Raw genomic sequence first — 133,418 nt, 5'->3', positions numbered from 1 at the left:
ACCTCCTACTGGCCCTGCTGGAAGGGCCGATGGGGAGGCTGTGCTGGCCGGAGCCCCGGGTTCTGCTGTAGAAAAAGGCAGGAGGGCGTCAGGGATGAAGCGGACTCCCCAGGACTTACTTATATAAGTATCAAATTTTTATTTTAACAATTTTGATAGAAGTTTCTTGTTTAAATGTATTATTCTCTTCCCTGTTTTCTAAACGCAGTGTACTGACTTTAATTGGCTTTTTAAAAATTAATTTAACAAATCATTTGAGGGCTGTCTGTGGGCTGGCACCCAGCAGGTGCCTGGGAGGAGGGACGCCACCTGCCTGCAGCGCTGGCCCCATGGTCACGTGTGGGGACAACTCTCCAGGCGGCAGCTGTCACCAGTGCCCTGGAGGTCCTACACAACCGGGGTTTTCAGAAAAGGATAAAGAAATCGCGAGAAACGTTCATCCTTTCTAACATATAGCGATGGCGACGGGGCTAGAAATGCGCACATGAGGGGTGGTGTCTGCCCGGTACCCACGGCCTGGCTTCGGGTCTCCCCTGTTCTTGTTGCTTTCTTTCGCTTTAAGGGAAACCAACCAACAAGGCTTGTTGGAGTTGTGACTAATGAAGAGGAAATTTCTGAGAACGTGGGTTTGATGTCCTTACAAGAGCAAACATGCATGTTAGTGCGTAAACTCTGACTTTCGCTTTGGGCGCTTATTCAACAAGTTAGGTGTTTTGGGGCGGCTCCTCAGTTCTTTTTACTGGTCTGCTTTTCTGTTTGTCTTTACAGAAGGTGGGCTGGCTCACAGGCACAAGGTCACCAGACCCGAGTCTGATCCTTGCCCTGCCATTTCAAGCTTGGTGGCTGGGGGCAACCCATTCAATGCTTAAAACTTGATTATTTTTGTGGGTAGCGCGCACTCCCTGCAGCTGCCCCCCATGGTGGTGGTCCTCTGCACCATGCCTCCCTCCTCTAAACGCCCAGGGCTCGCGGTGGTGTTCCTGCAAAATGTGCAGAACTAGGTGCCTTTGGATTAGATTCAGGAGGAGAGGCTCAGAGTTCACCTTAGGGCTCTGGAAGGACCAGTCTATCCGGCTCCGGCCCAGCTCTCACATTCACCAGGAGAATGATGTTTTCAGGGGAGCTGCTAAGATAGTTCACTCTTCTCGATGCCAGGTCTCCTATGACACTCTCATAAGGGTGTTGTTGGCCATGTCTATCACCACTGCGTGTTCACCTGCAAGCCTCGCTCCCTTTTGTGACATCCGCCCCACGGCTGCCATGGGGCCCAGCGAAGAGATGTGGGGAGATTCCTCATCCATGCTGACCCCACACGCATCTGCAAGTTGGGAAGGTCATGCGTGTGGCAGGACTTCCCTGTGTGTGCTGGCCGCAGTCAGGGGCACCTGTGAGCTGCAGAAAGGTAAGTCTTTATTTTTAAATGTACCTTGTTCACCCAGCATGGGATTGGAGAACACAGAAGTACTTCCACCCCCAGCTTCATGTTGCCCACCCTATAGGTGTCCATGCTTGCCCAGTTCTTGAATTGCTTCGTTTCTGATTTGTTTTCAAGATCCAGCCCAAACAGGCATCTGGTGGGTGTCCCCTCGAGACCCTTCCTTTCCCGTCTGCCCTTCTGCCCTCACACCTCCGGCCCCCACACGACACGCTTTCTGAGGGTGGAGGGCTTCTGGCTGGTGTCTGCCTGTCTCCCGACACCTATCACAGGCCCTGACCCTGCAGGCTCTCAGTAAACTGTGAGTGAGGCCACAGATCACCCAGGAGGACCTGCAAGATGCAGCTGACGACACGCGGCTGCTGGGTGAGGGCTGTTGGGGGCTTGGAGTAGGGGCCATATTCCTGCTCGACTTTGTAAACACATCACTTTCAAAAGCACACATCCTGAGCACAGCAGGAGGCAGGGCCAGCACCCTGTGTCCACTCCCCAGGCCACATGTCCCCGTCCTCACTGACCTGGCAGACGGAAGGGCCACATGGGACAAACTTCTCATCCTCACTGGGCTGGGGGTGCTGGCCTCTGCGGTTCTGCCGAGGATGGGCCTGGCACCTGAGTCAAGACCTAGGGGATCAGGGAGCCAAGGTAGGTGGTGGGCCATGTGCTCAGGCCATTTATTTCCGTGGAGTCTTGGGGACTCTGGAGAATGACCTCCACGTGTGTCCGGGCTTCAACTGTGGGCACCATGAAATGGACTCGGGGTGAATGTCATTACAACCCAACCCCCTATGCATCCCCTGACCTGGGGGCTGTGCTGCTTTCCTGGTTCCCAGGGGTCGGCGTAGCCCTACAGCTGGTCCTCACTGTCCGGGTGTGGGACTTTCACAAGGCACAGTTATCCAGGTCAGTCCCCTCAGGAGAGCACAAGGAGAACCCATGGGGCCACTGTGCTTTGTGTCCCCCCCACCTCACTCTGGTCCAGCAGTCATGGGGCCGGAAAGCGACTTGGGAGTGGGAATCGGGCAAGACTCGAGCCCTGGCATGGTCTCCTTGAGTTACATCCACAGCAGTATGTGCCCACCAGGTTGCAGCCATTGTCCATCCAGTCATCTGGGTGTACCCCTGGGTGCCCCCAAACTGGCATGTCAAAAATTACCTTTGGCCCCCACGCAGCCCCAGCCTGCCCCCCCAGCTCTGCTGCACCCTCACTTCTGGAACCAACTCTGGGAGCACACCCTGTCTCCACCCTCACGGCACACCCACACCAGCTTCAGCCGCTTTACACAGCAAACCGTCATCCACCACACAGCCTAGTCTGAACCACAGTGACCTTCACGTCCTCCGTGCCGTATCCTCATCCCACTGCCCTCGGGATAAAGTCCCCACTCCACATCAGGCCCATGCAACCCTGCATGGCTCCCTGCCCCGCCCAGCACCCATACTCTGTGCACATGCACACACACATGCGTGCGCACACACAGTAGTACAGCGATGGAGGCCATGTGATGGTGTAAGAAGAGACAGATCTGTGAATGGAGTAGAGAGTCTGGTAGACCATTATGTGTCTAGAGACTTAGATTATGATATCAGTCAAGTCAGTCCCCACCCTTGGCTCTGAGCTGACCTCATGGCACACTTAAGCCAGCAGGACGTGGGGTAGGGACAGCATGCCGGTGTGAGCCCAGGCCCCTCTCTCAGGTCTCAGGCTCACGGTGGACCCTGAGCTAGCCTGCTGGATGCCCTGACATAGCTGGGATGAGAGACCCCCTGGGGAGAGCCGAGCTACCCAGCCCCAGCCCACCAGTCCCAAGAGCTGGCCATAGCTGCATGGGGGGCTGGGAGAGACCAGTGGAATGGACCCCCAGCCTAAATCCCTGGCCTGCAGGATCTGGGGCTGAATAAATGGTTTATGTCTCAGCCACTAGGTCTGGGGTGGCTTATGACACAGCAGGAGCTAAGTGACATGCCTCTCTTACATTCACTGGTTTTAGGAGACTCACAGATGTGTGCAACCATCACCACAGTCAATTTTAGAACTTTCACCCCAAAAGCCCTGTACATGTTAGCTGCGACCCCGCCTCTCACCCCCAGCTCTAGGCAACTACTAATCTACTTTCTCTCTCTATAGGACACCCGCTTCTGAACTTCCTTTTTTTAAGGAGCATTCCTGCCTTAATAAGCTTTGGGTTCCACAAAACCTGCATCTACCTCTGTTGTGGTGTCCTGGAAACCAAGAAGAGAGACTAATGGGGAGAGGGGAGTCAGCAGTGTTACTGCTATCTGGAGATGGAGTAACAGGAGAGACTAGAAAAGCATTGGCCCTGAGTTTGAAGTTTGCCTGAAATATGCTTTGCCTGCTGGTAGAAACTTCACGAACTAATGCGAACATGTTAGAAATATTCCTGTTAACATCAGGAACGTGGCAAGGATACCACTGGGTGCCCATACTCAGCGTTGTGTTGATGGTCCTGACGATGCAGTAGGATGAGAATAAAGAAATATATCTACAGAAAATAGAGGGACAGCTATCATTATTTGCCCATAATATTGCAGATGAAATTAGCACCTATTTAGAACATCCAAGAGAATTGGCAGGGAAACCATTAGGACTAACAAGAGAATTCAGTAATGTAACTGGATAGAAGATCAGTGTAAAGAAATCAGGAGCACCAGAGATAACCAATTAGAAATGCAACTAGAAAAAAAGATCTTCTTAACAATAGCAATGAAACTCATGAACTACCTAGAATTAAACCTAACAAATGTATGGACAGTATTTTAAAAAAACTATATATAACTTTGAAGGATAAATGAAAGCATAAAAGTCACCATGTTCATGAATGAGATTAATATAAAAATATCAATTATACTCAAACCTATTAGTGCAGTTCCAATCAAAATCCCATGTGGATTTTTAAATAAATTTGACAAGCTGGTTCTGGAGTTCGTGAGGAAAACAAACCACAAGAATAGCCAAGACACTTTTTAAAGAGAGGTGCAATGAAGGAGGTCTTGTGCTGCCTGAACTACCTGCCTTTAAAACTCACTGTGACATGTGACAGTGTAAAAGAGACAGATCCGTGAATAGTGTAGATGGTCAGTAGACCTTTGTGTGTCTAGGAACGTAGATTACCGTACCTGTGGCATTAGGGGCAAATTAACCAGTAACCAAGGTATCCAAAAAAAAAAAAAAAAAAACACTGCCATTGAGTCGATTCTGACTCCTAGTGACCCCATAGGGTTTCCAAGGCTATAAATCTCCGTGGAAGCAGACTGCCACATCTTTCTCGCTTGGAGCCACTGATGGTTTTGAACCACCCACCCTTTGGCTAGCAGTCAATGGCTTTAACGACAGCACCACCAGGGCTCCTCCTGAGCAAAGAATGCATGGCCTTAACCGTGTTTGCTTAACCATCTGTAGTGCATAATTTCACATGGGTTTCATCTTTGATGTGCTGAAAAATGGGTGAAATTGTGCACTACACGTTAGTAAGCAAGCACACGTACCTTGCTTATTGGGTAACCCATCCCCAGGTGGCATTCCAAATCAGGGAAAAAGGATAGACAGTTGGACAAATACTGTTGGGACAACTGGATAGTCATTTAGGAAAAAGTTAGCTCCCTTCTTTATGCCAAACAGAAGCAAGAAAGCAAAACTAAAGATAATTAGAAAAAATATGTAAGGTAATGCTTTGTATACTTCGGCGCTGGGGAAGTATTACTAAAGAAGATATAAAACCCAGAGGCCGTAAAGGACAAGATGATGGATTTGACTAAATAAAAATTTAAAACTTTAGTAAAACCAAAGAAAAAATAAAAATCCCGTGACAGGCCAGATAAGATTATTTGCAATATACGTAACGAACGGTCAGTATCCAAAGTACATTAAGAACTGTAAGTCGATAAGACAGACCCATATATAATGGGCAGTGGGTACAAATTCACAGTTCACAAAAGAGAAATATAATGGCACAAAAGACTTTTGCAAGGCTTTCAGCTTTACCAGTAATAAGAGAAATGCAAATTAAAACAATGACCTGTCACTTTTGGCCCACCAGTTAAAATTGTAAAGATTATTATTTAGGGTTGGTGTCAGTTTGGGGGACTGGTATTATCACACAGTGTCTATCGGAGTACAAATCTGTGCTAGCTCAGCAGAGGACAGTTTGGCGGTATCTATCTGGATGCCTTTACGGTGTCTAAGAGCGGGTCTTCACACATCCGTCAGCTTGTACTGTAGTGGCTTGCGTGTTGCTGTGTATGCCTTTACGGTGTCTAAGAGCGGGTCTTCACACATCCGTCAGCTTGTACTGTAGTGGCTTGCGTGTTGCTGTGTATGCCTTTACGGTGTCTAAGAGCAGGTCTTCATACATCTGTCAGCTTGTACTGTAGTGGCTTGTGTGTTGCTGTGATGTTGGAGGCTGTGCCACTGGTATTTCAAACGCCAGCAGGGTCACCCACTGCGGACAGGTTTCAGCAGAGCTTCCAGACTAAGGCAGACCGGGGAGAAGAACCTCGAAGTCTACTTCTGAAAAAAATGGGCCAGTGAAAACGTCATGAATAGCATTGTCTGATACAGTGCCAGAAGATGAGCCCCTCAGGTTGAAAGGAACTCAAAATACGACTGGGGAAGAACTGCCTCCTCAAAGTAGAATCTGTAAACCATTGCCGCCAAGTTGATTCAGACGCATAATGACCCTAGAGGACAGAGTAGAATTTCCAAAGATCGGCTGGTGGATTTGAACTGCTGACCTCTTGGCTAGCGTCCATATCACTGAGGTGGCACAACTCAAAATGAGAAGAAACCGCTACATCCATTAATAATTGGAACATGGAATGTACAGAGTATGAATCTAGGAAAATTGGAAGCAAAATGAAATGGACCACATAAAGATTGATATCCTAGGCGTTAGTGAGATGAAATGGACTGGTATTGGCCATTTTGAATCAGACAATCATGGTCTACTATGCAAGGAATGACAAATTGGAGAGCAATGGTGTCACATTCACCATCAAAAAGAACACTTCAAGATCTATTCTTGAAGTACAAGGCTGTCAGTGATAGGATAATATCCACACACCTACAAGGAAGACCAATTAATATTATTATTCAAATTTACGCATCAACCACTAATGCCAAAGATGAAAAAATTGAAAATTTTTACCAATTTGTGCAGTCTAAAATTGATCAAACATGCAGTCTAGATGCACTGATAATTACTGGTGATTGGAATACAAAGTTTGAAAAAAAAAAAAAAGGAAGGATCAGTAGTTGGAAAATATGGCCTTGGTGATGAAAACAATGCTGGAGCTCACATGATGGAATTTTGCAAGACCAATGACTTACTCATTGCAAATACCCTTTTCAACAACATAAACAGCAACTATAAACATGAACCTTGCCAAATGGAATACACAGGAATCAAAAATCAACTACATCTGTGGAAAGAGACCATGGAGAAGTTCAATATCATCACTCAGAACAAGACCAAAAGCCAACTGCGAAACAGACCATCAACTGCTCATCTGAAATCAAATTGAAGCTGAAGAAAATTAGAGCAAGTCCACAAGAGCCAAAATATGACCTTCAGTATATCACACGTGAATTTGAAGACCATCTCAAGAATAGATTTGATGCATTGAACACTAATGACCAAAGACCTGACAAGTTGTGGGATGACATCAAGGACATTGTACACAAAGAAAGCAGAAGGTCATTAGAAAGATAGGAAAGAAAGACCTAAATGGGTGTCAGAACAGACTCTGAAACTTGCTCTCGAACATAGGGTAGCTAAAGCAAATAGAAGAAATGATGAACTAAGAGCTGAACAGAAGATTTCAAAGGTCATCTCCAGAAGACAAAGTAAAGTTTTATAATGAAATGTGCAAAGGCCTAAATTTGAAAATCAAAAGGGAAGAACATGTTCAGCATTTCTCAAGCTGAAAGAACTGAAGGAAAAATTCAAGCCTCAAGTTGCAATATTGAAAGATTCTGCAGGGAAAATACTGAGCCACACCAGAAGCATCAAAAGCAAATGGAGGGAATACACAGAGTCACTGTGCCAGAAAGACGTGGTCAGTGTTCAACCATTTCAAGAGATCGCATATGATCAAGAACCAATGGGTATTGAAGGAAGAAGCCCAAGCTTCATTGAAGGGAATAACGAAAAACAAAGGCTATAGGAATTGACAGAATACCAACTGAGATGTCTCAACAAATGGATGCAGCACTGTGGGCACTCGTCTATGTCAAGAAATTTGGAAGACAGCTTCCTGTCCAACCAACTGGAAGAGATCCATATTTGTGCCCATTCCAAAGAAAGGTGATCCAATGGAATGTGGGAATTATCAAACAAAATCGTTAATGTCACACGCAAGTAAAATTTTGCTGAAGATCATTCAGAAGCGGTTCCATCAACAAGGAACTGCCAGAGGTCCAAGCTGGATTATAAAGAGGACGTCGAAAGAGGGATATCATTGCTGATGTCAGATGGATTTTGGCTGAAAGCAGAAAATACCAGAAAGATGTATACTTGTGTTTTATTGACCATGCAAAGACATTCGACTGTGTGGATCATAACAAATTATGGATAACATTTCAAAGAATGGGAATTCCGGAACACTTAATTGTGTTCATGAGGAACCTGTACATGGATCAAGAGGCAGTTGTTCAAATAGAACAAGGAAATACTGCATGGTTTAAAGTCAGGAAAGGTGTGCATCAGGGTTGTGTCCTTTCACCATACTTGTTTAATTTGTATGCTGAGCAAATAATCCGAGAACCTGGACTATATGAAGAAGAACAGGGCATTAGGATTGGAGGAAGACTCGTTAACAACCTGTGTTATGCAAATGACACAACCTTGCTTGCTGAAAGTGAAGAGGACTTGAAGTACTTACTGATGAAGATCAAAGACCACAGCCTTCAATATGGATTACACCTCAACATAAGGAAAACAAAAATTCTCGTAACTGGACCAGTAAGGAATATCGTGATAAATGGAGAAAAGATTGAAGTTGTCAAGGACTTCATTTTACTTGGATCCACCGTCAACTCCCATGGAAGCAACAACTGAGAAATCAAATGACGTATTCCATTGGGCACATCTGTTGCAAAAGACCTCTTTAAAGTGTTAAAAAGCAAAGATGTCACCTTGAAGACTAAGGTGTGCCTGACCCAAGCCATGGTGTTTTCAATCGCCTCATATGCATGTGAAAGCTGGATGATGAACAAGGAAGACCAAACAATTGGCACCTTTGAATTATGTTGTAGGTGAAGAATATTGAATATACCATAGGGTGCCAAAAGAATGAATAAATCCGTCTCGGAAGCGGTACAACCAGAACACTCCTTAGAAGCAAGGATGGTGAGACTACATCTCACTTTGGACATGTTATCAGGAGGAATCAGTCCCTGGGGAAGGACATCATCCTTGGTAAAGCAGAGGGTCAGCAAAAAGGAGGAAGACCTTCAATGAGATAGACTGACACAGTGGCTGCAACAATGGGCTCAAACATAGCAACTATTGGGAGGATGGCGAAGGATTGGGCAGTGTTTCATTCTGTTGTACATCGGGTTGCTATGAGTCAGAACCGACTCGACAGCACCTGACAACAATTCAATCTGTATGCTGAGCAAGTAACCTGAGAAGCTGGACTGTATGAAGAAGAATACAGCATCAGGATTGGAGGAAGACTCATTAACAACCTGTGATATGCAGAAGACACAACCTTGCTTGCTGAAAATGAAGAGGACTTGAAGCACTTACTGATGAAGATCAAAGACCACAGCCTTCAGTACGGATTACACCTCAACATAAAGAAAACAAAAATTCTCATAACTGGACCAGTGAGGAATATCATGATAAATGGAGAAAAGATTGAAGTTGTCAAGGATTTCATTTTACTTGGATCCACAATCAACACCCATGAAAGCAGCAGTCAAGAAATCAAACAACACATTGCATTTGGCAACTCTGTTGCAAAAGATGTCTTCAAAGTGTTCAAAAGCAAAGATGTTACTTAAAGGACTAAGGTGTGCCTAACCGTGGTATTTTCAGTCCCCTCATAGGCATGTGAAAGCTGAACAATGAATAAAGAAGACCAAAGAAGAACTGACGCCTTTGAATTATGGTGCTGATGAAGAATATTGACTGTACCATGGAGTGCCAGAAGAACAAACAAATCAGTCTTTGAAGAAGTACAGCTAGAGTGCTCCATGGAAGCAAGGATGGTGAGACTTCATCACATGTACTTTGGACATGTTATCAGGAGGGATCAGTCCCTGGAGGAGGACATCATGCTTGGCAAAGTAGAGGATTAGCGAAAGAGAGGAAGACCCTCAGCAAGATGGATTGACACAGTAGGTGCTCAAGTTTAGCAATGACTGTGAGGATGACACAGGACCGGGCAGTGTTTTGTTCTGTTGTGCATAGGGTTGTTATGTGTGAGAAGCAACTTGACATTACCTAATGACCACCACGACATACCTTTACCAGCAATTCTGCTTTTAGGTAGCTCTCCTGGGAAGCTCATGTGTACCCGGAGGTGCACAGATACGTGTTCATTACATCGTTGTTTGCAACAGAAAAATGGAGACAGCTCCATGTGCAAATATCGGAGAATGATTAACGTTGATGTGCAGTCATAAAGAACAGGTATTACAGGTGGAGAGGAAATATTACAGGTGCAGAGGCAGCTCATGCAAGGAGCTGTGACAATGAGGTTGGAAGGGCTAGAATAGAGAAACAGAGGAGATACCACCCGGAGATGTGGGAGCTGCTAGCCCCACAGGCTCACAGTCAGGGCCGATCTATGGGAGGCTGCGGAAACAGCCCCATAGCACCTCAACGGGAGCCAGGGGCCCACATCCTTGCTGAAGCGGGCTCATGCCATCCCTGCAGGCACCTCTGCACCCCTCCCTTCACTTCATAGCTCCTGCTGGTGCCCTCCATAGCAGGACCTGATCAGAAGGCTGGGAAGGCTGGGAAGTATAGTTTGCAGGCTTCCAGACCCCTGGCATTCAGAGCAGAGACCTAGACGGAGCCAACAGTTGGAGGACCACCACAGTTAATTAAATTAAGGCAACTCCATGGTGGGAGTCCTGTGCGGCCATTAAACAGAAGGAGGAAGCCCTACTCTGCTACATGAGAAGTGAGAAAGCAAGTCCCAGAATAAGATGTACGTTGCTATCTTCAGGGAAAACTGCATTATATATGCACACATAACCAAAAAGAAAACCAAACCCAGTGCCGTCGAGTCGATTCCGACTCATGGCAACCCCATAGGACAGGGTAGAACTGGCCCATAGAGTTTCCAAGGAGAGCCTGGCAGATTTGAACTGCCAACCCTTTGGTTCACAGCTGTAGCACTTAACCACTATGCCCACCACCAGGGTTTCACATAGCTATCTGTAAACGTGTGAAGGAAGGCCAGGAGATACACAGTGAACTTTAACAGCAGATGTGTGAGTTCCCACAGCAGGCCCAGGCTGCTGACCTTGGGAACCTGCCTGCATGATTGGCCCTGGGCAGGGGCTAGGAACTTGGCTGGTAGTGTTCCCTGTGCTGATACAAAATTCCCCTAAATGATAAGGGTAGCTCCCTGTGGCTAGGCTGTGCAAACACTGTGGTTTATGCTGAACACCTGGTCTCCTTCTGGGCATCTGGGATTTGGGTGTGTGCTAGGCAGGTGGTGCCTATGTGAGCAGCCCCCAGTAAAACCCTGGGCGCGGCGTCTCTATGAGCTTCCCTGGTGGACGTTTCAGGTGTTGTCACAGCTCGTTCCTGGGAGCAGACTCTGCAAGCTCTTGCCTGGTTTTCTCTGGACCTGGCCCCACACACCTTTCCCTTTGCTGATCTGCTGTGTCCTTCCGAAGACAGCTGTCAGACAGCTGTGAGTACGACTATACGCTGCGTCCCGTGAGCCCTCTGGGTGAGTCACCGAGCCTGAGATAACCTGGGGAAGGGACGGGGCTGAGATGCAGAGGCTATCTTTGAAGGGGTTTCTGTTTTTCTCTGTTTATGAACCATTCAAACGTTTAACAACGAATATATTCATTTATTGCTTGTAATTTTTTTAAATGCAAACATAAAACGAGAGAGAAGACATGAAAGCTGTGGAGACCGACTAAATGAGCATGGGTCAGCAGGGGTGGGGTGCACTGTGGTTTAGACTGGGGACTTTTGACAGTGGAGGTGGTAGAGGGCCAACAGTTATGTCCTGTTCCCTGTTTAGCATTCATAAAAATTGAAGCAGTGTGGGGCTAACTTGCTGTGTTAGAAACTCTCTGCTCTCCGTTTCTTCTTTTCCACTAAGGAAACAAAGGGTAGAGTTGGAGAGTCAGTAGATACAAATGCAATTCCTTCACAGGTTGAGAGCCCTGCGTAAAATAATCAATTCAAGTGATTGTACACCTGAACAGCAGAATTCTGCTATAAAGAGTGAAGCAGCTCTTCGTGGATTGCTATGGAAGGGTCTCCAGAAAACATTAAGTGTAAAAACCAGGGTGAAGATGTGTGTGTGGTATGTTACCACTTGTGTTTAAAACACGCTCTAGTGTGCGCACCTACATGTAAGTACCTGTGTCTCTGAGCCATCACCTCCCCGACAGCCAAGTGCGGTGTTAGGGCTCCGTATGGGTGTAGAATCAGACAGCTAGTCCTGGTTGTCTCTGGTGTTGAGGTTACTTTTTGTATTGTCTCAGTGTCTTGTAAGTACCTATTATTGTTTTTATAGTCAGAAAAAAACCAGTTTACACTTTGGCAATAATTAATTTGTGGATGATCATCTAAAGCGTCCACGGCCTCCCTCAGAAGGTTCTCCCCTTCCTTCTCCTGGGATGTAGGCGCGTCTGTTTATGGCTCTGAGCAGGACTGACCCCTGGCCTGGCTCACTCTTGGGGGTGAGGCCGGGCAGCCTGTGGACATATACTGTGTCTCAGGGTCCACCTTTGGGAGGGCCACCTCGGCTGTAGGTCAGTTGGACCCAAGAGGCCACACAGTATATGTTTCCACTTGTATGACATCTGGAATTGGACAGGACAGATAACAGACACATGGTGGCTGGGATTTGGTGGAGGGGAGGGCATGCACAGGGACTTTTTGGTGACGGAATTGTTCTGTAGGCACTGGCGTGGCAGATCTGTGACTGCGCGTTTGGTGAGGCCATAGAACAGAGCATCACAGAGTGACATGAATGTATGCAAACTAACAGAAAAGACAACCAGCGTGGGAAAAACTCATCAAACCATACGCTTGGGGTAGTCTGCTCATCAGATGTAGATTTTACTTATAAAAACACCACGGTGCCAAGCTGGGAGGACCTCACTGTTGATTTCTGTGGGTAACTGTGACACTGCCCTGGTTTGGTGGTGGTGTCTGGGTTTGTTCAAACAAAAGTAAACTAACAATGTCAGCACAAAAAAACACAAAAGTCGCTCTTTCCTTTTCTGTACTAGGCAATGAGCCTCATTTCACGTCTTTTCAGCTGACTCTACGGTAGCCACTTGGCCAGCCAGGGTGGGTGTGGCTGGCACTTCACTGCTGTTTGAAAATTCAGTATTTGTGACCAATATAACATGCTAGTTAAGATTCCAGCTCAGTCCAAGAGTGGAGGGGCTCTCTAAGGGTTGGGGGCACCCAGGCCCACCCACGACTTTTCAAAGCAAGGAATGACACCTTCCTCCCGGGGTTGCCTGAGACCCCGAGAGCTAACAGAGTGCAGGGTGCTGGTCTCTGAGGAAATTTCACAAGTCAGTAGCATGCCGAATAAACATTGCTGTTGTCATAAAATTTGAATTTAGACCCTGAAGGTACCATATTATTAATCAGACACTTGGTAGAGCTATAGGAGCTGCAGACAGGGAAAGGGTCCCCAGGGGCTGCTCTCCAGGGCCCTGACTCAGCTGGAGACCTTTTCCCAGACCATCCCCATGGGGGGTGGGGGGACTGGCCTCCTGGGCTGCCCCCTGCCTGCCTGAGTTCCCAGTGGTCACCTGCCACCCCAGCCCACATTTCTAAGGCTCCAGCACAGGGCGTGGGCCTTCTTCGGAGCTGAGCCAGCGTGGGTCACATCACAGCCATCACCACAGCCCGTAGTGCCCGCCCTCCCAGCTCTGCCGCCTTTGCCATAGCCCCCCTCCGCCCTGGCCGTGGCCTCCCTCAACACCGGGAGTTTTAGTGAGGCAGGTTCTCCAGAGCTTGTGAAGATTCGCATGGGGGAATGTGGGATAGGGGACCTTAAATACCTTAAAGACTCCCCACTGAGTGGGGCGGGGTGGCGGGGGGGACACTCTGAGGCTGGGCACCCTTTCCCCTCCAGGGCCCTTCCGGTGCTGGCGTCCGTGTGCTCCTCTGGTGTGGCAGGTGAGTTGGGTCAGGGTTCAAGTTGGGAAGCAGCTGCACATGGGCCTCAGCAAGGACACCCTGGGTGCCACGTACCTCTCTAAGGGGCTGGGGCATGGGGAAAGGGTGGGGCCTCAGACAGAGGTGCCCTGGGTGGACACACCCTGCCATATCTGCTCTGCCTCACTTGAGAGCCTTCAGGACAGCTTCTTGGCCAGGGCCCTCACTCGGAGTCACAGGCTGAATCCCCCCAAAACTCCCATGGCCTTCCTCCATGTCCTCCCCCCACCACCCTGTGGTCCCCGGTCATCAGCCCCTGCTGCCCTCACCTAGGCTGTTATTTATTTACATCCTGCTGGTCTTTGTGCCTCTGTCTGATCGTGCTCCGTGGGCCCCTCCCCCGGCCCTGTACCCCCCCAACCCAGATTCCACGCCCCCCCGTACTCATCCCCCTCCAGGTGCTCCCCACACCCCTCAGAGTCACCTCTCAGGCCCCTACATGCTCAGGATCCCTCCACTGTGGCCACCCCATGTATTTGTTTCCCCCACACCTGAGCTGGGGGGCAGGGACCAGGTGTGTCCATTTCAGGGTGGGGCGACTGGTGTGAACCCCGGTTTCCCAGCTCCAAGCTGTGCACCCTGAAGCTGGGCACTCGGGGTGCTTATGCACCCACCTCCCAGAACACAGCAGACATCATGAGGCGCAGGACTGAAGCACTCTGTCCCACGGGCCTGGCAGAGACCCCCGCTCCGGGGCCTGAGGAGTTTGGGACCTTGTCTAGGAGGGTTGCCTGGATCACAGGGGTTGGAGGTGGGGGGGTTAGGAGCTGGGGGGGTTAGGATGTGGGCTCAGGATCCCTTGGCCACTCTGCCTACAGAACCTCCTAGCCCCTCATCCTAAGGCTCTGAGGCATCTATGCCTGTGGCCCACAGAGGACCACTGTGGGAGGTGCCAGGGGCATCCAGCGCCACCTGACCAGCTCCCCTTCTGGAGGACGACTCTGGAAGATGCTCCCACTGGTCTGCGGGAGTTTCTGAAGGACCTGCTGTCCTGCACCTGGCCACTAGGGGGCAACACCAAGCTGGAGCAACTGCCAGCCATTGGCTGAGGTGCATGTGAGAAAGTTCCACCTGCCCAGCAAGATGGGTGGTGGGTGCGCCCCACTGGGCAGGCTCAGGCCCCACGCCCAAGGCATACCCCCTCCCGGCTCAGCCCCCTGGGGCTCCTGCGTGGTGGGACAGGGGCACCCCGGGCTTCAGGGCCCACCTTCTTCCCGTCTCCTCCTCAGAGAAGCCTCGAGATGGGGGGTGCAAACACTTGTAGCACTGCCTGTGCCCCCACCCCAGCAAGGCGGCCCCAGGGCTGTGGGATAGGTCAGGAGGACTCAGGCTTGGGTGGGTCAGGCTCTGGGCTCACTTTGATGGCCCCTTCCCCAGAGGCCCCCCAACTCCATTCTCCCAGGACCTGTGACCCTGCACGGCAGGTGGGAACCCCAGGAGTCAGGGGAGACCCTCCAGCCCCTGCCTCCCCCCAGGCCCAGGCGGCGTACACCTCAGCCAGGAGGCCTGAGAAGGTGCCCGTGCTGCAGCCAGCCCACTTATGCCCCAACCTGGCCACAGGGAAGCCCCACTCCTGGGCACCCTGCTGAGCACCCTGCTGAGCACCGAGGACCGTCTGGACTAGACCTGCATTCACATCATGCCCAGGAGTCAGGGAACACAGTGTCAACACCACCAGTGCGAGGAAGACACAGGAGCCAGTGGGACCTGACCCTCAAGGTGGGCCAGGTGGAGAAGCTAACGGTGTCTGCCATCCTTTAACCTGAGGAAATCCCCAGGACGTCACCAAGCCTGGAGAGTGTATCCTGGAACCCAGAGTGCCCCCAGGGGCCTGCGCCCAGGCTGCCCTCTCCCCCACAAGGACCAGCTGACCTTGCCTGGTCCACACACCCAGGACCAGGGGCCTACAGGGGCAGCTGCAACCCCCAGGCACAGGGATCCTGTCCTTCAAACCCCCAACTGAACCAAGGCTAAGGAGTGTCAGCGTGGGGCTCTCCACAGAGTCCACCCCCACACGGGAGGTTGGGAGGCCGGGCCTGGCCAGCTCTCAGGATGTACCACGGCCGCTGAGACAGAAGTCTCTCCTGGCCTTAGGGTGCACCGCGAGGCCACCACCAGCCACTCCCCAACACCAGGGGTTCTGACCCAGAACACAGGGCACTCCCTCCCTTCATCAGCTCTGGCCATCCCAGGGCCTCACAGCAGACCTGCCCCTGTGCCCTGGCTCCAAGTCTGCCCACGCCCATGCCCACTCAGGACAGAGGCAGGGCCCAGTACATCCCTGCACTGCGGCTCCTGCAACAGACCCCTCAAAGGGCAGAGACACACAGCCTCACATACCCTGCCACCTCTGTCCACGGGGAAGCTGGACACACGGGAACCACTGGAAGGGAGGGCAGGCACAGGGCTCCCACAGCCCACTGGCAGCAGGACGCCCTGCCCCTCACGCTGGCCCCTCACACAAACCCCTGACCCACAGGGTCCCTGTGCACTGGGAGGGGAGAAGTACCTTGGGCCCCAGAGCCAGGATGAGGACAAAAAGGACGGAGCCTCAGTGGCCCTGGCCAGTTCCAGAGTTTGGCCCAAGACAAGCTGACCCTGTCAGAGCAAAGCGTGGCTACCCCTGTCTGCCAGTGCCCAGAAAACCAGGTCCGTGACCTGAGGCAGGTGTCAGGGTGACAGGCTACCGTACCGAGCACGAACGGCTGGAGCAGGTGGCCTGGCCAGTCAAACTACAGACACAGGGCAGGGATGGCTGGTGCCGGGCATCTAATCCACAACTGCGTCTGGGCCTGGTGGCCAGAGCGCACACTTATGATGGGGTGCTGGGTACCCTGTCTCCAAGCGGTGTTGTTCCACGATCAGGGGATGGAAAATGGCTGGGTAGGCGTGGGGCTGTGGGGGCCGGGTCCCCAGCTCAGCTGTCCTCAGCAACTTCCTTTCACAGTCTGAAAACTCAGAAACAGGGCCCCACCCTGAGCAACAGACCCTCATGTCCACCCTGATTTGGTTCCAGTGTTCCCCAGTAAGGCCCCTGCTGGGGTGGGAAGGGCCATAAAGCATCCACGCTCCCTCAGCTGGTCCTTGCAGCTCCTGCAGCTCTGTAGAAGGCTCCAGATGCCCCATGCTGGCAGAGGGCCCCTGGGCCACCTGGCCGGGCCTCCCAGCTGCCCCCACCATGCAGGGGCCACAGCAGCAGCAGGCAGGTGCCTGGGCAGAGCCCAAGGCTCCCAAGGTGCCTCATGTGAGGCCAACACACCCTCAGCCTCCCGACCCCAAGGCCAACTCCAGGTCAACACCATCCAATAATTTACTGCGATTCCACCTGCACCCAGGGGCAGGGGAGAGGTGGAGGGCGCGGAGCCGACGGCATCTGGGACAGTTCGTGACAGTCTGTGCAAAGCGTCCGTGGGGAGGTCTGAGGTCACCTCTGTCCACTGTTCTGGGCTGGCCGGGCCCCGGTGGCACTTCCTTCCTTCCTTCCGTGTGCCCTTCCAGCTGCGCCACCTCCCGCATCCTGCACCTCCACGCCTGCGCCTGTGCTGAGCAGTCGACAAAGGAAGCTGCTGAGGACCGACACAGGGCTAGCACCTGCACGGCACCCACACGGCCTAGAGCCTCACCTTAGCTCGCTGCCATGGTGTCAGGAAAGCACACACTTGCAGTTCATGCAGCCAGCGCCGCCCTCGTCCGGGGGGTTCAGCTTCCGCAGCTTGTGCTGCCGGATCTCGCGGACCAGTGTGTAGAAGGCGTCCTCCACGCCCTAGGGAAGGGCCCGGCTCAGCGGGGCGGCCTCAGGCCTGCCGCCCGGGGCTGCAGGGGGTGGGCTCCCCACCTCAGGCTCCAGCAGATCTGTCTGGAGCCTGAGGCTCTGGCCAGCCCCCTAAACACCCCCACACTCACGCCCTCCAGGGGCCAAGCTACCGCCCTCCCCCTGCACAGGCTCCCCCCTCCTCAGCTGTTCCGCCATGGGTCAGGGTACCCGGGAACCCCAGGCCCTGGTCTGGCTCGAGGCCTGACCATCTTGCGCCCAGCTCCTGTCCGAGCTACGGCCTGAGTCTGTGGCAGCCCCGCTATGGGCTCAGACTGCCAGGGGCCCTTGGGGCGCCCTGCAGGGCAGGGGATTGGGCCCCCAGGGCCACCGCTCTGGCCTGGCTCAGGGCAGCTCTCTCCAGGGACCCCCACCTCCCCAAGGGCTGTGTCAGCCAGGCTGCAGGGCTGGGAGCCCCGCCTTGGCCCTTGCCACCCCCTGCCCTGCCGCCTGGGGGACTTACAGCTCGAGGGGCCGCTGGGGCCGCTGGGTCACACGGGTCCCAGGGGGTCCCGGGGGGTCCCGGAGCTGGAGCCAGAGCCAGAGCGGCTGCCCTGCATGGAGGGAAAGGTGGCGGTGAGCATGTCCCCGGGGCGTGTCCCTGCACTAGCTCTAGGTAGCGGAGAGGCTCACCTGGCGGGTCTTGGCTGAGGTCTCAATGTAGGGAAGGCCGTAGCTGTGGGCGAGGTCCTGGGCCTGCCGTGACTCCACGGTGCGAGCAGGCAGGTCACACTTGTTCCCCACCAGTACCATGGGCACATCATCCGAGTCCTTCACCCGCTTGATCTGCTCCCTATAGGGAGAGGAGGAGTGAGCCACAGCGTACCTCAGGCAAGGCTGGATCTGGGTGCATGGCGACAGCAGACAGCAGCAGGCGGCACTCACCTGTACTGGTGAACGTCCTCAAAGGACTTGGTGTTGTTGATGGCGAACACGCAAAGGAAGCCCTCGCCCGTGCGCATGTACTGGTCCCGCATGGCGCTGTACTCCTCCTGCCCTGCTGTGTCCAGGATGTCCAGCAGGCATGTCTCCCCATCGATGACCACCTGCTTCCGGTACGAGTCCTGCAGGGGCACACAGCTCAGGGACTTGGCTGGCCCGCTCCCCTCTGGGATGGAGCCTTTGTACCCTCAACCCCTTCCTTGCACCTCTTGGGTCACCCCCCATGACCCCCTCCCTCCCCCCCGCCAGGTCCTAAACTATGGATTTCCTCCTGAGGAGCAGATAGGAGGCAACCCAGGCTACAGCGCAGAGCTTTGGAAAGGAGTGGGCTGGGCCCAATTTGTGGATGATTGGGGCTGAGAGGACCCATCCTCGGTCTGCTGGCCATGTCTGCCCAGGGGCCTGTGTGCACACTTCCCAGCCAGGTGCACCTCCCATGTGTGCGCGCCTCCCAGCCAGGTGCACCTCCCAGGTGGGTGCACATCTCAGGTGTGCATGCCTTCCAGGTCAGTATGTGGCAGCAGCAGCGGGCAGCCCAGCTCACCTCAATGGTGGGGTCGTACTCATCCACAAAGTGGTTCTGGATGAGCTGAATGGTCAGGGCACTTTTCCCCACGCCACCTGCGCCCACTACCACCAGCTTGTATTCCGTCATCGCTCCTCAAGGGGCTGCCGCACAGGCCACGGTTATGGTAGTTCCTGCTCCACCTGCCAAAGAAGGCTGAGCTTAGCCCCAAATGCAGGTGGGGCAGCCTGAAGGGGACACTCTGGCTGAGCTCCTGGGCCAGTCCGCCCAGGCTGGGCCTGACTCCTAAGCCCTGACATTTCAGTGGCAGGGGACCCAGGACAGTGGTCAGCTGCTCACCTGTGGCACCTCTGGCCCAGGAGATGGCAGAGGGGCCCCACCTCCACCTGCACTTACTGAGTGAGGAAGCCAAGAGGCTGTCCCCCAAAGGCAAGGGAAACAGCTGAAAGCATCTACCAACCACGCACCCAAATTAGAAGCTGTTGGGTAGGCAGAAACCCTAAGCTGGCAGCGCCCGCGGGATGAGGTTACCCCCCCACCCAGAACAGGTCTTGCCATGGCTGGGTGCTCCAAAGCGAGTCCGGGCAGGCAGACACAAGTCAGGTGTGTCCACAGGCTTTGACGCATTTACTGAGTGCCTACTTTGTGCCAGGCACCATTCAGACAGAGAGTGACCCTGTGAGCTCCACCTGTGTTCTAAGGATCAGCCTGGCAGTCGTTAAAGTCGAAGACACCTAGGGTGTCCTCTAAAAACTTTGGGGAAAACAAGGCAGGTGCGGCAGCCAGGGTGGAAGGCAGGAGCCGCAGGGAAGTTCCCACTGTTGCAAAGACCCAAAGGAAGAAGGAAGGACCAGGGGAAAAAGAAAACAGCCCTGGGACTGGAGGCCCCAGCTTGGGTACCCGGGATTTGTCACATCCAATAAGCGGTGGCCCTTGTGGGGGGGGGGTGGACAGCCACTTCCTTCGCCCCAGGCCGGCTTGAAGTGTGTAACGTCCACTGCGGAAGGGGGAGGGGCGCAGCTTCGGAAGGTCCCGGGGCCCCCGCGAGTGGGGAGACCTGCCCAGCGCCAGGGACACAGGCGGGGGTCCGGCGCAGGGGCCACACAGCCTGAGGACATTTGGAGGGCCCCACAACAGGGACAGGCTGGCTCGACGGGGGCACTCGCAGCCCCCGTCCCCACCCGCGCGGTGCAGCCCAGAGCGCGCAGCGCAGCGCCCCGCCCGGCCCGCGGGCTCACCTGCACCCCCTTCCGGCCGCCGCAGCCTCCAGGCCGATGACAAGCAAGTCGGCCCTCCAAGGCGGGGCGCGGCGGTCCCCGCCAGCCCCCCACCCACAGGCGCGCGCCCGACGCCCAGCCACCGCCCCCAGCGCCGCAGCCCGAGCAGGGTCGCCTCGGCTCGGGGGTCGGGGAGGGACCCCGGCCCGCCGCGCCCGGACCCTCGGGCCCCGCCCGCACTCACCGCTCACTGGCGCGACTGCCCCCCAGGCCGGGGCCGGGCGGGGGCCGGGGCGGGGGCTGGGGCCGGGGCCGGGGCCGGGGCGCGGCCGGGCCGGCGCATGGGGTGCGCGGGTGCGGCTGGGCTGCGGTGTGGGGCGCGGGCGGCGGCGAAGGCTCGGCCGGGCCCGCGCACGCCCCGCCCCGCCGCCCGTCCGTCAGCCCGGCGCGGCCCGCCATTGGCCGCGGCCCGTCGGCCCCGCCCCGCCCCGCCCGCGCTCCGGTTGGCCGAGCGGCCCGCCAGTCAGGGGCCGCGGCCGGGCGGGGCTTCCGGGAGGGGCGCGGAGGGTGGTGCCGGCCCCGCGGCCCCGGGGCGCCGAGTGCGGAGCCGGGTTCCGGCCCGGGTGGAGCGCGGGGAGCCGGGGCCGAGGGCCGGGCCCTGCCGGTAGCGGGAGGACCCCGCGGGGTCGCCCGAGCCCGCCCGGCGCCCCGCCCCGCCCCGTGCCTTCGGGGCAAAAGGTCACGCCGACCCTGGGGGCGGGGCCGAGCCTCGGGGCGGAGCCAGCGCCGCGGGCCCCGGCGGGTCAGGGCCAAGGTTCGGCCCCCGGAGCAGGACGGGCCGGGGCCCTGCCCGCAGCCCGGAGACCCCGGTCCCTCGGCGGCGCGCGGTCCCTCCCTTCCAGGTGGCCGCGGGGCCGGGCCGACCTGCCGCCGGAGGAGCAGGGGCGCACCCCCGGCCCGACCCCGCAGGGACCCCGGGCGGCGCACACGGCCGTGCGCCCCGGGTCGGGGCTGCAGGGGGCGCCTCCTGGGCTCTCGCCGAGCGCCCCGCCCCGCCCAGGCCCACGCGGAGACCGCCCCTGACACCCGACCCCGCCGGCACCCTGCTCCCCGGCCACCCAACGCGCCCCAACCCGGAGGCTGCGGCGCTGCGAGGCTGACACGCGGCGTGGCCGATTAGCTCTGCGTGTCTGAGCCTCAGAGCCGACGAGGCCCCCCCGCCCCCCAAGACGCTGCATGTTTTTAAATTATTGGAATTTCAAGTAATGCATGAATGAAACAAAAAATACACCCTCCTTATTTCAAAACAAAAATTGACTCAAGACGGATAAGGCTGTTTTCCCACTGTGGGCAGCACCCCCTCCCCTCCCTGCGCCTCGCCCACTTGCCAGTGTGACCCCGGGGCCACAGCGCGTGCACGGCACCCCTTCCTTCCTTCGGGCCGAACGCTCCCACGCCGGCCCCCGGCTGTTCGCGCAGGGCGAGCTCACCCCTCCGGGACTTTGACCCCTGCGGGCCTCTCCCGGGGCCTCCCCACCCTGCCGTTTTCTCCACTACCGCGTGCGACCCCAAGCCCCGTCGTGGTGGCTGGTTTGCTGGAGGGGCTGGCGGCGGCGTCTGGGGGACAGAGAAAAGGTCGGGTCGAGTGAGAACAGGGGCAGCGGTCGTCTGGAGGCGCGGGCACCTCGGATCCTCTCCAGGCGTCCGGTCTGGATCTTCGTTCTGAGACCCTTTCTCACTGCTCCTCCCTGTGTCCCTGCGCGGGTCAGATTTCCCGGTAGAGGCAAGTCCCGCAAGGCCGGGGCTCAGGGGCAACCCTCACACGTGGGAAAAGCGGGCGTGCGCGTCTCCAGCCACAGGCGGCCTTGGATAGGCCCTGTGCCAGCGATGGGGCGCGCCCCACGACCCTACAGCACGCAGGCCGCAAGAGGGGGGCTGACACCTGGCCAGTCTCCCCTCTGCCCACCTCCCCAGCGGCATCCCCCTGTCAGAGCAGCGAAGTGCGCCCACGCGCCTGGGCCATCGCATCACGGAGCCCCCACCCCGCGAGGCCTCGCCGCGCGCCGGGTCTCCCCCCGCCCAGTTCCTAGCAACCATTGCTGGGGGGTGGGTAGCTCGACCCCGCGGGACTGCCCGGACCTGAGAGATTCCCGCGGGTCATGAATATTTGAGTATTCAAATAAGGCCCCGCCCCCGTTGCCATGGCGCCCGGTGCCCACAACCCGCGGCCGGAAGAACAGCCTAGAGTCTGGGCGAGCGCCGGCGGCGGAGTGCGCCCAGGGCCGAGCCCCCTGGGCTGGGGCACCTGGGCCTAGCCCCCAGGTGAGAGCCAATATGTCCACGGCCGGCGCCGCAGGCCTGGCTACTCCTGTTACCCCACCGTGCCAGCGGGAGAAACTGAGGCCAACAGGCAGGCGCAAATAGGAAGCGGTGGAACCAGTGGGAAACTCAGAGACAGCCCCAGGTGTCAGTTCTAGGATCCCGGGGATCCTGCCCACAGCTCCTCACGGCACTCTTGGCGGGGTGGGTGGGGGGTGGGGGGTGGGGGTGGGAGGGTGGGGGGGCGGAAGGGGCCCAAGCCCTGTCCCTGGGTGGAGAGAGAAGCAAGGGACACAGACTCTTCTCTGGGGGAGTTTCCATGGTGGGGACTCTGAAAAGAGGAACCAGGCCTTGCCCAGCCCCCTCCCCACTGGGAGACACAGGAGGGGAGCAGGCCCTGCCCTCAGAGCCCCGAAGGTGAAGGGGCTAGTGGAAGGGCTTTGCAGTGGCCAGGTGACTGCATGGGAGATGGGGTACAGAGATGAGAGCTGCCCAGACTTAGGGAAAGGGTAAAGGAGGATCCCCTGGGTTCCACCCTGAGGGGTGGGGGATCGCAGAGTGACAGGCGAAGGAGCTTGTGGAGTGGGAAGCTCACGGAGTGCAGAGTGTCTGGGATGGGAGTCATAATGGGGGCTTCAGAGGCGATGGCCTCAAGCCCAGTCCTGACCTCTGGCCCAAGGCCTTTGCGTTCAGACAGGGCCTCAGGTCAGCTGCTCTTTGGGCAGGAAGGAGGGGAGAGGGCAGCAGCTTGGCCCTCAGGGCCACCCATGCTGGGCCTCTCCTTGTCCAGGTGCTCTCCTCCCAGGGGAGCCTGGGGGCTGGCAGGCCTGTGGCGGGCGGTGGGGGGGGGAGAATGACAGCATCTCCCCAGTGGGATGTACCAGTGGGGGTCATAGTACGGCCTTGCACGAGCTGGAGAAAGTCAGACAGCAGGCAGAACTCTGGAAGGAGTTCCTGGCCAGGACCTACATGGCTCTCCTTGGGCTTCCCTAGAATGATGGAAGTTTCCTTTCTCCCTGGGGGTACTAGGCTGGTCTGTCCATCCTCCCTCCCCTGCCCTTGCAAAGCCGTGCCAACCACTCATGTGGCCTGAGGCCTGCCCTCCCCAGAAGCTCTGAGGATGTGAGGTGGAGAACGCATCTTGAATGTCCACAGAGGTTTAATCAAGGTGTGGCTAGAATTCTCTAAGCAGCTAACATTCGTATCTGCCCCTGATATCACTCACCCCTTTGGTGACCATTTTGGCGCCCCTTTTCTGAGCACTGTGGACACAGCAGGAAGCCTCCCCCTGCCCACAAGGAGCCAGCATTCTAGGGGGGAGGTCGCAGTCAATCCAATAAAGAGTAAAACACACCAGCTTGAGGAAGGGGTCTGTGGTATCCAGGAAAATACAGCCAGAAAGGGCAGAAGGGAGTGCAGCCTTTGGGGTCGGCGGTCGCCCCGTGGGGAGGTGTCAAGACAGGGCGAGGTGAGTTGGGAAGATATGGAACATTCTGGCAGACTTCTGGCTCTACCCACAGAGGTCCTGAGTACAGGGTCTGAGGCTAGGCCCAGGCACCTGTATCTTTAAGGAGCAAGAGACTAGGTGAGCCTGGCGCAGGTGGCTGGTTTAACCTCCCCCCACCCCCAGGCCTCCAGGCTCAGAGCCCTTCACCATGGGAGGGGTGGGGACTGAACAGGTAAACACCCAGAGGGCCAGAGCAGACCCCTGGGGCCAAGCTGCATCATGGACCTTGCAGTGGACATGGCTTCTCCCAGGCCACATCAGACTCTGGCCTGTTTGCTGTGGAGGATTAAGAACAAGGGGCATTTGGCCACACTGAGACTTGAGGTCCCTAGGCCTCTGTTGCTCTGGGGCCAGCCTTGCCTCCGTCCAGGGCTGGGGGAGCCATGCACTCCCTGCCCGCTCCAGCCACCTGCCTCCCTCCCTCCGGACCTGCTGTCATCTGCCAGCTTCATGCCAGCCTGCTTCTTTAGAGACACTGCCCCGTGTCCTCCGATGGGGCTGGGGCTGCTCTGGCTTTCTTTGCTGGCTGCCAGGCCTCGGACACCTTCCTTCCTGAGGCTTCTGACAGGACCAAGGAACAGCGGGCGGGTGCTGTCTGGGGCTTTCTTCAGCAGGTGGGTTGGCAGGTTCTACAGCTGGGAGGCCAGGAGATTCCATAATACCTGACAAAGCTTCAAAGGTACGAACACCTCATCGGCCACCAGTTCAGCTCTCAGACTTGATTTTAAGGAAATAACAGACTGTTGTAGCTACAGAGATGTTCATCACAGTGTCATTATGGGACGTATCCCTGAATTTCCATCAGTAGGGAAACAGGTAAATGTATTCGGAGACACCCATTCTCTGGGATACTGTGCGGCTGTAAAAAGGGGGATTTTGTTCATTCATAAACATTTGTGGCGCGCCTGCGGCATTCTACATAAGGGCTGGAACCTACAAATGAGCAAGGCAAACATTCTTTTCCCCATCCAGTTTGGTGGGGGCAGGGGTGGGGATGGTACCTCACTGCTAAGTAGAAACCCTGTGTGTGACTTGACTAGTGACAGCGACACTCTCTCACAAACATGTTTCAAAAGCTGGACAGAAAGCCCCAGGTGGCAGCCTGGCCGGGTATCAAGAGTCCTTCTGTGCTGTATGTGGTGGCTCTCATGCAAGTTCAAGTCGGCAGCCTGGCCGGGTGAGGCCTGAAGCACTCAGAGAAGGGTGGCCAGGCAGTGTTGCCGAAGGGGGCTCCAGCTATGACCCAGCACCCCCTCAGTGCTCACCCCCACCCTCAGCTGACCTGGCCCTGACGGGGGTGGACATGCTCTGTTCACAGTGCTGACCCCAAGCCCTAGGGATCCCAGCTTCTCTGTGGGTTCTCCTAGCCCATGCTTCCTTCCTTCATCCCTTAATCATTCATTCATCCACCCAGTAAGCATGTGGGCATTGAGGACCAGGAGCACGGTGTTGGAACAAGGCCCACGTGGCAGCTGGCTGCCTTCACCGGCTCACAGTTGTTCAATTCCACCAACAATAGACCAGGAGCAGATCATGAGTGTGTCATTAAGACAAGTCTCTGAGGGAAAGAAGCAGTGTGCAAGGAGGGTCACCCTAGGGTGGCCCACCTGGTCCAGGCATGCGCGAGACCTCCTTGGGTTCTTAGGAGGAGTCAGAGTGGGGGGGGATGCTGGGGGGTCCAGGGTCTGGAGCACAGGGACCCAGTGGCCGAGGGTGGAGCAGGCTGGGGCTGGCAATGAGCTGGGCCTCCAGGCCTCAGGGAAGTCTGGAAAGTGGCCCATAGGCAGCCTCACCCCCAGGAGTCAGTACAAATCGGGTAGACACAGGGCTCCTTTTGTGGAGAGGGCAAGGGGAGGGGACATTCACTTTGGGGAGCCCAGAGGGACCCCAGCATTGGCCACCTGCCTCTCTGCCCCAGCCGCTTATATCTGTCCAGATGAGTGAAGGTAGGTGAGGGGTAGGGGCTTGTCCAGCTGGCCTAGCCCTCAGGTGCAGTGAGCATGGCCAGGAGGCTGATCTGACTTTCTTGCAGGTGCTACCTGGGGCCACATGCCACCCACATGCCCAGATGTGTGACTACAGCTGGAGACAGTGGCTGCCTGCTGGTGAGGGGCTCGGCCGGGCTGGGGGCCTGCTCCAAGACCCTGGTCCTGGCTCCAGGCCCAGAGACCATTGAGTGGGAAGCAGAGCCCGAGCTGGCCTGGGAGCCCATTGGCAGTGGCTTGCTGCTAGTCACCTGGCAGCTGAGCAAACTGAGGCCTGCCTCCAGCCCCAGACTCAGGGCCCCACATGGGACTTGAAAGGGTTGAGGACCCTGGAGCCAACACCCCTCACGTGGGCCCTGAAAGATGGGCAGAGACTCAGGGGGTGCATCCCAGGCAGGGGCTGTGGGAGCTAAGGCTGGGGGGATGTGAGGCCCCCCAGGCAGCAGAGGGTATGGCCAGCCCATGGTACAGGTGGTGGGAGCTGCAGGGGGCAGACTGAGCGGGCGAGGGTGTGGCAGGGCCAGGCCAGGATGGCTTGCTTTGTTGTGTGAGGGGACATGGCAAGGGCTGGGCCAGGGTCTGAGTGGGCTGCAAGACAAGTGGGTGAGATTCCAAGGGCCCTGAGAGGCCAGTGCGTCCATAGGAGGCTGACAGCCCTTGGCTGGGGATTTCAGCTGGGTTGGATGACGTGACAATGGTACCGTCAGAAGAAGGGGAAGGGGGTAATGTGGGCTTCAGGCACAGCTGGATCTAGGCGCTCTAGGATGCCATCGGCTCTGCCCTCCAGCTCTCTGCTCCCCACATCTGGCTGGCTTCCTTCTCATCTACCCTTCCAGGAGCAGCCCAACCACAGGCCCTTCCCTGAATGTTCCTGGTCTCTGAGTGCCCAGGCCTGGGTCTCGTACCATCCTCAGCAGCAGAGGGGGGTGGCTAGCCCACCTGAATGGTCACTGGCACTGAGGAGTGTGACTTTCCAGACAAGAGCTGAGCCATCATGGCGAGAGGCAGCAGGAAGCAAGAGGCCCGTCCTGTGTCATGTGCGGGTCCAGCCTGGGCAGGGTCAGGGTCCCCAGGCCTGTCACACTCAGGAGCAAGAGGTCCCAGTGATGTCCTTTGGCTTCCAGAGCAAGTGAAGCCTGGTTTAGGGGCGGTGCGGGAAGTCCTCCCCAACCCAGGCCTGCCACCCCCGAGAGACTCGCCCTCTAGCACCTGCAGCCCACACACCTGGGGGAGAGTTTGCAATGCCCACTGAGGTGTGTGGGCTGCAGGTGCCTCACCCGTGCTGCCTGGGCTCGTGGCTTGGCTTGCCCAGGGCACTCAGCAGATGTCTGCCACAAAAAGGGCAGAATGTGCCAGGCAGGTCAGGAGACCCCTATCAGGGACCCCAGTTAGGACCTCAGTTGGGGGACTTCAGTCAGGGACCCCAGTCAGGGGACCCTAATCAGGATACCCTAGTCAGGAGACCCCAGTTGAGAGATGGGGCTTCAACTGTGGGGCCTTGACCTGAGCCCTGAGAGAATGGGGGTTGTGGCTGTGCCCACCCCAGGGCCCTGTAAAGACCAATGGGGGTGTAGGCACCCAGCACCTAGCCCACAGTGGGTACTCCACAATGCACGGCAGGACAGTTTCTGAGACCGAGTGCTGGCTGGTCAGTGAAGAGCCAGCTCTGTGGGCCCAGAAAGTAGTGGGCAGAGCCAGGGTCTAAACCTCTGTCCAGCTGAACAGTGGGTCAGTCCTGGGCAGGAGGTGAAGGACGGCCTGGGCCCAAACCGGCAGGAGGCTGGGCAGTGCAGGGTTGGTGTGGGGGGCCAGTGCAGCCTCTGAGCCTGGGCACTTCTGTTGGTGGGATCCTGGCTGGACCCCTGTGGCCAGGGCTCCATGGTCAGGCGCCATGGCTGGGCTGTGGGATAGGGTTCATGGATCACTCCACTTCGCTCCCTGTCTTTCCCCACAGGTTGGACGTCAATGGATCCAGCCAGGGTTGGAGCCCAGGTGCCTCGGCCCAGCATAGCCAGTGTCCAGGTGCAGGAGCTGAGCTGGCCCGGCCTGCACAACCCCTGCCCACAGGGCAAGGGCACAGGCAGCCATGGGGGCGGTGTCCGTGAGCGGCTGATGGAGGAGTACCTGTCCCCCGCCCGACTGGTAAGTGGAGGGCATTTGGGGCATAAGGGGCAGCGCCTGGCCAGATTCCGGTGTTTGTGTGCCAGGCTCCAGGGACCCTCTGGAACTAGAGAGAGACCCCTCCACCCATGCCACTGACGTGGGAGACAGGGTGACAGCCCACCAGTGCATGGCTGTGGGGCAAGGGATGGGTGGGGGTACAGTTTTAAACACGGTGACTGGGGAGTCCTCATTCAGAAGGCCAGAGTGCAAGGAAGTGGCGGCAGTTTGTCCCGTCGATACCTGGGAAGAGTGTCTGCGCATAGGGAGCAGCCATGCAAAGGCCCTGGGGCAGAAGACACTGCACAGCCAGAAAGTCTCAGGAAGGAGGGCAGCAGGTGAGACATGGATGGCGGGTACCCCAGGAAGGCACTGGCTTCGCTCTGGGACGTGGCTCCAATGGGGCAGCGAGGGGAGGCCTCATGCTCCAGTGTGTCACCAGGACGTTGGACAAATGCAACAAGGAATGTGACAGGTCCGGCTGCCCCAAGTCGCCAGCCTGAGCGTCACTGTCACCTAGTGGTGGGCAGCACTTCTGTCCTCCGTCCCAGCTACCACCTCCGTCCAGTGAAGCCCCTTCTAACAGGCCTATGGGGCTGTCCTCAGGACAGGTCTCCTCACACTGCTGGAGTCCATCTCATCAATTCCACGGCAATCTCTGCACCCTTGGGGGTTTTCTCAGATGCCAGGGGCTCAGAGTGTCTTGGTTTCAGTCAGCTGTGGCCACCTAGGGCCAAGGAAGAGGCCGCCCAAGCTCAATGGCCTCCCAGGATGAGCACCATTCTCAGGACATGGCTCTGCAGGCTGCTCTGCTCCGGGACCCAGGCCTGCCCTGCACTGGTGGACATCTGGACATGAGGAGAAAGGCACACCCTCACTCACTTTCTCCCGCTAACACTCCAGGCCAAGCAAGGCTGGTGGGCAATCCCAACATCTATGGCACCACTTGCGCCCCTGAAGGTGCAGCGCATGACCCTCACTGGCAAGAGAGCCGACACATAGTCCTGGCTCCAGGAGGGAGGAGAGTCGAGAGGAACGACCAGCCCCCCTGTAAACACAGCTCAGACGTAGCCCAGGGTTCTGTGAGACAACGTTTGCAAACCACAAGTCTGGCCACATGAAGGACATTTCCAGGAGAACCAGGGAAATAAAAAGACCAGTTATCTCGTGCACCCAGCTACAGCAGCAGGCAGGACCTCAGCATGAAATGGGAGGGGGGGGTGCCAGGCAGCCACTGCCCCACGGGCTGACACTCCTGGGCAGCATTCCTTGATGAGACCCTCTCTCAGTCTCCTGGGGTGGCCATAACAAACTACCACACACTGGGGGGCTTGTAAGAGTACAAATTCATTCTGCCAGTTCTGGAGGCCAGGAGTCCGAGATAAGGGTGTTGGCCATGTTGATTCCTCTGAGGCTCTGAGGGAGAATCTGGTCATGCCTCTCTCCTGGCTTCTGGTGACCCCGGCGTTCCCTGGCTGCAGCTGCAGGGTCACATGGTGCCCTTCCTCTGTCTTCCCATCTCTGTGTCCCTTCCTCTCTTTTATAAGGACACCACTCAGGTGAGACTAGGACCCACCCTACTCGTGTATGACCTCACGCTAACCTAACTGATCACATCTGCAAAGACCCTATTTCCAAAACGGTCACGTTCACGGTCATGTTTCGCAGGTACCAAATGCTTCACCCTTGCGTAACTGGTCTCCATCTTTCCAGCTCTGATGATGGTCACATCACACCCCACCACCCAGTTTCAAATGCATACACACACACACACACACACACACACAGAGCACATATGCACGTACACACATGTACATATATGTGCATCCACATGCATGCATGTACCCACACATATACACACATCTACATACATGCACATGTACACAGATGTGCACAATACTGATATGTACGTACACATGTACATACACACATATGCATGTAGTTTAGGTTTTGTCATGGTAGCTATTGGCAGCACACCGGGGTCCTGCCTTTTATATGAGTCAGCTGTTGCTGCAATGATGCTGAATAACAAACGCCCCCAGCACATGGGGGCTTACGGCACAAGTATGTTCTCATCGTGGGGCGGAAGGTAGCTGTGACCCGGCAGAGGGCAGCAGCACTGGGCTTTGGGCTAAGGCTGTGCTGGGCTGCTCTGTGTGTCTCCTTTGGACCATGGCAGCTCTCAAGTCATGGTCTTCTCTGGTGACAGCCCCACCAGCCGAGCACATTCACAACCTCTACTCACGCCACGTCCATTCCTATTCCACTGGCCAATGTACCCCTACAGCTGAGCTCAGCAGGGGAGGAAGGGAGATGTACCCTGTGTGCACCAAGGGCGCCCACCGAGCACACAGCCCAGGCCTGGGTGTAGCTGGAAGGGGCGGATGGCCGGGACCCCAGCCAGTGCCCCAGCTGACTGCCCATTGGTTTCTGCAGCAGGCCCTGGCCCAGGTGGATGACCTCCGCATGGTCAGCGTGCTGGAGATGTGTGTGGACACCCGAAAGAACAGCCTGGGGAACTTTGGTAAGAGGCTCCCCATCACCCCTGCCTGTCACGACCACCCTCCTCTGTGAGAAAAGGCACTGTTCTGGTTACAAGCAGAGCTGCTGTGCGTCATGGACATACTTGTCCACGCTCTTAGCATCGAGCTCAGAGCCAAGGTCTCTGTGCAAGGCTCAGACCTCTGCAGCCCAAAGCTCCAAACCACTCCCCTGCAAGGACACAGTGTTCGGTACCCACCGGCACTGCACAGTACAGTGCCAAGTAAAAGCGACACCTCATTGTCACATGCTTTTGAAACTTCTTTAGCAATAGGTTTGAACTTACAGAGAAGTTGCAAGGTAGTATAAAGCCCTCTTGTATAACCTTTATCAGGTCACCATTGTTCACATTATGACTCATCTGCTTTGTCATTCTCTCCCACTCTCATGTATGCACACACTCACACACACACATGCACACATGTACACATATGCTTACACATACGCAGGTGCACCTGTGTCCACACAATGCCCACGTGTGCACTCTCACACACATGCACACACATGCTTACACACATGCACACATCCACACACATGCCCACAGGTGTGCATTCTCACACAGCAAACATATGCTTAGACCCGTGTCCACACAATGCACACATGCACACTTTCATACAATGCTTACACATACACGTGCACACATGTCCACACGCACACATGTGTACTCTTACACATATGAACACATGCTTACACATGCACGTGTCCACACAGTGCACACATGTGTACTCTCACAGATATGCACACGTGCTTACACATATACACTCACAGGTGTTCACATTCATGCACACACATGTGTGCTCTCACACACACGCACTCATACACACACACTCACAATGAGGCAATTGTTACTTCCCCAGAACTTGTTCATTGCACACACAGTGCTCTCATTCCTGCTCAGAGTCTGTTTCCTGAGAATGAGGACCCTCTGCCCACACTCACAGCAAGGGCCCATCAGGACCTTTCTGAAGGACCACGGGCTGTTCGGGTCCCGTCAGGACCTTTCTGAAGGACCATGGGCTGTTCGGGTCCCGTCAGGACCTTTCTGAAGGACCATGGGCTGTTCGGGTCACAGTGGCATTCGCATTCCTGATGGAGGCTGTAGTCTGGGCACTCAGGGTGCCCAGGGACAGGCATGGAGGGGGCTCAGGCGTGGTGGCCATGTGGCCTTGTCGGCCAGGGTGTGCCTTCATTCCGGCTAGACTGCGGAAGTGGGAGTGTGGCCCTGAGGGCACCAGGACCCAAGGCAGCCAGAGGAGCCCACAGCCCTGGGAGCAGCTCCAAAGTGCCTCCCAGTCCCCTGCAGTGGTTCACCGGACCCCTCCTCAGCCAGCCCAGGTGGTGTCCCCGGGGGACAGGGCATGAACAAGAGTGCAGAGGGGCCAGGGAGATGGGGCCCATGAGTCCCGCCACCAACCCCTTCTTCCTGTGGCTCCCAGGGGTGCACCTGCCCAACCTGAGCCAACTGAAGTTGAACGGCAGCCGCCTGGCCTCCGTGAGGTGAGTGTCCTGCCTAGGGGTCTCTGGGTAGGGGGTCCTGCAGGGGTAGTAAGGTGAGTGCTCAGTGGGGGGCAGGGGAGGGGCTGGGATGAGAGGCCCCCTGCTGGCCTCCCCAAGAGTCCTCTGCACTTGTCTCCCATCTTGCTGCCTTCCCTGATTCTGAGTGATGACCACTTCCTGGGCAGCGTGTGGAGGCAGGATCTGTCCTGGGTGGTCCTTACTGCAGGGACGAGGACTGAAACTTGGGCTGACCTGCCGCCTCTGGCTCCTGGGCTGATGTTCAGGGGGGGCTCTGGGGCCCTAATGCTACTTGTCATTCCTCTTGAGGAATTTTTCGAGTCTGACTGGCACACAGAGCCCTCGTCTTGTCCCCCAGATCAGTCAGAGCCACCCCTGTCACCCCAGAGCTAAAGGTCAGGGCCACCCCTGTCACCCCAGATCCAGAGGTCAGGGTCACCCGTGTCACCCCAGAGCTCAAGGTCGGGGAAGCCACAGGAGGTCTCCAAAGACCCACCCTGGAGGCCCAAAAGGCTCTTCTTGACCTCCAGGCAAAGGTGGCCACCTCAGCAAGGAGCCCTTAGGGGTCTGTCTGGTTCATCTCTAGACTAACCAAGGCTTCAGTAGGTTACCCGGGTCCCCATGGCCACAGGGTAACCTGGGCCGGGAGCTGGAGAAGAGGGGCAGCACAGTACACCCCACCCTCTGTGCCCAGCAAGAAGAGCAGAAGAACAAAGCAGGACACTGCCTGCCGGGGCTGTTGCCTGCTGAGCCCGGACCCAGAGCCGGAACCTTCCTGCTGAACAGAGGCCAGACCTCAGACTCCAGGGAAAGCATGTGTCTCCTGGAAGAGGAAAATGATGCTTGACAAGGCCCCAGAGCCTTTGCACTAGAACATTTTAATTAGTAACTTAAAATACAAAATTCAAAGCTAAAGACAGTTTAATTGTTCATGCCATCTCATCAGGCTGGAAAGAACACCCAGACTTTCCTGTCAGTGTTTGAGCAAAGCAGGCATCCTAGAAACACTACGGGGCTACACAGCCATGCTGGGGCAGGGAGATTCCAGTCAAAATTCTAGAAAGTTCTCCCAATGTTTTAACTGGGCTCTAAGTCAAACTATGTTCAGTTATTTCCAAGTGAGACGATAAAGATATCTATTGCATAATCTCTCTTTAAATATTATATTAATTTATGTTTATCAAATAAACATCAGAAAGAATTTAATAGAACCTAGGAAGATCTGGAAATGGGAATAAAGAAAATTGGGCCTCACTGGGCAGCCTCAGAGCTAGAGACAAAGAGCAGTTTGGAAATCCCACCAAACCTCCAACAGGCTCTCAAGTGGAAACTGAACTGCAGATATATCAAGATTTGGAAAATGAACTTTCTGGGGAAACACACCTTTAATAGATGGTCACGTGCTACTTTAACAGAGGCGTTCATACTGTCTTTAACCTAAAGAAGGAACGTTTCCTTTGTTGAGGCTGACCATATAGCTCAAAGAACAATAAAAGCATTTGTGATTACAAAATTAAATAAAGGATGAAAACTATGACAGAGAAATGCAAGGCATTATAAAATTAAGAAATTCGACATACTATTTGAAACAAAAGTATACAACTCATTAATTCCAAGAGAAATTATTAGGCCATAAATTACATCTTTGTTCTTCGACATCAACAGTGAGAAATGCAGTGAAATCTACAAGTCCTTTCCAACACAGGACCCTGAAACTTGGCCAGATGGTGTCTGCAAACCTACACAGACTGAAGGAGAACAAAATGAGTAAACAGAAACTATCTCATGAAGTATGACAGACCAATAAGCTTGTATGGTAATTTAGCTGATTATAATAGAGATATTTAATGTATTATGATTTCAGACAGTATTGTAAGAGCTGGAAAATAATTTTTTTCTTTTTCTTAAATTGCTCTTTAAGTGAAAGTTTACAGCTCAAGTTAGTTTCTCATACAAAAATTTATGCACACATTGTTATGTGACCCTAGTTGCTATCCCTATAATATGTTAGCACACTCCTCCTTTCCACCCTGGATTTCCCATCTCCATTCAACCAGCTTCTGTCCCTTTCTGCATTCTCATCTCCCCTCTGGACAGGAGCTGACCATTTGATTTCATGCATCTACTTCTAAGAGGCACACTCTTCACGAGTATTATTTTATATCTTATAGTCCAGTCTAATCTTTGTCTGAAGGGTTGGCTTCAGGAATGGTTTTGGTTCTGGGTTAACAGAGAGTCCAGAGGCCATATCTTCTGGGGTTCCTCCAGTCTCAGTCAGGCCATTAAGTCTGATCTTTTTACTAGAATTTGAGTTCTGCACCCCACTTTTCTTCTGTTCCTTCAGAGACTTTCTGTTGTGTTCCCTGTCAGGGCAGTCATTAGTGGTAGCTGGGCACCATCTAGTTCTTCTGGGCTCCATCTAGTTCTTCTGGGCTCAGGCCCATGGAGTCTCTGGTTTAAGTGGCCCTTCCTGCCTCCTGGGCTAAGACTTTCCTTTTGACTTTGGTGTTCTTCTCCTTTGCTCCAGGGGCGTTGGGACTAATTGATGCATCTTAGACGGCTGCTCACTAGCTTTTAAGACTCCAGATGCCACCCACCAAAGTGGGATGGAGACCATTATCTTAATAAACTTTGTCTTGCCAGTTGACCTAGATGTTCCCTGAAACTGTGATCCCCAGACCCCCGCCCCTGCTGCTCTGTCCGTCAAAGTGTTTGGTTGTATTCAGGAAACTTCTTAGCTTTTGGTTTAGTCTGGTGGTGCTGATTTCCCCTGTATTGTGTTCTCCTTCCCTTCACCTAAATTAATTCTTGTCTACTATCTAGTTAGTGAATACCCGTCTCCCTCCTTCCCCACCCTCATAACCATCAAAGAATGTTTTCTTCTGTGTTTAAGCCTTTACTTGAGTTCTTATACTAGGGTCTCACACAATATTGGTCCTTTTGCGACTAATTTCCTGAGCATAATGCCTTCCAGATTCATCCATGTTGTGAGATGTTTCACGGATTCATCATTGTTCTTTATCATTGCCTAGTATTCCGCTGTGTGAATATACCATGATTTGTTTATCCATTCCTTCACTCATTGATGGGCACCTAGGTTGTTTCCATCTTTTTGCTATTGTAAACAGTGCTGCAATGAACATGGGTGTGCATATATCTGTTCGTGTAAAGGCTCTTATTTCTCTAGGATATATTCCAAGGAGTGGGATTGCTGGATCATATGGCAGTTCTATTTCTAGCTTTTTAAGGAAGTGCCAAATCAATTTCCAAAGTGGTTGTACCATTTTACATTCCCACCAGCAGTGTATAAGTGTTCCAGTCTCTCTACAACCTTTCCAAGGTTTATAATTTTGTGTTTTGTGGGCTAATGCTATGAGGTGGAATCAACTCAATGGCAACAGGTTTGGGTTTTTTTTTTTTTTTGGTTGTTGGGTGAGATGGAATCTCATTGTAGTTTTGATTTGCATTTCTCTAATGGCTAATGATCGTGAGCATTTCCTCATGTATCCATTAGCCACCTGAATGTCTTCTTTGGTGAAGTGCCTGTTCATATCCTTTGCCCATTTTTTAATTGGATTATTTGTCTTTTTGTTGTTAAAGTTTTGCAGTATCTTGTAGATTTTAGAGATTAGACCTTGATCAGATATGTCATAGCCAAAAATTTTTTTCCCAGTTTGTAGGTTGCCTTTTCACTCTTTTGGTGAAATCTGTTGAAGAGCATAAGTGTCTGATTTTTAGGAGCTCCCAGTTACGTAAAAAAACACCCTTGCCGTCGAGTCGATTCCGACTCACAGTGACCCTACTGGACAGAGTAGAACTGCCACTTAGAGTTTCCAAGGAGCACCTGGTGGATTTGAACTGCTGACCTTTTGTTTAGCAGCCACAGCTCTAATCACTAGAACACCAGGAGCTGGACTATATGAAGAAGAATAGGGCATCAGGATTGGAGGAAGACTCATTAACCTTGCTTGCTGAAAGTGAAGAGGACTTGAAGCACTTACTAACGAAGATCAAAGACCACAGCATTCAGTATGGATTACACCTCAACATAAAGAAAACAAAAATCCTCACAACTGGACCAATGAGCAACATCATGATAAACGGAGAAAAGACTGAAGTTGTCAAGGATTTCATTTTACTTGGATCCACAATCAGCAGCCGTAGAAGCAGCAGTCAAGACATCAAAAGACGCATTGCGTTGGGTAAATCTGCTGCAAAGGACCTCTTTAAAGTGTTGAAGAGCAAAGATGTCACCTTGAAGACTAAGGTGCGCCTGACCCAAGCCATGGTATTTTCAATCGCATCATATGTATGTGAAAGCTGGACAATGAATAAGGAAGACAGAAGAAGAATTGATGCCTTTGAATTGTGGTGTTGGCAAAGAATATTGAATATACCATGGACTGCCAAAAGAACGAACAAATCTGTCTTAGAAGTACAACCAGAATACTCCTCAGAAGCAAGGATGGTGAGACTGCATCTTACATACTTTGGACGTGTTGTCAGGAGGGATCAGTCCCTGGAAAAGGACATCATGCTTGGCAGAGTACAGGGTCAGCGGAAAAGAGGAAGACCCTCAGCGAGGTGGATTGATACAGTGGCTGCAACAATGAGCTCAAGCATAACAACGATTGTAAGGATGGCGCAGGACCGGGCAGTGTTTCTTTCTGTTGTGCATAGGGTCGCTATGAGTCGGAACCAACTCTACGGCGCCTAACAACAACAACCCAGTTATCTAGTTTCTCTTCTGGTGTTTGCGCATTGTTAATTATGTTTTGTATTTTGTTTATGCCGTGTATTAGGGCTCCTAGCTTGTCCCTACTTTTTCTTCCATGATCTTCATCATTTTAGATTTTATATTTAGGCCTTTGATCCATTTTGAGTTGTGTTTTTGTGCATGGTGTGAGGTATGGGTCTTGTTTCATTTCTTTTTGCAGCTGGAGATCCAGTTATGCCAGCACCATTTATTAAAGAGACTGCCTTTTCCCCAATTAACAGACTTCAGGCCTTTGTCAAATGTCACCTGCTCATATGTGGATGGATTTATGTCTGGATTCTCAATTCTGTTCCATTGGCCTATGTATCTGTTGTACCAGTACCAGGCTGTTTTGACTACCGTGGTGGTATAATAGGTTCTAAAATTAGGTAGAGTGAGGCCTCTCATTTTGTTCTTCAGTAACACTTTACTTATCCAGGGCCTCTTCCCTTTCCATGTGAAGCTGGTGATTTGTTTCATCCATCTCATTAAAAAATGTCGTTGGAATTTGGATCGGGAGTGCATTGTATCTATAGATTGCTTTGAGCAGAACAGACATTTTCACAATGTTGAGTCTTCCTATCCATGAGCAAGTCGTTGTTCCACTCTTGCAGGTCTCTTTTGGTTTCTTGCAGTAGTGTCTTGTAGTTTTCTTTGTATAGGTCTTTTACATCTCTGGTTAGATTCATTCCTAAGTATTTTATCTTCTTGGAGGCTACTGTAAATGGTATTGATTTGGTGATTTCCTCTTCAAAGTTCTCTTTTTTGGTGTAGACAAATCCAACTGATTTTTGTATGTTTATCTTATATCCTGATGCCTTGCTGAAATCTTTTATTAGTTCCAGTAGTTTTCTTGAGGATTCCTTGGGGTTTTCTGTGTATAAGATCATGTCAATTGCAAACAGGAATGCTTTTACTTCTTCCTTACCAACCTGGATGTCCTTTAGTTCTTTATCTTCCCTAAATGCTCTGGCTAGGACCTCCAGCACAATGTCGAATAAGAGTGGTGATAAAGGGCATCCTTGTCTGTTTCCTGTTCTCAAAGGGAAATGCTTTCAGACTCTCCATTTTGGATGATGCTGGCTGTTGGCTTTGTATAAATGCCCTGTATAATGTTTAGGAAAATTCCTTCTATTCCCATTTTGCTGAGAGTTTTTATCATGAATGTGTGTTGAACTTTGTCAGATGCCTTTTCTGCGTCAATTGATAATATCATGTGGTTCTTGTCTTTTGTTTTATTTATATGATGGATTACATTGATTGTTTTTCTAATGTTGAACCATCCCTGCATACCTGGTATGAATACCACTGGGTCATGGTGAATTGTTTTTTTCGATATGTTGTTGAATTCTATTGGCTAGAATTTTGTTGAGGATTTTTGCGTCTATGTTCATGAGAGATATTGGTCTGTAATGGAAAATAATTTTAATGTAATGGCTGTAAGTTCATCAGAAGCTGAGAGAGAATTCATGAAAATAGCATTGTGTGAAGACAAATGTTCTATATTAACAGGATGAGTGACCGGCCACTGACTTATGGAAAATCTCACTGGACAAGCCTGCAGTGGATCTTCACCTCAGTCAGGGGTCTGGCAAGGGCAGTGCTTACTTAGTACTAGTATGGGGGGAAAGAAATCACACTGACAATTTCTGAAACTCAACCAATAATTTGGGATTCATGAGAATAATCTGATGGGCAAGTTTCACTACAGCTTAATCGCTTGCGTTCTCTCATTACCAGGGAGGTTGAGCCTCTCTTTATAGGTCTGTCCACTATTTGTGTTTTCTCTGTACTCATTTTTCAGGTCCTTCAGTATTCTCAGTGCATTTTAGATGGCAAGATTCTCCATCCAGTCTCTTCCTGTTAACTTTGTCCTCAGTGTCTTTCACTTGAACAGAAATCTTTTGTTTTGATTTGATCAAATCCATGGATTCTGTTTGTCCTTTGGGTGTTGTTAAAGAAGTCCATCCACACCCCCAAGGTCAAAGAGATATCCTACTTTTTTTTCTATTCACTTATGGTCTCATGTGTCACTTTCATGTTTTTAATCCAACTCATCTTCAAGGTCACTTTTGATGGTGGTACAAAGTTGAGACCCAGTTTTACTTTTTGCCACATAATGAGTCAGTTTTCCCAACATCACCTACCAAATAATCTGTCACTTCCATACCGATTATAGTACCATCTTCATCCTTGACCAGGTTCACATTCCTATGTTAATAAGCTTATGAGCTCTGTTTCATCTGTTGTCTATTCTTTTTTATTTGTATGGCTTTGTAATATCTATTGATATCTGATAGAACAATATCCTCATCTTTGCTTTCCTTTTTCCAAGTTGACTTAGCTATTTATGAACATTTATTCTTGCATTTGGATTTTATAAGAAATTTGTTGCGTTGCACACACACACACATCTTCCTGGAATTTTTATTGGCAGTAAAAAATAGTTACATACTAATTTGGGTTTACCTGTTAAATTGTATACATCCATGAATCTGGCATATCTCTTCATTCATACGTCCTTTCATGTAATAGAGTTCTTAAATTTCCTCTGTAAAGTTTGTATCAATTAGAATGCTTTCAGTTTCAAGTAACAGAAACGCATATCAAAATGACCTAAAGAATGAAAAATTACTTATTCCTTCAATGCCTGTGATGGGCCGAAACCTGTTCTAAGCATAGGGAATACAACAGTGAAGATAACAGACAAGGATTCCTGACAAGAAGCTCAACATTGGCTCTTGCAGGATGAGTTAGATCAGCAGTAAAGTCTTGTAACCATAGGCCCAAGTTCTGGCCCATAGTATCTGATCATTTGTCCTCATGCTTGTTCCCTTGTGGTGCATCCTTAACACTGGATGGCTGGGAGAGGGAATGTGCCCTCCTGTCCCATTAGAACAAGTAGAACATTTCCAACATTCTTCCCCTCGTGTTTCCTGGCTAGAACTGAATCATGTATACACCCTCCACACCAGTCACTGGCAAGAGGATAGAATTATGATGGGCTTAGACTATCCAGGATGCCCTCCACCTCATCGCCACTTGGGACAGGGTAGGACACCAGCCTCTTCTGAAGCACATGGCTCCCTGATACCAGAACTAAGTTAATTCCCAAATATCATATAGTATTTTCACAGTCATGAATGAAGTCTTATTTCTGTTGCTTTTTCCAGTTGATTACTGCAAATAGAGAAATGCTGTTGATTTATATAAAGTGGTTTATTGTATCTACCAATACTGCTGAACTGTCATACTAGTTCAAATAATTAATTTTAGTTGGGGTTTCTATATTGATGATCCCATCGTCAGCAAATAATGACAGTGTTGTCTCTTCACTTCCCATCCTTACACTTCTCATTTCTTTTTCTTGTCTTATAGCATTGGCCAGGACCTCTAGTGCCATGTTAAATAGTACCAGTGATAGCATCAGGCATCCTTGTTTTGTTCCTGATCTCAATGGGTATGTGTCTAAGCTTCTCCACCAAGAAAGAAGTGTGCCGTGAGATGATATTTCTCCTTTAGTCTACTAATGTATTCAACTCCATTGATAATCTTATGTTGGTAATTCATTCTTGCATTCCTGCACTAAATGTTACTTGATCATGATGCGTTACTTTAAAATCACCGTAACATTAAGATAATATTTACCCAGCAGTTTTCACATCTGTTTAATCAGTGAAATGGTCTTTTAATTTTCTGGTACTCTCCTTATCTAATTCTGGAATCAAACATCTACTCTTAAGATGTCTCCCTTTTAAGTTTTTTTCATTTTTTCAATTCCCTTCTTTAAATTTCTGAAACTTCTTGTATAGTGTCAGAAATTATTATAGAAAATATCTACTCCATGATAAAAAAACAAAAAACCCAAACCCATTGCCATTGAGTTGATTTCAACTCATAGAAACCCTATAGGACAGAGAAGAACTGCCCCATACGGTTTCCAAGGAGTGCCTGGTGGATTTGAACTGCCAACCCTTTGGTTAGCAGCCTTAGCTCTTAACCACTACACCACCAGGGTTTCTACTCCAGGATAATTAATTAAAACTCAGTTGTAAAACAGGTTCGGATCTTTGAATTTGGAGAGTAGAGGGAATCTTCGATCACCGTTTTAATTTCTCTAGTGATTATTAGTCTGATCAAGTGTTCTGTTTCTTTTGTTGCTGTATAGTTTGTTCGTGCGTTTTTTATTGTTTTCACATCTCTGCCATGCCTATGATTTTTTGTCTGAACTCGGCACATTTGCATTGTCTCTCAGCTAGAACAGTCTTGTTAGAGGGTTGTCTGTTCATCTTTTTAAAGAATCAGCTCTGGGCTCTGTTAATCGTCTCTATTATTTTTCTGGTTGTTACTGGTTTTGTCCTTATCTTTATTATGTCCTTCACCCTTATATCTTTTGTTATTTGTTTTTCTTTTCCTAGCTTCTTGGACTGAACGCTTCATTCAATCATTCTGATCTTTCTAGTTTTTTGATAAATATAAAGATTTAGAGTTCTCTTTATGTATAACTTTAAGGAGGATCCTATAAACGTTTATATGCTTTTTTTTTTTTGTCATTAGTTCTAAGTATTCTGTAATTTTCCTATTAATTTCCTCTTTAATCCAAGATGTGGCAAGATCTACTCGTGGTTCTTCTTAATTTTCTTCTTAATTTTTCTAAGTAATAGGATTCCCCATTTTTAGCTGGGCATGTGACCACCCAAAATAAACACAAGATTTCCCAGCCTCCCTTGCAGCTAGGTGGCCATGTGACTCAGTTCTGAGTCAGTGGAAGAATGTGTGCTAACTCAGAAAAAAAGTGGAATAAAATAATAATATCATCACAGAAATGATGACAAAATTTGAAACAATACTGCAGGAAACCCAATAGGGATTATGGAGATGGGAATGATAAAAATGAGAAAAAAAATTACCAATGAATAGAGTTTTAAAACGACAAATACAGAAGGCAGATAGAGGTATAACACGTGTACTGCTAGAATCTTCACAGAAGTTACTGAAGTAATAGAACAAGACAGACATTTAAAGATTAAAGAAAATTTGTCAGAAATAAAATTTTATCTATAGATTGAAAGCATATGCCATACCTCAGAAAAAAAATTGACACCAAATTGCCAACACTGAAACATATCCTGAAACAGTTACTGGGCTTGAACATAAAGATATAATTTTTTGGGCAACCAGGGAAAGAGAGATCAAGTCAGCTTTTAAGGAGAAAAAAAAAGTGGGCCTTTCTTTAGACTTCTGCACAGAAACACCCAAAGCCAAAAGACAGTAGAATAATGCCTACCAAAACCCAATGAAAAGAAAGTACGAACCAAGAATTTTATACCCTCCCAGATGGTTGTACAGCACTTATTTGTGAATGAGTTGGAGATTAAAGAAAATAGTTTCCATTAGCCCTCTTAAAACGCAAATTTCAGCCAATCAAGACATGGTTGGGAAAGCCATGTAAGGCAATAAGCAGTGAATCCATGTAACTAAATAACAAAGACTAAAGCAAATGTGGAGATTAGGGTGACAATAAAGCCTAAAAACTCAATGGATAGGTTAAACAGTGGATGAGACATAACTAAAAAAGGGGGAATTAGTGAACTGGAAGAGAGATCTGAAGAAATTACCCAGCCATGCAGAAATCTGAGGTTAGTCAAGGAAAGCCTAAATGGTAAGGGGACATTTTGACGTGGATGAAGTGAGGAAACAAGCCTTGCAGCATCTGGAGAAACAGCGCTCCGAGGAGGGAGAAGAGCAAGAACAAGAGCAAGTCTTTAAGAGTGAAAATGCACGGTGTATTTCCGGAACACAAGGAAGCCAGTGCAGCTAGAGCAGGGGGATGGATAGGCATAGATGGCAGTGGGCCCAGTGGAAAACAGTATGTGTACACAGGGAGTGACGCTGCCCAGGTCCATGGCCACCTCCAGTGACTGGTCTCCACCCAACAAGCTGGCTCACCACTTTATTGCCCTACAGAGAAGCCTCCTCTCCTATCAGTTCCCCCAATGGCTCAGGGCTTCCAGGCGCATTTCAGAGCCTCACTTCCAAATCTGAATGCCCAAGAAGCTATAACCAGAAACACGACGCTTGCATCATGAAAGGAAAAGGACCCCAGAGGAGACAGACGGTGCAGGGGGAGAGGGCTTCCAAGGAACCTTCACTTAGTATTCTCAGAGACATGGAAGAAGATACTGTTTCCATAAAACAAGAACGGCATTCTATGAAAAATGATCAGAGAACAATGATGAGCTCTTGGAAATTAAAACTATGATAGCCAATATAGAAGTATTAATAGTAAGGCTGGAAGACACAGGTGAGGAAATATCCCAAAAAGCCAAAGAAAAGGCACAGAGATGGAAAAAGAGAGGAGGTAAGACAATGTGGATCAGCCTCAGAGGACCAACATCTGAGTAGCAGGACCTCTCTGAGAACAGAAAAAATGAAGGAGAAAGACTACAAAAGAAATAAGATACAAAAATACCCCCAAAATGAGGACCATTGGTGGGCTGATTGGAAGGACATGCAACAGTGGCCCATGCCCAGATCAGGAGATGTGGGACAGCCAGGTCGAGAGGATCCTGATGGGCAGAGGTGGCGACCCCCAGCCCTCCATCTTCAGGAAGGAGCTGGCAGAGGGAGGGGCAGAGATGAGTTCCCAGAGAGGGAGAATGAAGGGAGGACGGGCTCACCTCCCTGAGCAAACCCCACTGGGGAAGTAACCTACTCACCCGCCCCCAGTGCAGTGGGCAGCACTAGGGCTGGGCCAACCTACCCAGCACAAGTGCAGCTCCCCACGGACAGGCCCAGGCCCTCCAGGGGTCAGAGAGAGTGGAGGGCACCCTACTGCTTCAGTCTTCAGAACCCTGCCCAGGCCCACACCAGGAGGCTGCAGCACAGAGGGAAAGGCAGGGTCCCCGGGGCTCTAGAATCCCTTCCTTGGTCTGAAGGCCTCTACAGCCACAGTCACAACTGCCCCTGCACCTGGAGATAGCCAGGTGTGGGTAGTGGCTGGGTGCAGGGCATGGCACAGGGCCTCCCCTGCACCCGAGAACTGCACTGACCACCCTACCCCGCCTTCTGCAGAGACCTGGGCACGTCTCTGGGCCACCTGCAGGTGCTCTGGCTGGCTCGCTGCGGCCTGCCTGACCTGGACGGCATTGGCTCCTTCCCAGCCCTGAAGGTGGGTGTGTGATGCCCAGGGCTGGGGGAGGGGCGCAGGGCCAGGCCCTGACTGAGTCCCCCTACCTCCCCTGGCTGCCCAGGAGCTCTATGTGTCCTACAACAATGTCTCAGACTTGAGCCCGCTGTGCCTGCTCGAGCAGCTGGAGGTGCTGGACCTGGAAGGCAACAGTGTAGAGGATCTGGGGCAGGTGCGCTACTTGCAGCTGTGCCCACGGCTGGCCACACTCACCCTGGAGGGCAACCTGGTGTGCCTGCGGCCGGGCCCTGGCCCATCCAACAAGGTGTGTGGGACAGGGAGTCATCCATGGCTCTAGCTCCTCAGCCTTCTCACAGTCTGGGGACCTCTCCACCCACCTGAACTCTATCAAGCCTCTTCCAGCTCAAGGACCTGCCAGGAGGCAGGGAGCCTCCCCAGGGCACAGCCCACCTGCTGCCCTGTGGGTTGTTTACCTCTCAGTTCTTCTCTTCTGTCTCAGCAGCACCAATGCATCTTCTAGCCCCAGCCCAATGACCCGACACTGCCACGTGCACACACCACCCCCCAGGTGTGCAGGCACCCCCTTGAGGCCCATGCACACACCACACGGGACCCTGCATCTCTGCCCAAGCCCTGCACGGAATAGTGTACACACAGACACAAAACCACCCATGCCCTGGGAAGCCCCTGCTCACAGCACATGGGGACACGAAGGCCCCTTGTAACCAGACCTCACATCCTTCATCCCCCGACCCCAGGTGGCTGATGCTCAGTGAAACTGTCCACTGGGAGCTCTGGCTGGGGTCCACCCAGGGCACGTGGCCACCCAGCAAGGCTAGAACCCTGAGCTCAGGGCAGCTCCATGGGCCAGAGGGCACCACTGTCCCTTGGCTGGGTAAGGCCACATATACCTAGTGGCTGAGAGCCTAGAGCCTAGGGTCCTCGCAGTCCCCAGTATTTGAGAGTTACCGCAGGCCAGCCTGGCAAGGGGACAGCATCCCAAAACTGGCTCCCCTGCCTGCCCTGCCCCATCTGGGTCTGGGGGAGGGAACCAGTACCCAGGCCTGCCTCCCACCCCTGCAGGTGCCCCAGGACTACAACTACCGGGCAGAGGTGCAGCGTCTCATCCCTCAGCTGCAGCTCCTGGATGAGGCCCCGGCCGCACAGACGGGCCTGCCAGCCGCCCAGACACTAATCCAGGACTGGCTCATGGTGAAGGAGGCCATCAGGAAGGGCAGCATCCTAGATGGCCTACTGCCCAGCCTGGGTATGGAGCCACACATCCCCCTCCTTGCCTGAGGCCTAGCCACCCTGCCTCCAAGGAGAGGTCTCCACACCCGGCCCTCCCAGGAGGAGAGGTCTCACACCCAGCCCCCCCAGGAGGAGAGGTCTCACACCCAGCCCCCCACAGAGGTCTCCACACCCCCCCAGGACGAGAGGTTTGCACACTCAGCTCCCCCCAGGAGGAGAGGTCTCCATACCCAGCCCCCCAGGAGGAGAGGTCTCCATACCCAGCCCCCCAGGAGGAGAGGTCTCCACACCCTACCCCCCCAGGAGGAGAGGTCTCCACACCCAGCCCCCCAGGAGGAGAGATCTCCACACCCAGCCCCCACAGGAAGAGAGGTCTCCACACCCAGCCCCCTAGGAGGAAAGATCTCCACACCCAGCCCCCACAGGAAGAGAGGTCTCCACACCCAGCCCCCCAGGAGGAGAGATCTCCACACCCAGCCCCCCCCACCAGGATGAGCGGTCTCCACACCCTGGTCCTCCCCCAGAAGAGGTCTCCACACCCAGCCCCCCAATAAGAGGAGGTCTCCATACACTTCCAGGCCTCTCAGGGGCCACATGTTACCCTCACTCCCCTGCTCTGGCCCCAGACCCCTGCACACCTGCCCTGGGCCACACCCTCCCTCTCGGGCAGCACCCATGGGGGTCTGGTCTTATCTGGGCCTCCCACCCCTTGGCCGAAGGAGAGGGGTCTGAGACTGAGAATGTCTGGAAGCAGACAGAACCTCAGAGGCCAAAGCGACCCTGTGCTGGGGGGGCCTCAGGACACACAGCTTCAGGGGGTGCCTAGTCTGCAGTCTGTAATGGGCTCTTGGGCGGTCTGGCTGTCTGGCCTTGGTGACCTCCGACTCTGACCTCGACAGATCAACCCCAGAGAGCCTCCGTGAGGCGACTGGGCCCCACACTGTCCCTGCCTGAGGCTCAGCCCCGGACTTCCAGCCCCTGGTCTCTCTCCTCACTGGTTCCTGGGGACCCCCTGCCAGAAGGCCTGCTCCCTGAGGACCCAGCCTCAGACGACGATGCCAGCAACCTCACCCATGGTAACTGACCTGTCTTGGCCCAAAGCTGACCCTGCAGCCCTTGGGCCCTGTACTGGGCCCAGCCACACCTTCTTCTGCAGGCGCTGGCCACGTCCTCTGTGGGAATCCCACCAAAGGTCTAAGGGAGCGGAGACACCAGTGCCAGGTACAACCCACTTCCCATGGCAGGGTCCAGGGCCCCAGTCCCACTGTGGATTAGGGCCCAGGGTTTTGCCCCCCTCCCCCACCATGGACCAGTTTTCAGGGCCACAGCCAAGGTTGTGGACCCAGGTTGAGGTCCAGGGCATCTGTCCTGACAGTACCACGCCCTATAGCTGTTCTGGGGCTGGGGCCTCAGCTCTCCAATCCCCATCCCAGCTGAGCGAGTCCTTCTATTTCCAGGCTACATTCCCACCCCACCCTCCCAACCCCACCTCCTCCCCAGTCACAGGTGGTTGACCCTCAAACCAGCCCTATCCCTCCCCAGGCCTGGGTGCCCCTGGAGCAGCTGCCCCACCACAGGCCAGCTGATTTCTCTGCCAGCACCTCTGCCCCAGGGCTGGACCCTGCAGACAGTCCTGACCTCCTTCCCTTGGCCAAGCTCGGGACCTGGAGAAGGCTATGCCTACGGTGGGTGCCCCTTCCCTGCCAAGCCCTGATGATAACTGAAGGAGCCAGTCTTGGGAGCCAGAGGAGACAGAGAACAGGGCTACAGTCTCTTTCCCTCCCTCCACTCCAGCCCCCTCCCCTATAGGCACCTGGAGTCCCCGAAGGAAGGGACAGCAGCCCCCCGGGGTCCATGGAGGTGCCCTGAACAGCAAGAGGATGAGGCTGGGCCGGAGGCTGCCCCGGGGCCCCCCAGCTCAGCCCCAGGTACTGAGCCTTCCCCTCTCCAGGGCCCAAAAGTGACCCCAACACCCTCCTGGGGATAGGGCCCCTCCTTCCTCAGCTAGGCCGAGAAGGGCTATGACAGGGAGGTCTTATACTGGGGGTGGGGGCCCAGCACTAAGGAAGGGGCTGCATTGAGAAGTGTAATCAATCCCAAGTCCTCCCTCCCACAGCCTCCTTTTCTTCCACACTCCCACCCCCCCGACCCCCCGCCCCGCAAAACAGTCCACACGACCTGGAGGCCACAAAGGCTGGTGGATCCCAGAAAAGGAATTCCAGAAAAGGGTGGTATGAGCAGAGCCAGGGCCAGACTCGGGGATGTAGGATCAAGGCAGGTAGCACCTCCCTGAGGGCCAGGGGCTTCTGAGTGACCTCAGGGGTGGAGTAAAGGCAGGGGCAGCAAGGCAGAGGCCCCTTACCCAGCGGGGTCCACTCCCCAGAGGAAGCTTTCCTGGACCACAGGCAGCAGAGACTCAAGCTCTCAGGGTTGGACAAATGTCCCTTGTCTGTGGGTCAGGGAGCAGGGCAGGCTGACTACCCTGCTGGGGTCTGCAGCCCATGCTGGCTGGTGACTGGGCGGGGTGGGGGGCGGGGGACGTTGGAGAGAGAGTTGGGCCCTGAGGCCAGGAGGACAAGAGAAGTGGACAGGGATCATAGGAGTGGATGGAGGGCAGGCAGGGCCAGGAGGAAGAGGCAGCTAGACATGGGAAGAGGCAGGGGTGGAGGGGGCTCAGGGAAAAATGGTTCAGGGCCTCTAGCTCCAGGGGCACTTGGTAACATAACCACGACCACACGGCCCAGCCGGCTGAGAGTGGCTGCAGCGGCCTTGCTCTGTGGAAGTGCCTTAGGAGCTGGCCCCAGACCAGCAGCCTGGAACTGGCCCTGTGGGGGCAAGGCCCAGGCATTAAGGGCTCCCCGCCTGCCCCCAGAAGCTGGTCTGACCCAAGAGCCGGTCAAAGGTGGATGAACACTGATGCGGACGGGGGGTCACAGCTTCCGTGTGGCACACAGGAGGTGGGAAGGAGGCCCTGGGGCTGCCCGGGAAGCTGCCTATCTGGCCACACTGGACACTCCTACCCCTCGCCCCCCATTCTTTCAGCCACCTCCTGGCACCTATGACCCCTTTCACCAGCCTCAGGGCTAACTGCTTCAGGTGCAGGGCTCTGGGTGGGCCTGGGTCTGGGCCTGGGCTGAAAGTCGCCTGCTTCCTTGTTTTTCAGAGCTCGTGGTGGCCTCAGTCTGTAAACTGATCCCTTCCCCCCCCAAGTATCCCACACCACCCGACTCCGGAACCAGCTCCTGGGGTTCCACAAAGCAGCCCTTCAGGGGGCGTCGGCTCAGGAGCCTGGGGCAGGGACTGGCAGCTGTGACTGCCCTGAGAACCCTGGAGATGGTCTCCACCCCACAGCCAGCCTCGGATGCCACAACCAGACCTCCAGGCTTCCAGTGCACGCGTGCCCTGGAGCCCATCACCCCAGCCCAATCCCGCCCTTAGTGTAAGCCCCCATCCACTGCTGAGCTTGCCTGGATGGTCACAAGGGGTGCCTGTATGGCCATGTGGCCTGGACTCTAGTGTGTGTAGGGGTGGGGGTGCGCCTGGCTTCTGGAGAGGCCCCTTGATGGTGGGAGGCAGGGGGTGGGAATGAGCCAGTGGGTGGCAGAGCAAGGGCCAAGGCTGGCCTCGGTAGGCACAGCCCAGCTCCTTGCCACTACCCAGCTGCCTGCCCCTTGCACAGGCTTGGCCTTCAGGAGAAGAATGGTCAGAGGGACAGTTGGCTGCAGCTGGGGCAGGTGTAGGGTGAGTCTTGCCAGGAGGGCTTCAAGCCTCCCCCCAACAGCTGACCTAGCTGCCCGCCCCAGTCTGCCCCACCCTCATTGGCCACTCTGACCAGCCCCTCTGACTAACCTCGGGCTCTGCGCCCTGAGTCACCCCACTACTGCTGTGTCCAGTCCCAGGTGCTCAACCCAGGTGGCCACAGCGTGGCCGGACCTCCCGTCCCAGTCGGTTTCTCCGTGCGTGGAGGGGAGCAGTCACATCCCTCCTCTTAGGTCTTGGGGCGGGACGCCCTGAAGACCAAAGGAATCATTTCCAACTCTCAGGTGTACAGAAATAGGGTTTGCCTTGTAGACAACGTCGGTTCAATAAATTATGCAGCGGGCACCGCCTGCCTCCTATGCCTTGCTCCCTACTGCGGGGCTGCCCGAACAACCCCGTCACCCCGGGCCCCCACCTCCCCTCTCTCCGCCGTGGCGCGCACCGTTGCACTCCCCCATTCCCACCTCCACAATCACCGAGACTGCGGGGTGAACGCAGGCGAATGTATTGCCCGCCAGCCCGTCGATCCATCGATCCCCGCGCGCGGGCGCTCACACCCGCCCACACGCGTCCACGGTGATGGGCGGGCAGCTCAGGAAGCGGAAGCCGTATCTGCTCTCCGCGGTGGTCTGCACCGACAAGGCCACCATGGGGCAATTCCGGTCCACGCCTTTCCGGCACACCTGGGGAGGGGTTGGGCCCCGTGAGGCGGGGCGCGGATGGTGCGGGCGCGCAGCTGGCAGCGGCCCCGACACCCCGCACGCACTCGGCGCATTCTCACCTGGACTGTGTGCTTCTTCTTGGCCTGGTTGTCGAAGCCCGGCCTGGTCTCTGTGCGGGACAAGAATGGAAGGGGTCAGGCCGGCCGCGTCCTCCCTGCCCTGCCCCGCCTCTGGGCCCGCGCGCACTCACCGGGGATTGCGGGCAGGGGCTCCAGGGCCTCGGCCTCGGCCCCCTCCAGCCGCCCCGGCCCCTCCCGCCGGTGGAAGAGCTTGTTGGAGCTCAGAAGCGGCAAGAAGACCCGCGTCCTGGTGGGGCAAGTGGGTCCTGAGAGCCGGAGCCGGCACGGCGGGGGCGGGGCCTGGAGAAGTGTGGGCTTGTGGGGAGCCCTAGGGAAGAGAGACCTGGGGCGGGGTCTAGGGAGGTGGAGGGGCGGTCCTTGAAGAGAGTTTGGATCCTGAGGGTGTTACTAGCGAGAGCAGGGGAGAAAGGAGTTCCTGGCAGGTGCCTGGCCTGGACTGCATGGGGCAGGGCCTAGGGGAGGCGCGGGGTCTCTGGGAGGCCGGAGAGGAGGCGCAGACCAGCAGAACTCACCGTCCCCACCTCTGCCTCCCGCGGTCTGCCCTGGACCCTCGCGCCCGGCCCCTGCAGGGGGACCGAGACCCGCGCTGCAGCTCGCCGGTGTCGGAGCCCGGCGGGGCCTCCGAGAGCGGGAAGCGGTCGATGGATAAATCGCTGTTGTCGGAGAAGCTCCTCGAGACTGGGGTCACACAGTGTGGCGCCTGGTACTCGCTGAGGACCTGCGGCGCGGGGTGGGGACGGGCGGGACGGTCACTCCAGCCTTGAGGCCTGTCCCCCAGGCCCGGGCCCACACTGACCTCGCCCTTGGGGTTCAGGAGGAGGGTCACGTAGCCAAGGCTGGAGTGGAAGTTAACAGACTCCCGGCCTAAAGACGCGGGCGGGTGCTTCTTGGTGCGGCTGGTCCCTTCGCCCCACACCTGCGGGAACAGAGGAGCCGGGTGAGGACCCGAGTGGGCGGCGGCAGGGTGGGGCATGGCGGCGGTCAGGGCAGGGGGGCGACAAGGGCCGGGTGAGCGGGCAGCCGGGAGGTGGCGCACCGTGATATGGTGGCGCGGCTCCAGCAGCGTGCCGGACGGGAAGCGGTACATGCACACCGGGAAGCCGCGCACAAACTGCTGCAGCACGAAGCCGCCCAAGTCGGCCGTCTCCTCCAACGACTGATTAAGAACGCGGACGAACTTCTCGCGGCGGCTCACGGCCACGATCTTCAGGCAGGAGCCTGTCAGTCTGCGGGAGGGGGCACTGTGACGAGACGCAAGCCCAGCCCGGCCCAACAGCCGCCCAGGACAGCCCAGGCCGCTCCTGCGGGGCTGCGTAGCCCCTCACCTCGAGCGGTACCTGTGAGGCTGGTGACTGGAGTCTTCGCTGGCCTTGGGCAGCAGGACGGTCTGCTCGGGTTCCTCTGCAAGGGTTTTCCGGAGATCTAGGGAGAGGAGGCCTGTCTGCCAGGGGAACCCTATATGAAGCGGCCACTGAGAATGTGCCTGGGAGCCAGCACCTGGTTTGCAGCACCCTGAGGGGCCGCAGGAGAGGGGGTGGCACCAGGAATGGCACAGGGAGGTGAGGAGGCTTAAGAGGCACCCTCTAGTATTTGTGGGCAGGGGGCAGTGCTAGGCCAAACATGGAAGAGGAGTTTCTTCGTAGACCACAGCCTCTGGTTCACAATGCTGAGCCCTACGGGCAGAGCTTGGAGAGGAAGTGGGGCCTTGCCCTGCGCTGCCACCTCGGTCAGTCTTGGGTTCTGGTCAGGGCCCACAGCTGCCTGCACAGGAGGGCAACGCCGGGTGGTGGTAGCCAGGGAAACCTGCCTGCTGCACCTGCAGGTACCGCCTGTCTATCTGCGCTGAGGGTCTTCTCCTGTCCCTTGGTCAGTTGGAAGGAGAAGCAGCTTGACTCCCCAGGCGGGTGCCCTGTCACCTTCTGCACACGGGAGGGAATGGACAGCTGGGAGCTTCTGGTGTCAGAGTCTGTGGCCCCTGAGCTGCTGGAGCCAAAGGGCAAGATGCTCCATTCGACGCTCTTGGTGTGACCGTCCGTGCGCTCTGGGCGGGATTCGGAGTCCCATTCGTTCAGCGGTGGCTGTGGTGGGGGCCGTGGCTGCCTGCAGGCCATGCTCTGCTCACTGGACGCCAGCTTTGGCGCTGGACACCCAGCCCTGTCCCACCCACCTCCTCAAGCAGGCAGGGGCATACCAGTTTGTGTCTGGGTACCTGGGACCCAGCTTCAAAGGAAGGATGCAGGGCAAGAGCCCTTTGGATGGTCGGTCCAGAGACCCCCACCTTGCCCCATTTTACAGATCAGAGAACTGAGACTGGGAGGGTTTAAATGACACATTATCAACATAGGGTAGAGCAGGGACTCTGAGGCCCTCCCAGCCCCTAGGGACCTGTGGCCCAGCTCGTTACTTGTGCTCCAATAGGACGGCTTCCGTGAACAGGTTGGGGTACCGCTGGGCAACACTGTTCCAGTCCACATCCTTCAACTGGAAACCCTGGCCAGGAAGCAACAGGCACGTGGCCTTCGCCTCCCAGTCCCACTGGTCTCAGAGCCCTGACTGCAGGTAGGGGACTCACTCACCTCCCCAGCGGGGACCAGCTCATTCTCAGAGGAGTCACTAGGATCCATCAGCGTCTCTGCTGTCACCACCTACAAGTGGGGCCCAGAGTCCAGGGTACGGAGAGGTGCACCCCTCCACCACACAGCACCTCTTGCCCTTGACTTCACCAAGGCCCTCAGCACACACTTGCTGAACAGCAGGTGGGCCCGACCACAAGGCACATGGTCCCTGCCCGAGGCCACAGACTAGGACGCCCAGCAGAGGCGCTGGTCTAGAGGAGGCATGCTGGTTGTCCGAGGGAAGTCTAAGGGCAGGAGAGGGGGACCTGGTGGCATGGGCTCACCTCTACACTGCCAGTCTGAGACCGCAGTATGCGGCCCACCCAGGAGGAGCGGGCCAGCTGCAGGAGGCAGGACTTCTGGAAGGTCTGCAGCTCCACCTCCAGCTGCCGCACCGTTTCCAAGGTCTGCAGCAGCTGCTGCTCCAGTTGCTCTTTCTCCTGCTCGTGGGGCAGGGTGGGTGGCCGGGGCCACCACCCAGCCTGCCCTTCTCCAGACCCTGCCCATGTGGGCCAGCCCCTGTCTGGCCTCTGAAACCAGCTCTGCGCACCTTCATCCAGACCGGGTGCTGGCCCTGATCCCAGCCTGGTTCCTGCCCCCCCCCCCGTCCAGTCCCTCATTGTGACTGCCCCTCACCAGCCGGGCTTGTTTCTTCTGCTCCTTCAGCTCCAGGGTCAGCTTCTGCACCTGGTTCTGCAGGAACTTTTCCTGACTTTGGTAGCTTTTGGGAGAAAGGCCTGATCTCAGCAGCCCCCGCCTCTGCACAGCAGCCAAGAGGGGAGCAGGAAGAGCCCTCTCTTCGCTGCCACCAGAGCCCAAGAACTAGGGTGCAGCTGGGCTCCTTGGCTGAAGGGCTGGGGCCAGGCCAGGTCTGGCTCTGACAGGTCAAGTCTGGGTAGGTTCCAGGAGGGGGGCAGGGATTGGGCTAGCTCTGGGCTGGGGCCCAGGTTGGGTTCAGCCCCTACTGACATGCCCAGCTTTAGGGTCTGGATCAGGTTCTTAGCTTACTAACTTGTCCGAGATTAGGGTGGAGATCAGGGTCAAGCAACGACTAGGACTAAGGACAAAGATCAGAGTCAGGGCTGGAGCTCCCGTTGGAGTCCTGATTGAGGTCAGACAGAAACCAGGAATTGGGGCCAGAACAAGGACCAGGTTAGGGCTGGAACAGAGGACCAGTTCAGGCTGAGGGGCTGGTGCTTCACTCCTGACCTCTCTGGGGGGAGCCCAGCCACCTCCTGCAGGATGCGGTAGTACCGACCATCCCGGCTGCCCTGGACAGCCCACCGCAGGGCCTGGATCTCCAGCTCCCTCTGTCCCCACAGCAGCCGCAGGGTGCGGGGGTCCAAGGACTCAGGGGCTGCCCTGTAAGGCCAGCACCCCCTGTCTTCATCAGGCCCTGCCCTCTGGCTGGCCTGCCCAAAGGCTGACCACCCTTTCCCACACCCACCGCTTCCTTACCTCAAGTTGATGGGGAAGATTTGTGAGGACTGGGGCTTGGTGCCCTGCTGGCCTGTGGGAGCCACGGGATTTACCACTGCTCCGGCTGGAGACCCCAGGCCACCATGGACTTGCTCTCTGTCCACCAGAGATGACAGCATCTCTTCCTCAGCCTCCTCAGCGTCCTGGTGGAACTTGGGAGCCATTCTGGATTTTCTTGGGGAGCTAGGAGGAGTGGTGAGGCCAAATCTGCCCTGAGCTTTCCAGGGTGTCACTCTCTGATGAGGCCATGTGTGTGTCTACCCAACAGGACACCAGACGGCTCGTCATGTGGGTTTCCACACCTGTGTCAGCATATTCCCTGCTGTCTCTGTTCCCCGTCATACTCACCCCAAGGACCTGAGGTCCTGGCCCTCAGCCTACAGCAAGGGTCCTCAGAGAGCGTGCTGGCCCTTTGCTGTGACTCCTCTATCCCCCTCCAGACCCAGGCCCCCACCCCCAACACTCACCTAAGGCCTGAGCTCCAAGCAAGCCTGGGGAGGGAGGGGCTCTATCTGTTGTCATGGATACTAGCACCCATAAAGGGAGGGGCTGTTTGTTACCAGGAGCTTCCAGGGAGACCCCAGCCCAACCTAAGAAGAAACTGTGAGAGGCTAAGCTGCTGCCCAGCTAACCTGAGCAGGCTAAGGGGACCAGAGTGACCAGCAGGGCCTGCCATGGCCTCCCACTCAGCCCTACTCTGGGAGAGCCTCCCACAGCGCCTTCCCAGCCTGACTTGGGGATCAATGGATATTGGGGGCATTGCTGCCCTGCGAGGGTGCACTGAGTGTGGGGTGTGTCCACAGGTCGGCAGCACAGCACTTCTGGGAATGTGGACCTAGCATGGTGGACTGGGGGGGGGCAGGGGGAAGCTGGGGTAGGGACTGTGCTGAACCCTAACCAGCAGAGGTACCCTTCTGAGCCTTCCTACAGGCTCTTTACCCTCAGTGGCTGGTGTTCACCTCTGGGAAGCCTCACCTTCCCCCCAGCCCATCTCCACACCTTCTTGCCCACCACCTGGGCCACCTTGTGGAGCCACGAAGACATTTCCCTAACAACGACGATTGTTCCCAAAGCCCCCAGGATAAAAATGAGGCCCTAGACCTAACCCACAAGACCTGGCCCTCCAGCCTTTGCTCCCCACCCCATCTGTATTTTTTCCATCATTCATTCAGACCTTCAACTCTTGTTCAGGTAGGGCCTTCTTGCTCCCAGCGAGTGGAGGGGCACCTGCCCCCCAGCCCCATGGCTGTGTGGCTGGGGCAGAACAGGCTCAGAGCACTGCTGACCCACACAGCCCGCCCTGAGCCTTCGATGGGCCATGGCTGCCCGCGTGGCCGGGTTCTACCGGCTGGGACAGCAGGAGGCCAAAAGAGCTGGAGAGTGGAGGGCAAACTGAAGCTTGGAATCCCACTGCACCGCTGGCGGGAGGCGGGGGCCGCCGGGCTCCAGGGCAGACCTGAGGGCGGAGGAAGGGCGGGGGAAGGAGCTCGGACAGAGAGCCCAGGGCTTTGTCCCGGGCAGCCTCGGGCAGGCCAGACCCCTCCCCACCGGGGCAGTCGGCCTGGCTGGAGCCGAGGGGCCACCTCTCCCGCGGGCCCGGGAGCGCCCTGCGGACACTCTCCGACCCCTCTGCGTCCCGGGTTCGCCGCCAAGGGCCCTGATGGAGCAGGGTCGGCAGGGACCTGCCCTCGGGGGTCCACCAGCGACCCCGCGGCCTGGCCGGGCTGACCCTCCTGCCTTCAGTGCACAGGCCAGGGCTGCGGGGTCCCAAGCCGACGCCGCCTCCGCGGCCCGGAGACCCGTCAGACCGGGCCGCCCCACAGAAGCCGAGCCGGGCGCGGGGCCAGACACCTGCGCCGACGCCCCGCCCGCTGGCCGCCGGGCTGCAGCCGCGCTTCCGCGTTGTTCGCGGGCTTTCGGGAGCGTGGAGCCGGCCGCCCCGCCCCCCGGGCCCGAGGCCCCGCCCACACCTGGGCGCCGCTGGGCGGGGCGGGCGGAGGGCCAATGGGGAGGGGCGGAGCGGGGAGGCGGCAGCCAATGGGCGCGGGGCTGGGGCGGGCTGTAGGCGCCGGGAAACGAATGGGGGCCCGACGGGGCGGGGCGTGCGGGCTGCGGGCCAATGGGGTGCCGGCCGGGCGCGCCCGCGGGCTGGAGGCGGCAGGTTGCGGCGGTGCCCGGGGCGCCCCGAGAAGGGCCGGGTCTGTGCCCGGGTCCCTGAGGCCCGCGAGCGCCCAGGTGAGCCGTGCGGGCCCCTGCGCCTTCCAAGTGCGGGGCGCGGCGGCCGGGCGGCGGGAGGCGGCTCGGGCGGCGGAACGTGTTCCGCGGGGCCGGAGGGGAGGGGAGGCCCGGCACCGGTGGGTGGTCGCACCTGCGCCCTACAGGCCGGGACGCCCGCGGTGGGGGCGGGGCGGGGCGGGGGGGCCCGGAGCGGGGAGGGGCCTGGCCGGGGTTCGGGTCGCGGCCCGCGGGCTCGCCTGCCTGCGTGTTGAACTGCCCGAGCGCGGGCTGGCGGAGGGGTGGCTCGGGGCTGGGGCTCGGTCGGCCCTGGGGAGTCGGTCGGCCCTGGGGCTCGGTCGGCCCTGGGGCTCCGTCGGCCCTGGGGCTCGGTCGGCCCTGGGGGTCGGTCCGCCCTGGGGAGTCGGTCGGCCCTGGAGGGTCGAGGTCTGGGTCGCGACTCTCCAGAGCCCCAAGGGCTGGAGAAGGTCTCGGGGGGCGTTCCCATGGCAGCGGAGGAAGTAATTTTTCGTGCGGGCGCCCTTGGGCACCTGGGGACGGCAGCCCTCGGTGCCGCCTCACGGGAAGGGCAGTACCCCTGAGCCAGGCGACTAGGGGGAGGTGGGAGCAGGAAATCCTGGATCTGGTTAATGATTTGCCTTGTTCCGGGATTGGGGGCGGGGCAGGAGCAGGCTGGTGAATGAGAATCCTTAAAGTGCCTCACTGGGAGGGGCAGCCTAGTGCCCCCTCTGGGGCTGCACTTGACTGATCCCCACCCCAGGAATGTGGGCCTGCGGGTCGGGCTGGGCACAGGAGGGCGGGGCTCAAGTGGAGGGCCAGCAGCCCTGAAATGGGGGGGGCAGGCAGGAGGAGCAGTAGAGAGCCACCTGTGGTGGGACCCTGCAGACCTAACCTGTGTCCTGCGGTCTTTCCCCAGGACCGGGATGCTCTTGGGGCTGGCCACTATGGAGCTGAAGGTGTGGGTAGATGGCATCCAACGTGTAGTCTGTGGGGTCTCGGAGCAGACTACCTGCCAGGAAGTGGTCATTGCACTGGCCCAAGCAATAGGTGAGTCCATGTGAGGGACAGACAGGCCAAACAGGTAGAGCTGGGGATGGAGTCCCAGGTCTGGTTTCCTCTTCCCCCAAGGAGGGTGGGCTAGTCACTGACCGCTCTTACCCTCCCCCAACTCCTTGAGCCCAATAGAGAGTGGAGGTGGCTGGCTGCCCACTCCTGTCCCTCCAGCCGTCAGCAAGACAGACAGTGGGGCACACAGACTGACCCTTCCCCCTTCTCCAGGCCAGACTGGCCGCTTTGTTCTCGTGCAGCGTCTGAGGGAGAAGGAGAGGCAGATGCTGCCCCAGGAGTGTCCAGTGGGTGCCCAGGCCACCTGCGGCCAGTTTGCCAGTGATGTCCAGTTTGTTCTGAGGCGGACAGGGCCCAGCCTGGCTGGGCGGCCCTCCTCTGACAATTGCCCACCTCCTGAGCGCTGCCCAGTTCGTGCCAGCCTTCCGCCGAAGCCACGGCCAGTGCTGGGCCGGGAGCCTGGCAAAACGCTGACCTTCAGCCTGGGGCGCCCTGAACTGGCCCCACACCACACACCCCCCAATCTTGCGGCCACTGTAGTAGTGCCCACGCCAGGCTGCTGCACAGACCTGCAGGGCCTGGAGCAGAGGGTGCAGAGGAATGCGGTGGAGCTGGGCCAGGAGGCCTTCTGGGAGCAGGAGCTGCGGCGGGAACAGGCTCGGGAGCGTGAGGGCCAGGCCCGTCTACAGGCACTGAGTGCAGCCACCTCAGAACACGTCGCCCGGCTGCAGGCCCTGGATGCCCAGGCCCGTGCCCTGGAGGCTGAACTTCGGCTGGCAGAAGAGGCCCATGGGCCCCCCTCGCCCACAGCATCGGCAGCTGAGCGGCTGCGCCAGGACCTGGCCTCCCAGGAGCGGCAGAGTATGGAGATGCAGGGCAGCCTGGCCCTGGTGAGCCGGGCTCTAGAGGCTGCGGAGCAGGCCCTGCAGGTGAGTCCACGGGACCTGTCCCCTGCAATGTCTCGGCCTGCCCATGGTCCTATCCCAGGACACAGATGCTGGGTGGTCTCGGGTCTTACTGGGGAGGGCCACGAAGGCCTATCACCATGCCCCCTGAGGGTCTCCTGTGCCCCAGGCCCAGGCCCAGGAGCTCGAAGAGCTGAACCGCGAGCTCCGCCAGTGTAACCTGCAGCAGTTCATCCAGCAGGCGGGGGCTGCACTGCCGCCAGCCCCACGGCCTGAGAGGGCCCCCGCTGGCACACAGGTCAGAGCCACTCCGGAGGAGGGGGGGACGATGGGGTTCCAGCTCAGCTCCAAGCTGACCTGCTTTCCCCACAGGACCTTTCGTCTCCAGCCAGAGAAGTACAACTTCTGGGAGCTCCCCGGAATCCCATCCTAGTGCCCAGCCTGAGCCCCGAGGGTATGTCTGCACCCCCTGCACCGTCTGGGTGGTGTCCTCCCATAGCACCCAGCCTGCTCAGCCATGTCCTCCCCACAGTGGCCCCCACGAGGCAGAACTCCTGGAGGTAGCAGCTCCTGCCCTGAGCAGTGTCCACTGCCAGCCTGCCCAGCTCCAGGCTCTGGTGACAGCGAGACCAGCCTTGCCGGATGACAGAAGGGGACTTAGCAGCCACAGTGGGATTCTTTTGTCACACAGCAAGAAGGCTCGCACCCTGGGACTAAAACCGAACATAATGGAGAGGACTTACCCCAGTCCTTGCCAAGTCTGCCAAGTGTCCCAAAGTAATATGGGGCGTGGCCAGCTCAGGACTCTCCAGGCCCCAAGGGCTATGCTCCTTGTTGGGGACAAGGGACACATGGACGGTGTATGACCTGCGGGGTGTGTGTGTGTGCATGTGTGTATGTGTGCATACCTGTGTGCGTATGTGTGTATTACCTCCCCTTCCCCAACACTAAGACCTCAATAAACTGCCTGAAGCAGCCTGAGGCTGTGCTGAGTAGGGTCTGTGGGGTCTGGAACTTGAGGCTCCATGCTATGATCACTGGGGAGTACTGGGGAGTACCTGGGCCGCTTGGCGCCTAGCTGTGGCTGGGTCTTTGGCAGGGATATCCTGAGGGACCAGCAGTCAGTAGTGTCCAAGGCTGAGTCTCCTGGGGCCCCACATTCAGGCTCCTCTGCTTTGCCTATCCTGGTGTACTTGGCTCAGCCTGAGCTGCAGCCTCCTCCCCTCTGAGCCTGATGTTGGACATCCTGCGCCTGGGGCCTGGCCTCCAACCTGCCCTGGGTTCCTGTCAGGACCCCTGTGCCTCTGCTCTGCACCCCACCAGCAGGAGAAACTAGGGCCGCTTTGGGGTGGCTCGTGGAGTGAGGATGCCGTGGACAGACCTGCCTGTCTGGTTTATTGAGTCTTCCTGTTAGTCTGTGGGGGCGGATCCTGAATGCTTGTCCCTCATCCCCAGTGGAGCTTCACAGGCTCCTGTAGGTGTGGCCATGGGAGCTGGGGTATGCAGGGACTGCCCTGCCTTCTGTCCCCACCCCTACTCCCCGCCTCAGCTGTTTCCGCAGTGGGCATGAATGCTGCTGCCACCCAAAGTGTGGAATTTAGGGCAGGGCAGCGCAACGCAGGTGGGACCAAGGACAGTGTCCACATCCCAGTCACTGCCTGGCCTCCCTGCCAGCCATCACCTCAGTGCCTCATCTCTAGGGTGGGCTGGACTTCTCAGCTGTAGGAGTTATGGCTGGGACTGCAGAAGAGATCTCAGTTAAGAGAACCTGGGGGACTGTGATGCCAGGGTGCAGCCATGGGTGATACTGGGGACTGGATAGGGCATTCTAGATCACAGGGGTCTTTGTGCTGGGTTTGAGGGGTGGGCAGGTGTGGAAGGACTCTGCCTTCTGGGGGGCCCCTAAGCCTGGTCTCTCATCCTTTGGGGCAGATGTCTGTACCTCTGCCGTGGGAGGACATAGAGGGCCTGAGCCTGAGTTGGCAGGAAGGGCTTCTGGGGGCAAGACCCAGAGGGGAGTAACCTGTGGCTGGGTACTTCCTGCCTGAGGCGCAGAGCAGGGAACAGGGAGTGGCTACACAGGCCAAGTGGTGGAGGTGGAGGAAGGCTGATCGTGGGGTCAACAGGCCAGAACACAGACTTACTCCCAAGAAGCCCACAGCTCCACTCTGTATGGCCACTGACATCTCGTGGCTGCTCTGCACCCAGAAGCCTGCCCTGGGAGGTCCCTGAGGGCAGGGAACTGGCCTGGCCAGCTGGGGCACCAATGAGGGCAGAATGCAGGTCACATGGGGCACAGTTGGGGTGCAGAGACCTGATCTGGGCTGGACCTTGGGTGGAAGGGCTAACGGGGTGTGCAGTAGCTACTGGGCCAAGGGACTCATCAGGACCCTTTGGCCCTCTGAGGAGCCTGTTCCCTCCAGCAGCAGCGCCACCTCCAAAGCCAAAGAGGGTTGGATGTGCCTCTGGGCGCTAGCTCCAAGCCCTTCCCCAGCATGTTCCCTAGGCTCCCTCCCCAAAGTGAAGCCACCTTGGAGCCAGCAGCACTCACACAGCTGAAGTGTTAGAGAAACACCTGTTCCTTCTGAAGGCCCCTGCCCAGGACCATGTCTCTAGTCTGCTGACTGCAGAAGCTAAAGAGCCTCTTCCCCACTGAGCTGCAGAGGAAGGGTCCCCACACAGCTGCTGCCCTCGTGGGGTGGGACCTTCCATCTCTGTGGCTAGTCCACGCGAACAAAATCCCCCACCTGGAGGAGCTGCCAGAAGGGCTTCAGATCACTGAGCAAACTTTTTAGCTGCAGAGTTTACTTTTGAGTTTTAAACTGTACTTTGAAAACAATGGTGTGAGCTGTGCTGAGGGGAGGGGCTGGGCTCCCCAAAATGCACAGTCCATGGCAGGGTGGGACCAAGCCAAGCCCCCTTTCTAGGCTGGGGGTAGGGGAAGAAGAGGGAGGTGCTTGAGGCAGCGGTGCAGCTGGTATAAGCATGGGGCAGACAGGCACTGTCCCTTTTACTCCAGCCTGGAGGGTTCCGTAGGGGCCAGGCTGGTGACCCCATGACCTTAGGGTTCCTACCCACCCCCAGCACAGAAGTGCTCTCTAGGCCTGGCTGAGGATACCCGGGTTCCCTGAGGGGTGCCCCATAGTCAGTTGCTTCCCAGGAAGCAATCAGTGCCCCTGGTTCTCTCTCCAAAGGCTGTCCACAGCCACCGCCTCCCCTGCAGACCCTGGACCTTGCCAAGCCTGCTGGGGGTGATGCTTAAGCTCTGTGGTAACATAGTGACCCATTAGGTCTGGGTCCTTCCACCTGCTTCAGCGTCCACTCCCACTGGCCGGCAAGGGGAACAGCTCCTGCCTCCAGGTGTCCGAAGACACCCCCTGGGATCCAGCACATCTTGGCGGAGGAACTGGAGACCTCCCCAGCAGAGAAGGCAGGCTGGGCGGGCAGGCAGGCCTAGGGGTGCGGCTAGAGGCGCTCACGTTAGCAGGCCACCAGGGTCCTGGTCTCGCAGAACGTCCTTTGAAGAAGGGATTCAAATGGACAGAAGAGCGAATCAAATGTCAAGTTTTCCTGTGGAAAGCCTCCAGAGGTGGCCTTGGGAGGCTGCTCCTGGAAGCTCCAGTCCGGCTGATGAGGCCCTGACAGCGTTACCCAGCGCTGCCCTCAGCGTGGTGGCGTCGGACGGCCGTCCCAGAGCCTCTGCACAGCCCCCTGGGGTACACAAGGAAGAGAAAGTTCCCTCCACGAGGGCGTCTGCCCAGCCTGAGCGCCACACGCGGATGGCGGCGAAGCCCCCGGAGCTGCCCCTTTCCCAGCCTGTGTCCTCCCACCCCCCCCCCGCTCTGAAGTGGCGACAGGCGGGTCCTGTCCATCGGGGCGCCCCCCGGCCGCCCACTGTCCTTGCCTCTCCTGGCCCCGCGCGTGCCCTCCTCCCCGTGTGGCCGCCCGCCCGCCCGCCCGCCCGCCGCCGGGTCACAGGGAGGCCAGGGCGGTCGCGCAGCCCAGGGGCAGATCAGCCGCTGTCACACGCACAGTGGGTCCGGAGCAGCGCAGTGTGCGGTGGGCAGGGGCTGCCCTGCGCCCGGAGCGGCTGCCCTGCGCCCGGAGCGGCTGCCCTGCGCCCGGAGGGGCCTCCCGGGCCGAGGGGCCGCCCGCACCCTCCCCGGTCCCGGACCTGCGCCCGAGCCACGCCGACCCTACCGGCCCGACCCCGGGGCTCCCCGGGGAGGCGGCCTCGGGGCGCACCGCGCGTCACCTGCGACCCGGCGCTCAGCCCAACTTCAGCGGCCACGGCCCCCCTCCCGCCCGGGCCGCCCCGGCCCCAGCCCCGCAGCCACGCCCGCGCCCGGCCCGCATGCAAATAGCCCTGGCGCCGCAGCCAATGGCCGGCCGGGCCGGGCCCGCCCCGTGGCGCCGCAGCCAGTGGGCGGCGGGGGTGGGCGGGGCCTGGCGGGCCGACCCCCGGCCGCGGCACCGCCCTCCGCAGGCGAGCCCGGCGCGTTCCTTTCCGCACGTCGGCCCCGGGGAGGCGGCCGCCACCTGCCGGGAGGGGTCGGGCGCCGGCTGGGGCGCGGCTGGGCGCGGGCTCCCCGTCCCGGGCGCGTGGTGCGGGCCTCGCCAGGTCGCGTCCTCGCCAGCCGCGGCCCGAGGCGGCTCGCCCCGCCTGCGCTCCTCGGGTTGGGGTCGGGGCGGGGTCCCCCCGGCGCGCGGCGGGTCCTGGCGCGGGGCGCCCCCCGGCGCCGTGGTATGACCCGGCCGACCCTGCCTCCCGGCCCCGCGAGCGGCCCGCCCCTTCCTGACGGCTCTCGGCGCACGTAGCCCGGGCCGGACCCGGGAGGGGCCTGGACGCGCCTGGACGCTGCGCCCTGGGGACGCACGTACCGCCAGCACCGCCCTGCGCGCCCCAGCTGACCTGGGGGTCCCCAGGGACGTCCGAGTCAGCGGACGGGCGGGCGGGGTGGCCTTGAAGGGGGACTGCTGGAGGACTAGTGCGTCCCGCGTGGGCCCCACGCGCGCCTCGAACTTGTACGGCACTGCCTGGGCGAGGCGGGAGCAAGGCGCAGGACTCCAGGTGTCCAGCTGGCCTGCCCACGTCCTTTGCGGAGCCAGGGGGAGACCACCAGGTCCGGGCACTTAAGACTCTTCCACCCTCACAGGGACTCACAGGACCAGATTCTTTTGTAGAATTATGGGACTCCTGGGCCGTCCAAGTCCAAGGTGCCAGCTGGGGGAGATTTGGCCCAGGGTCCCCCTTCTGTGCACAACCCTCTCCCCACCTCCATGGCCAGGGCAGAATCATGAGGCATCCTGGCCCCTAGTCGGACAGGAAGATGCCTGCTCCCTTTTGTTCCTGAGAGGGGGCCCCCATAAGCCCTCTGTCCCCCTTCCTCCGCCCCCCCCCCAGGGTTAACAGGAGCCTCCCCTTTCTCCCCACTCCTCAACCAGAGTCAAGGACACCTTCCTCAGAGCCTGGCCGTCCCTGGATGACCCCAGTCTCCCACCCACACAACTGATCTGTGTCATTCCCTACCCCCCCCAACCCATATAAGCCTGGGCCAGAGGCCACCCTTAGCCACAAACCCAACCTTCCTGCCTCCACCCTTCCCACCATCGTTGGTTGTGTCTTCATTTGGAACTATTGCCTGGGTGGCTCAGTGCTGGGGCTCAGGGAGGCACCGACTTTTCTCGGAACTTCAGGAACTTGAAGCCTGGAGACAGAAAGGGAGTCCAGGGTGTTACCGGGGCATAGCTACGTGTGGGTGAGGAAAAGGCAGAGGAGCACAAAGCCCCCCTGGTCTCCTAGGGTGTCAGAAGTTGAGGGTCAGCAAGGCCTGTAGGGAGCCCCAGGAATCTGCAGGACTCTGAGGAGGCCCACGCTGTTGGGGCAGGGCATGACCAGAGACTATGGAGAGGCAGGACAACGTGACTCCAAGTTCCTAACATGGCCCCCTACCTGCATGACCCCCAATTGTGCCCCCCAGGCCTGCCAGTTCCAAATGCACCCCCATTGTCACCCTTTGTAGTGGGCTGAATGGTGGGCCCCCTAAAAAGATATGTCATGTTCTAATATCCAGACCCTGGGAATGTGACCTTACTTGGAAAACATTTGCAGATGTAATTAAGGATAAGATCCGTAGAAGAGACAGAAAAGGAGACACAGACACACAGAGAGTAGGCCATGTAACCATGGAGGCAGAGGTTGGAGTGATGCTGCCACAGCTCACCAGAAGCTGGAAGAAGGAAAAAAATGAGTCTCCCCTAGAGCTTCCAGGGGGGAGCGCAGCCATGCTGACACCTCGATTTCAGACGGCTGGACTCCAGAACTGAGAATTAGTGTCTGCTGTTTTAAGCCCCCAACGTGTGGTGCTTTGTTATGGCAGCCCCAGGACACTTATACACCCTCTTTCCCTCATCCAAGAACATAGCCTGCCTGTCCCCTCCCTTGTTCTCACATGGTCACCCCTCTACCTGCCCCATCCCAGCATCCCTTAGGCATCCACAAGGCTTGGGAGCTGGGTGCTCCCCCAGCCCTGTGAGTGTGTGTCAGGCCTGATGGTAGAGGAGGGGGTAGGGAGCCTCCAGCCTAGCTCCACCCTCGAGTGCACACCATGTCTGTGTGTCTGTGCCTTCGAAGGGCAGGGCAGCATTGTGCCAAGGACCCAGCAGGGCTCAGGGTGCAGGTCTGTGTGGGGAGTTAAATGAATACTTTATTTTATAAGGATCAGCACAAAGCTGGTTCCTATGAAGTGGAGGTTAAAGATGTCCCAAATGCCCAACTTTTCCAAACTGCTGTCCCACTCCAGCATCTCCCCATCCCCTCAGGACTCTCCCTCCCATCATTGGGTTCAGGAACTTGCTGCGTTAAGTGGTTCATTAGGTAAGTGTCTTAGTCATCTAATTCTATAACAGAACTACCACAAGCGGATTGCTTTAACAAAGAGAAATTTATACTCTTACAGAATAGTAGGCTACAAGTCCAAATTCAGGGCGTCGGCTCCAGGGGAAGGCTTTCTCTCTCTGTTGGCTCTGGAGGAAAGTCCTTGTCGTCAGTCTTCCCTTGGTCTGGGAGCGTCTCAGGGCAAGAACGTCAGGTTCAAAGGACAAGCTCTGCTCCTGGCGCTGCTTTCTTGGTAGTGTGAAGGCCCCCATGTTTCTCAGCTCACTTCTCTCTTTTACGTCTCAAAAGAGATTGGCTTAAGACACTACCTAATCTAATCTTGTGGTGTTGTTGTCAGGTGTTCTAGAGTCGGTTAGACTCGTAGCGACCCTGTGCACAACAGAATGAAACACTGCCCGGTCCTGCGCCATCCTTACAATCGTTGTTATCCTTGAGCTCATTGTTGCAGCCACTGTGTCAATCCACCTCGCTGAGGGTCTTCCTCTTTTCTGCTAACCCTGTACTCTGCCAAGCATGATGTCCTTCTCCAGGGACTGATCCCTCCTGACAACACGTCCAAAGTATGTAAGACGCAGTCTCACCATCCTTGCTTTTAAGGAGCATCCTGGATGTATTTCTTCCAAGTCAGATTTATTCGTTCTTCTGGCAGTCCATGGTATATTCAATATTCTTCGCAACACCACAATTCAAAGGCATCAATTCTTCTTCAGTCTTCCTTATTCATTGTCCAGCTTTCACATGCATATGATGCGACTGAAAATACCATGGCTTGGGTCAGGCGCACCTTAGTCTTCAAGGTGACATCTTTGCTTTTCAACACTCTAAAAAGGTCCTTTGCAGCAAATTTACCCAATGCAATGCATCTTTCGATTTCTTGACTGCTGCTTCCATGGCTGTTGATTGTGGATCCAAATAAAATAAAATCCTTGACAACTTGAATCTTTTCTCCGTTTATCATGATGTTTATTGCTCCAGTTGTAAGGATTTTTGCTTTCTTTATGCTGAGGTGCAATCCACACTGAAGGCTGTGGTCTTTGATCTTCATAAGTAAGTGCTTCAAGTCCTCTTCACTTTCAGCAAGGAAGGTTGTGTCATCTGCATAACGCAGGTTGTTAACGAGTCTTCCTCCAATCCTGATGCCTCGTTCTGTTCCTCTAATCTTGTAGATCTCATCAGTGTAACTGCCACTAATCCATCTTATTACATCGTAATGATAGGATTTATAACACATAGGGAAATCATATCAGAAGATAAAATGGCAGACAATCATACAAGGGAATCATGACCTAGCCAGGTTAACATATATTCTGGGGCGACGCAATTCAATCCATGACAGGAAATAATGGGGTACAACTTGAGATCAGGATCAACTTGGAAGTAACAGTTCCTTGATCAAGGCAGCTTCTCACCCTCTGTCGCTGGCCCTGCTGGTCTCCTGGTTCTGCCACCTCTTGCTACTGCTGAACGCTATGCCAAGCACTGTCCCTGCACTCACAATGACCTAAGTAGTGGGTATTATTATCCACTTCCCTGTATTACAGCCACATAAACCAAGGCACAGAGAGGCTAAAGAATGTGACCCGGCCGTTGAAGCCCAGGTGGCCATCCTCAGGCCCCTGCCCAGGTGATCTCCAAGAAGCACTGTGATGCTCCCCCCTCCCCTGTCCAGATGCTGCCCCACTGCCCACCTAAGGAATCCCTCCATCCCCCATCTCCTGGCACCACTCATTTTTCCTTTCTGCAGGGTCGTTCCCAGGAGCCTGTGAGCAAGCAACTATCTCTTCCACTGTAAACAACACAATTGCCTTCTGACACCCTTCCTTCTCCAGCTACTGCCCCGCTTTCTTCCTCCCCTTTGAAGCAGGACTTCGAACTGGAACTGGTTTGGTCTGGTTCAAACACTGCTGAGAATTTGCTTTTTTTTTTTTCTGTCCATTCGTCCAGTTTTCCTGTCCCTTCCTACCTTCTCATGTTTGCTTTTAGGCTGGTGCGCCCATTAGTCTCTATACCTAGTTGAACTATGAAGCATGTCCCTCATATGTTATTGTTGGCCCTATAGACTTGTCTAATCTTTGGCTGCTTTCTTCATGTAGGATGTCCTTGATGTCATTCCACAACTTGTCTGGTCATTAGAGTTCAATGCATCAAGTTTATCCTTGAGTTGCGTCTCTAAATTCGAGTGAGATATACTTTTGAAGAAAGCAAGAGGTCACTCAACTGGCATAATATAGTTTATAAAGAAAATGTTCTACATTCTACTTTGGTGAATAGCCTCTGGGGTCTTAAAAACCTGTGAGAGATACTTCACTTGCCTCACCCCTTTGGGAGCAAGGAATAATGAAGAAAACTAAAGATACAAGGGAAAGATTAGTCCAAAGGACTAGTGGACCACAACTACCACGGCCTCCACGAAACGGAGTCCAGTACAACGAGATGGTGCCCGGCTACCACCACTGACTGCTCTGACAGGGATCACAACAGAGGATTCTGGACAGAGCTGGAGAAAAATGCAGAACGAAATTCTAACTCACAAAAAAAGACTAGACTCACTGGCCTGAAAGAGACTAGAGAAAACCTGAGAGTATGGCTCCCAAACACGTTTTTACCTCAGTAATGAAGTCACTCCGGAGGTTTACCCTTCAGCCAAAGATTAAACAGGCCCACAAAACAAAACAAGACTAAAGGGGCACACCAGCCCAGGGCCAAGGACTAGAAGGAAGGAGGGCACAGGAAAGCTGGTAAGAGGAAACCCAAGGTCAAGAAGAGAGAATGTTGACATGTTGTGGGGTTGTTAAGCAACGTCATAAAAAAGTATGTGTACTAACTGCTTAATGAGAAACTAGTTTGCTCTGTAAATCTTTATCTAAAGTACAGTTAAAAAAAAAAAAAAAAAGAGGTCATTAAAAAGGAAAGAAAGACCAAAATGGATGTCAGAAGAGACTCTGAAACTTGCTCTTGAAGGCTAAGTAGCTAAAACAAATGGAAGAAATGATCCCTTAAAAGAGCTGAACAGAAGATTTCAAAGGGCCACTTGTTAAGACAAAGCAAAATATTATAGTGACATATGCAAAGACCTGGAGTTAGAAAACCAAAAGGGAAGAACACGGCATTTCTCAAGCTGAAAGAGCTGAAGAAAAAATTCAAGCCTGGAGTTGCAATAGTTAAGGATTCTATGAGTAAAATACTGAATGACACAGGAAACATCAAAAGAAGATGGAAGAAATACACTGAGTCACTGTACCCAAAAGAATTGGTTGACATTCAATCACTTCAGGAGGTAACATATGATCAAGAACCGATGATAATGAAGGAAGAAGTCCAAGCTGCACTGAAGGCATTGGCGAAAAACAAGTCTCCAGGAACTGACCAAATACCAAATGAGGTGTTTCTACAAAGGAATGCAGCACTGGAGGCGCTCACTTGTCTATGCCAAGAAACGTGGAAGATGGCTGCCTGGTCAACTAACTGGAAGAGATCTGTATTTTTGCCTATTCCAAAGAAAGGTGATCCAACCGAATGCGAAAAGTATTGAACGATATCATTAGTATTCCATGCAAGTAAAATTTTCCTGAAAATCATTCAAAAGTGGTCACAGCAATACATCACAGGGAACAGCCAGAAATTCAAACCGGATTCAGAAGAGGATGTGGAACCACGGATATCACTGTTGATGTCAGTTGGATCCTGACTGAAAGCAGAATACCAGAAAGATGTTTGCCTCTATTTTGTTGACTATGCAAAGGCATTTGACTGTGTGGAGCATAACAAACTATGGATAACATTGTGAAGAATGGGAATTTCAGACCACTTAATTGTGCTCATGAGGAACCTGTACATGGATCAAGAGGCAGTTGTTCGAACAGATCAAGGGGATACTGGGTGGTTTAAAGTCAGGAAAAGTGTGTGTCAGGGTTGTATCCTTTCACCATACCTACTCAATCTGTATGCTGAGCAAATAATCCAAGAAGCTGAACTCTGTGAAGAAGAACAGGGCATCAGGATTGCAGGGAGACTCAATCACAACCTGTGTTATGCAGATGACACACCTGATTGCTGAAAGTGAAAAAGACTTGAAACACTTAGTGATGAAGATCAAAGACCACAGCCTTCAGTATGGATTACACCTCAACATAAAGAAAACAAAAATCCTCCCAACTGGACCAATGAGCAACATCATGATAAACGGAGAAAAGATTGAGGTTGTCAAGGATTTCATTTTGCTTGGATCCACAACCGACATCCATGGAAACAGCAGAAGAGAAATCAAAAGACGCGTTGCATTGGGCAAATCTGCTGCAAAAGACCTCTTTAAAGTTTTAAAAAGCAAAGATGTCATCTTAAGGACTAAGGCGTGCCTGACCAAAGCCATGGTGTTTTCAATTTGCATATGAAAGCTGGACAATGAAAAAGGAAGACTGAAGAAGAATTGATGTCTTTGAGTTGTGGTGTTGGCAAAGAATACTGAATACACCATGGACTGCCAAAAAAAACAAATGAATCTATCTTAGAAGAAGTACAGCCAGAATGCTCCTTAGAAGTGAGAATGAGGAGACTTTGTCCCATATACTTTGGACATGTTATCAGGAGGGACCAGTCCCTGGAGAAGGACATTCTCATGGATTGAATTATGTCCTCCCAAAAATGTGTGGAAACCCTGATGGCGTAGTGGTTAAGGACTAAGGCTGCTAGCCAAAAGGTCGACAGATAAAAAATGTGTATATTAACTTGGTTAGGCCATGATTTCCAGTATTGTGTGGTTGTCCTCCATTTTGTGATTTTAACTTTATGTTGAAAGGATTAGGGTGGGATTGTAACACCACCCTCACTCAGGTCACCTCCCTGATCCAATGTAAAGATAGTTTCCCTGGGGTGTGGCCTGCACCACCTTTTGTCTCTCAAGAGATATAAGGAAAGGGAAGCAGTCAGGGAGTTGGGAACCTCATACCACCAAGAAAGCAGCACCAGGAGCAGAGAATGTCCTTTGGACACCAGGTCCCTGTGCCTGAGAAACTCCTTAACCATGGGAAGATTGAGGACAAGGACCTTCCTCCAGAGCCTACAGAGAAAGAAAGCCTTCCCTTGGAGTCAACACCCTGAATTTGGACTTGTAACGTACTGGATTTTGAGAGAATAAATTTCTCTTTGTTAAAGCCACCCACTTGTGGTATTTCTGTTACAGCAGCACTAGATGACTAACACAGACATCATGCTTGGTAAAATAGAGGGTCAGCGAAAAAGAGGAAGACCCTCAATAACATGGATTGACGCAGTGGCTGCAACAGTGGGCTCATGCGTAACAGCGGTTGTGAGGACGGCGCGGGACCCGGCAGTGCTTCGTTCTGTTATACTTAGGGTTGGCACCCAACAACAACAATCTTTGGCTGAAGGGTGAACTTCAGGAGTGACTTCAGTACTGAGTTAAAACAGTGCTGGGGGCCGTACATGGGGTTTCCCCAGTCTCTGTCAGACTAGCAAGCCCGGTCTTTTTTTGTGTGTAAGTGAATTTTGTTCCACTTTTTTCTCCCGCTCTGTCCTGGACCCTCTATTGTGATCCCTGCCAGAGCAGTCTGTGATGGTAATCAGGCATCACCTAGTCGTTGTTCTGGGCTCAGTCTGGTGGAAGATACAGTAGTTGTGGTTCATCAGTCCTTTGGCCTGACCCTTCCCTTGTGTCTTTGGTTTTCATTCTCCTTTGCTCCAGCCAGGATGGGACCAGTAGATGTATCTTAGACGGCCACTCACAGGCTTTTAAGACCCCAGATGATACTCACCACGGTTGGATGTAGAATATTTTCTTTGTAGACTATGTTAAGCCATTTGAGCTAGATGTCCCCCCGACCATGGCCCCCAGCCCTCAGTCCAGTAGCTTGGTCTCTCAGGGCATTCGGATGTGTCTGTGAAGCTTCCATGACCTTGGCCTAGCCAAGCTGTGCTGACTTCTCCAGTGTTGTGCTCTGTCTTACCTTTCACCAAAGTTACCACATAATCTAGTTAGTGTTTTTCCCTAGCCATCCTTCCCCCACTTTGTAACTCTCAAAGACTGTTTCTTTCTGCGTGGAAACATTTTCATGTGCTTTTATAATAATGGTCTCATATAGTATTTGTCCTTTTGTGATTGACTTATTTCATTCAGCATAATGCCCTCCAGATTCATCCATGCTATGAAATGTTTTGCAGATTCATCATTGTTCTTTACTATCGGGTAGTATTCCACTGTGTGTATGTGCCATAGTTTGTTTATCCATTCATGTGTTGATGGACACTTAGGTTGTTTCCATCTTTTTTCTATTGTGAATAATGCTGCGATCAACATGTGTGTGCATATGTCTATTCGTGTGAGGAATTGATGAAGTAAAAGAACTGAACAGAAGACTTCAAAGGGCAGCTTGAAAAGACAAAGTATTATACTGACATGTGCAAAGAGCTGGAGATGGAAAACCAAAGGGGAAGAACACGCTCGGCATTTCTCAAGCTGAAAGAACTGAAGGAAAAATTCAAGCCTCGAGTTGCAATAGTGAAGGATTGTACGGGGAAAATATTAAACTACGCAGGAAGCATCAAAAGAAGATGAAAGGAACATACAGAGTCATTATGCCAAAAAGAACTAGTCGACGTTCAACCATTTCAAGAGGTGGCATATGATCAGGAAGCAATGATACCGAAGGAAGAAGTCCAAGCTGCTCTGAAGGCATTGGTGAAAAACAAGGCTCCAGGAATTGATGGAATATCAATTGAGATGTTCCAACAAACAGATGCAGTGCTGGAAGTGCTCTCGTTTATGCCAAGAAATATGGAAGACAGCTTCCTGGCCAACTGACTGAAAGAGATTATTTATGCCTATTCCCAAGAAAGGTGGTCCAAATGAATGTGGAAATTATAGAACAATATCATTAATATCAGACACAAGCAAAATTTTGCTGAAGATCATTCAAAAATGGCTGCAGCAGTGTATCGACAGGAAACTGCCAGAAATTCAGGCTGGTTTCAGAAGAGGACGTGGAACCAGGGATATCACTGCTGATGTCAGATGGATCCTGGCTGAAAGCAGAGAATACCAGAAGGATGTTTACCTGTGTTTTATTGATTATGCAAAGGCTTTCGACTGTGTGAACATAACAAATTATGGATAACACTGCAAAGATTGAGAATTCCAGAACACTTAACTGTGCTCATGAAGAACCTTTATATAGATTAAGAGGCAGTTGTTCAGATAGAACAAGGGGATACTGATTGGTTTAAAGTCAGGAAAGGTGTGCATCAGGGTTGTATCCTTTCACCATACCTATTCAATCTGTATGCTGAGCAAACAATCCGAGAAGCTGGACTATATGAAGATCGGGGCATCAGGATTGGAGGAAGACTCATTAACAACCTGCGTTATGCAGATGACACAACCTTGCTTGCTGAAAGTGAAGAGGACTTGAAGCACTTACTAATGAAGATCAAAGACCACAGCCTTCAGTATGGATTAGACCTCAACATAAAAGAAAAGAAAAATCCTCACAACTGGACCAGTGAGCAACATTATGATAAACGGAGAAAAGACTGAAGTTGTCAAGGATTTCATTTTACTTGGATCTACAATCAACAGCCATGGGAGCAGCAGTCAAGAAATCGAAAGATGCATTGCATTGGGTAAATCTGCTGCAAAGGACCTCTTTAAAGTGTTGAAGAGCAAAGATGTCACCTTGAAGACTAAGGTGCGCCTGACCCAAGCCATGGTATTTTCAATCACATCATATGCATGTGAAAGCGGGACAATGAATAAGGAAGACTGAAGAATTGATGCCTTTGAATTGTGGTGTTGGCGAAGAATACTGAATATACCATGGACTGCCAAAAGAACAAACAAATCTGTCTTGGAAGAAGTACTACCAGAAGGTTCCTTAGAAGCAAGGATGGCGAGACTGCGTCTTATATACTTTGGACATGTTGTCAGGAGGGATCAGTCCCTGGAGAGGGACATCATGCTTGGCAGAGTACAGGGTCAGCGGAAAAGAGGAAGACCCTCAGCGAGGTGGACTGACACAGTGGCTGCAACAATGAGTTCAAGCATGACAACGATTGTAAGGATGGCGCAGGACCAGGCAGTGTTTTGTTCTGTTGTACATAGGTCACTATGAGTTGGAACCCAATGGTCGGCACCTAACAACAACAACATATTCTTAGGAGATTGCTGGATTATGTGGTGTTTCTGTTTCTAGCTTTCTAAGGAGGTGCCATATTGTTTTCCAAAATGCGTGTACAGTTTTGCATTCCCACCAGCAGTGCCTAAGGGTTCCAACCTCCCTGCAGCCTCTCAAACCTTTGTTATTTTTTTTTCTTTTTGATTCATGCCAGTAATAACCGGATGAGAGAGTATCTCATTGTAGTTTTGATTTGCATTGCTAGTAATTAAGGGCATTTCCTAACGTGTCTGCTGGTCACCTGAACGTCTTTGGTGAAGTGTGTGTTCGTATCCTTTGCCCATTTCTTAACAGGATTATTTGTGTTTTTATTGCAGAGGTGTTAGATTTTCCTACAGATTTTAGAGATTAGACCTTTGTCACATGTCATAGCTAAATTTTTTTTTCCCAGTCTGGAGTTTCTTTTTTTACTCTTTTTGTGAAGTCTTTTGATGAGCCTAAGTGTTTAATTTTTATGAGATCCCATTTATCTAGCCTATCTTCCGGTATTTGTGTATTGTTAATTATGGGTTGTATGCTTATACTGTTTATGGGGTATATTAGGGCCCCTAGTGTTGACCCTATTTTTTCTTCTCTGAGTTTATAAGTTTTGGTTTTATATTTAGACCTTTGATCCATTTTTAATTAGTTTTGTGCACAGTGTGAGGTATGGACCCTGTTTCATTTTTTTACAGATGGGCATCCAGTTTTGCCAGCACTGGAATCTGCCTTTTTTACAAGTTCCCAGGCATGCCGGCGTGGCCGGTTAGAGACCAGTTCTGAGAATCACTAGTGTAGCAGCGGTACTTGAAATTCCTTATTTATAAGAATCGCCTGGGGATCTTGCAAAAAGGTAGGTTCTGATTCAGTGTATCTGGAGTGGAAATGCAAGTTATCAGCTGGGGTTCAAACCCAAAGGAACCAGTTCGGAGCCCTGCTTTGAAGGAAGACAACTGGAGAGTTATTGGTGGCCGCAGTCTTCATCTCTCCTCCATTCAGGCCTGGTCCTCTAGCCCACGCTTCCCACTCGCGCCCTTCCCGGACTTGCTTTCCTCCTCTGGCTTCCCGGAGCCGGGTTCTTGTCTCTCTTCCTGGCCCTCCGCCGCTCCTTCTCCGGCCACTTTCCCTCCTGAGGCCGGGGCCTTCGGGACTCAGGCCTGGGTTCTCCCTTTGCTCTCCCCACTCCCTGGGAGGCCTCATTCAGTCTCGGGGTCCACGTCCGGGGTGCTCGCCTAGGTCTCCCCCAGAGGGGCCCCACGCCCAGCCTGTCTTCGGGACGCTCCCTCTCTTTAGCTCCCGCAGTCATCCTGTGCTCCTCTTCCTCTCGCTCCTCACAGGGGCGACCCCTCGGCAGGTTCTCCCAGCTCTCCGCTGTCCCCCACGCCCAGGGGCGTCCCCCACGCCCAGGGGCGTCCCCCCCGCGCAGGGATGGCTGCGGCCGCCTCCTGTCCGCTCCCCGCGGCCTCCGTCCAGCAGCCCCCGGCCCCGCGACCCCACAGCCGTCCTGACACCGCCCCCGGCAGCAAGCGCCCCGGCCCCGGCCCCGGCCCCGGCCGGCTCTCGAGAGGCCGTCGGTCGCCCCGCCGTCGTCGGCCAGGCCTGGCGGGCTCCCGACTCACCCGACCCTAAGCTGTCTCTCCTTCCCCACAGCCCGCCCGTCGCTGCCCACGCTGCTCTCCCCGCGCCGAGGGCGACACCGCGAGGGCGGCGGCAGGGTCCGTTCGCTGCGGCGCCCGGGGCCTGAGGAGCCCGCACACATCGGTTAGTGGACGGAGGAGCAAAGCTGCCGGTCGCAAGGGGAGCCCGGAAGCCGTTCCACCTTCTCCGCTTCTCCAGCTGCCGCCCTGGGGCCTTGAACTCCGCGGCCGGCAAGCAGCGCTCAGGGCAGGGATCCTCGGTGGGGATGGGGCTTTAAACGTGCGAGGGGGGCTTCCGGCGGGAGGCGGGGCTTCCGGTGGGGGAGGCGGGACTCCGACGTGCGAGACGGGGCTTCCGGCGGGGAGGCGGGGCTACCAACTGTGAGGCGGGGCTCCCGGGGTGCGAGGCGGGGCTCCCGGGGTGCCAGGGGGGCTTCCGACTGCGAGGCGGAGCTCCCGGGGCGCGACGGGGGCTCCCGGCGTGCGAGGCGGGGCTTCCGACTCGGAGGCGGGGCTCCCGGAGGGGAGGCGGGGCTTCCGGCGGGGAGGCGGGGCTCCCGGGGGAGGCGGGACTCCCGGCGTGCGAGGCGGGGCTTCCGCCTGCTAGGCGGGGCTCGGGAGTGCTCCCGGCGTGAGAGGCGGGGCTCCCGGGGCGCGAAGGAGGGCTCCTGGCGTGCGAGGCGGGACTTCCGACGTGAGAGGCGGGGCTTCCAGCTTGTGAGGCGGGGCTCCAGGAGGTCTGGGCAGGCTCTCTGCTTTGCTCTGGGCGGCAGGCGGAAAGTTGGGCTGTACCAGCCGCCCGGCGGGGGAAGGACGGCCCGGACCATCCCACTTGCGGGGGGCTTAGACACCACAAGCTCTTCTAGGACGCGGGTTTCCTCGGTCCGTAGTCTAGCATTCCATTGTTTCCAAGGGAGGAGGGCTGTCTCGACGATTTCGAGACCCCTGACCAAGCGGAGTGGAGCGTTCGCTCGCCGCCTGGTCCCAGTGGAGCCCGCCAACGGGCGGGGCGGGAGGGGCCCCGGAAGCCGGCTCGTGCACTTCCGGGTCGGGGAGCGCGCGGCGGCGGCGGTAGCCGGGCCTAGTGGTGACTCTCGTTTGGGCGGCGACGGCGAGCGCCCGGAGCGGCCGGGGGGGCGCGAGGTTCCGGGTACGTGCGGGGTTGCGTCGGCCTCAGGGTCCCTGCCCCGCCCGGGCCGCCGGGCCGCCTCCGCGCACCGCGCGCTTTGTCTGCGGCCCGCCCGCCGCGGTGAGAGGCCTGCGCCGGGCGGGCGGGCGGTGGAGCGGGCGGGCGGGCGGTGGAGCGGGCGGGCGGGCGGACGGTGGAGCGGGCGGGCGGGCGGGCCGGCAGGGCGCCGGGAGGCCTCGCGGGAGGCCGGGCGGGCGCGGGGACGCGGGCGGCCCCCTGGCCGGCGGGCGGGCGGGCGGGCGGGCTGGCGGGGGACGCGGCGATCCCCGTGCCTCGTCCCGTGCCGCCCTCAGCCCCGCTGCGCGCCCCGGCCGTCGCCGGGCAGGGTGTGTCCCCGCTGACTTGTTTCCAGCCTCTGGTCGTCATTGCTTCCGCCGGCCTCGTCAGCGTTTCCGCGGGCCCGCGGCTGACGGGGGGGTTTTCGCGTTCCCTGGGTCGTGTGATCCGCACAGCAGCCGCTCGGGAGGAGGTGCTGTAGGGCCGCTGCTGGAGATGAGCGGATTGGCGCCCAGAGAGGTTGCCGGAAGTCAGCAGTGTCACACAGCCCCGAGCGGCGGCGCCGAGCCAGGGCCCCGGGCCCTCGGACTCCTACGCCCTGCCTATTTAGCGGGTCTCTTTTTACAGTATTATTCGTGTGAAGGTTTTGCTCCTTATTTCTACAAGAGCGAAGTGGTAATCTGCTCGGCAGACTACAAATTGGGCGACGCCTGATCTCTGGTCACCTGGACGGATCTTGAGGCTGCAGTGATGTTTCACTTGGGGCTCGGTACACCTTTCCTCTGCCCTGGGTCGCTCATTTTTGTTTTTGATAGGAAGCATTTTGAGTAAAATAACAGCAGCTGGCATCTTTTCAGCAGGCACTTTCACCAGGCTCGTGGTAAGGCCCCAACACAGCCCACCTGGTTTTAATCTTCCCGGTAGCCCTCCGCTCCAGTGTGGACTCTTGGTGTCTGCTGCTCAGCCCTCCAAAGACCTTTGTGAACCCCTAGTAGTTGTTTTATTTCCACAGTCATTTACATTGTGGTCGGTTGTGTGCTAGTTGGTGAATAAAGTAACAAAAGGTGACAGCTAAACTGCCTGCAGGCTTGTTCCCAGCCAGGTGAGGGCATGCAGGTTCCGGTCCCAGCACAACCGCTGGTTACCACACATCACAGCTTTCAGGCCCCAGCACAACTGCCAGATACCACACATCACAGCTTTGAGCTCTTTGATGATGGTTGGAATTGCAAGTGCTTTGGGTGTCCTGAATTTGAAAAGAGAAGGGGGATAGGCTTTCTGGTGTTTTCTTTTCCTTTAATTCCCCAAAATCTGGAGACGAAGCAGAGTCTCCATCCATCCCACAGATGCGTGAATGGCTGTGGCTTTCCTACAGAAATGGCTTGCTGGCCCTTTGGTAGGGGTGGGGGTGGTGAGCCAGAGAGGGCAGGTGTGTGTGAGCTGGGGCTGTGGGTGGGTCCCTGTTCACCTCGTGTTCTGACCGCTGGGTTCCTGGCAGGGGATGGAGGTGGCTGGTCATCCCAAGTTTCAGCCTCTTCCTTGGCGTCTGCGCAGAGGTGTTTGCTCTGGAATGCTCCGACAGAGGCTGCCTGGGTTCTTCCTTCTGCCCTGGCGAGAAGGACCTTCTTGCTTCTGGCAGCAGCGATTTTCTGACGTTCCGGGAGGGGTGTGCTGCTGGACAGAGGGGCGTCAAGGGAGGCGGAGGCGACATGGGGCTTCCCTGGTGTTTTTGTGGCCTCACCCCTCCTGGCAGCCCTGAGGCAGGCCCTGCCGGTGCCCCCTTTACAGGTGGAGGAACTGGCCAGGTCACAGTGCATCAGGGAGAAGCCAGGAGCTGTGTGTTTGTGTTTTTGAGCTCGTGCATATGAAACGTCATCAGTGAGGATTTGCACTTGCAGTCAGACCCTAAGACTCCTCTCAGCTCCGTGGCCCCTCGGTGGCCTCAGAGGTGATGTTTCCTGTGCCTCGAAGCATTTCCTGAAGGTTCGTGTGCGTGAGAATTTCCCTGTGTTTCTCTAGGGCAGGGAGTGTGTGCTCTTTGCTCTCGGCCTTTGCGCCCAGTGAGGGCAGGGTAGATGCTAGAGCTGGTGACCCTTAGTGGGGTTCCTCGTGGGAGTGGTCACAGCTGTGCCAGAGAGTTAGAACGTTTACTTACCTGAAAGCTGTGGCCACTGCTTGGCTTCTTTGAACGTGCCCTACAGAGAGGTGTAACCAGAGTCAGCGTCTCCAGTGGGCATCACATGGAGATGCCAGGGAGCCATGCACCTGCTTCTTGAACACCTTTGTCACCAGCGTGTTTGATCACCTCTCCATGGGGCCAGCAGGTGGCTGGCAGGCTGTGCAGTATTTCCCTATGGGAGGTGGTGGGGCCGGCCGGGGCCCTGTCTGGGAGTGTGTCTGTGCCCTTCGACCTGCTGAGTCCTCTGTGGGATGAGGAAGTCCAGTGTCAGCCATTCAGAGCGATGCAGGCCCTGTGCCCTCTGATAAGAGGTGCTGGCACTCCAGAAATGCATGGTCAGTAGGCCTGACAATGTGCCACCCACCAGCCTGGACCCTATGACCAATGGCTCTTGGGACACACCTGGCCTTCCTGCAGAGTGCACCTGCTGTTTGTGGCAGGGAGGACGGCTGCGCTCCACTTTCCATATTCACCCACCTTCTCAGAGATCCCTGATCCCAAGCTGCGGGGAGTCCTGGGGCTCCGTTGCATCTGGACTCTGGGGAGCAGGTTTGGATTTCTCCGAGTAGAGAACAGATAAGGAGTGTGACATAGGCTGCACGCCTTCGACAGACCAGTGGCCAGTGTCCAGCCGCTGTGCACTCAGCCCCTGGCACGAGACACAGGTCTTCCTGTCTGCACCCTCCTGGAGGCTGGAGCCAGCTTTGCTGTGACAGCAGGGCACCAGGGTGAGGGAACAGAGTGGCAGCAGCCAGGGGCTCAGTGGCCTTGGCGTGGCCCGAGTTCCTGGCTCTTGTTGTGCCATCCTCTGCCCTGGGGTCCTCCCTGCTGGCCACGGACCTGGTCTTAATGGGGAGCATATGCTGTTGAGGGTCTATGCTATGCCTTGCTGGATCTCTGGTGACGCCTGTGAGCGGTGGTGCTTTTGAGGACTGCTTATGGAACAGAGGGTTGTGTCTGATGAGAGAGGAACCGTGCGTGCTGATTCGTCCTTATTGGGGGACCGAAGCTTGAGGACCTGGCATGGAAAGCGTGGTATTGAGGGATGGGAGGAGGATTGTTTCGAGCTACATCTGTGAGGCCATTTGTGTAAGTCTCCACGTTATTCTCCCAGTGGTCTTGCAGCGGGGGCAGGACAGACCCACAGTGGAGTTTCACCGAGAGGGGGGCTGGCGTCCCGCTTCTCAACCCTGGGCGTCACAGGGACTCTGGGTGTCTGGCATGGGCTTGGCAGAGCTTCACTGTGGGCGGTGGCCAGGTGAGCAGAGGCAGGGCCTGGCCCACGTTGGCTGGAAGCGGCATGCTGCGGTTGTGAGGGAGGTTGTGCTTGGCCTCTGGGCCCCTGGTGACCCCTTGTTGGAAAAGTTCTTCTGTGACTCCACTCATGGTGCTTTATCCGTTTCGTTAATGCCTGACACGGGTTCGTGATGCATGTTGAGGTGCCCTAGGTGCCTGCTCAGACACAAAGGCATTTCTAGTCACAGGCCGAGTTAGGTTTGTCATAACTCAGGGGCCTGGCCAAGTTGTTGCCTGCTCTGGATATGGCTTTGTAGATAGGAACCAGTGTCTTTGTGTTTATGCACAACTCTGTGGTACGCATCACATCTCATTGGCTTTGCTTCTTTGCTCTACAGGAGGGGACGGAATGCCACCAGGGACCTGATTCGTAGGGAGCCTTGTAGCTCGGGGACAGTTTGGAAATTGCTGTGATCTGGTTTTCTTCCAGAGCTGAGCTCCGATGCCCAGCCATGGACGACGACAGCCTGGACGAGCTCACAGAGCGGAGCACAGGGCCAGGTGGACGCCTGTGGCCCAGCCCTACTGCCCTGGCCAGTGATGCTGGTGAGTATGGGGTGGGGGCCGTGGCATATCTGTCCCAGGATGGCAGTGTCACCTCCTCTTTTCTCTGGGGGTGGGTCTTAGTCTTAGCTTGGGAGAAGCAGAGTTCCCTTGTAGCGGTGTCTGCACATCTAGATTTTCAAGTTTCAGCCTTTTAAAAAATTTACTTTTTGATTTTAACTTTTGGAAGTAGCGCTTCTTTTTATTTTTAACCTGAATTATAAAGTGCAAATAGAGTAGAAAGACACATTCCCCGACTCCTTTCCCTGCTCGGTCCAGCATTACTGTGCCCAGGCAGCGCAGGGGCCTTGGCACCTGGCCGTGCTCTTGCAGACAGTCCATGACCTCTGTTGACGCTGCCCTGGGCCTGTGTTCTCACTCCTTTTGGTCTAGGAGACAGCAGTAATGGGAATAATGGGGACTCTGATGATGACACAGGCAGCCAGCAGAGGGACAGCACAGGAGAGGACGAAGGGGGGACGTCCGAAGACGAGGATCTGGAAGACAGTTCTGGTAAGGGAGCAGATGTTCTCGGTGAACTCGAGGCCTGACTGGAGGGGTGAGGAGTAGGGAGACCCTCTGTGTGCTGGCCTCATGCCAGGGGGCCCCCGTCCCTACAGGGACATGCGGCAGGGATGGCCGCCCCGCTTTTACTGTAGTCTCTGTTTCAAAGTTGGGTTTGATGACAGGTCAGCAGGTGTCTTCCCGGTGAGGGCTGGATGTCACAGCATCTAGGGCCATTGAACGGCTCGGGCAGCAGCTCTGCCTAGTGTCAGGTGACCTAGCGACCAGGTCTCTGAGTGCTGACCCTAGTGGCCTGTCATGGTGGGCCTCCATGGCAGCACGTCTCCTTGTGCCTTTGCTTTTTGTCTCCTCGCCCGCGGCCCCCATTGTGCCTCGGTGTCAGGGCGGGCTCTTTGATAACTTCTCTGTTTTCTCTTTTTGGAGCTCCTGTTTCTCAGCCACTGTTCTGGGGACGGCCTTAGGGGACGTGGGTCTGATTGTTCAGGGTGGTAGCAGCACCTTTAGTCTGCTGGCAGTCATGATGTTCCTCCCTACTTTTCTGGAGAGAGACCCTGAAGTCTCTTGCTGGGCAGGGAGGGGCAGGTGTCTGGGCCAGGGCTCTGAGGGCCTCACTGCTCTGTCCCGCGGCCAGTCCCTCTTTTCAGTTCTTTGCCGCAGTCCTGAGCCTCCCGGAAATCCACAGAAAGAATCAGGCCGCCTGGTTTCCACCTGCTCCAGCTCTCTTGGCACGGGGCTGAGCAGACACCCCCATTGGCCATCCTCCTGAGTCTTGTGGATGCCTCTTTATTAATTTTTTTTGCGATGAAACAATCGCTGCAAATTTAGTGGCTCAAAACAATGTGCTTATTGTCTTACAGTGTCTGTGGGCCAAGAGTCTGGTGTGGGCCAGCTGGGTCCTCTGCTCAGTTCTCACGAGGCTGTGGCTGAGGTGTCAGCCAGGCTTCATCTCTGTCTGGGGTCGGGGGCTCCAGATGCGTGGTGCTGGGGCTGCTGAACGTGTTCCTCCTCTGGCAGCTGCTGCAGCAAGGGTGTCAGACAGGGTTGCCAGCAGCGGTCATACGGTAGGGCTGCAGGGAGGGGCTTTGTTGGGTACTGCTCCTGCTGGTGAGTGGGGCCACTGCTTGACTCTGTCCCTTGATGGTGAGCGTATGTGCTGGCCAGCGTGGGTGTCCTCTGTACGCTGGCCAGGCTGCCGCCCCTCACATGGAAATAGGCCTTCCTGAGAGCACAGCTGGGGTCGGGACACCTGGTCCTCCCCACACTGGGCAGCTTTTCCTCTGTTTATCCACTAAGATGCCAACGTTCTGTCCTTTTCAGGTTCTGAGGACTCTGAGGAAGAGGATGTGGAGGCCTTGGTGGCCGCAGCTGATACTCAGAAGAGGAAGCTGGAAGCAGACGGAACACTCAGCTCTGACAGTGAAGCTGAGAGCTGCCCAATTTGTCTCAATGTGTTTCGAGACCAGGCCGTGGGCACCCCGGAGACCTGCGCCCACTACTTCTGCCTGGACTGCATTGTGGAGTGGTCCAAGGTGAGCAGCCCTGCGGCCTCCTTTGCTGCAGCTTCCAGTGTGTACAGGTGACCAGACTGTGCCACCCACTTGCTGGGCCTGCTTCTCAGCTTGGAGGCCTGGGTCAGAGCCATAGGGTCCTAGAGGGCCCACCCCATTCCCCCGCTGGTTGCGGGGCCACGGGGAAGCCTCTGTGAGGTGCTCTCTGTTTGTCTGCTCTCTGGGCTGTGGGGAGCCCTCTGTGGGGTGCTTTCTCATGCACTGGGTGTGGAGGTATGGGAGGAAGGCAGTTGGTGGGCTCACATTGGGGGCTTGGCTACAGAGATTCTATAGGAGCCACAAGCAGTTTGAGGCAGGTGTGTCTCCTAAGACAGTTACGTGGTGCCCAGGTAGGCCCCCCGGGGTCCAGGGTATGGTGATACTAGGATTACTTCCTGCCTTAGTTTCTGACCATCTCGGAAGGTGCAGAGAGCACATGAGCTGTCATCTAGCACGTCACGCTGGTGGCTAGCAATGAAGGCCTGTTTTTAAACATAAGGGACTGACCAGAAATGTGTGTGTTTCCCATTTCATGAATACCCCTCAGGAGCAGTCCCCTAGTCTTATTTTTAAAATGTTTATTGTGGAAAATTTCAGAGGAATAGAACAGTACCAGGGTGCGTGGGGCGTGACCCAGGGACTGGTCGCCCAGCTTCACAGCACATCCACCTCTGCCTCCTCGTTTCTTCCCCTCCCGTCCCTCGCTTGGAGGTGCATGAACTCGGGCAGTACATGTAGCAGATCAGAGCCCTCTGCTCTCCACCCCCAGCAGCTCTGACAACAGGGTTGTGTCCTCTGGCACATAGGCCCATCCAGGTCCATTTTGCCACATAGTTCAGAAACGATGGTGTGTCTGGCTGCCAGGGTTAGGCCTGGTCTGTTGGCTGACGGTCTGTGGTGGCCTCTGAAGTGCTCTTCTGTCTCTCACGTTTCCTGTTCATTTGGGGTAGATCTAGAGCCCAGATTAGATTCAGGTTCAGCTTTTTTTGGCAAGTGAAGCCTTCCCTTTAAAGTGAGAAAACACAAGGGTGTTCACTGTGTATTTTCTAGTCTGCGTTGTTCTGGGTTACCATAAGGAAAAAATAGCAGTTAAGTATTAGGTGGGAAAAGACAGTATTTGCATATAGTGAGCTTATTCAAGTGAATTACTGGAATGTCAAGTTCAGCAGGATTGCTGGACACAAGGTTAATGAAGGTGAAAAATTATAACGTACCTAGAAACGAACCTAAGAGAGACTTGTAAGACGTTCGAAGAGCTTGTCCAAAAACCACTGAGAGACTGAAGGAGGGCAGTGCTCACGGGAGGGAAGTCTCATTGTACAGGCAGGAGTTTGGATGTAGGTTCCATCAGCGTCAGACAGGACCTTCAGAGCACCTGACGGGGGCCGTAGAATTTGCCCAGGAGGGTGAGACAGCACCAGGAATCACCAAGATGATTTTGAAAAAGGAAGACATCACCAAATTGGACATAATATCTATAAAGGAGTAGTGATGGAAAACGCCGTCAGTAGAGGAATGGAAACGTGGGATGTGCCTGAGGGCCTGATGTCAGCTGGACGCCCAGTGCAGTGTGAGCGTCGTCCAGACTTGGTGCGTAGGGCTCTGGCGCAGTGGCGTCAGTGGATAGATCAGCTGACACTGTGCACATACACACCCACGATGCCAGACGGAGCCGAGGGTAAAGTCAGAAAGGAAGACTCTGAAGGGGGCTCCTTTGTGAGGATGGGAAGGGTTTCTTTTTTTTTTTTTTTTAACTTTTATCGTGTTTTAAGTGAAAGTTTACAAGTCAGTATCTCGCCCAAAAACTTATATACACCTTGCTACATACTCCCAACTGGTCCCCCCATAATGAGACAGCCCGCTCCCTCCCTCCACTCTCTCTTTTCATGTCCATTTCACCAGCTTCTAACCCCCTCTAACTTCTCATCTCCCCTGGGAGCGGGGGGATGGTTTCTTAAAGATGCTGCCTTCACACAGCACGAGAAGAGAAGACAGAATAGGCAAGGAGTACCTGAGAGTGCTCAGTGTCAGGTAACAGGGAGGTGCAGCCCCCACCTTGCTGCAACGGCCCAGGCACCAACTGACTACGTTGAGAGGGCAGGAGGTACCGACTCACAGGTGGCCGAGGGGTCGGTTACACAGCCACAGAGCTTTGTACGCACCTCATGAAGACTTGTCTGCAAATGAGCCACAGTCCCTTCTAACTTCCAGCCCAGTCAGTGCCGTTGTGACTGGCCACTGTGCCTGTGGCGGGGTGGAGGTTACCCTCGGCACAGCGCTATGCTGTCCTGGGGGAAGGTATTTCTGTGCCCCACTCTGGGCAAAGGAGCCATACAGCTGGTGCCACGGGCTTCCAGGCGCAGGAAGTGCCAGGAGACGTGCTCAGCTGCAGTGACAGCAAGCAGGTTGGAATGGGCCGGGAACTTGGGGTAATGGAGACGCTCTGTAGCGTGGTGGCGGTGGCTGTGTGGGGCGCACGTTTCTCAGGATGCTTTGACATAAATACTTAACTGAGGATTGCGAAGCTAAAAGCTTCGTGTCAACACCTGTCAGTAGAGGCAAGGAGTAAACATTTGCGATACAGGTATGGTTGGTATCTATGGTATGAGAAGAAATCCTAAAAATTGACCAGGGAACGTCAAACAATATCATGGAAAAGGTGGCAGAGGCTTAGAACAGAGGCTCACGAGGGAGGGCCTGGCCTAGCCACTTAGTCCAGGTGGTCCTGGCTGAAATGCCGGCCCAGCCACCCTCCTCTTTATGTTATTTTTGTCTGCGCTTGTCACTGATGTGCCGTGCGCACACACGTGTATGTAGTATTTCTTTTTCTTCTTCCTTTATCTCCCCCTGGGATGTCAGCTCAGAGAGGGCAGGTTACATCTGCTTTGTTCACTGCCGTCTGCATCTCCGGCAACCTGGCCTGGGCTTGGCGTGTGGTGGGGACTCAGTAGATAATTTTCCGTGTAAGAGGGATCTTTGACCTTTAAATGAATTCTTCATTTTGAACGTGGTCTTGATGGGGAGGACGGCTCTATAGGACTGGGATGTCATTCTTGTTTCTTACAGAATGCCAACTCCTGCCCAGTGGACCGGACTGTCTTTAAGTGCGTTTGTGTCCGAGCCCGGTTTGGTGGGAAAATCTTAAGAAAGGTAAGTGCTGGTGCTGTGTTTCAGGTTTGTCATGTTGGTGCCTGTCTCGTGGGGAATAGCATGCTTTAAAACGTTGATTTCAGGAAGTGAGTGTTGATTAAAAGCGCTTTAGGGGTCAGTTAAAATACCCTGGCCGTGAACTTGAAGCCTGAATGATGAGATTGGCACTTGAGCTGCCGTGCTCTCTCCTGGTCCTGTGGCACCCCAGTGGGCTGGGTGGGTGTAGACACCGGCAGCTTCTCGAACCTCCTCTTGACAGAACTTTCATCCCCTTTGTAATTCAGCTTCCCCCTGGCCTGCCCCCTTGAGCTATGGCAGCTTCAGAGAGAGGGAAGGTCGGAGTCCAGGCTCAGGTGGGGGCAGCCTCCTTTGGATCATGGTCACTTACACTTAGGGCTGGAAATAGGGTGGTGGTATGTCTCCCGTTGTTGATAACTGCATCAGGAAGGCCCTTTAGGGTATGCTTTCGGTCTTCTGGATACTGGAGAAGGCCACGGGGTGATTCTGCAGCTAAGCACCTGCTTTTTTTGTTTGCAAAGTCCATGGAGCCTTCTGAGCGCAGATAGTAGGCTCGGGCCATGGCACGCCCAGTTTTTATAGGGCTGCTTCCGTGGGGTTGGACCCTCATGGGCATGGCCGCAGGTTCCGTGGCTCTGGGTTATGCTGGAAGAGGCAGCCATGTTTATGCTTCTGGTTCAGCGCTCACCTCTCTGTAGATCCCAGTGGAGAACACCAGAGCCCCTGAGGCTGAGGAGGAAGACCCCACCTTCTGTGAGGTGTGTGGTCGCAGTGACCGGGAGGACCGCCTCTTGCTCTGTGACGGCTGTGATGCCGGGTAAGTGGGCCATCCTCGGGGGCTGCAGCTCACTGGGCAGTGAGAGCGTGTTGGGATCGGGGTCCCCTGTTCTGCACTGTGAAGGGGTGGGCGCTAGTCGTGAATTGGTGAGTCCAGCCCTGGAGAGGATTTTTAGAGGTACCTGTTAGGAGCCTCCACCACGGCTGCCTCTTCTGTTTCATGTTTTGTAACCATGGGCTGCCTACTGTACACCCCGAGCATGGTACAGCCTAGCTCGGCACCACTTGGGTAGCTGGGGTGGCGGCAGGCATCTGCAGGTTCCGTCTCTTACCTTGAGGGCATCTCCACTTTTCTCCAGAAAGTAGTTGGAGGCTCTGCAGAGTTGCTGGGGCTGGAGCTTGCCTCCTGGGCCTCACCCTCATCCCTCGATCCTTGCTTGGCCTCTCTGGTTTCTGTCAGACCCTCCTCACTTGTCTAAACCCCCTGCCTGTAACTTCCTGTGGGCGTTACTGCTGTACACTTAAGAGTGTTTTTCTGTTGTAAAATTGTGGTAAGGAGATTGTGAAAAACTTTTCCTTTGGGATATGGGTCCCCAAAAGCTATTGAAAGAAATCATTGGGGCTGGTAAATCGGAAACTTTCTCTTGGGCAGAAAACGACAGTTTCAAGAGGGGTGCTGTGCAACAGCCAGAGGCAGGAGGCCTGAGCCATTGTGGGGGGCGGGGGGGCAGCCTGTGCTCCTATTCCCCCCTCCATGGCTGCTGTAGTTGGCAGGTTCTCCTGGTCCCCCATACCACCCACGTGCTCCCTGTGGTCTGCGTGGGCAGTGGCCGGGAGCCAGTCTTGCCGGGAGACGTTGCTTGGGACCTTAGCAGCAGCCGCTGACAGTCATGAAGCTCCATGAGGGAGCCCTGGGTGAACCGTGTTAGATTTGTGGAATCCTTCCAAAGAGGGGGTGACTTTTTCTTGTTTTTGTTTTTTTGAGTGGAAAGAAAGATTTTGTTAGAATGAAGGTCCCCGGAGTTTTTCAGGACTCTGTCCGCGTGAGCATGAACACCTATTTCCCGTGAGGACCCCTCCTCCCTCTCTACCTGCCCATCTTCCGCTTTTCTTGCATGGAGTCCCAGGGCCTGGGTCCTGGCGGGGCCACAGCATACAGCGCCTCGTAGATGGGGATCTGCGGGCACAGGCTTCTCCCTTGCTGGCCTTGCATCCCGCTCCGTGATCTGTGTTTGTTCAGTTGATTTGAGTTAGGGCTGTAGTTTTTAGGGACATTTTAGTTTGGCTTTCTTTCCTTGTTGATTTTTGCCTAACGTCAGCAAGGGCTTCGTGGGGTGTCTTCTGGTCCACAGCCTTCTTTGGGGTGAGTTTGGGCACAGCTGGCCTGGACCTTGAGTTGGGCTGCGTGGAAGGGCAGCAAACAGGGTGGCACTGGGAGCTGTTCCTTCCAGTGACTTTCTTTGGAGATTTGATAGGAGCAGTTGAAAAACATGCCATGGTTAGGTAATGCTACAGTTTCCTTTTGGCAGACAAAAACTTAATTTTTTTTTAGTTACTCAAATAGGAGCTGTGGGGGTGTGAGCTGCCACCGGTGGAAACTTCTTGGGGACATATTGTGGGCCACAGTGGGGTGGGAGGTGTGGACGCTGCCAGAGATGAGCACCTCCGGTAGAAGCTGAGGCTGAGGTGGTTCCTGCTATGGTCTGTCCTAAACGCCCAGAGCACAAACTTGCAAAAAGTCTGTTCACTCGCCTGGCCCTGCTCAGAGGAGTCAGTGCCCCAGGCCCGAGGGGATTTGCTCAGGTGTATCTGTACCTGGTGTGCTCCTGGGTAACAACCCCGTAGGAGGGCAGTGACCCTGCAGGAGGGCCAGGCCAGGCAGCCTAGGCAGAAGAGGGGAAGAAAGGGTGGTGTTCAGCCACCTCAGATGGTGTTTCGAACGTGTGGCACAGGGGCCTTAGGAGAGGACATGGCCTCTGCTGACATCTTCTGGGTAGGGTGCCTTGCAGATTTGGGGAGAACCTGGATACTTTGCAGCTCTCTCAGTTGCAGGTGTTGGGAGTGCAGCTGTTTGTCTGCTTGAGGCACCCCCACGCTCTATGTCCTCTGCCCCTGCAGGTACCACATGGAGTGCCTAGACCCCCCACTCCAGGAGGTGCCGGTGGACGAGTGGTTCTGTCCAGAGTGTGCTGCACTGGGTGCCGGCCATGGTCCTGGTGAGACGAGCGGCAGTCCCCGAGGGGCCTCTGGGCAGATTTGCCACCTGTCGCCCCTGCTGGTGGGGCTGGAGGAGCACGACCATGTACTGCTGGGTATCCCTGCTCCTGATGGTGTCATGGGGCCGGGCAGGCTTCCTGGCTGGCCTCTCCGTGGAGGCAGAGCCCTGTGAATGTGCGGGAGGATGTGGTGTGCAGGTGCTGTGGCATGTAAGCCCCTGTTCTTCCTTCTTTAGACCCGGGCCATGTGAGTGAGGAGGAGGTCACTCTGCTCTTGGCCGATGTGGTGCCCACCACCAGCAGGCTCCGGCCCAGTACGGGCCGGACGCGGGCCATCGCCAGGACACGGCAGAGCGAGCGAGTGAGGGCCACCGTGAACCGGAACCGCATCACCACCGCCAGGAGAATCCAGGTGGGTGCTCTGGTACTGATTTCCTCGGCACCATGCCCTACCTGGGTCCTGCTCCGAGCCAGGCCTGTACGAGTGCCCCAATATGGGAAGGGGGCAGAGTGGGTGCTGGGATATCCCATCCTAACCAGTGTGCAGGGGAAGAAACAGGCCAGGGCAGGGCACCTCTGAGAAAGCGTGGGGCTGGTGGGTTGGGCAGGAACGCAGAACAAACCGAAGCCCAAGGTTGCGTGCCATAGCCTGTAGCTCCATCCCCGGTGCGGCAAGCAGTCACAGGCGCCCTGATCAGGCTGGGGGCTGCACCTTGACTGAGCCGGGGCGATGCTCTGATGGGCCACTTGGCTCTGGACCTGCCTGCCATGTTTGTCTATGGGAAGTGAGAGGAGGGGTGCAGTCCGGGCCTGTTGCTCCATAGTGAACTTCGGAGGTGGTGCGTGCAGGGCTCCAGCAACGGATCTGAGGTGGTGACGTCTCTCCCTGGTGTGGCTCTGCTCTAGAGTCCTCACGTGGGTAAAGGCATGTGGTACAGCAGCCATTGTTGTGTGTGTCCGGACTGGTCCCCATGTGCCTTTGCCATGGCCCTCGCTGTCAGGGAGTGCTGCTGCCAGTTCTCACTGGTTTTCTCTGACCCAGCCTCGAGCTCTCAGGTGGTTCTGCCCGGGTGGGTCCTGGTTGGAGTGTGGAGGAGGTGGGCTGCCCTGCTGATGGCACCGTCTCCTTTGCCATGTAGCATGTCCCGAGGTACCTGATGTCTTCTCTGCTTGATGAGACAATTGAAGCTGTCGCCTCTGGTCTGAGTACTGCTGTGTATCAGCGACCTATGACTCCAAGAGCCCCTGTGAAACGGAAAAGAAAGTCAGGTAAGACTGGGTCTGGCAACTCCTGGTTGAATCACCTTGTGTGTGTGTCTGGGCTTGACACTGGCAGACTTGACACCCACCTGCAGCACTGCGTGCTGATTTTCAGTTTCCTCCTTTCTGCAAGTTTTCTCATTCAACCAAGAATATCACACTAGAGGCCCCCCCAGGCCCATAGGGCCTGGTTTATTTCTGTAAATACTCACCTTAGGTAACACACGTCTTGCAGTAAGTACCCCTTCCCAGGGGCACTTGGGCGCCACAGCTTCTGTCAGTAACTGTTCTTGCACGTGTATCCTCACACCCTGGTGCTTCTGTTGCTATCAGATAGAATCTAGAAACGGTGCTGGGGAGGCCAGAAGGTGTGGAGATATGTGTGTGTGTTTAATTTGAATAGCTGTTGCTCGGTTGGAAACCTTGGTGGCATAGTGGTTAAGAGTTACGGCTGCCAACCAAAAGATCAGCAGTTCGAATCCACCAGGTGCTCCTTGGAAACTCTGTGGCGCAGTTCTGCCCTGTCCCATAGGGTCACTGTGAGTCAGAATCGACTTGATGGCAGTGGGTTAATTATTCGGTTATTTTTCAGCAAGGTTGTGACAGTTCACAGTCCCACCAGTCTTTGTGTGCACAAGTGCCTCCTTTGCCACACTGCCCTCAGAAGCAGAGAGTTCACATGACTCTCTGTGCAGCCGGGTGTGTGTCCCGCAGTTGCAAGCGCAGTTCTCTGAGTTTGTGGGTCAAGCTCCCCACGTTCCGTGTCCTCACAGGGTCTCTGTTTGCTCTCTCAGTTCCTCGGAGCTCTGTGGAGACTCCCCTTGCATCTGGGGTGGTTGTCCTTCCTGGCCGTGTGCTCTGGTTGCTCTGGTGTTCCTCTTATGCAGGCGGTTTTCCTGATAGCTTTTACGTGCTCACGTTACTTTATGTCAAGTACGTCATCATCTCCTTTTAAGTAGATGGGAAGCTGAGATGGAGAAGAGGTAGCATGGCCTTGTCTCCCAGCTGGGGGTGTGGCTGTTCAGTGGCCTTCTGCCTTCCTCAGGTGAGCCGCCCTGCCGCGACCGTCACAGCGCTGCAGACGGGACTCTACAACCCTCTCTCCCTCACTGAGCCAGTTCAGAAATCCCCTCCTGTATCACTTTGGGTGACTTGGGCTTGGGGCTGAGACTGAAATCTTGCTGAGTGAGAAGAACCATCCTCAGCTACCATTATCTAATATCAAATGGCTTTGAAGATTATCTTTTGCTGCAGGCTTGTTAACAAATTCAGTCCAAAGTTAAAAGGCAAAACAGCACTTACACGGGAAACTTACACTGTTGTTAGGTGCCATCAAGTTGGTTCTGACCCTGCAGACAACAGAACGAAACGCTGCCTGTTCCTGCACCATCCTCACAATCGTATGCTTAGGCCCATTGTTGCAGCCACTGTCAGTCTGTCTCGCTGAGGGCCTTCCTCTTTGTTGCTGACCCTCTACTTTATCAAGTATGATGCCCTTCTCCAGGGACTGATCCCTCCTGACAACATGTCCAAAGTAAGTGAGACGTGGTCTCGCCATCCTTGCTTCTAAGGAGTATTCTGATTGTACGTCTTCCAAGACAGGTTTGTTCTTTCTTTTGGCAGTCCACGGTATATTCAGTATTCTTCTCCAGCACCACAATTCAAAGGTGTCAGTTCTTCAGTCTTCATTATTCACCGTCCAGCTTTCGGATGCATAGGAGGCGACTGCGTCAGGGAATCTTAGTCTCCAAGGTGACGTGTTTGCTTTTCAGCTTACACTGTGGTAAGGTCATTCCAAGTGACCAGTCACACCGTGGTAAGGTCATTCCAAATGATCAGTTACACTTGGTAAAATCATTCCAAATGACCAGTCACACCGTGGTAAGGTCATTCCAAATAATCAGTTACACTTGGTAAAATCATTCCAAGTGACCAGTCACACCGTGGTAAGGTCATTCCAAATGATCAGTTACACTTGGTAAAATCATTCCAAATGACCAGTCACACCGTGGTAAGGTCATTCCAAATAATCAGTTACACTTGGTAAAATCATTCCAAATGACCAGTCACACTGTGGTAAGGTCTTTCCAAATGACCAGTCACGCCGTGGTAAAATCATTCCAAATGACCAGTCACACTGTGGTAAGGTCATTCCAAATGAGCAGTCACATTGTGGTAAGGTTATTCTAAGTGACCAGTCACACTGTGGTAAGGTCGTTCCAAATGACCAGTCATGCCGTGGTAAGGTCATTCCAAATGATCAGTCACATTGTGGTAAGGTCATTCTAAGTGACCAGTCACACTGTGGTAAGGTCGTTCCAAATGACCAGTCACGCCGTGGTAAGGTCATTCCAAATGATCAGTCACACTTGGTAAAGTCATTCCAAATGACCAGTCACACTGTGGTAAGGTTATTCCAAATGACCAGTCACACCGTGGTAAGGTCATTCCAAATGACCAGTCACACCGTGGTAAAATCGTTCCAAGTGACCAGTCACACCGTGGTGAGGTCGTTCCAAATGACCAGTCGCGCCGTGGTGAGGTCGTTCCAGGTGACCAGTCGCGCCGTGGTGAGGTCGTTCCAGGTGACCAGTCGCGCCGTGGTGAGGTCGTTCCAGGTGACCAGTCGCGCCGTGGTGAGGTCGTTCCAGGTGACCAGTCGCGCTGTGGTGAGGTCATTCCAAATGACCGGTCACACTGTGGTAAAGTCTTTACAAAGGACCAGCCGCACTGAACATTTTTGATGTGTTTATTTGCCATTTGTAAACCTTAGTGAAATGTATACTCAAATCTTTTGCCTAGTTTTTAATTGGGTTGTCTTCCCACTGAGTTGTTCGTAGGAGTGCTTTGTGTATTCTGGATGCAAGCCCAGTATCACATATATATGACTTGCAGATATTTTTTCTAGTCCCTAGCTTGTCTTTTCATTGTCTTCGTGGTATCTTTAGAAGAAGCAAAAATTGTTAATGTTGTTGAAGTTCACTTTCTCATTTTTTTCTTGTATGGATCGTGTGTTGGGTGTCATATCTAAGAACTCTTTGCCTGGTTTAAGATCTTGAAGATTTTCTCCTGAAGATTTTATAGTTATGACTATTACGTTTAGGCCTATGATCCATTTTGATGTAATTTTTATGTACGTTATGAGCTGTTGTTAGGTGCCGTCGAGTCGGTTCTGACTCCTAACGACTCTCTATAAAATAACCAAACACTGCTGGGTTCTGCACCACCCATGCCATGCGCTAAGGGTCTAAATTTGTTGTTTTCTTGTGGCGATCCAGTCGTAGCACCATTTGTTAAAAAACTATGCTTTCCTCACTGCCTTGGCAGGTTTGTCAAAAACCAGTTTTCCCTAACTGTAAAGGTGTGTTTGTGAAGCATTAATTCTGTTCATCGATCTGTATGCCTCCTTGTGCCAGCACCACATTGTCATTATTGGAGCTTTATAAAATTTTGAAATTGAGAAGTGTGAGTACTTCAACCTTGTTCTTTTTTTATCAGAATTGTTTTTGACTAGTCTGGATTGTGTTCGGATGTCCGTGTAAACTTCAGGACCAGCCTGCTGGGATTTTGATAGGGATTGCATTGAATCTGGAGTCCTGGTGGTGCAGTGGTTAAGTGTTTGGCTGCTAATCAAAAGGTCAGTGGTTTGAATCCATCAGCTGCGCCTTGGAAACCCCATGGGGCAGTTCTTGTAGGGTTGCTGTGAAGCAGAATCAACTCGATGGCAGCGAGTTTGATTGCGTTGAGTCTGTGCATCAGTGTGGGGAGAATTGTCATCTTCACAGTTATCGAGTGTTCCAGTGCACAGACACAGACTGCTTCAAATTACCTAGATCTTTAATTTATCTCAGCAGTCTGTTGTAGTTTCTAGAGTGCGTGCTGTACTTCTTTTGTTAAATTTATTCAAAGATATTCTATTCTTTTTAATGCTGTTATACACGGAATTATTACCTTAATTTTGTTTGGAATTGTTTCACTGCTAGTGTATAAAAGTATAATGGATTTTTATAAGTCTATTTTATATCTTGGTACCTTGTTGAACTAGTTTATTAAAAAAAAATTATTAGTTCTAGTAATTTCTTTGTGAGTTTCTTAGAATTTTCCACATAACAGAATCATGTCATCTGTGAAAAAATTTTTTTTTATTTCTTTTCCAGCCTGGATCTCTCTCTTTTTTTTTTTTTTGGTCTCTTATTGCACTAGCTAGGACTCCCAGGACAATGTTGGACAGAGATCGCAGTGAGAGTGAACATCCTTGTCTTGTTCTTGATCTTTAGGGGAAAGCACTCAGCCTGTCACCATTAAGTGTGATGTTAGCTGTGGGTATTTTATGGATGCGTTTTTCCAGCTTGAAGTAGTTCCTTTCTGTTCCTAGTTTGTCCAGACTTTTTATTGCGAATGCGTGTTGGATCTTGTCACATGTTTTTTCTGTATCTGTTGAGATGATTACGCAGCTCTTGTCCCCGTTCTGTTACTACGGTGCATTACATAGTTGACTTTCAGGTGTTAAACCAACGTTGCATTCCTGAAAATTATCCTTCTTGGTTGTGGTGTATAACCCTTTTTATGTATTTCTGGATTCAGTTTGCTAAAAGTTTGTTGAGAATTTTTGCATTTCTATTCACGAGGGATATTTGTCCATAGTGGTAACTTTGTCTGGTGTTGGTATCAGGGTAACACAGGCCTCCCAGGAAGGGCCAGTGAGCGCCTTCTCTCCGCCTCTAGTCTGAAGACTTTGCAGAAGGGTTGTTGGCTTTCCTCTAAGTGAAGCCCTCTGGGAAGAGTTTAAGTTACTAATCCACTCTTCGTTTAATTCCGTTCTGGTTTTTCTAACCCTTTATTTGTGTCAGTTTTGGTGATTTTTCACATTTAGGAATTTGTCTGTTTCATCTATTTTATTTGTTGGCGTAAAGTTGTTGGTAGTATTCCCTCATAAATCCTTCTATTTTCTGTAACACGTGTAATGATTTTCCCCCTTTCATTCCTGAGTTTGGTAACCTGTCTTTTCTCTTTCCTTCTTGGTTAGTCCACCTAAAAGTTTGTTCAGACCTTCTCAAAGAACCAGCTTTTGTTTGATCTTAACACAGTCTACTTCAGATTAATATTGCCTCTGGTAACGTTTGGGAACTGCTCCAGTGTAGCTCTGTTCTCTGTATCCCACATCCTTTGGGCTGTGCCATACAGATGACATCTTTATATGTTATAAGCCAAACAGGACAGTTTTTATACTGTCTTTTCCATTCCTATATAAGATAACTTTTACCGTGCTCTTTATTTCTTCACGTGGACTCTGTGTGGCCATTTTTCCCCTTCGCCTGATGGACTTTTCTAGCCTTTCTCGTAAGGCAGATCTGTTAACGGTGAATTTGCTCAGTCTTTGTTTATTTGGGAAAGTTTTTATTTTACTACCAGCTTTGAAGGGTGGTTTTACTGAGTGTGGGACTCTTGTTCGACGTTTTTCTTCCAGCGCTTTGAATGTACCACCTGCTGCTTCTGCCCTCCATTGTTTCTGATCAGAAGTCAGCTGTCAGTCTTCCTGTGGTTTCCCTGATTTTTTTCTGGCTACTCAGGATCTTCTCCTTGCTGTGGGTTCTCAGCAGTTTGGCTAGAACTAGCCTTCAGTTCCTGCCCTGCTCACCACAGGTGCACACTCCCTGCTCTCACTCTTTTCTGTCTGTGGATTCTCTTTTTTTCTTTTTGTTGTTTGAAAAAAACCAAGTCATTTACTACTTAGGGTTCCCAAATCCCTGTGATTTCTGCTGTTTTTATCCCGTGTCGTGTTGAGCTATCCCTCTGTCCTCGTCTTTTCTACAGGGCAGGAGTGGATCCCAGAAGCTTGCTCAGACCCCTGATGGCTGGATACAAGCCGGTTCTCACTGCGGTGATGCTGCTGGTCTGGGCAGGACCCTTAGGAAGCCTCCACCGTGGTTTTGTGACCCTGGCAGATGTTTGTGATTCTTACCTAGAACCAGTAGTTCACTGGGGTTGCAGAAGAGCAGCCCTTGTGTCTGTCACCCCTTACTTGTCAGCCGTGGCACTTACAGGAGAGCAGCGTGGACCCTTGAGGCTTGCTTTGCTCACCAGTTTGCAGATGATGCATTGGCTCTCTGCCGGTCTCCAGAGGTGGACGGTGGTGGACTTGGTGTCCTCGTGAGTCAGGAGGCACCTGTGTACCACCCACGGTGGCCTGGACAGGAGCACGACTCCTGAGTCCTTCAGATGGCTGTGCTGGTTAAAGATAATATCATTCAGTATCCAATGTTCAGGTGTCCCAGAGGGTCCGAAATGTTTTTTTGAGTGTTAAGTTACCCAGGAACTAACTGGTGTCCTGTGTTATGAATGGTTGGTGATTCTCAGTTGTTTGGTTCTCTTCCATCTTTTTTTCCTAGCAATTGATTTATTGAAGAAAGAGCATCATTCGTCTTGTAGACATTCCTGCTGTCTGGAGTTTATTGATTATATCCCTGTAGTATCTTTTTTAAAATGCTTTTATTTTTAATCTTTAAATACTTTCATGTTTTCTAAGAATGTGGACATTCTCACTGTTCAGTTATTAGAGTCAGGAAATGTAACTTTGAAAAAGCGCTGTCGTCCAAGCCACAGTCCAGGTTCGGCTGTGTCCTCTAGTCTAGGATTCTCTTCCGGCTTACGCGCTGCATTTAGCTGTCCTGTCTCTCTAGCCCCCTTTCATCTGTGGTAGTATTTCCTGTGGCCTGTCTTTGTGCTCTGTGGGACTTTTGTGCTGTAGGATGTCCCTTAACTTGGGTCTGTCTGGAGTTTCTTAAATTCAGGCAGGAGCACCCCTAAGGTGCCCTGTCCTCAGAACATCCTATCCGGTGGCTCTTTTTCACAAGATTGGTAGTTTCTACTTTGACCACATGATTCCCCACTGCAAAGCTGCTCTTCTTTCCTTGTAACTAACAAGTACTTGTAAGTATACAGGTAACTAGGGAGGTGCGAGGGCTGAGACTGAGTATGTCCGGTTCTTCACCACACTCCCCTTGGTTTTAACCTCCTCAGGTGATAGGATCTGTCACTTCTCTGTTTTTCAGTTGGCATCCTGCTCTGAGAAAGAGCTTCCGCTCTCCCCCACGATCATTTATTTTGAAATTTTTACTCTTTTTGTTGTTGTTGAGAATACACACAGCCAAACATAAACCAAATTAACAGTTTCTGCGTGTCTAATTCAGTGACGCTGGTTACATTCTTTGAGTTGTGCAGCCATTCTCACCCTTTTCTGAGTTGTTCCTCTGCCATTAACATAAACTCACTGGCCCCTAAGGTTCCTGTCTAATTTTATGCATTGCTGTTGTCACCTTGGTCCCGTATGGATAGTTCCTAAAAGAGGACAATGCTCAAGGCAGACACTCTTTACCAGTCAAGGAAACTAGTTGGTTTTAAGAAGACTTCAGGAGATATTTTTGGTTTAAGGTTTCAAGATTATCTCAAGGCAATGGCTTAGGGGGTTCAGAAAGTCTGGAGTCCATGAGAATTTGGAATTTTGCTCTGGATTTTCTTCCTTTTGATCAGGATTCTTTGATCAAAATGTTCAGTAACGGCAGCTGGGCAGCATCCATTCTTTTGGTCTCACGGCAGAGGCGACGGCTGTTCGCGGAGGCAGTTGGCCACACATTGCGTTTCCTCCTGCTCTTTCTGACTCTCCGGCAGAGGCGACGGCTGTCCGTGGAGGCAGTTGGCCACACATTGCGTTTCCTCCTCCTCTTTCTGACTCTCCGGCAGAGGCGACGGCTGTCCGTGGAGGCAGTTGGCCACACATTGCGTTTCCTCCTGCTCTTTCTGACTCTCCGGCAGAGGCGACGGCTGTCCGTGGAGGCAGTTGGCCACACATTGCGTTTCCTCCTGCTCTTTCTGACTCTCCTTCCACCTGCGTTTCCTCCTCCTCTTTCTGACTCTCTGGCAGAGGCGACGGCTGTCCGTGGAGGCAGTTGGCCACACATTGCGTTTCCTCCTGCTCTTTCTGACTCTCCTTCCACCTGCGTTTCCTCCTCCTCTTTCTGACTCTCCGGCAGAGGCGACGGCTGTCCGTGGAGGCAGTTGGCCACGCATTGCATTTCCTCCTCCTCTTTCTGACTCTCCTCCCTCCGTTGCTCCAGGCGAATAGAGACCCGTTGTTGTGCCTTGGGTTCCCCTGTGGTTATTTACTTGAAGCATGTGGACTCATGGATTCTTAGTTTGTTCAGTGGGTTTTACAAAAATCAGTTTTACTGAGTTACAACTTACGTACAATAAGAAGTGCACTGGTTCAAAGCGTGTACTTCAGGAATTGAAAAATGTATACGCACTTCTGATAAATGTAACTACCAGCCCACCCAGTGTATAGAACGCTTAGCTCACCCTGAGAAGCCCCTCCTGCCCTCCGCGCTCGGCCCCGCCACCAGGCTGACGCCACCGATGTAGGCTACCCTTACACGTTAGCCTTGGCCGTTCTCAGCCTCCACGTAACGAGGTCGATAAGGTCCTGACGTGTGTGCTGTGTTTTCTGTGCAGCGCAGTGTTTTTGGACTCTCTCTCTGCAGCTGCGTGTCTGTAGTTAACTTCTTTCCCTTGTGTGGTGGTTCCTTTACCTGCTGATGGACATTTGGGTTATTTTCAGTTTGGTGCCGTGAAGAATCCAGCTGCTGTGAACATTACACAGGTGCTTTTATGGACAGATGTTTTCAGTCTCTTGGGCAAGTGCAGAGGAGTAGAAGCTCTAGATCAGAGGATCAGTGTAAGCTTCACTTTATGAGAAGCTGCCAGACCATTTTCCAAGGTTGTTACACCTTTTTCTGCTCCCACTAGCAGGCTGCGAGAGCTCCAGTGACCCCGCACCCTCACCAGCACATGGAGTCGTCAGGCCGTTATATGTTCACTGTACTAGTGGCGTGTAGTGGTGTCTTGTGGCTGTAGCATCTTTTTAATGCGTTCCTCTGCCCCCCATGTCTCCTGAAAATGGGTAGCTTTCTTGCTCTTTGGTGTGAGGCGATGTTCCAGGCTGTCTTCATGCCTCACAGGAGTCTCTAATGTGGAGTTGGCCGTTTCTACTAGGATCCCTCGCTCTCTGGTGAGAAATCCTATGTAGAGACCAGTCTCTGCTCACTGCTGATGGCCTTTCAGTGGGCAGAGCCAGGACATACTTTTTTTTTTTTTTAATTAAAATACATTATAGGGTCATACTGATACTTGTAGTTAAAATTCAGGACTTTAGGGCTCTACTTAACTTTGTATCTTGAATCTGATGTCCTTCATTTCCTATCAGAAATCCCAGTTCTCAGCACTGATTAATATAATCACACATTTGTCTCATCCCAGTTACAGAGACAGCTTCTCAGAACAGCACTGATGTGACTAGAGATAGGATTTAGGATCGTTTCCGTTTGTCTCTAGATTATATCCATCCCCTGGGGATGGGAGTCAAATTGCTTGTTGCCAGGTAACTTGAAATACTTCCTTTGTGTTTGCCTAGGCCTCATTGGTTTTACCTAGCTTGAGGTTTTTCTTTTTTTGCTTTGTTTTGCCTTTTTTGTAAATTTTACACTTTTTAAACACATGCGGCATTTCTGGTAGACGTGTTGCGCTCCTGGTAGAGACCCCGCACGTAGGTAGAAGAGCCTTGTGACCCAGTTGTCCAGCACATCACCCAGCTCTGGCAACTTGCAGCCCATTGCTCTTCTTCCTGCCTCCTCCCTCCTGTGTTACTCCGGAGCAGATCCTTTACGTCATCATTCCGTGGGTAAATATTTTGAAACACCCCTGAAAGATGAGGGAGTCTTTTTTAAAACAGCTCCCATACCGTTGTTACGTATGCCTGAGAAATGGACAGTGAGTCCTAAATATTGTGAAGTAGTGTTGATGGTACTAATTATATATCATAAATGTGATAAAATTTTTTAAAAAGTTTATTTCAGTCAAGACCTAAACAAGACCCACACTTCCCTGGGCAGCCTGTCTGCTGCTTCGGATGTGCAGGCTCTCTCAGTGCCCTTCCTCCCTGCACTTCCTCTGTGGCAGGATCCAGGCTGCGTGTCCCTCTGCCCTTTGCTGATTTCTGTATGTGGGCACTTGGAGCTCAGAAGCTTGCTCGAGTTTGGGTGAGAGTTTGTTCTTGCCTCTAGGATGCTCTGTTGGGACAGTGTGTGCTGCCCGGGAGAGTGGTGTCTGATGGCCTGTCCGTGAGGACAGCAGTGAGGCTGTTGTTCAGTCAGGATGCCCTGCCATTGCCACTTTCGTTAGCTGGGAAATACCTGTGAAGAGGACCTTGCCCTCATTGCTGTGTGCTCACAGATACGCAGTCTGTGGGCAGAGCAAGTGGTAGGGCCACTGGTTGCATCTCGGTAGAGGTCAGTTATGGTGTTGACGTGGGCGGGGATTGGGGGCTGAAGTCCTTGGTGTCTTTTAATGGCGGCAAGCATTGTAAGTTCTAATCTCCTGTCTTAGCTGGTAGCTCTTGTCTTCCATGCAGGGATCCCTGTGTCTGGGGCGCGGGGGGATTACTGTCATGTGCCCTGGCCTCCACCAGCCCACACAGCACCACCTTGGCAGCTGGTCGGGATGAGACACAGAGGGTTTGCAGTGTTTTTTTTTAGTGTTTAGGGTCTATTTTACTAGAAACCGCTTGCTTTAAAGTCTTTCTGGCAATTCCTTCCCTGTGTGGCTCCACCACCAGCTTGCTTCATAATTTTGTAAAGTGTTCCGTGGTCCAAAATTGAAATCTGCAAAACAAAGTGTACAGAACACAGAGTCACAATCAGGCTCCACCCTATCCACATGTGAACACACAAGTCAGTACATGCGTGCATGAGCTTATGTCCCCCGGGCAGCACTACATGCACGCATGAATCCCCTTCCCCCCAGCACCTGTACATGCATGCATGAGCTCCCTCCCCCCTGCAAATGCACCTACACCCACGAGTCCCCGTCCCCTCCCCCACCCCCTTGGGCACTGTTACGTGCACGTGTGAGCCTGTATTCCTCCCCCCTCCCCCCACTACATGCAAACGTGAGCCCTCATTCCCCTAGCCACCAGTGTATGCATGTGAGAGCCCCCCAGGCACCGGCCCTGAGCTCCATCCCCCTCCTGGGCACTCGTGCACACGATGAAGCAGGGCTTCTCCATGTCCTCTTTAGGAAGACGGAAGAGAGTGCTGGGGAGGAAGAGAGCCTCCTCCAGGTCCTCCGCGTCGCGAGCTAAGAGGCGCCTGAAGAGGAGGAAAGGGAAGAAGCTGAAGGTAACGCGTGGCGGTGGTCCTCCAGCCTCCCCACTCCTAAGCCCTTGGTGTTGCTGAGAGCTGGGCGTCAGAGTAAAGCCCTCTTTCCTGTGTTTACTCAGCTGTCTGCTGATAAAATGAACGTCCAACAGCACAGAATGAAGATGGGCTGAGGCAAGAGGCTCTCAGGGCCCTTGGAGCTGGGCGTGTGGGTGGAGGGCTGGGGCTGAACATGATCCTCCTTGAAGCTGCTGGGACCCCGTTGGGCAGGAGGGGCGGTGCGGGTACGAGATCCGCTCCACGGGGCAGTCGGGGGCACGCTGACAGGTACATGGATCCAGGAGCCAGGTGTGGGATTGCTCTCAAGAGAAGTGCCCATGGCAGAGGCCCTCCAAGGGGGAGTGTCCACTGCGGGTAAAACTGGATCTTTGGGGCAAGTTTGTTCCTGGCAGCAGTGATCAGCCCGGGATTTGACTGTCAGCCCAGCCTGGTTCAGGCCCTTCCGCTTCTCCAGCTCGTGGCCAGAGCCCGTCTGCGTGCTCATCCTCCACGTGTGCCTGTGGCCGTTTGTTACCAGGCTCTTTTCTGAAGTGTTTTATCCACACTTGGAGTTCTAGCTGGGCATTGAAGTGCTTTTACACATTAAAGTATAAAAAGCTGGGTGACAGCTTTTGTTTGAGGGTTTGCTGCGTGGAGTGTATACACAAGAGATTATTGCCAGCTCCCTGGCTATTCAGACAAAATTCCTGAAGTGAATAGAAGCGAAAGCTCTGCCCATGTGTGGGAGTCCATCCCTCCATTCGTTTGTCCCTGCTGACTCCCCGTCCTGTGGCTTCAGGGCTCACTTCCCTGGGAGCTGCCTCTGGGAGCTCCATCTCACACCATCTGTGTACTCTGCCAGAAAGTTCTGGGCACCGTCCTGAGGCGCCCATCTTCTGTCTGGCTGGAGTTACAGATTTCTGCAGTTCCCTCCTCTGGCTGCTCCCTCGTTGCTTTCCAGGAGACGTGGGGAGACCTGTAGGCATCGTGTGGTATGCTTCTTGGAGTGACAGCTCCAGCTGAGGAGCCGGTGTCTAGGAGGGGGCCGTGGGGAGATGCTCTCCTTCACACCTAGAGTCAGAGTGGAAGCAACTCCTAAACCTTTTATGATTTTTAGTAATTTAGGGGTGATGACCACTAAGATGTTTGCATCCTGTGTGTCTACTCTTCGAGTAATTTTAAAAATACAAAACTGTTAGTTGATCCCAAATTAGATTTCTCGTTTCCCACATTATGAGTGTTTGCTGAAAACAAAATGCTACCTGAAGATAGTCTCAGTTCACCCTGGTAGTTGGTTTTGTAGTCGTGGGTCATAGGTGTTTGAGGTTATTCGTTAGCATTTCGCAGTTAAGTAAAACCTCTAAAACTTTACGATTGGAATGTTCAGAGCCCTTGGCCTGATACTTGGTGCTGCTAATTAGTGCTGTAACTGGCATTGCAGAACCTTCTGACTCTATTCTCTGCCATCTCTCTCTCCCTGTCGCTTAGGTCAGAGACGAGGTCACAGCACGTGTCCGCATCGCCAGGACACTGGGCCTCCGGAAGCCTGTCCATGGTGCCTCCTTCCCATCTGTGTACAAGCCCTCCGACCCCTCCCTGAGCCTGATGCGGGCAGACATTGGAGCTGCATCTCTGTCCCTCTTTGGAGACCCTGATGAGCTGGACCCCTTCGACAGGTGACTGCCCCACAGGTGCAGCGTCCTGCTCGGCTTTTCCGGCTTGGCTGCCGTGTGCTCCTGAGCCCTGTAGCCTCAGGTTCAGTTAGGTGTGTGCAGGACAAGCTCTGGTGCCCGTGTCCTAAGGTAGAGCCAGGCTGAGTCCACAGTCAGCAGGTAACCTCAGGGGTGTTTGGAGCCAGCACCCCGGCCAGCCTCGCATGAGGACACGCGGGTGCAGAGCACTGCCCCGTGTTCTAGGTGCTGAGGCGGGGCTGCCGCCCTGCTCTTGGCTCTCGGCCCATCCGTGCTCAGTGCTGTTGAGGCTTTGGAAGCCAGAGGCTTTCCCTGGGCCTTGGGGTATGGAACATGAGGTCACCTGTTCCCCTTGGCCTGTGTCCCCCTCAGCAGCGAAGAACTCTCTGCAAACCCTGCTTCCCCTCTGAGCGCCAAGAGGAGAGTTCTGTCCCAGTCGGCGCTGCTGTCACACCAGCCTGTGGCCAGGCCTGTCTCCATGACACTTGCCAGGTGCGTGAAAGTGGGAAGGTCCTGAGGTGGAGCCCCTGGGGGACACCGGGGTTGTAGGCCCCAGGGCACTGTTGGCGGCCGATGGACTGGACTCTGTCCTTGTGCGCCAGCATCCGCCCTTGCCTTTGACAGAGGTTCAGCCTTCCTGGTTCACACACACCCAACCCTGGGAATAAGGAAGTGGGTACAGCTGGTCCTGAGTCTGGGAACTCAGCAGAGGCAGCTGCAGGCTGCAGCCCGTCTAGGGCTGAGCGTGGCCAAGAGTCATGGTGCTGGGGGGCCCCTGGGCAGGAGTAGTCTGGGTTGCGCTCATGAAGGAGGCCGTATCTGCTGTCATCTGCAGCCCACGCACATGCCGGGTCTTTCCTTCTGTCTGCTTTCTCACGAGGAAGCACACAGAGTGGACTGAGCCAGCAGAGCGGGCGGAGGTGCTCGAGGCATCTGCCCAGTCTGCCGGCGGCCAGGGCTGCAGGGTGCAGAGGTCGTGTCCCCCCAACCCCTCCCATCTCCTGGTGCCAAGCCGTAGGCCGGGCTTCCTGCTCTCGCTTCTTGGCCTGCACTTGCCCTGGGAGGGCACCTGGCCTGGGCCGGCCCTCCCGGTCTTCTGAGCACAGTGTGGGTCTGCGGCGAGCACGGATGGTGATGGCAGCCCCGCTCTTGTCTCTGTGCAGGAGGGGTGTTCCTGCGGCCACCACGCCGGAACCGGAAGTGGAGGCGGCCCCCGTCCCGGACCTGCTGGGCAGCATCCTGTGCAGCCAGAGCCTCTTGATGATGAGCAGCGCCGATGTCGTCATCCACCGTGACGGCTCCCTCAGCGCCAAGAGGGCAGGTGAGGGCCTGCGGGGGTGGGCCCCTCTCCCACACAGGACCTCGGGCCGCTCTCCACTGCCACTGGGCAGTTGTGCCATGGAAGGTGCTGCTCCTCTTTCGCAGCTATGGAAACTGAAGCATGTTTCCACTGAGACAGTGCTGTGCCCCCGGCCTCCCCCTTGGCTTCTGTGGCAGTGAATTCTGTGGGTCTTGGCAGGCGTCGAGGGGGAGGGTGCAGGGGCACCTCCATCTGGGGAGGGTGGGCAGGACCCACCTGCAGCACCCCCTTTCCTTGGGTTCTTTCTGATCCGCACGTGTCATTACCACTCACGGAGAGAGAGGAAGCATCCAGAGCCCCCAGGCCACTGGGACCCAGGGCCTCGAATCAGGAGGGTCTGCTCTTAAGTACCTGCCATTCACTCTCTCGTTTCAGCTCCGGCTCCTTTCCAGCAGAACTCCCTCAGGGTGTCCAGTGGGGCCTGGGACTGCAGGCCTGACTGCCGGCAGCCCACAACGCTGCCCTCAGGGAGTCCAGCAGGCGGCCTCACTGGGAGCGGGCTCCAGAGCTCAGCCACGACCTTCCACAGCAGGCCCACCCCAGCCCCAGCCTCCTGGGTTCCCGCGCACACAGCGAGGCCAGCAGTGAGATTGGGCCCTTCTGCGGCCCCGCAGGCTGGGGCTGTCCAGGCTCAGAACTTGGCTAACAGCACACTTGGTTCACACAGAGGTGCCCAGCGCCAGTTTAACAGAGATAGCAAGCATGCTTCACCTGCGAGTTCCATGTCCCCCAAGACCCCCAGTAGTGACTTGCACTCACTATCCAGACGCCCAGTGCTGGGGCATCCGGTGAAGCCAGCTCCCAGGAGAAGGGACGTTTCTGAGCTGCCCAGGATACCAAAGATCAAGAGAGACGCTGGCGGTGGTCGTGTGGACTCAGCCCCGGCCCGTGGACCCAGTGTTGAGATCCCCAGCTCCTGCATCAGCCGGCTGACAGGCAGGGAGGGCACCACACAGCCAGGCCGTGGGGCGCAGGCAGAAGGCCAGCCCAGCGGCCGGGCCCCACAGGAGCCCGGCGCACCCCCAGGAGGGCCCCAGCCCACAGCTCCCGGTTCCCACAGCAGCCTGGCTGCCATTGGAGCCACGAGGGGGAAGGGCACGGGGTCAACCTTTGAGAGCTTTAGGATTAATATTCCCGGGAACACAGCCCACTCCAGCCGGCTCCCTGGCCCCGGGTTCTGTAACACATTCCGGCCTGTCGACAACAAGGTCCAAAGGAAAGAGAACCCGTCGCCCCTCTTCTCCCTCAAAAAGACCAAACAGCTCAAGAGCGAGATCTACGACCCGTTCGACCCCACAGGCTCAGACTCCAGCTCCGCCGGCAGCAGTCCTGAGAGGCTGGGCTCTAGCCTCCTGCCCTCCGAGATCACACGGACCATCTCCATCCGTAGCCCCAAGGCCCCAGCCTGCCAGACAGTGCGCTGCGTCACCACTTACACCGTAGAGGATGCTTTCGGGGCAGGGCCGGAGCCCTCTCGGAGGCCCGCCTCCAGCGTGCTCAGGCTCCAGGATGGGGCGGCCTACGGGTCAGCCTCGGACCTGGAGCCAGAGGGGCTGGGGGCACCCGAGGAAGTTGAGGGTGAGGATGAGGACGCGCCTCGGCACAGCACTTTCTTCGGCTCCAAGGCACGCACGGTCACCTGCGTGACGGTCACGGAGCCAGACACGCCACCACGCCCGGACACGCTGCCGCCCACCACCCATCGCATTGTGGAGCTGCGCTCGCCATCCCCTGCCCACTCTGACGACAGCTTCTGCGGTCAGAAGGGAGTCAAGAAGGGAAAGGCCTCCGCCAGCGAGCCAAGGAGGACGCGGTCCCGCAGCCGCTCCGGGTCCCGCTCCAGGGAGAGGAGCTCGCGATCAGCCTCCCCCTCAGCCGGTGAGCCCCACATCAGGAAGCACTGGCCCAAGGCCAGGGCCCGGCGGTCCTCCAGCGAGGGTTCCAGCAGCCGTGACAGGGCCAAGAGAAAGAAGGCCAAGGACAAGGGCCGTGAGAAGAAGCGGGGCTCCTGGGGCCGCGCACGCAGGTCCCGCTCCCGGTCTGCCAGCCCCAGCAGCTCCTCCCACGAGCACCACGAGGGCAGGAAGAAGAAGGCGCAGCGCTCGCCGTCCAGGTCCCGAGGGCGTGAGTGCTCCCCACCCAGCAGCCTGGAGCGTTCGCGGAGGCACAAGCGCAGGCGTGAGCGGAGTCGTGAGCGGACCAACAGGAAGGAGGGTGTGTCTCGGCCACGAGGGCGGCGGCACTCACGAGAGAGGAGGGTGTGGAGGTCCCGGTCTCCGAGCATGGAGCAGCGGGCCCGGGAGCAGCGGCGGCCCCGCTCCCACGAGAGGCAGCCTGGGACACGCTCCTGCTCCCCGTACAGGAAGCCACCTGCAAAGGAGCCGTCCCCTCCCCCTACACACGATGTGCCTGGGCAGGATGGAAGTCCCACGACCAGGCCACCTGCCCTGGCACAGGTGGAGGTGCCTGCGGCTGGGGTAGAGGAGGCCCCCACAGAGGCGCCCCCCGTGCCCGAGGTGCCGGCTGAGAGTGTCCCCGACGACCTGGACTATGGCGACTCTGTGGAGGCAGGCCACGTCTTTGAGGATTTCTCCAGTGAGGCCGTCTTCATCCAGCTGGATGACATGAGCTCCCCACCCTCCCCCGAGAGCACGGACTCTTCCCCAGAGCGTGCCCCGCTTGGTCTCCTCCCACCTGTGCCAGGCCGTGCCTGTGATGTGGGCCTGGACACTGGCCGAGCCCTGGCTGCCATCCAGAGGGAGGTGTCCCTGATCCACAGTGACGACCCACAGCCCTCACCTCTAGCAGAGCGCCCCCCTGAGAGGGTCCCCCTGGAGCAGGACGCCACAGGGGCGAGTCAGGCTGTGGGGACACTGGGAGTGGGGAGGGAGGTGGGGCCTCAGGCAGGTGAGGGGGCCAAGCCCGAGGAAGCCACCCCTCAGACGCCTCTGCTGCGGTTGAAGGCTCCAGTGAAGAGGGTCACCTGGAACCTTCAGGAGGAGGAGGACAGCACCCTGGCTGAGGACCGAGCACCACGTGAGTCTGGGTCTCTGGCCCTGGCGGCCCCTAGCACTCACCCTACAGGGTTTGACTTCCAGAGGCTGAGTATCCAGTCCCTGTGGGGGTGGGGTGGGCACTGGGCCTGTGGGACTTCCCGGTCAGGAGTGTCCATGGAGTACCTGCCCCTGCTTCTCTGCTTCAGGAGTGCTACTGCACAGGCCACTGAAACCCAGGGACACAGCCTGGGACGCAGAGGACTCGGGCCCAGCCACCTTCCGCCAGGAGCTGCCGTTCTCTGAACCACCGCCTCCCAGCCAGGCACTTCCCGAGCCTGTGTTCCCCGACGTAGATGCCTCTCAGGTGGGTGTGTGGGCTGGAGCACATGTGTGATTTTGTGTGTGATGTCATGCTAGGAGCCAGCCCTTGGGCCAGTGCTGTGTGTGCCACGCCCAGGGCTGGGGGAGCAGCCCCCCATCTCAGCCACTTCTACTTCCTTTCTGCTAAGCCCTCTTGTGTTTCCAGAGCAGGGGCTCCCAGCATCTGGGCAGGACGAGTGGGGGGCTGGGCTTTTTACCCAGCTGAGCAAGGTGTCCTCTTGCCAGGTTTACAGCCCTGCCCTGCCTGTGCCCCTGGCTCTGCCCTCGAGTGGCCCACCCTATGCACCGATCAGCCAGCCTGCAGTCCAGTTTCTTCTGCAGGGCAGCCTCCCCCTGGTGGGCTGTGGAGGTGCCCAGGGCTTGATCCCAGCGCCCACTGCCCTGACCACAGCCTCAGAACCAGCCATCCCAGCCCCCATGACCAACGACATGGAGGAGAAAACCACTGCTTCAAAACCCTCCGGGGAGAAAGCCAAGAATGAGGAGGTGAGTCCTGCCCCTGGCCCAGCCACCTGTCCATTTTGGAGGGGCTGGGATGGGTGAGGATGGGTGCAGGCACGCACGTGTCGTGGACGTGGCCCCTCTCACTGTGCGGTGCCAGGCGTCACCCCCGTCCTTGCTCCTAGTACTTGAAGAAGCTGCACATGCAAGAGCGGGCGGTGGAGGAGGTGAAGCTGGCCATCAAGCCCTTCTATCAGAAGAGGGAGATCACCAAGGAGGAGTACAAGGACATCCTGCGCAAGGCTGTGCAGAAGGTGGGGGGCCTGCGGGGGTGGGGGGCGGACCAGCAGCCTGCACGTTTGTGCTTTGAGGACCCGTCAGGTGTCAGTTGTCACCTGGGTGAGGTGTCCAGACCTGTGTCCACGGTGCTTTTCAGGTATTATCCTAGATGCCTTCTCTGAGTCGAGGCAGCTCCTTGGGGTTGGCAGCCAGCCCCAGAGTCAGCTCTGCCCCTTACTGGTTGAGCGACCTTGGCCTGGAAGAATGGGGAGGGGGGTAGAGGGGACAGCATTGTGGGCACCTGAGGAGTGTCTGCCGTGCCGATTAAAGACCAGAGAGGACGTTAGATGCTCCAGCCACCTTGCCCCACAGATGGGAGAATTAGCAGGCTTGTGTGTGGGGGCAGGTCTCCCGACCATTGCACCCTTGGTCCTGAAGCCTCCAGGGCCCCATGAGCAGGCGGAGTGTGTCACTGGACACGAGGGCCCTGACGGGTCGCAGCGAGCTGTCCCCTTAGACCCCAGCAAAGAGGAGGCACAGACAAGGACTCCTGGGTCCAGGCTGTGGGAAGGGTACTCGTACAGCAACAAGGCTGTCTGTCATCGTTCCTCTTCCCCCAGATCTGCCATAGCAAAAGTGGAGAAATCAACCCCATGAAGGTGGCGAACCTGGTGAAGGCCTACGTGGAGAAGTACAGGCACATGCGGAGGTACAAGAAGGCGGACCCAGAGGAGGGACTGCCCCCCCAGGAGGCCGAGGGCTGAGACAGCCTGCAGCGGGGGCACCGCCGGGGCGGAGGGTCTGCCCTGGAGGGGCTGGCGCAGGGTTCCTGTGATCACGTGGTCTGAGCGCCTGGCTTGCTCGCAGTTAACTGGACTTTTTATATGTATATTATAGAGGTACACTGTTTCCATTGTGTTCTAATTTATCAAACACGGACTATCTTTAGAAACTTCTTGACTGACTCGATATTTGAAAGGGTGGTGTCTGGTGATAAAGCCGGCAGCAGGCCCCCCTGCCGGCAGCAGGCCCCCCTGCCGGCAGCTCTGTGGAGGGGTTTGTTACTTAGGGACTGGCTGTGTCACGACTGTTGCCCTCCTGTAAAATTGCTCGCATTTTCTGCAGGCAGAGCAGCATTGGCAGGGCCTGGGGCCTGCTGGCAGAGATGCTCCCCCGTCCCTGAGGACCCTTTTCCTTGGTGCCTCGGACTGAGCAGTGCCTCCTCCTGGCTGCCTCCTGCCTCAAAAATATTGTTTTCTGAGTAGTTTTTTTTTGGTGCTACGAATACCTGCGGCCTGAATTTCTTAATTGTGAAGATGCAGGGGGTGGTGCCCGCCTCCCTTCCGCAGCCCCATGAAGCTCAGGCCTGGCCATCCCAGGCCGCCCTCCGGCCACCCTCCAGCCATCCTGGCCTGACAGCTCTGTGCCCTCCTCAGACCCAGCCCCTCAGCAGAACGCCACCACCGATGCTTGGGATGGTTTTTATTCAGTTGGGGACGGGGGGGGCTAGGCAGGCTGCCCCAGCTCCATGAGGAAGTGGTTGATGTCATCGTACAGGCTGTTGGAGCTGGACAGGCAGAGGCCGAGGCTGCTGCTGTCCAGGGAGGACGTGCCCTCACGCTGCGCGCCTTCATGATACGCCCTGCAGAGCCATGGCTCCAGCTGTGGGAGGGGGCAGGACAGTTAGGCTGGCATGGCCATGGAGCAGGCGCTGGGACAGCCCAGCAGGGCGGCAGCCCTCACCTTCACCAGGACCAGGCTCTTCTCCTTCGGCCTCCCAGCAGACAGGTCCTGCCCAAAGCCCAGGTAGATGGTATAGTGCGGGGAGCCCTGGCGCCGCCGTTCCCGGAATTCCACCAGCTCTGCAGACAAGGCTCCGGTGAGCTAGGGGGCAGGTGCCCTGGGCTCAGGAGCAGCCCCCTGGGCGGGTGCACCACTGACCCCTGAAGAAGACTCCGAAGTCGAAGATGGGGGTGTCGAAGTTCCTATGCAGCAGGCAGGCGTGGCTGGAGGGGCTGGCAGAGCCCAGGGGGCCGCCCACCTCCCAGTACACCTTACATTTGCCCAGGCGCCGCGCCCACAGGCTGCCTCCGCGCAGCTCCAGCTGCAGCCCCGGATCCACGTGTCGCAGCAGCTCCTCCGTGTAGCGAAGCTGCTTCTGGTCGGGGAGCTCGGCTGGGCTGGGGAAGGCCACCAGCTGCACGTCTGTGGCCTCGGCAGCGGGGCCGGGGGGCTGGTACAGGAGCACGCAGCTCGTGCGGCCCACTACTTCCTGCAGCACCAGGCGGCCCTTGTACAGGATGGTCACCTCCAAGACCGCCAGGCCGGGTTCTGCACAGATAAACCCATGAGCCGCTGGCTGGGGCAAGGGCCCTGGCTGGCCTTTGCCCCACCCCCAGCTGCTGACCTGCCAGTGGGGTGCAGGTGAGGAGAGAGGGCGCAGGCCCCACCTCCTGCGTGGGCTCTGAGGCGGGAGTCTGGCAGGCATCTGAGGAAGAAGGGCCTGAGCTGAGCTGATACCTGATAGACCAGCCCTTCTCTCCCTCACTGTTCCCAGCCCCTCTCCTACCTGTCATCAGGGCCTGGTCGGGGGGCGGTGGGGGGTTGGGGGCCGCCTCCACTGCCCACGGCAAGTATAGCTCCTCACAAGCCAGCACTGGGCCTGAGGGGGGAGGAAGACGGTGGGCCCACCAAATCCGGCAACCGCCCCCCCCCCCCCCATTGCCATCCTGTAGTCCTGTGCCCCTGGGGCCGGCAGCTACTATTCCTCACCCCCACCCCTACCCCCCTCACCCTTAGGGCTCCTGGCATGGGACCCTGGAGGGCAGAGAGTCTACCCCTTGCTCCTCCAACACATGCCTGCCCAGGGCTGCCCTTGGGTCAATCTGGTGGTGACCCCTGCCCCTCCTGTCTGTGTCTGTCCTACTTGCCTCACCTGCCCCTCCTCCCTCCTGTCTCTTACCAGAAGGCTGCTGGGGGGCCGGATCCATCCTCCATGCTGCTTCCAGCAAATCGTCTCCAAGGTGGCTCTGCTGCAGAGCCTGGTGCAGAAGGTCCCTGGTGTCACCAGCCCGGGCGGGAAGAGGGTTTGAGGTACAGGGCTCAGGGCTCTGCCTAGTTGCTGAAGCCCAATCCAACGCCGGCGTGGGCCTCTCACCAGCTTCTCCTCCCAGGAATGGCCCAGGAGGCTCACCCTGCAGGAAGACAGGGCCAGCAAAAGTAGTCCCCAGCCTGGCAGGAGGTGGGACCCAATGCGCAGGGGGAGAGAGGCAGGCAGGGGCACCTTACCCTCATGGGCCAGCCATCTGCAGGGGCCTCTTCTGTTCTGTCGCTGCCTGGGCCTTGGGGGAGGGGGCATTGGGACCTGAGACTCGGGGCGGTGAGACCTGGGGGTGAACTCCTGAGTAGCATTCTTTGAGGGGAGTGGGGAGCATGCCCTAGGGTTCACTACTCCAAAAACTCCCCGTCAGCTTCCCTTCAGTGACCCCCATCACCTGGGAGCTGGCACCACACCAGCCCAGGGCGATGGCCTTAGGGAGAGGGAGGAGGGACACTCATCCAGTTTTTAAAATCACAGATGGGACCCCAAAGTCGCCACGCCCTCTGCCTTTGCTGCTTTTTCGCTTGGACCGTCCCTCCCACGGGCAGACAGCAGCCCTCCTCCGCGGGGCGCTCTCACCTCTTCTTCCCGGCGCGGGGCTGACCGCAAACACCTTGTGCGGATCCGCGGGGTCTCCCGAGTTGTCCTGCAGCATCACGAAGCGCCGCGTGCTGTGCAGGGCGCAGCGGAAGTTAGTTTTCCAGCCGGCGCGCTCTGGTGCCTCGGGGGGCGGCTGGGTGCCCGCGCAGTTGCTGGGTGGCCACCTGCCGCGGGCCACAGCCCACGCCTGCAGGGAAGGACAAGAGTGTGGGCCCACAGTGTTTCAGGCCAAGCTCCCCCCTGGGGGCCGGAGTCCCACCTTGAAGATGTGCGCGTCAGCCTCTTCCAGATCCTTGCGTGCGAAGTGTTTCCAGGGCACGCGGAAGCGCGTACGGGCTGCATCCAGCCACCGCAGCCCCTCGTAGCGGCCGCTGCTGATCTCGTGCAGAAGCCACTCTCCGAACAGCACGCGTGGGGTCCCTCTGTGGGTGGAACGGCCACGCGAGTCAGAGCCGGGCATGAGACCCTCTGGCGGACACCCCGGGGGCGGGCCAGGCGCTCACCTCTCAGGAGCCAAGGCCATCGCTCCCACCCACTGCAGGAAAGGGACAGGGACTGAGACAGGCCGGGTGAAGGGCTTTGGTCACAGATGGCCGTCAGGTGTCACCGCAGGTGAGAGATTTTTTCCTGTCCCACCACAGGTGGTCGAGTTGTGACCACAGGTGTTGGGTCAGGTATCACAGGTGTGACTCAGGTGTTAGAAGTGTGGGGTGGTCCCGGATGTAGATGGGGGCCTGTGGCCACAGACGACGCCTGGGTGTGGATTTCTTGGCAAAGGTGGTTGTGGTTGTGACTACAAATGTAGCTGGTGGTGGAAACACGTGAAGTCACAGGTGTTGAGCCAGCATCCAGGCCTGGACGGCGTCTCAGGCTGGACCCTGCAGAGACAAGGCCGGAGTGGCCACCTGGTGGGGCGGGCCAGAGGCTCCAGAAAAGCGAAACCGCGAGGCCGCCGGAAAACGAAACCTAAGCCGCGGCGGGGCGCCTGGTCCTCTCCGCCCCCTGCCGGGGTCTCGGCACCTAGCCCGACCCCACCTGGTCCTCACCGCGACCGCACCTCCGACCCTCAGCCCCGACGCAGCACCCAGCACCCAGCCCTCAGCCCCGACCCCGCCTCCGGCCCCTCGGCGCCCCTTCCTCGCCCCCTGAGCCCACCTCCGACCCTCAGCCCCGACTCATCTGTCAGCACCTGGTCTTCGACCCCGACCCCACCTCCGGTCCTCGGTCCCCGATCCCCACCCTCCAGGTCTCAACTCCGGACCCCCCGTCTCGTGTCCCCCCGCTCCCCGGCGCCCCCGCCCCTCTAACCAGGGGCTCCCCGCTCCTTTTCCGAGTGGGTGAGGGGTCCAGAGTACCTGGGTGCCGGAACCGCCGGGTCGGGAAACTGCCTCACACAGGCGGGCGGAGCGCGCGCATTTTATGGTGACGGGGCCGGGGCGGGGCCGGGACCAGGACCGGGGCGGGGCCGGGGGCCTCCAGACGCCGCTGAGGAAGTCGTGTGTTCTGGAGGGCGGTTCCCTCACGCCCCTGCGCCGGGTCTCCGATCGGGGCAGCTGACCCCGGGCCGGGGCAGCGCCGAGGAGGGGGCTCGGGCCTGGGGCGGCAGGAGTGGCCTGCCAGGCTCAGCTCTGCGCCCCCAGTAGCTTCTGCCCCTCGCGGAGCTCCTCTTGCTGCTGGCGGGGCTCGCGGACTCGGGCAGCAACGGGGGACGGGGCAGTGGGATAAACCTGGGACTCCACAGGGACACCAAGCCAGACCCAAACAAACCCAGGCAATTCTCTCTGCGCCTAAAATGGGTCATGGGCTGGGGGGTGGGGGGAAGGATGAGCTTCACCTGAACGTTTGGATTCTTAATGGAAATTGTCCTTGAGAGGAATACCTGGTGCCTTCTCGGCAGAGAAAATTCTGATGACCCACGAGGTCCTCTCCAGGTGGCCCTCAGTCGCGAGCGGAGGGGCTCTGTCCCCCACCCCGCCTTGCTCTAATCCATCCCCCCTCACCCCAGCCTCGAGCCCATGCGCCAGACCTCAGGCCTCAGAGTCCCCGCTGACTTGCCAACGCCTCTCCCCTCCCCAGCACTACAAGTCGCAGTCCTGTCCCTGGGCCCGGTCTTTCCGCGCAGCCCCCCAGGGAGTTCACTGCCCCTCTGTGCCCCACATTCACATGGCGGGAGGGGGCTGTGACCGCAGGAAGGTCTCCAAGATCACCCCACAGAAGCAAACCTTCTTTGGGGGACTTACAGTGGCTCCTCAGCCCCCCTACCCCTGCGAAGAGCCTCCGTGAGGGTCGGAAGGGGAGACCAAAGCTGGGGGGCGTGCCTGAGAGTCCCGCGCGGGGCACTCCGCTATCCTGGAGCTGTGGTTAGGCCTGGAGAGGAACTTCTTGCTGGCCCAGCTGGCTCAGGCCTCGGGAAGCCCTGCTAGACCCGCAGCAGGTGGTTCACCGGAAGCGGCGCCAGTGCGCTCGGGTCTGGGGGGGCCGCCCGGCGCGAGCCCCTTCCTGCCTCTTGTCCGCTGTCCCCCAGTGCCCCTCCGGGACTGGCCCCCAAGCGCCTCAGCAGGAACTGTTGGGGGTTCCAAAGTTTCACTTTATTCTGCCAATACCGGGGGGGGGGTGCAGACCCTCGGGGGCCCAGCCCCGGTGAGCGGCGGGGTCGCACTAGATGTAGGTGGCGTTGGCGTCTGGCTCGTCGAGGGGACCCCTGGCCCGGCCTGGGTCAGCGTCCTCGTCGGCGCTGCCCTCACTGCCCGAGTCGCCGGCGCCGTCCGCGGTGGGCTCGTTGAGGACGACCACATCCGCCTCGGCCCCGATGTCCTCGCCGAACCACACAGCCTTGTAACCCCCCTCGGGCCGCCGCTCCTTGGTCAGGATGGACCTCACGGCCGTGGGACTGCCCTCGGCCCGGGCGGCCACGGGGGAGACCGGGCTGGGGGGCGCTTTGTCTGGGGGAGCGGGGGTCTCGTCCTTCGGGGCCGGGGGCGGGCCTTCGGCCGGAGCGGGGCTGGGGGCGGGCGCCCAGTTGGCCTCGTCGTTGGCTGCAAAGGTCTGGTTTTCGAAGCCGCCCGGCTGGGATTCCTGGGGGGCGAGCGCGTCGACCAGGCGCCGGTCAACCAGCGCGTTCACGAGCTGGGCCGGGCTGACTCCCCGCCTGGGCCCTCCTGAGAGACTCAGGTCCTTTTCCCTTGTCTCTGCTTCTCTCCTCTGCGTCTGTCTTTCTGACTCTGGTGCCTATATCCCAGCTCTCTTTCCCCCATCTCTCCATCTCCCCGTCTCCCCACCCTGACCCCCCCATCTAGCCATCTCCTTGTCCCACTCATCCCTCTGGTCTCTGTCCCAGCTCTCCCATCTGGCTCCTTTTCTTTCTCCCCCTCTGCCTCTGTCTCTCTCTCTCCATTTCCCCTCATCTCTGTCTCCTCCTCTGTCTCTCCTCTGCCCGCCCACTGCTCCCCTCACCAGAGTTTTTCCAGAGCAGCACTTGAGTCTGTGGCCATGGTGCTTGTAGACGAGGACTGTGAGGGCCAGCAGGGCCAGCAGCAGGAGGGCGCCCAGCACCCCACCCAGAGCTGCCATCTCTGCCACTGAGAAGCGCTTTTCTTCAACGAGGCCACCACCTGGAGCAGTGCCTCCTGCAGAGCTGCCTCCCTCTCCCCCAGGTGCCCCTGCCAACAACACGGTCACCCACTGTTATGCATTGAATTGTGTGCCCCCCCAAGTACCCCCCCCCAAAAAAACCCCGAAACCTACTGCCATCGAGTTGATTCCGACTCATAGCAACCCTATAGGACAGAGTAGAACTGCCCCATAGAATTTCCAAGGAGCGCCTGGCAGATTCGAACTCCTGATCTCTTGGTTAGCAGCCATAGCACTTAACCCCCTGCCAGATATATGTTGTAAATCCTGGCTTCTATGCCTGTAGTTATAATACCATTTGGAAATGGGTTGTCTTTGTTATGCCAGTAAGATAGGATTAGTGTAAGGTGTGTTTTGAGCCTGTCTCTTCTAAGACATAAAAGATATTAAACAAGCAAGCTAGCAAGCAGTAATGGGGGAAGATTAATGCCAAGCCACATGGAGATCTCCAGAGAGCCAGGAAACAAGCTGAGGACACAAGGACCTTCCTCCAGAGCCGACAGAGAGAGGAAGACTTCTCCTAGAGCCAGCACCCTGAATATCAACTTCTAGTCTCCTAAAATATGAGAAAATAAATTTCTGTTTGTTAAAGACACCCATTTGTGGTATTTCTGTTATAGCAGCACTAGATAACTAAGAATTTGGTACCAAAAGAGTGAGGTACTGCTTAACAAATAACCTAAAATGTGGAAGTGGTCTTGGAATTGAGTAATGGGTAGAGGCTGGAAGAGTTTTAAGGTGCCTAATAGTAAAAGCCTAGATTACCTTTGAGTTGCTATGAGTCGGAATCTACTCGACGGCAATGGGTATTATAATGGGTAGATTGCCTTGAAAAGACTGTTGGTAGAATTATGGACGTCAAAGGTAATTATGGTGAGGCCTCAGAAGGCAGTGAGGAGAGCTATACAGAAAGTCTCTGTCACCTTAGAGAATACATATGGCACCAACAACAGTGTTGCTAGAAACGTGGACCTTAAATGTGCTTCTGGTGAGGCTTTAAAAGAAAAGGATGAACGTGGCTGGACAATGGAGGAAGAGTGATATTTTATGCAGTGGCAGAGAACTTGTCTGAATTATGTTCAAAAGTTTGGTGGAAGGTAGAACGTGTAAGTGAGAAACTTGGATATGTGGCAGAGGAGATTTCTAAGCAAGATCTTAAAGGGGCTGCATGGTTTCTCCGTGCCACTCATAGTAAAATGAGAGAGGAAAGAGATGGACTTAAAAATGAACTATGCAAAATGAAAACAGAACTTAAAGATTGGGAAAATTCTGTTGTACAAACTAAGGACATGTGTCCTAGAATGTTCACCAAGGATGTGGCTACACAATCTTTTGTTAAAGAGATTAAGCCTGTGACTGATGGATCTAACCAACTCCACAGCAGGGAAAACGCATCAGCTTAGACTGAAGGGGACAGAGAAAGAATGAAAGGAAAGAAGTTGTCTGCCTCTTGGAATTCTACAGGCAGGAAACAGGACAAAGGAGCTACATCTGTTTTCTTCCAAGAAAAGAAAAGGACTATCCCTGGAGCAGCTTGGAGATCAGCAGTATTGTTGGAAGGAGCACAGGAAGCGGGGTCTTCTTTGTTCAAAGGGTGGGGCGACAGCCTTCTGGACCTCAAAGTGTGGAGCCACAGCCTCCTAGATTTCCAAGAGTCAGATCTTTGCCAACTCAGTTCCAGAGTGTGAGTCTACAGTTAAAGTGTGTGCCAAAGGGTTAGGGCCACTGCCCAAAGCTGAAGAGGCAGGGCTGCCATGCCCAAGGGGCAGAAGACTGGGGCCTTCGGGGGCCAAGGGAATGGGGTTGCCACTCAGGGGGACTAGGAGAATGGGGTCACCCAAAGCCAAGAGAGCAGAGGTACTGCTCCAATGGGTTTGGAAGGCAGAGCCGAAGCCTAGGGCCAAGGGGCCTCCAACTAGAATCCAGAGTCTGGAGAGTGGGGCCATGGCCTAGATGGTCTCAGAGAAAAGAGGATTATTTTCAAACTTTGAGAGCTAATATAAATTGTTCTGCTGGGTTGTGGACTAATTTGGTGCCTGTTATCCCTTCTTTGCCTCCAATTTCTCCCATTTGAAATGGAAATGCCTATCTTGTGTCTGATCCATCATAGTACTTTGGAAGGAGATAGCTCGTATTCTAGATTTCACATCTAGATTTTAGATGAAGAGGAATTTTGCTCCAGGATGGAATACGCCTGAGGTCTCACCCATATTTAACTTAGATGATTCAGAAGATGAGATTTTGAACTTGGAGTTGATTTAAGACTTTTGGGAAGATATGATGGGGTGAATGTATTTTGCGTGTGGCAAGGACATGAATTTTTGGGGCCTAACCAAAAGGTCACCCCACCTGTCTGTCAGTTTGTCCTACTGCGGGGGCTTGCGTGTTGCTGTGATGCTGGAAGCTATGCCACCGGTATTCAAATACCAGCAGGGTCACCCATGGAGGACAGGTTTCAGCTGAGCTTCCAGACTAAGACAGACTAGGAAGAAGGACCCGGCAGTCTACTTCTGAAAAGCATTAGCCAGTGAAAACCTTATGAATAGCAGTGGAACATTGTCTGATATAGTGCTGGAAGATGAGCCCCCCAAGTTGGAAGGCACTCAAAAGACAACTAACTGGAGAAGAGCTGCCTCGTCAAGGTAGAACCGACCTTAATGACATGGATGGAGTCAAGCTTTCAGGACCTTCATTTGCTTATGTGGCATGACTCAAAATAAGAAGGAACAGCTGCAAACATCCGTTAATAATCAGAACCTGGAATGTGCGAAGTATGAATCTAGGAAACTGGAAATCATCAAAAATGAAATGTAATTAGCCCTTAGAGAAATGAAAACCAAAACTACAATGAGATTCCATGTCACTCCAACAAGGATGGCATTAATCCAAAAAACACAAAATAATAAATGTCGGAGAGGTTGTGGAGAGATTGGAACACCAAAACACTGCTGGTGGGAATGTAAAATGATACAACCACTTTGGAAATCGATTTGGTATATCCTTAAAAAACTAGAAATGGAACTACCATACAATAAACCAATCCCATCCTTGGAATATACCCCAGAGAAATAAGAGCCTTTACATGAACAGATATCTGCACACCCATGTTATAACATTGCAACACTGTTCACAATAGCAAAAAGCTGGAGGCAACCAAGACGCCTATCGACAGATGAATGGATAAATAAATTATGGTATATTCACATGATGGAATACTACGCATCGATAAAGCACAATGATGAATCCGTGAAACATTTCATAACATGGAGGAATCTGGAAGGCATTATGCTGAGTGAAATTAGTTGCAAAAGGACAAATATTGTAAAAGACCACTATTGTAAAAACTCAAGAAATAATTTAAACAGAGAAGAAAATATTCTTTAATGGTTACGTGAGTGGGGAGGGAGGGAAGGAGGGAGGGAGAGGGGTATCCACTAATTAGATAGACAAGAACTATTTTAGGTGGAGGGAAAGACAACACACAATACAGGAAATGTCAGCACAACTGGACTTAACCAAAAGCAAAGAAGTTTCCTGAATAAACCAATTTCTTTGAAGGCCAGACTAGCAGGGCTGTGGGTTTGGGGACTATGCTTTCAGGGGACATCTAAGTCAACTGGCATAATAAAATCTATTAAGAAAACATTCTGCATCCTACTTCGTAGAGTGGCGTCTGGGATCTTAAATGCTAGCAAGGGGCCATCTAAGGTGTATCAACTGGTCTCAAACCATGTGGAGCAAAAGAAAATGAAGAACGCCAAAGACACAAGGTAATTATGAGCCCCAGAAACAGAAAGGGCCACATAAATCAGAGACTACATCAGCTTGAGACCAGAAGAACTAGATGGTGCCCAGCTACAACTGATGACTGCCCTGACAGGGAACACAACAGAGAATCCCTGGTGGAGCCAGAGAACAGTGGGATGCAGGCTTCAAATTCTCATAAAAAGACCATACTTAATGGTCTGACTGAGACTTGAAGGACCCCGGAGGTCATGGTCCCCAGACCTTCTGTTAGCCCAAGACTGGAACCACTCCCAAAGCCAATTCTTCAAACAGGGATTAGACTGGACTATAAGATAGAAAATGATACTGGTGAGGAATGAGCTTCTTGGCTCAAGTGGACACATGTGACTATGTGGGCAGCTCCTGTCTGGAGCGGAGATGAGAAGGCAGAGGGGGACATAAGCTGGCTGAATGGACATGGGAATACAGGGTGGAAAGAAGGAGTGTGCTGTCTCATTACGGGGGAGAGCAACTAGGAGTATATAGCAAGGTGTCTATAAATTATTGTATGAGAGACTGACTTGATTTGTAAACTTTCATTTAAAGCACACAAAAATTTTTTTTTAATGAAATGCAATGCATAAAGATCGATATCCTAGGCATTAGTGGGCTGAAATGGACTGGTATTGGTCATTTTGAATCCAGCAATCATATGGTGTACTATGCTGGGATTGACAACTTGAAGAGGAAGGGCCTTGCATTCACCATCAAAAAGAACATTTCAAGATCTATCCTGAAGTACAACGCTGTCAGTGATAATATCCATATGCCTACAAGGAAGACCAGTTAATATGACTATTATTCAAATTTACTCAGCAAGCACTAAGGCCAAAGATGAAGAAATTAAAGATTTGTACCAACTTCTGCAGCCTGAAATTGATCGAACATGCAATCAGGATGCACTGATACTTACTGGTGATTGGAATGCTGAAGTTGGAAACAAAGAAGAAGGATCAGTAGTTGGAAAATATGGCCTTGGTGATAGAAAAAATGCTGGAGACAGCAGGAGAGAATTTTGCAAGACTAATGACTTCTTCATCGCAAACACATTTTTTCACCAACATAAGTGGTGACTATACACATGGACCTCGCCAGATGGAATAAATAGGAATCAAATAGACTACATCTGTGGAAAGGGACGTTGGAAAAGCTCAATATCATCAGCCAGAACAAGGCCAGGGGCCAACTGTGGATCAGACCATCAATTACGCATACACAAGTTCAAGATGAAACTGAAGAAAATTAGAACAAGTTCACGAGAGCCAAAGTAAGACCTTGAGTGTATCCCACCTGAATTTAGAGACCATCTCTAGAATAGATTTGACATGTTGAACACTAATAACTGAAGACCAGACGAGTTGTGGAATGACATCAAGGATGTCAAATATGAAGAAAGCAAGAGGTCATTAAAAAGACAAAAGAGAAAGAATAGATCTAAATGGATGTCAGAAGAGACGCCAAAACTTGCTCTTGAACATCGAGTAGCTAAAGCAAAAGGAAAAAATGATGAAGTAAAAGAGCTGAACAGAAGATTTCAAAGGGCGGTTTGAGAAGACAAAGTATTACGATGACGTGTGCAAAGAACTGGAGATAGAAAACCAAAAGGGAAGAACATGCTCAGCATTTCTCACACTGAAAGAGCTGAAGAAAAAATTCCAGCCTCGAGTTTCAATACTGAAGGATTCTACAGGGAAAATATTAAACAATGCAGGAAGCATCAAAAGAAAATGGAAGGAATACACAGAGTTACTGTACCAAAAAGAATTGGCTGACATTCAACCATTTCAGGACGTAACATATGATCAGGAACTGATGCTACTGAAGGAAGAAGTCCAAGCTGCTCTGAAGGCATTGACCCAAAACAAGGCTCCAAGAATTGACAGAACACCAAGTGAGATGTTTCAACAAACGGATGCGGTGCTGGAAGTGCTCACTTGTCTATGCTAAGAAATTTGGAAGACAGCTATCTGGCCAACCGACTGGAAGAGATCCATATTTATGACTATTCCCAAGAAAGGTGATCCAACTGAATGCAGAAATTATCTAATACCATTAATATCACATGCAAGCCAAACTTTGCTGAAAATCATTCAAAAGCAGCTGCAGCAGTAAACCGACAGAGAGCTGTCAGAAATTCAAGCCAGATTTAGAAGAGGACGTGGAACTGAGGATATCATTGCTGATGTCAGATGAATCCTGGCTGAAAGCAGAGAATACCAGAAAGATGTTGTCATGGATTGAATTATGTCCCTCCAAAAATGTGTGTATCAACTTGGTTAGGCCATGCTTCCCAGTATTGAGTGGTTGTCCTCCATTTTGTGATTGTAATTTTATACTAAAGAGGATTAGAGTGGGATTGTAACACCACCCTCACTCAGGTCACCTCCCTGATCCAAGGTAAAGGGAGTTTCCCTGGGGTGCGGCCTGCACCACCTTTTATCGCTCAAGAGATAAAAGGAAAGGGAAGCAAGCAGAGAGTTGGGGACCTCATACCACCAAGAGAGCCGCACAAGGAACAGAGTGTGTCCTTTGGACATGGAGTCCCTGAGCCTGAGAAGCTCCTCGACCAGGGAAAGACTAAGGACAAGGACCTTCCTCCAGAGCTGATAGAGAGAGAAACCCTTTCCCTGGAGCGGACACCCTGAATTTGGACTTGTAACCTACTAGACTGTGAGAAAATAAATTTCTCTTTGTTAAAGCCATTCACTTGTGGTATTTCTGTTATGGCAGCACTAGATGACTAAGACAGATGTTTACCTGTGTTTTATTGACTATGGAAAGGTTCGACTGTGTGCATCATAACAAATTATGGGTAACACGGTGGAGAATGGGAATTCTAGAACACTTCATTGTGTTCATGAGGAATCTGTGCATGGATCAAGAGGCAGTCGTTCGAACAGAACGAGGGGATACCATATGGTTTAAAGTCAGGAAAGGCGTGCGTCAGGGTTGTGTCCTTTCGCCATACGTATTCAATCTGCATGCTGAACAAATAATCCGAGAAGCTGGACTATATGAAGAAGAACGGGGCATCAGGATTGGAGGAAGACTCATTGACAACCTGCATTATGCAGATGACACAACCTTGCTTGCTGAAAGTGAAGAGGACTTGAAGCACTTACTGATGAAGATCAAAGACCAAAAACTTTGGTATGAACTACACTCTGTCCTGCAGGGTTGCTATGAATAGGAATCGATTCGAGGGCAACAGGTTTGTTTTGGTTTGTTTTAGAGTAGAAAGTTATAGACTCAATCGCGTCCCCCCAAAATAAATCCTAATCTCTATGCCTGTGGTTATAATACCATTTGGGAATGAGTTGCTTTTGTTGTTAACTAGACAGGTTTAGTGTGGGGTATGTCTTGAGTCAATATTTTTTGAGACATAAAAGAGATTAAACAAGCAGACTAACAAGCAGAGGTGGGGAAAGATTGATTCCAAGCCACATGGAGATCTCCAGGGAACCAGGGGACAAGATGAAGAGACAAGGTACCTTCCTCCAGAGCCCACAGAAAAAGAAAGCCTTCCTCAAGAGCAGAGACCCTGCTGGCGTAGTGGTTAAGTGCTATGGCTGCTAACCAAAAGGTCAGCAGTTCAAATCCACCAGGTGCTCCCTGGAAACTCTATGGGGCAGTTCTACTCTGTCCTGTAGGGTCACTCTGAGTAAGGATTGACTTGATGACACTGGGTTTTTTTTTTTTCCTCAAGAGCTAGCACCCTGAATTTGGATTTCTAGTCTCTGTGAGAAAATAAATTTCTGTTTGTTAAAGCCATCTATCCGTGGTATTTCTGTTACAGCAGCAGTAGATAACTAAGGTACACACCTAGTTAGAGCTGCCAGCATTTCCCACGCCGGCCTGTGCCGGGCTCCAGGACACACCTCCTGGGCTGCAGCTGGGGAGCAGGCACTAGCGACTGCCCCCCCACCCGCCCAGGTCTGCGTGTTCACAGTGTGGCTGTGGAGCCCAGGGAGGCCATTGCTCATCAGCTCCAGGTGGCGTTAGGGGCCCCAAATGCTACAGGAAGGGTCATTCAGGGAGCACTGGAGGCCAGTGGAGTGGCTGGCCCTTGTGAATTGTGGGGCTCACTGGACCCCAAATCTGGTCTCTGCCCCATCTTCCACACACCATCCTCATTGGAACCCCACATGTCCAGACCAGAATAGAGCCCTCCTAGCCCTGCCCAGCGCCCGGTGCAGGCCCACCGTGGCATAGCCAGGATGGGAAGCCAGGGTTAGGCTTTGCCCTACAGCAACTCCAGGACAACTCTGGAGCAAATGGGGTAGGTGGGAGGCTACCTGAGGACCAGGAGGTCCTCGTGGACCCCTGGGATGTCAGCGGAGAGATTCCTGGCTCCACGGTTGGCGCTGAGCCCCCGCTGCTGGGCGCAGCTGGTGAGGGGGAGGTGCTGGTGCCCATGCTGGAGGGCCCCCCAGGCGTGGGCGAGGCAGGTGTCCTCAGAGTCATGTCCGAGGGTGGGTGTGGGCCAGTGCCCCCCCCAGAGCTGGTCGTGGAGGGTCCCTGAGAGGGCCCGGGGGGCCTGGTGCCTTCCGAAGGGGCACTGCTTGAGGGTCCAGTTGTGCTTCCAGCCTCTGAGGGTGGGGAGGACCCAGGGGGGGTTGGGGGTTGGGGACAGGGTTTGGGCTTGCCTCAGTCCCCAGATGCCTGTCCCTGGGCAGGATTCACACTGCCTGAGACAAGAAGTCCCTCCCTGAGCCATCATCTGGGTGTTGACTGGGGTTCACTCGGGGGCTCACCTGTGGGAAGGGGTTCCTGCTCCCTAACTTGTATCTCGACGACTGTGGTCACTGTGGCAGAGGTCACTGTGTTCTTGGCCTCGACCTAGGTGGGAAGGTAGCTCGTCCTCCTTATACCCCTGGTTACCCCTAGCCCCCCAGACCAGCCCACCCGCCCCTCACCTCTGCATAGAAGACTGCCACGTGGTCCAGCGCGACCGCTGTCAGCACAACCTCCCCTTCCATTCTGAAGTATGAGTGGTTGGTGATTCTATATGTGATGGCTGAGTTGATGTCCTAGATATGGAGAGCCGAAGGAGTCCTGGTCCAGGAGCCATCAGGGCCCTGACTGCCCCCAAACACATACACACAAGCACACGGACACACTTGCACACACATGAGCACACATGTACACAGCACATGCACACAGGCAGGCCCCAGGGCCTCGCAAAGCCTTGGAATTCCTGGGCAGGCAGGAGGGACCCCCGATGGAGCTGAGTACCCGCAGGCATGCTACGTACCGGGAAATCTGGGTCCTGAGCCTGGACCCTCAGAGACTGAGAGGGGGTGGCTGCGTCTTTGATGACTGTACCAACACCTGAACCGAGGGCCACGGTGCCCCGGTACAGGCTCTGGGAGAAGCTTGGTGGGCTCCCAGACGTTGCACGGGCCTCCACCGAGACCTGGGTCACCGAGTAGCGGGCTAAGTCGGCCTGCTCACCCTGGGGGGTGGGGTACAGCGCTGAGCAGCGAGTCTGGGCTCCTGCTGGAGAAGGCCATGGAGACCTGGCCAGACCCCCACCTGCAGCCCCATGCTAGCACACACCTTGACCAGCAGCATGAAGTTGGTGGGGCTGAGGACATCCTTGATCATGGTGAGGTTGCCTGAGGACTCATTGATGGAGAATACGCCACCCTGGTTTCCTGGCGGGAGGTCGGCACTCAGCCCCGGTCCCCGCGCCTGAGGTCCGGGGCTCCCAGGGTTCCCTCTGCCCTCAGTGGGTCTGGAATGGGGTCGGGGTGCTGTGTGGAGAGAGCAGCTGGGGGCAGGGCCAGGCTAGGAACTCACTCACCATCCACGAAGCTGTAGATGATGGGTTGGTTGATGCCTCGGTCTCCGTCCACAGCATAGATGGGCCCTGGACTCAGTGTGAGCGGATCTGGCTGTGGGGATGTGGGGGGGAGGATGACACGAGCTGGTGCTGGTGCCCAGCAAGGCCCTCCCGCTCCCCTCGAGGAGCTCTGAAACAAGGTACCTGGGACCACCTGGGGCAGGGTCCGAGGGGCAGAGGAGGGGGAGGGGGCCTAGTAGGGGCCACGTGTACAACCTACTGGGATAGCCCCAGCTGTGTCTCAGCAGGGTTATCACTGGACACTTTGCTCCTTACTAAGGAGTCCATGTGCTCAGAGACATTTGAGTCAGCCTGAACTTGTGCACTCACTTATAAGGTGGGGACTTTCACGAGGGGCTCTCCTTTCCTGGCCCCTTGCCCAGGCCCCCCACTTGCCCATGTATACCATCTGCACAGTGGGGCTGAGCTGCTGAGCTGCCCCCTCAGGAAAACCAGCATGGCCCCTCCAGGTCCCCCAACAGCTCAGTGCCGCCTGGGACAGCCGGAGGGTGTATCTGCTGCCACCACCACCGCGTGGTGGGAAGAGATTGGTTACCGGAAGAAAGTCAGAATTTGCTTGATAATTACAACTGAGATTGGCCCGACAGCACAGTCCGGGAGACCCAGGCCCCATTGCCTAACCCCCCTCAGGGTTTCCTTGACCCCAATCTCAGCCCTGCCCTTGACCTCAACTCTCCTTGACATACCCAGACCCTGATCCCTAATCCAAGCTACATAGAAAAGCCCCCAGCCATGCCCTGGTGAGTTGTCCCCCCGTTACCAGTCTGTGTCCTGTGGGGATAGCCCCTTGGTACTGGGCTTGGATGCAGACGTAAGAGTCTGAGTAGACGCAGGGCAGGAACCAGGGGGGGCGCAGGTCAGCTGGCAGGATATTCAGGGTCAACGTGGCCGTGGCTGTGTGGCTGGGCTTCACATCCTCCTGCTCTTTGTCCTGTAACAGCCATCCAGCACTGGGTCAGGCCAGGGCTGGGGTGGGGGCAGCGCCAATGGGGACCTGAGTGTCTGGGACTCTGTGTGGCAGGGTGGTTTGCTCACTCGCACCAGCAGCTGGAAGGTCATGCTTTGACACCTGTCGAAGTCCAGTGGCTTGTCCAGCCTCAGGGCAGGACGATTTGTGCCCACCAAGGAGAAGGAGCCATCGGTACCCTGGCAAGGGGGGAGCATAGCCTGAGACTCTGGGAGGAGGTGGAGAGGATGGGTCATCAGAGCGAGGGTTAGTGTTGGGGCAAGGGGCAGGGGGCACGGACTGGGGTGACTTCCTGGAGGGTGTAGAACAACATGTCATCTTTGTCATCATCCTGTGCTTCCAGGTCTGTCTCCGGGATGACAATGGAGTTCACCTTGGTGTCCTGGGGGACAAAGAGGGGGCTTTGTTCCTGCCACATTCATGCCCCCATAGACCAAGCCCTGTTGTCAAGGCCCAGCCTCCCACCTGGACTCCCAGTGCCCCCGGCCCAGTCCACCTGGCACCCAGTCCACCTGGCACCCAGCGCCTGGCTCCACTCAAGCCCACCTCGCTCACGTTCACGACTTTGGTGGTAAAGGGAAAGATGGGGGGGTTGTCATTGACATCCAGTACAGATACGAACACCCTCAGCTGAGTCACCTGGGGATGGCAAGGAGGGTCATCAGCCATCTCCCCATGGATGCCTACCCCGGACATGGAGGTGTGCTCTGGGGCCCCCTCATCTATCCCTCCCTCCTTTCTTCTATCCCTCCCTCCCTCCCCATCCATCCACCCTTCCCTCCCTCCCTCCTGCCATCCATCCATCCCCCATCATCCTTCCCTTCCTCCCTCCCTCCATCCATCCATCTGTCCGTCCATCCGTCCATCCATCCAACAACTATTAACTGAGGGCCAGCTGGGGGGCAGGTACTGTTCTAGGTCCTGGGACACTGTGATCAAAGGAGACAGCCCTCTTCCCTGTTTCAGCTTTTGTGCAAGGGACTCAGATGGGAAAGTGCTTTATAAAGTAGAAGGTGGTCAGTGCTCAGGAGAGTAAAGGAAGGCAACAGGCAGGATCTCAAATGAAGAAACCAAGTTCCTTCAAAAAGAAATTGCAAAGACAGAAAAGGGACCCTGTATAAAGGTCTCACCTAGAACAACTGAACCCTGGCATTATAGGGACCTCAGATGTGAAAAGGGCCTTCTGAGATGACTGAGAAGCGTGAACCTTCCTGGGTGGCAGAGGGTGTGAAGGAGTGACTGATTTCTTAGATGTGATAGTGGTATCGTGGTTACATTTAAAAAGGAGAGGCTTGTCTTCTGCAGACACACTGAGCTATTCGAGGATGAAATGACATGACATTGGGTGAAGGGACCGGGCCCCAGGAAACAATATGGCCGTGCATGGTGGTGCTCACAGAGGGAGCGGGCTCAGTGACTGTGCTCTCTATTGTGTATGTTTGGAATTGTGGGTGGTGAGAGGGTGAGGGTTGCGGTGTAGATAGAGTGGTGAGGGGTTGAGGCATGAGGGGGTGAGGGGCGAGGGGTGGTGAGGGGTGGTGAGGGGGTGGGGGTGGTGAGGGATGGTAAGAGGATGAAGGGTGGTGAGGGGTGGTGAGGGGGTGAGGGGTGGTGAGGATTGAGGGGGTGAGGGGTGTTGAAGGGGTGAGGGGTGGTGAGGGGGTGAGGGGTGGTGAGGGGTGGTGGCTGGAGTGGAGTATATAGCCTGGAGTGCCCAGCTGTGGTAGGGTGGACGTCATCCGCATTGAAAACGTGCCCCTGGGAGGTCACCTGGGAAAGACCCTGGACAGAGCCAAGGAGGGAGGGAGGAGGGGTGAGTGTGGGGGTGCTCACCACTGTGTCCCCCCGCCTGCACTCCAGGTGTGCCTGCAGCAAGGGTTCACTCTGTGGACACAGATGAGATGTCAGAATTACCTGCTCAGCTGGCCAAAGCCCATGGTGCCCATTTCACAAATGGGGAGATTGAGGCTGAGGGGGCCCAATGCTCCCCTGTGCAATTGTCAGCGGCGGTAAGTCCAGAGGTCACCTGGGGCCCAGGTAGCCTCCACCCCAAGTTGCTCCTGCCCCTCAGGACCCACAGGGAAAGCAGAACCCAGGCTCCCTGGACAGCCCTTCCCTGTGGAGGGGCTGGGTGCCAGCACAGGCCCCAGAGGCCCAGCGCTCCCAGCCGCCCCCACGGGCGCCCCCCTCCCCCGGCCTGTACCTCGTAGTCAGGGATCACGCTGAGGAATAGCTGGTTGTTCTGAATCTGAAAGGTGGACGGGGTGGACGAGGACCCGAGGGTCACCTGCTGGCCCTCAGGGACATAAATGTCTACCAGGGGCTCGGTGAGATTCTTGTTCTCCTCGATTTCAAAGAATGTCTTGTTCACGGAGCAGGCTGCATGGTGGAGGTGGGGTTGGTGCTTCTCGGCCCCCAGTCCCAGCCCCCAGATCCCCACCTCTGTTACCCCCGCCTCTGTCCCCAGCTCCTGGTCCCCCGCCCCTATACCTCGGGGTAGGCCTGCCACTTCTGCTGCCCTCGCCCCGCCTACCCTGGGCCTGGGCACCTGGGGCTTGGCCCAGCAGCCCCACAAGAAGCAGCGGCAGCAGCAGGGGTGGCTGCAGCCAGGTTCTGGCTCCCATCCTGGTGGCTTAGGCCTTTTTCCAGTCTCTGGGCGTCAGGACCCTTTGGACAGCTTGCCAGCACAGGCACAGTTCCTGCCTCACGACCTTCGCCCCTGCCAGGCACCGCCCCACTTTATGATCCTTTACGACCGGCCTCCTCCAGGGGGGCTCCCGCCAGCCGGTCAGCTAGGCCACCAAACAGAGGACATGGGTGGGGTGGGCACTGTCCCGAGCTGGGGCTTTGGAGACATCCACTCACAGATGCTGGGAGTGCTGCTTTGGGGGCCCCCTGGGCCTGGGAGGGGACTGGAGGGGTGCTGGAGCAAGGACTGGGACATAGGGGTGCTGGGGTGGGGACAGGTGGAGGGGGGCTGGGAAAGGGTCTGGGGCCAGGAAGGGGACTACTGGGCAGGGGCCGGGCTGGGGCTGGGTCAGGAGCCAAGTACAGGGGCAGGGGCCAGGACGTCGGAGGGGGAAGGGGCTGGAGTAGGGGCAGGGGCTTGGGGGGGCGGTTACCAGAAAGGGGCAGGGGCCAGGACAGGCTCTGGGGCCAGGAGGGGGGTTATCAGGCCAGGGCAGGAGTTGGGCTAGGCCATTGGTCTCTGAGTTTGTTGTGTTCCCTTTCTACCACCCTCTCCCACCCCGCCCCAGGCTGCCCCACCCTCCCACCTCGTGCACATTTCTAGTCTTATTTCCTAGAACCTCCTTGGGGCAAAGTTCCTAAGGTGACCCATGAGGTCCTGTCCCTGCGAGGTCCAGACCCTGGTTCTGTGCTCTGGCCATCCTTCCCTTTGCACCAGCCCTCCGGTCAGAAGGAAAAGGCTCTTTTGCATGTCCCTGGCACACCCTTGTCTGTTCCTAAACACAAGTCAGCTTCCTCCAGGTGGGGCTGGGCAGGGCCCAAGAGATGGAGATAGAGGTGTTTATGGGGCAGCTCAGTGGAGACTCCTCCCACAGGCCTGGATTAAATTGGGTCCTCCAAGAATCTGTACTGTAAATCCTAGGCTCTGTGCCTGTGGTTGTAACTGTGTTTGGGAGAGGGTTGTCTTTGTTATGTTAATGAGGCAGGATTAGTTTAGGGTGTATTTTGAGTCAATCTCTTGAGATATAAAAGAGATTAAACAAGCAAGCGAGTGAAGCAGAGATGGAGGAAGAGAGATGCCAAGCCACATGAAGATTGCCCAGGAGCAGAAGCTCAGAGAGCCAAGGACCTTCCTCCAGAGTTGACAGAGAGAGAGAGCCTTCCCCTAGAGCCAGCACCTTGAATTCAGACTTCTAGCACCTTGAATTCAGACTTCTAGCATCCTAAACTGTGAGAAAGAAACCCTGGTGGCGTAGTGGTTAACTGCTAAGGCATCAAAAGGTCAGCAGTTCGAATCCACCAGGTGCTCCTTGGAAACTCTATGGGGGCAGTTCTACTCTGTCCTATAAGGTCTCTATGAGTCAGCATTGACTTAACCGCAATGGTAATGGGGAAACTATGAGAAAATAAATTTCTGTTTGCTAAAACCACCCCCATGTTGTATTTCTGTGATAGCAGCATGAGATAACTGAGACAGTGGGGTCATGGTGAGGCCCTGGCCCCAGCCCCCCTGCCCTACCACTGTGGGGGCTCACTGTCCCCGGCCCCTCCTGTCCCACATGTATCTTTCCTTGGCCTCCCAAGCCCTCTTCCCACCCCCCAGTCCAGGAACACTTGGCAGAGGCACCTGGGTAGGGTCTGGAGGGGGAGGGGCTGTTGTAATGGGGGGTGGAGCCCCCCCACTCCTGCCCTTACACCTCTTCTGTCCAAGGCAGAAACACCCTCTCCTAGCCCACACCTCTCTGCCATTTCCTGGCCCTCCATCTGCTGCTCACGCCCACGCTATTATCTGGGGGTGCATCCAAGTCCCTACTTCGTAGGTGTAGTGTGGCCCAGCCTCTGGCCCAAGACCATGCAGCCTGGCCAATGAGAGCCCTCTCACTCTGGAGCCAGGCTCTGGTCCTCCTGGGTAACACTCCCTGCTGTCCTGAGCCTCCTTACCCCCTTCCGGACCCCCGACCTCTTGCTGCAAACACACTGACCACTTAGTTCCTGGGGAGGAATGTTAGCTGAGTGGATGGACATGGGTCCGGGCAGGACACCACCCCACCAGCTGGACTGATGGACAGGAGGTGGCACCGATGCCAAGATAAAGAAATACTAAGGAGAGGCACTGAAAGGCCAGCTCGGTCCCAAGTTTAAAGGGCAGCCTGGCATGCCAGGCATGGCCACAGTCCTTGAAGTGGTGGACCTGGGGGCATCCTTCCACCTGACAGCTGCCCCCTCCTCTCCTGCAGGGGGCTGCCTCAATGGACTGAGACGGTGCATACAGTGGGCTCATGGGGCCAGGGTCTGAATTTCTCCTTTATTAGTGCCAAGTATGTCCCCGCCCCCCCACCCCTCCCTCAGGCTCTGGCTCCAGGTCCAGGTCAGTGGAAAGACGCCTTCCTCCTCCAGCTTCATCTAGGCTGCCAGGACCCTTCAGCTCCCAGGGTGTCTGGCTCCCAAATCCTGACTCCAGACCCGGGCGGGGAAGGCAGCCCAGCTTGAGCCCTTGCTGGATCGCCCGGCATCCTGCAGAAAGGAGCCAAGTGAGCAGGGGTCTGGACACCCCCTACTGGGTGAAACTAGGGCTCCTCTGGTCGGTGTCATGCCACCCCCACTGCCAACTCCAGCTCCTGCATCTGGGGGCCGCTGGGGAGGCGGGGGGGGGGGGGGTCAGGCAGGTGCTGGGGCGCGCTGTGCTCACCAGGCCTGCAGGGCGCCTGGGTCGGACCACAGCAGGCAGAGTCGGCCCTCCAAGGTCTGGACCTGGGCGGTGCTGTTCTCTGTGTCCTGCTCACTGACCCCGCCCCCCAATCAGAATTAGTCCTGGAGTTGGGGGGATCAGACACTGCTGAAGTGGGGCAGGGGTGAGGGGGGCGTGCCCCACATGGGGTACCCGCCGCCTCCCCGGCTCAGGGGTGCCCCCGCCTGCCTCCTCCTCGTCTCTGGGATGCTGCCGCCAGCCCCCCTCCTCGGACCTGGGGCCTCCGCCAGACCACTTCCCCGGTTCTGGGATGGCCTCCTGGTCTCCCTCACCCGCTGTACAGTGCCCCTGCCGGCCCTCCACGCTCACCTGCGCTTTCCCACCAGGTCCTGGAGCAGCCGCTGCAGCCGCGCGCTGTCCCGCAGGCGGCTCAGCTCGCTTGTGAACGTCCCATCCGAGTGTCTCAGAGCCCTTGGGGGGTCGCAGGGCCGGGTCAGGACGCCAGGGGCTCCCCAGGGGCCGTGCAACTCCGGGCAGGGAGGAGGCTGTGGGGCGGCGCGGGCTCGGGCGGCGGGCTTGTCTGGGGGGCGCGGGCTCACCTGGGGGGCGCGGGCTCACCTGGGTGGCGCGGGGCGCGCGGCGGAGGCCCGGAGCAGCGGCAGCAGCAGGAGCAGCAGCAGCGCGGCGGGCGGCGGGGAGGCCATGGCGGGCTCGGGGCTGTGCTGAGCGCTCACGTCGGCGTCCGGAGTCCTGCGCCACCCCTTTATAGCCCCCAGGGCCGGGCTTGGGGTGGGGGGGCCCGGAGGGGCTTCCGCCCCGGCTCCGAGCTGCCGGGGCCTCATTGATCGTTCCGGAAGGTCAGGGCCACCCCCCAGCTGTCGACTGGCGACCGCCTGTCCTCCCCGCCAAGTTGGCGCTCCTAGGCGGGCTGGCGGCGGGGGGCGTCCATGGGGGCGCAGACAGGAGGGCTGCGGGGGCCGGGGGCGCCTCCACTGGCGGGTTCAGGAGGGTCTGGGAGGGAGGAGGGTGTCCGGCTGCGAGTTCGCCCCGGGTGGGCCAGGCTATGGGAACAGCAAGTGCAAAGCCTCTGCGCTGCGACCCTGTGCACTAAGGCTGCAGGAGCAGAGCCCAGCGTGGGGGCCCCGAAGGGGGCAGCTGGGCCAGCGGAGGCGCTGGGGGCCTGGAGGTGGGCCCCGGGGAGGAATGGTGAACAACTGAAGGTGCCCAGGAGCATCTGGGGTCAGGGCTGGGACGGAGAGGGCGAAGCGACAGGATCCCGCGGGTGGCCCCCGGGAGGCCCCGGCAGGAGGATGGGCGCGGCGGCCAGGGGAGGAAGGAGTTGGTGCAGGCGGGGACTTCGTGATCTGGCTGCCAGGCGCTGTGCAGGGGCTGGGATGTGAGCACTGGGAGGGCGAGGGGCCGGGTGACAGGTGGGATGCGGAGAATTACACCGCTTCACGGGGCTTTACATTTCATTTGTGCAGGTGGGAGGGACACGCACCTATGGAAGGCCGGGCCTGGGGATGGAGATACCACAGATGAGGGAGGAAAGGCTGGGGGTGGGGGAGACTGCGGTGTCACTCATGCTTTAGTCGATGCAGTATTCACTCCAGTTCAACCCCTAACAGCTTGTTCCCATGAAGCACTTCAACATAATTTACAAATCTAGGAAAATCAAGCATAAAACTAGCGGCTCTTGTGTTAAACTTTACAGGCTTTCTTAAGCAGCTTCTGCCGCTTGTTCTGTCCCAAAACTGGCTGATTAGAACCCTCAACACTGTAATTAACTACAGAGGGAATAATTACCTTCACCTTTATGTAAGTATTGGAAATGTCTAACGAACTCCAATTTTATCTACTTCCACAGCACCTCAAATCTTAAGTAACCAGGCAGTCCTTGATAAGAAACATTTTATGCAAAC

General features: G+C 55.2%; 8 protein-coding genes across 22 annotated transcripts; 3 read left to right on the top strand and 5 right to left on the bottom strand.

Annotated features, from left to right (window-relative positions):
- Positions 1-14,257: 14,257 nt before the first annotated feature.
- On the bottom strand, positions 14,258-20,645 carry HRAS (HRas proto-oncogene, GTPase). Of its 5 annotated transcripts, none has more exons than XM_049892983.1 (6): positions 20,580-20,645; positions 19,137-19,300; positions 18,536-18,714; positions 18,284-18,443; positions 17,463-17,602; positions 14,258-17,381 (listed from the first exon to the last, which is right to left on the bottom strand). In XM_049892983.1, the coding sequence occupies exons 2-5, from the start codon at positions 19,245-19,247 to the stop codon at positions 17,483-17,485; spliced, it is 570 nt and encodes a 189-aa protein (XP_049748940.1). In that variant the 5' UTR covers positions 19,248-19,300; positions 20,580-20,645; the 3' UTR covers positions 14,258-17,381; positions 17,463-17,482. The 5 variants fall into 5 exon arrangements, with proteins under 5 accessions (XP_049748940.1, XP_049748941.1, XP_049748939.1 ...); XM_049892984.1 differs by lacking the exon at positions 20,580-20,645 and adding an exon at positions 20,357-20,452 and having other exon boundaries at positions 14,258-17,376; XM_049892982.1 differs by lacking the exon at positions 20,580-20,645 and adding an exon at positions 20,357-20,451.
- On the bottom strand, positions 19,815-23,894 carry LOC126080731 (collagen alpha-1(I) chain-like). Its single transcript, XM_049891909.1, has 7 exons — positions 23,880-23,894; positions 22,834-22,922; positions 22,475-22,732; positions 22,158-22,242; positions 21,720-21,952; positions 20,580-21,491; positions 19,815-20,382 (listed from the first exon to the last, which is right to left on the bottom strand). Exons 1-7 carry the CDS (start codon positions 23,892-23,894, stop codon positions 19,815-19,817), a joined length of 2,160 nt encoding a protein of 719 aa, XP_049747866.1.
- Positions 22,528-49,623, top strand: LRRC56 (leucine rich repeat containing 56). 6 transcript variants are annotated; one of them, XM_049892978.1, is made up of 14 exons: positions 24,940-24,977; positions 25,238-25,338; positions 26,194-26,266; positions 28,101-28,288; positions 30,743-30,830; positions 32,284-32,344; positions 44,193-44,289; positions 44,372-44,572; positions 45,352-45,535; positions 46,419-46,595; positions 46,676-46,740; positions 47,062-47,204; positions 47,314-47,447; positions 48,683-49,623. In XM_049892978.1, exons 3-14 carry the CDS (start codon positions 26,230-26,232, stop codon positions 48,955-48,957), a joined length of 1,650 nt encoding a protein of 549 aa, XP_049748935.1. In that variant the 5' UTR covers positions 24,940-24,977; positions 25,238-25,338; positions 26,194-26,229; the 3' UTR covers positions 48,958-49,623. The 6 variants fall into 6 exon arrangements, with proteins under 6 accessions (XP_049748934.1, XP_049748936.1, XP_049748932.1 ...); XM_049892977.1 differs by lacking the exons at positions 24,940-24,977; positions 25,238-25,338 and adding an exon at positions 22,528-22,657; XM_049892975.1 differs by having other exon boundaries at positions 23,555-25,338.
- A 139-nt stretch (positions 49,624-49,762) lies between these two features.
- On the bottom strand, positions 49,763-54,338 carry LMNTD2 (lamin tail domain containing 2). The gene is made up of 14 exons (XM_049891908.1): positions 54,154-54,338; positions 53,893-54,057; positions 53,332-53,407; positions 52,980-53,135; positions 52,657-52,725; positions 52,485-52,570; positions 51,812-52,180; positions 51,418-51,663; positions 51,117-51,306; positions 50,877-50,996; positions 50,593-50,798; positions 50,191-50,306; positions 50,060-50,109; positions 49,763-49,961 (listed from the first exon to the last, which is right to left on the bottom strand). The coding sequence occupies exons 1-14, from the start codon at positions 54,336-54,338 to the stop codon at positions 49,830-49,832; spliced, it is 2,166 nt and encodes a 721-aa protein (XP_049747865.1). The 3' UTR covers positions 49,763-49,829.
- Positions 54,339-56,719: 2,381 nt separating this feature from the next.
- On the top strand, positions 56,720-59,395 carry RASSF7 (Ras association domain family member 7). The gene is given in 7 exon segments (XM_049892981.1): positions 56,720-56,909; positions 57,326-57,456; positions 57,688-58,403; positions 58,549-58,677; positions 58,752-58,794; positions 58,797-58,833; positions 58,912-59,395. Coding segments are annotated over 6 exon segments (1,383 nt in total). The 5' UTR covers positions 56,720-56,909; positions 57,326-57,332; the 3' UTR covers positions 59,246-59,395.
- A 16,390-nt stretch (positions 59,396-75,785) lies between these two features.
- On the top strand, positions 75,786-109,190 carry PHRF1 (PHD and ring finger domains 1). Of its 5 annotated transcripts, none has more exons than XM_049892967.1 (18): positions 75,786-75,961; positions 80,171-80,286; positions 80,677-80,796; positions 82,126-82,337; positions 85,422-85,505; positions 86,222-86,340; positions 88,419-88,516; positions 88,753-88,928; positions 89,656-89,785; positions 100,904-101,004; positions 102,511-102,698; positions 103,086-103,205; positions 103,877-104,034; positions 104,449-107,109; positions 107,276-107,433; positions 107,676-107,936; positions 108,077-108,205; positions 108,791-109,189. In XM_049892967.1, the coding sequence occupies exons 2-18, from the start codon at positions 80,193-80,195 to the stop codon at positions 108,932-108,934; spliced, it is 4,953 nt and encodes a 1,650-aa protein (XP_049748924.1). In that variant the 5' UTR covers positions 75,786-75,961; positions 80,171-80,192; the 3' UTR covers positions 108,935-109,189. The 5 variants fall into 5 exon arrangements, with proteins under 5 accessions (XP_049748924.1, XP_049748928.1, XP_049748923.1 ...); XM_049892971.1 differs by lacking the exon at positions 75,786-75,961 and adding an exon at positions 76,103-76,229 and having other exon boundaries at positions 103,089-103,205; XM_049892966.1 differs by lacking the exon at positions 75,786-75,961 and adding an exon at positions 76,104-76,229 and having other exon boundaries at positions 108,791-109,188.
- A 447-nt stretch (positions 109,191-109,637) lies between these two features.
- Positions 109,638-113,304, bottom strand: IRF7 (interferon regulatory factor 7). Of its 2 annotated transcripts, XM_049892972.1 has the most exons (11): positions 113,226-113,304; positions 112,374-112,748; positions 112,130-112,292; positions 111,850-112,057; positions 111,459-111,511; positions 111,133-111,364; positions 110,740-110,832; positions 110,578-110,658; positions 110,112-110,501; positions 109,914-110,032; positions 109,638-109,832 (listed from the first exon to the last, which is right to left on the bottom strand). In XM_049892972.1, exons 2-11 carry the CDS (start codon positions 112,391-112,393, stop codon positions 109,677-109,679), a joined length of 1,515 nt encoding a protein of 504 aa, XP_049748929.1. In that variant the 5' UTR covers positions 112,394-112,748; positions 113,226-113,304; the 3' UTR covers positions 109,638-109,676. The 2 variants fall into 2 exon arrangements, with proteins under 2 accessions (XP_049748929.1, XP_049748930.1); XM_049892973.1 differs by lacking the exon at positions 110,740-110,832.
- Positions 113,305-114,528: 1,224 nt separating this feature from the next.
- On the bottom strand, positions 114,529-132,338 carry CDHR5 (cadherin related family member 5). Its single transcript, XM_049891890.1, has 20 exons — positions 132,115-132,338; positions 131,866-131,967; positions 131,689-131,770; positions 131,366-131,441; positions 131,146-131,321; positions 129,131-129,269; positions 128,323-128,498; positions 127,953-128,003; positions 126,666-126,758; positions 126,400-126,501; positions 126,188-126,298; positions 125,913-126,083; positions 125,093-125,183; positions 124,846-124,943; positions 124,541-124,741; positions 124,203-124,316; positions 124,041-124,125; positions 123,582-123,875; positions 115,324-115,481; positions 114,529-114,945 (listed from the first exon to the last, which is right to left on the bottom strand). Exons 1-20 carry the CDS (start codon positions 132,336-132,338, stop codon positions 114,529-114,531), a joined length of 2,961 nt encoding a protein of 986 aa, XP_049747847.1.
- Between the last annotated feature and the right edge of the window lie 1,080 nt (positions 132,339-133,418).

The sequence above is a fragment of the Elephas maximus genome, chromosome 7 (genome assembly GCF_024166365.1).
Source record: "Elephas maximus indicus isolate mEleMax1 chromosome 7, mEleMax1 primary haplotype, whole genome shotgun sequence".
Taxonomy (NCBI): domain Eukaryota; kingdom Metazoa; phylum Chordata; class Mammalia; order Proboscidea; family Elephantidae; genus Elephas; species Elephas maximus.
Note: the sequence above shows the minus strand (reverse complement) of the source record. Positions and strands in the feature narration are given on the sequence as shown.

Excerpts from the sequence above, each read along its gene's own strand:
- HRAS (XM_049892983.1), bottom strand. The coding sequence starts at position 19,247 with ATGACGGAATACAAGCTGGTGGTAGTGGGCGCAGGTGGCGTGGGGAAA. Across the intron at positions 18,715-19,136 it reads AGTACGACCCCACCATTGAG|GACTCGTACCGGAAGCAGGT; the intron begins GTGAGCTGGGCT and ends GTGCCCCTGCAG. Across the intron at positions 17,603-18,283 it reads CCTCAGCCAAGACCCGCCAG|GGCGTGGAGGACGCCTTCTA; the intron begins GTGAGCCTCTCC and ends GCCCTTCCCTAG.
- LOC126080731 (XM_049891909.1), bottom strand. Across the intron at positions 21,953-22,157 it reads CACGCCCGCTTTTCCCACGT|ACGCCGCCGCCAGCCCCTCC; the intron begins GTGAGGGTTGCC and ends TCTGTCCCCCAG. Across the intron at positions 21,492-21,719 it reads CCCCGGGGTCACACTGGCAA|CCTCGCAGCGCCGCAGCCTC; the intron begins GTGGGCGAGGCG and ends GCCGCGTGTCAG.
- LRRC56 (XM_049892974.1), top strand. The coding sequence starts at position 27,141 with ATGGCGAGAGGCAGCAGGAAGCAAGAGGCCCGTCCTGTGTCAT. Across the intron at positions 44,573-45,351 it reads GCCCTGGCCCATCCAACAAG|GTGCCCCAGGACTACAACTA; the intron begins GTGTGTGGGACA and ends CCACCCCTGCAG. Across the intron at positions 46,596-46,675 it reads TGCCAGCAACCTCACCCATG|GCGCTGGCCACGTCCTCTGT; the intron begins GTAACTGACCTG and ends CTTCTTCTGCAG.
- LMNTD2 (XM_049891908.1), bottom strand. The coding sequence starts at position 54,338 with ATGGCTCCCAAGTTCCACCAGGACGCTGAGGAGGCTGAGGAAGAGATG. Across the intron at positions 54,058-54,153 it reads ATCTTCCCCATCAACTTGAG|GGCAGCCCCTGAGTCCTTGG; the intron begins GTAAGGAAGCGG and ends CTGGCCTTACAG. Across the intron at positions 50,799-50,876 it reads TCCTGAACCCCAAGGGCGAG|GTCCTCAGCGAGTACCAGGC; the intron begins GTCAGTGTGGGC and ends CCCGCGCCGCAG.
- PHRF1 (XM_049892969.1), top strand. The coding sequence starts at position 80,193 with ATGGACGACGACAGCCTGGACGAGCTCACAGAGCGGAGCACAGGGCCA. Across the intron at positions 85,506-86,221 it reads GTGGGAAAATCTTAAGAAAG|ATCCCAGTGGAGAACACCAG; the intron begins GTAAGTGCTGGT and ends ACCTCTCTGTAG. Across the intron at positions 102,699-103,085 it reads GAGCTGGACCCCTTCGACAG|CAGCGAAGAACTCTCTGCAA; the intron begins GTGACTGCCCCA and ends TGTCCCCCTCAG.
- IRF7 (XM_049892972.1), bottom strand. The coding sequence starts at position 112,393 with ATGGCCTTGGCTCCTGAGAG. Across the intron at positions 112,293-112,373 it reads ATGGCCTTGGCTCCTGAGAG|AGGGACCCCACGCGTGCTGT; the intron begins GTGAGCGCCTGG and ends TTCCACCCACAG. Across the intron at positions 110,033-110,111 it reads CTTCGGAGTCTTCTTCAGGG|AGCTGGTGGAATTCCGGGAA; the intron begins GTCAGTGGTGCA and ends CCTTGTCTGCAG.
- CDHR5 (XM_049891890.1), bottom strand. The coding sequence starts at position 132,338 with ATGAGGCCCCGGCAGCTCGGAGCCGGGGCGGAAGCCCCTCCGGGCCCC. Across the intron at positions 131,442-131,688 it reads CTGAGCCGGGGAGGCGGCGG|CGGCCCCCAGATGCAGGAGC; the intron begins GTACCCCATGTG and ends CCGCCTCCCCAG. Across the intron at positions 128,499-129,130 it reads CCCAGCCCGGCCCCTGCCCA|CCTGCTCCGTGAACAAGACA; the intron begins GTAGTCCCCTTC and ends TCCACCATGCAG.